The sequence below is a fragment of the Oncorhynchus mykiss genome, chromosome 18 (genome assembly GCF_013265735.2).
Source record: "Oncorhynchus mykiss isolate Arlee chromosome 18, USDA_OmykA_1.1, whole genome shotgun sequence".
Lineage (NCBI taxonomy): Eukaryota > Metazoa > Chordata > Actinopteri > Salmoniformes > Salmonidae > Oncorhynchus > Oncorhynchus mykiss.
In genome coordinates this window covers 44,194,544-44,335,530 of record NC_048582.1, presented here as the reverse complement: position 1 = coordinate 44,335,530, position 140,987 = coordinate 44,194,544, and the positions used below count along the sequence as shown (strand labels likewise).

Sequence of the window (140,987 nt, the reverse complement as noted above, 5' to 3'; positions counted from 1 at the left end):
AGGAGAGATGACAAGAAACGATTTGGTTGACCGTTTTATGTGTGGATTAATTGTCGGAGTAGAGGACCTTGTGCATTTCAGGTAAAACAACAACTCAATGTTTATATCCCAGGACAAATTAGCTAGCAACAGCAAGTTGGCTAAATAGGACAAATTAGCTAGCAAGTGCAAGCTAACTAGCCATAAATGTTTAATGCTTTTCGACCTGTCCCCAAATTAATGTAATTGGTTCAGAGTTTGTTTTGATATTTTAACTTGCGTGTCGTGATCACGTTTGGTGTAGGGGGACAAAATATATTTATGCACAATGGCGCACAATGGCTCATGCGCGCAGCCGGTTAGGATTCCATGTTAGGGTGAGGGTGTGATCAAAGCTGAAGGGGTATGGATAAAGAAGAGGTCTTCACTACGTAGATAGCAAAACTTTCAACTTTCAAAGCAGAATTACTTTCCCATTGTTCCTCAAATGCAGTGTATGATATACCATTTTGTAGCTCTGTGTCACGCCCTGACCTTAGTTATCTTTGTTTTCTTTATTATTTTGGTTAGGTCAGGGTGTGACGAGGGTGGTTGGTTTAGTTTTTGTATTGTCTAGGAAATGTAGGTCTATGGTGGCCTGAATTGGTTCCCAATCAGAGGCAGGTGTTAATCGTTGTCTCTGATTGGGGATCCTATTTAAGTTGCCATTTCCATTTTGGTTTTTGTGGGTTATTGTCTATGTGTAGTTGCATGTCAGCACTCGGTCTATATAGCAGCACGCTCGTTTTGTTAGTTTGTTTAGTGTTCTTCCTTTAATTAAATAAGAATGTATTCATATCATGCTGCGCCTTGGTCTCCTCTGTACGAAGAACGCGACACTCTGTTTCTACTTTTATCTAATGTAAAAAACACAATTTCAAATTTTTCTACATAAGACCGCATCCAGGTGGTGAGTCACATATGTGTTAATTCATAGTTTTGAGGTCTTCACTACTATTCTACAATGTATTAAATAGTAAAATAAAGAAAACCCTTGAATTAGTAAGTGCTCAAACATTTGACCGGTAGTGTATATACAAAGTATGTGGACACCCCTTCAAATGAGTGGATTCAACTAGCTGAGTGATGAATCACGCTTCACAATCTGGAAGAGAACACTAACTACACCAGTGCATAGTGCCAACTGTAAAGTTTGGTGGATGAGGAATAATGGTCTGGGCTGTTTTTTAGTGGTTCGGGCTAGGCCCCTTAGATCCAGTGATCAAGTGCTTCCAACTTTGTGGCAACAGTTTGGAGAAGGCCCTTTCCTGTTTCAGCATGACAATGCCCCCTTTTCAAAGCTAGGTCCATACAGAGATGGTTTGTTGAGATCGGTGTGGAGGAACTTGACTGGCTGCACAGAGCCCTGACCTCAACCCCATCATACACATTTGGGATGAATTGGAACGCCGACTACGAGCCATGACTAATTGGCCAACGTCGGTGCCCAATCTCACTCATGCTCTTGTGGCTGAATGGAAACAAGTCCCCGCAGCAATTTTCCAACATCTAGTCTAAAGCCTTCCAGAAGAGTGGAGATCCATATTAATGCAAATTATTTTGGAAGGAGATGTTAGATGAGGATGCTTTTGGTCATGTAGTGTACATAAGATAAATCATCAGAGATAGGGGTATTGTCAAGCAGTGAGCTACTGTAAAAACATAGCACAGTGTTTTATGCCATTTCTGCCCCATGCAACATTGTACGAGATCACGAGATCATCATTTTCTACATGACTTATCAACTGATACAGCATCACCTCTCTCTGCTTTTTTTTTCATATATATTTATTTATTGTATATGTGTATTTATTGTCACATACACGGGATAAGTGCAGTGAAATGTGTTGTTTTACAGGGTCAGCCATAGTATTATGGATAATGAGTGGACTATATTGTTATATACAACCCAGGTATTTCCGCAGTGCATTGTACAGTACAATATGATTTGCAATTTGCAATGGTAGCACATCGATGGACCCTTTCCTCTTTGTCCTATTGAAGCACACTGTCTTATGGAGACTCAAGCAAGATTTGTACTTATTTAAATACACTTAAATCATACTTCATTAATATATTTTTTATATATTTAAGTATGTCAGTGATAAACAAGTATATTTAAAATGATCTAAATTGGGACAATTTTCAATATATTTAATGTATTTAGTGTCCATTTTATTAGAATTTAAATACATTTAAAATGATCTAAATTGGGAAACTTTGTTGTACTTAAGTGTATTCTTAGTGTATTGGATAAAGGGCAAAACAAATATACTTTGAAAACACCTTAAATACGTTTTATTTATATTTCTCATAAATTAGACACATACTAAAATGTTATTTGAATTAGAATTCCTGTATTTTTTTTCCAAATAAAGTGTATTAATATTGTCTTCAAGTGTAGTTTTACAAATGCACTTCTACTCATTAACCACATTAGCTATTGTAATTAGCCATGTAAAGGTTACCCTGATTGACCAAGGCATCTTCTCAGTCATTGTTAACACACTATTTACAAAGCAGTTGTGACTTGAACAGCAATTTACAAATGCACCAGTGGCATCTCACACTTTTGTTGTTCACATTACGGTGATAAATTTAAATAAAATGTGTGAAATGTAATGTGTGATTAAATGTACAGCTATCGATAAAATAATTGTCAGAAAAATGTTTTACTGTTTGAAGTTTCAAATTCATCCTGTCATTACTAAATGTGTAATGTGATAGGTATTTTCGTATAAAAAAGAACACTAAAAACATTTAATTAATAAAATATTTAATCAGTCGTCTTCCTCAAATGAAGGGGATGATGACGCAATCTTTGCGAGAGGGAGGGAATCTGATTTCCTTGGTCATTAGCTCACGGCTCAGACACTTCATTCAGGACAAGTTGAAATAGCCCTGAGTTAGACTGCCCCGGAGCAGTTTTGAAGAATACCAAGGAAATTTACCTGGCTTTCGTGTCACTGTTTATTCCAAGTTGAACTCCGAGTTGACCAGTGTTAGCTTCTCTATCTCGCATCGTATTGCACCCATCTGGCCCAGGTTTTTACCCTTTCACCTCAAAATTGGTGAATACTTTTTTTTTCTGTAGCGTCGTAGTCTAACAAAATAGCTCCCACAATCTTTTTGTCATAAATGTCTCTCAGCCAATCATCAATCATTTGTGTAAGTGCCGTGCTTTTTGAATGTCATTCCCTATAGGCGTGCAGAAAGTCTGTTGTAAATTTGTTTACAGTAAAATATCATTGTATCTGGTCGATCACAATTTTTTCAAAAGGTTTACTAAGGGTTGGTAACAGGCTGATTGGTCAGCTATTTGAGCCAGCAAAAGGGGCTTTACTATTCCTGAGTAACTTTCAAAGAAGATTCATAAGATAAACCATAAGATGTTTAGTATAGGTATTTATAAACCTTTTAATAATTTTTTAGCAAAGTATTTTTGCAGGGTCTAATCTAAAGTGAGGGCTGTTTATAGTTTACTTTATAAATGGTTTGAGTGACCAGCGTAACTTCTCACAAAATGATGGACATGCTATAGGTAAACATTCCAACAGTACCTGATACTCCTAAGGTCTGAAACTGGCCTAAAACACATAAATGTTTAAAGAAGGAGGACAAAGTGGATGAGCAATTCAGTGGGTTGGATACGAGGCGTTGGTGGCAGAGGCTTCTAATGATTACGGATTAGGAAAAGAAAGCCAGTCATGTCGCGGATACCTACGCCGGCCTACGGGATGAGCTAAACACCTTCTTCTTATTATTCGAGCAAAACAACTCTGAGCTGCCGAGGAGTGCCCCTGATGACAACGAGGGCTACTTATCATTGTCTCCATGGAGGACGTATGTAAGTCATTCAAACATGTTAACACTCGCAAGGCTGCCGGCCCAGACGGCATCCCTAGGCGTCCCCTAAGACCATGTGCAGACCAGCTAGCTGTTCTGTTTTCTGACATTTTCTATTTCTCTCCAGCTCAGGCCATTTTCTCCACCTGCTTCAAAAGGTCCACTATCATCCCTGTACCCAAGAAAGGGAAAGTAACTGAACTGAATGACTACCAACCTGTAGCACTCACTTCTGTCATAATGAAGTGCTTCGAGAGGCTACATAACCTCCTCCCTCCCGACAAACTCCACGTCTCCAATTCACCTACCACCCCGAAAGATCCACGGAAGACGCAATCACCGTTGCACTGCACACTGCCCTTACCCACCTGGACAAGAGGAATGCATATGTGAGGATGCTGTTCATTAACTAAAACTTGACCTTCAATACCATAGTCCCCTCTAAACTCACAGCAAAGCTCACTGCCCTGGGACTGAAATCCTTTCTATGCAACTGGGTCCTGCACTTCCAGATGGGCTACCCGCAGATGGTGAAGGTACAGTTGAAGTTGGAAGTTTACATACACCTTAGCCAAATACATTTTAAGCTCGGTTTTTCACAATTCCTGACGTTTAATCCTAGTACAAATTCCCTGTCTTAGGTCACTTAGGATCACCACTTTATTTTAAGAATGTGAAATGTTAGAATAATTGTAGAGCAATTTATTTTAGCTTTTATTTCTTTCATCACATTCCCAGTGGGCCAGAAGTTTACATACACTCAATTAGAACTTGGTAGCATTTCCTTGAAATTGTTTAACTTGGGTCAAACGTTTTGGGTAGCCTTCCACAAGCTTCCCACAATAAGTTGGGTGAATTTTGGCCCATTCCTCCTGACAGAACCAGTATAAATGAGTCAGGTTCGTAGGCCTCCTTGCTCCCACACGCTTTTTCAGTTCTGCCCACACATTTTCTATGGGATTGAGGTCAGGGCTTTGTGACGACCACTCCAATACCTTGACTTTGTTGTCCTTAAGCCATTTTGCCACAACTTTGCTTGCAAGGTTGATTGGGGCCATTGTCCATTTGGAAGACCCATTTGCAACCAAGCCTTAACTTCCTGACTGATGTCTTTAGATGTTGCTTCAAAATATCCACATAATTTTCTCACCTCATGATGCCATCTATTTTGTGAAGTGCACCAGTCCCTAAAGTGCACAAGTCCCTATGCAGCAAAGCACCCCCACAACATGATGTTGCTACCCCCATGCTTCACGGTTGGAATGGTGTTCTTCACCTTTTTTTCATCAGACCAGATGACATTTCTCCAAAAAGTGCGATCTTTGTCCCCATGTGCAGTTGCAAACCGTGGCCTGGCTTTTTTTATGGCGGTTTTGGAGCAGTGGCTTCTTCCCTGCTGTGCCGGCTTTCATGTTATGTCAATATAGGACTTGTTTTACTGTGGTTATAGATACTTTTGTACCTGTTTCCTCCAGCATCTTCACAATGTATTTTGCTGTTGTTCCTGGATTTTCGCACCAAAGTACGTTCATCTCTAGGAGACAGAATGCATCTCCTTCCTGAGCGGTATGACGGCTGCATGGTCCCATAGTGTTTATACTTTCATGCTATTTTTTGTATAGATGAACGTGGTACCTTCAGGCATTTGGAAATTGCTCCCAAGGATGAACTAGATTTGTGGAGGTCTAAAAATGTTTTTCTGAGGTCTTGGCTGATTTCTTTTGATTTTCCCATGATGTCAAGCAAAGAGGCACTGAGTTTGAAGGTAGGCCTTGAAATACATTTACACCTCCAATTGACTGAAATTATGTCAATTAGCCTGTCATAAGCTTCTAAAGCCATGACATCATTTTCTGGAATTTTCCAAGCTGTTTAAAGGCACAGTCAACTTAGTGTATGTAAACTTCTGACCCACTGGAATTGTGATAGTCAATTATAAGTGAAGTTATCTGTCTGTAAACAATTGTTGGAAAAATTACTTGTCATGCACAAAGTAGATGTCCTAACCAACTTGCCAAAACTATAGTTTGCTAACAAGAAATTTGTGGAGTGGTTGAAAAACAAGTTTTAATGACTCCAACCTAAGTGTATGTAAACTTCTGACTTCAACTGTGGCAACATTACCTTCTCCACACTGATGCTCAACGTGGGCTCCTCAGTCCCCTCCTGTACTCCCTGTATACCCCCAACCGCGTGGCCTCACTCAGTTCCATCATCAAGTTGGCTGATGACACGACAGTACTAGGCCTAATTACCAACACAACAGGGAGGAGGTAGGCACTCTGACGGTATGGTGCCAGGCAAATAACCTCTCCCTCAACTTCAGCAAAACAAGAGTTGATTGTGGACTTCAGGAGGAACCAGCCTGGGCACGCCCCCATCCTCATCAATGTGGTTGCCATGGAGATGGTCAAAAACGTGAAGTTATTCTGCGTACACGTCTCCGAGGAGCTGAAATTGTGAAACCACACACTATTGTGAAGAAGGCACAACAACAACTCTTTAACCTCAGGACACTGAAGAAATTCGGACTGTTCCTGAGGGCCCTCAAGGTGTTCTAAAGGATCACCATCGGGACATGCTGACGGGGCTGCATCACAGCCTGGTATGGCAACTCCACTGCCGCTGTCCGCAAGGCACTACAGAGGGTGGTACGCTCAGCCGAACGCATAATTGGGTGGACACTGCCTGCCCTCCAGGACATCTACAACACCACGTGCCACAGGAAGGCCAAGAAGATCAACAGGGACCTCAGCCACCCGAGCCACGGCCTGTTCTCCCCTCTTCCATCACTCAGACATTGGCAGTACATGAGCATTGTAGCTTAAACTAACAGACTGGCCAATAGCTTCTACCCCCAGACCATCTGGCTGCTGAATAGCCACCACTATTCAGCTACCTGCTCCCCCTGTTCCCCCCCCCCAGCTGACATCTACCCTGCCCCATCCCAATTGACATTTATCATGCTGAATAGCCGCCACTACTCATACACCTCCCCTCCTCTGCTGCTCTCTATTCACTCTTACAAAACATTGTTCTTAAAGGGTTATAAGGCTGTCCCCATATAAGAACTGTTTGGGTTCCAGGTAGAACACTTTGTGGAAAGGGTTTTATCTGGAACTAAAAGGGGTTCTTCTTCGTTCCTATGCGGACAGCCGGAGAACCCTTTTACCCCCACCCACCCCCAGCCCCACACAGACAATTACCCTGCCCACACCCCAATGGACATTTATATTTATCATAGTCACAGTTGTAAATATGAATATATTATTATTATTTAAAATAAATGGTTTCATTCACACCTGCACTGTTGGAGCTCAGAGCTAAAGTATTTCACCGTACACCGCAATTACATCTGCGTCCCTGGGCATCTTGTGTTTCAGGTGTTTCTATTTCAAACAGTTTGGTTATAATTCAGTCTTCTGTGATGTATATGAAGTATACTATTAGGATGAAAACTCAATGTAATACATTTCCCCTATGTATCTGACATGTTACTGGTGTCTTTTTTTAAGCCCATATCCATGTATGTGAGTTGTATATTTTTGTTTCAAAGTAGATGTGTTTAACACTACTAAAAGTCACTTTGTGAACCCTGATTTAGCCCACTTCAGTAAAATTATGGAAATATATTGAACATTTTACAATAGTTAACACTTTGTTTGAATAGTTCATCTGTAGATGCTCTACAGACTATATTTAACATAGTAACATTTCAAATAACTAACTACTAACTCTAAACCTATTATTATGGTTATAACACAGTTTTAATCCGTATTATAATACAGTTTTAACCCATAAGAGTCTAAGCCATGTCTAAGCCGGGGGGAGGGGGGTTCTACTAAGCTATGTGGAATTGTTTTAAGAAGATAATTCCAAGGAAAATTCTGCTATTTGATTTGGAATTTTAAAGACACCTTGAAGTATAAAGTATATATTAAAATAAAATTTGATTGCAATTTGTTTTGGGCTTTACTGCTGTTAGTCCATACAAATGCATTGAATAACAGATTCACGACATGGAACAACAGATAGTCCCCAAAAAATAATCAAAAGAAAGTTTGTTCTGAGAGATTTAAGAAAGATCAGGAAATATAAATATATTTATGTGTATTTAACCCCTCCTTTTTGGTACTAATCATTCTCCATGTATACAGTACCAGTCAAAAGTTTGGACACACCTACTCATTCAAGGGTTTTTCTTTGTTTTTACTATTTTCTACATTGTAGAATAATAGTGAAGACATCAAAACTATGAAATAACATATATGTAATCATGTAGTAACCAAAAAAAGTGTTAAAGAAATCAAAATATATTTTAGATTCACCCTTGATGACAGATTTGCACACTTGTTTAGTGTTCTACGTATCGTAGACTCGTCAACAGATGTTAGCATGTTCCAAAGATTTCTGTCTTCAGCTGACACTAGAGTTCTTCTTAACTTCATTGGGCATTCTGCACTCTGCTCTTGCAGTCATCTTTGCAGGACAGAGGGAGGGAGAGTAGCAACAATGCTGAACTTTCTCCATTTATTGACAATTTTTCTTACCGTGGACATCAAGGCTTTTATAGATACTTTTGTACCTTTCCAGCTTTATGCTAGTCAACAATTCTTAACCTTAGGTCTTCTGAGATCTCTTTTGTTCAAGGCATGGTTCACATCAGGCAATGCAAACTCAAATGTTATCTGTCTTTTATAGGGCAGAGCAACTCTGACAAACATCTCATTGACTGGACTCCAGGTTAATATATATTTTAATCAAGTTGACTGAGAACACATTATAATTTACAGCAACAACCGGGGGAATAGTTACAGGAGAGAGGGGAAGAATGAGCCAATTGTAAGCTGGGGATGCTTAGTTGACGAAGGCCAGATTGGAAATTTAGCCAGGACACCAGGGTTAACTACCCTACTCTTACAATAAGTGCTATGGGATCTTTAGTGACCACAGAGTGCCAGGACACCTGTTTAAAGTCAGTAGTGAGATTCAGGGTGGTATGCTGCTGACTCCTGACTCCACTTTTGGAGAAGTCATTAGCTTTGGGGTTCACCAACTTTTTCCAATCTTCACTGTGAATGTTTAAATGATTTGTTTCAATATATACAAGAAAAATACAATAATTTGTGTGTTAATTAGTTTAAGCACACTGTGTTTGTCTATTGTTGTGACTTAGATGAAGATCAGATCAAATGTTATGACCAATTGATGTAGAAATCCAGGTAATTCCAAAGGGTCCACATACTTTTTCTTGCAACTGTAATTTGCGTACACATTACTCTTACACAATTTCCACGTAGGCGAGGATATTGGACATTTAATCAAAGCTGCTAGATGGCAACTTGTTTTTAACCAAGACAGAAGAATGTATGATTGACGTTTTCCTACATAACATAGGTACAGCAGATACCCTTATTGCATGGGACACTTTCAAATGTGCCAGTAGAGGCCATGCAATTAAATACTCATCTTTAAAACAGAAACAATTGAGGTCAAATGAGTTCATATTAACAAAGGAAATTGAGGAACTAACAGTACAGATAAATTGCAATAAAAACGGCACCAGAGAGGTACAGAATAAGTTAGAGGAAAAACAAAAAAAAACTAGAGGAACTTATTCAAAAAAGGTCAAGTGTAATATATTACACAATTAAAGCAAAATGGATGGAATATGTGGAAAAATGCACCAAGCTATGTTTGAGTCTTCAGCACAAAAAAATCCATTAATTATAATAATTCACATCTCTTGTTGCTACTGTATTGTTTTCCTGCTGTAGGAAACTAGCTCAAATTAAGATCCTACATCTCTACATGGTAAAGTATACATACTGTAGCCCTCACTTTAGATAAGACCCTGCAAAAATACTTTACTAATGATTAGTCAGTGGTTTATAAGGGCCTATATTAAACATCTTATTAATGATCTTACGCATAATTTAAACATTGTTTATACATTTGTGACTAACTAGCTTACTAACATTTACAAATGTGGGAGTAATGATTTAATACATGATCAGCAACATTTTTGCAAATGCCTTATACGTGGTTTATTACTGAAAGTTATTATAAAATGTTACCAAAGAGTTTGCTTTTTTGATAACACAACTGTGTAAAGACAACTTGTGGTTTATTTTGATATGTTTAACGGTTGGTTTCTAAGGTAAAACATTGGCAAAGGCCACCACCACTTCACCTAGATCTACAGTATCTACAGAAGATTACTTACATCAGAAGGGGAGAGGTGGGCAGAACAAAGGCCTTATTTTTGGATAATGTATCAGCAGCACCTTTCCATTAAATGGCAATCATTATTCATCATATTGGAGAAACGCCCAAAGTGCTTGAACAGAGATATCAGATTGTAACACATGCACACATGCGCGCACACACACACACACACACACACACAAAGTGAGGACCGAGGGACTGAATGTTCTATATTGTACACCTGGACAGGTAATTATGAGTACACTTAAGAATTATTGGCAGCGTATGGAGAAAGCGGGTGTCGATATCATCCTGATATCAATCAAATCAAAGAATCTCTTTGACATTGTAAATGATGATAATCGCTGATGATTACATCAGTATACCTTTTTTTTTCTCTCCCAATTACAGTTTGACTAAAAAACAGTTACAGACTTTAAGACTTTAACAGCTGTTATAGGAGAAAACTGAGGATAGATCAACAACATTGTAGACACCACAATAATCCTAATTTAGAGTGAAAATGAGAGCCTGTATAGAATAAAAGTTTTCCAAAACATGCATCCTGTTTGCAACAACGCACTAAAATAATAGTGCAAAAAATGTGGCAATTAACTTTGTCCTGAATATAAATGTTTTGTTTGGGGGAAAATCCAACACTACGCATCACTGAGTACCACTCTCCATATACTCAAGCATAGTGCTGGCTGCATCATGTTATGGGTATGTTTGTAATTGTTAAGGACTGGGGCGGTTTTCAGGATAAACAAGAAACGTAATGGAGCTAAACACAGGCAAAATCCTAGAGGAAAACCTGGTTAAGTCTGCTTTCTACCAGACACTGGGAAATTAATTCACCTTTCAGCAGGACAATAACCTCTAACACAAGGCCAAATATGCTGGAGCTGCTTACCAAGAAGACAGGGAATGTTCCTAAGTGGCTGAGTTACAGTTTTGAATGAAATCTGATTGAAAATCTATGGCAAGACCTGAAAATGGTTGTCAAGGAAAGATCATCAAACAATTTGTCAGAGCTTGTAGAATTTTTTTAAAAAATTAATGGGTAAATGTTGCACAATCCAGGTGTGGAAAGCTCAGAGACAAACACAGAAAGACTCATAGCGCTAATGGCTACCAAAGGTGCTTCTACAAGTTTATTGACTAAATACTTATGTGAATGAGACACGCCATCCCAGGCCCAGACATTTCATTTTAAATACATTTGCAAACATTTCTTAAAACATGTCATTATGGGGTATTGTGTGTAGATGAGTGAAATTTTGAATTCAGGCTGTAAAAAAAATATGTGCAGTAATTCAAGGGGTATGAAGACTCATGAACAGCACAGTCAAACACATCGTCAACAATCAACTAGACCTTTAGAACATCAACACATTGACCACTGCTGCCCTCTAGTGAGGATAAGGCATCAGTGGACCATGCACAAATATTACAGTAAAAGCAGTTACTTTATTTACAATGAAAACATGTGGAGGGTGGTCGACAAGTGCTAGAATGTCACAAAAGGAAGAACTTTAAAAGTTAGTTCAGTGGTCCACAAGGGCTGGAATGACACAAAAACAAGGACAGCAATGTCCAGAATATTCTTGCTGTTTGAGTATTTTATTATGTCTGGAATATTAGAGCATAAACCAAAGACTCAGTATTAACCTCATAACTTTACTGACAAAACAAGTTCTCTGGTGACACGTAGTTGTCTACTTTGTACAGCATGTTGCTATCAGGCTAATGGTAGCCAAGCCCAGATTAAATGTTTTGTTGCTGCTCAAACATACTGCCTGGGCTCACATACTTTTAGCCTCACCTAAGCCTAAATTAATCTACACTGAACAAAAAAATGTACGCAACACACAACAATTTCAAAGATTTTACTGAGTTACAGTTCATATAAGGAAATCAGTCAATTTAAATAAATGCAATAGGCCCTAATCTATAGATTTCACATGACTGGGCAGGGGCACAGCCATGGGTTAGCCTGGGAGGGCATAGACCCATCCACTTGGGAGCCAAAGCCATCCACTGGGGAGACAGGCCCTGCCAATCAGAATGAGTTTTCCTCCACAAAAGTGCTTGATAACCAACAGAAATGCTCCTCAGCACCCCTAGCACCCTCAGACGATCTCGCAGGTGAAGAAGTCGGATGTGGAGGTCCTGGGCTGGCATGGTTACACATGGTCTGAGGTTGTGAGGCCGGTTGGATGTATTGCCAAATTCTCTAAAATGACATTGGAGGCAGCTTATGGTAGAGAAATGAACAGTCAATTCTCTGGCAACAGCTCTGGTGGACATTCCTGCCGTCAGCATGCCAATTGCACACTCCCTCAAAACGTGAGAAAACTGCACATTTTAGAGTGGCCCTTTATTGTCCCCAGCACAAGGTGCACCTGTGTAATGATCATGACCTTGATATGCCACACCTGTCAGGTGGATTGATTATCTTGGCAAAGGAGAAATGCTTACTAATAGGGATGTAAACAAATTTGTGCACAACATTTTTGAGAAACAAGCTTTTTGTGAGTATGTGTCACGCTCGTTATAAGGAGTGGACCAAGGTGCAGCATGATTAGAGTTCCACATATCTTAATAAAATGATCTCACCAAACAAAACAATAAGGCACAAACGAAACGTGAAGCTACTGGTGTGCACACAGGCAACTACAGTGCCTTGCGAAAGTATTCGGCCCCCTTGAACTTTGCGACCTTTTGCCACATTTCAGGCTTCAAACATAAAGATATAAAACTGTATTTTTTTTGTGAAGAATCAACAACAAGTGGGACACAATCATGAAGTGGAACGACATTTATTGGATATTTCAAACTTTTTTAACAAATCAAAAACTGAAAAATTGGGCGTGCAAAATTATTCAGCCCCCTTAAGTTAATACTTTGTAGCGCCACCTTTTGCTGCGATTACAGCTGTAAGTCGCTTGGGGTATGTCTCTATCAGTTTTGCACATCGAGAGACTGACATTTTTTCCCATTCCTCCTTGCAAAACAGCTCGAGCTCAGTGAGGTTGGATGGAGAGCATTTGTGAACAGCAGTTTTCAGTTCTTTCCACAGATTCTCAATTGGAATCAGGTCTGGACTTTGACTTGGCCATTCTAACACCTGGAGATGTTTATTTTTGAACCATTCCATTGTAGATTTTGCTTTATGTTTTGGATCATTGTCTTGTTGGAAGACAAATCTCCGTCCCAGTCTCAGGTCTTTTGCAGACTCCATCAGGTTTTCTTCCAGAATGGTCCTGTATTTGGCTCCATCCATCTTCCCATCAATTTTAACCATCTTCCCTGTCCCTGCTGAAGAAAAGCAGGCCCAAACCATGATGCTGCCACCACCATGTTTGACAGTGGGGATGGTGTGTTCAGCTGTGTTGCTTTTACGCCAAACATAACGTTTTGCATTGTTGCCAAAAAGTCTTGTTGTTGCCATCTGACCAGAGCACCTTCTTCCACATGTTTGGTGTGTCTCCCAGGTGGCTTGTGGCAAACTTTAAACAACACTTTTTATGGATATCTTTAAGAAATGGCTTTCTTCTTGCCACTCTTCCATAAAGGCCAGATTTGTGCAATATACGACTGATTGTTGTCCTATGGACAGAGTCTCCCACCTCAGCTGTAGATCTCTGCAGTTCATCCAGAGTGATCATGGGCCTCTTTGCTGCATCTCTGATCAGTCTTCTCCTTGTATGAGCTGAAAGTTTAGAGGGACGGCCAGGTCTTGGTAGATTTGCAGTGGTCTGATACTCCTTCCATTTCAATATTATCGCTTGCACAGTGCTCCTTGGGATGTTTAAAGCTTGGGAAATCTTTTTGTAACCAAATCCGGCTTTAAACTTCTTCACAACAGTATCTCGGACCTGCCTGGTGTGTTCCTTGTTCTTCATGATGCTCTCTGCGCTTTTAACGGACCCCTGAGACTATCACAGTGCAGGTGCATTTATACAGAGACTTGATTACACACAGGTGGATTGTATTTATCATCATTAGTCATTTAGGTCAACATTGGATCATTCAGAGATCCTCACTGTACTTCTGGAGAGAGTTTGCTGCACTGAAAGTAAAGGGGCTGAATAATTTTGCACGCCCAATTTTTCAGTTTTTGATTTGTTAAAAAAGTTTGAAATATCCAATAAATGTCGTTCCACTTCATGATTGTGTCCCACTTGTTGTTGATTCTTCACAAAAAAAATACAGTTTTATATCTTTATGTTTGAAGCCTGAAATGTGGCAAAAGGTCGCAAAGTTCAAGGGGGCCGATTACTTTCGCAAGGCACTGTATCTGTAGACGAGATCCCACAAAGCACAATGAGGAAATGTCTACCTAAAAATGATCCCCAATCAGAGACAACGATAAACAGCTGTTTCTGATTGGGAACCATACCATACCAGGCCAACATAAATCATTAATCACCTAGATGACCCACCCTAGTCACTATCACGCCTCAACCAACACAGAGAATAAACAGATCTCTATGGTCAGGGCGTGACAGTATGGAACATTTCTGTGATTTTTCATTTCAGCTCATGAAACATGAATTTGTTCTTAACTGACTTGCCTAGTTAAATAAAGGTAAAACAATTTACATGTTGTGTTTATACGTATTTAGATATGTTGTTGCTGTTGAGCTTTGATTAAAAACATATATGTAAACATACATTGCTCAATAGACAGGTTTAACAGAAATATACAGGTAGTAGTGTCTTAATAGGGTGGTGTGCCACCACCAGGCAGAACAGCTTCAATATACCTTGGCATTGATTCTACAAGTGTCTGGAACTCTATTGGAGGGATGCTAAACCATTATTCCACGAGAAATTCCATAATTTTGTGTTTTTTTTTAATGGTGTTGGAATACGCTCTCAGGCACCGCTCCAGAATGTCCTATAAGTGTTCAATTGTGTTTAGATCTGGTGACTGAGACGACCGTGGCATATGATTCACATTATTTTCATGCTCATCAACAAATTCAGTGACCACTCATGCCCTGTGAATGAGGGCATTCTCATCCTGTGGGGGCAAAGCCATGGTAGAAAAAATAATGGCCTGCCCAGCATTTTCGTACATGACCTTAATCATGATAGGATGTTAATTGCTTAATTAACTCAGGAACCACACCTGTGTGGAATTATCTACTTTCAATATACTTTGTATCCCTCATTTACTCAAGTGTAGCCCTCATTTACCCATATACTCAGTGTTCAACACTATAGGACCCTCAAAGCTCATCATTAAGCTAAGGATCCTGGGACTAAACACCTCCCTCTACAACTGGATCCTGGACTTCCTGACAGGCCGCCCCCAGGTGGTGAGGGTAGGTAGCAACACATCTGCCATGCTGATCCTCAACACTGGAGCTCCCCAGGGGTGCGTGCTCAGTCCCCTCCTGTACTCTCTGTTCACCCACGACTGCATGGACAGGCACGACTCCAACACCATCTTTACGTTTGCAGACGACACGACAGTGGTAGGCCTGATCACCGACAACAATGAGACAGCCTATAGGGAGGAGGTCAGAGACCTGGCCGGGTGGTGCCAGAATAACCCCCCATTCTTATCGACGGGTCTGTAGTGGAGCAGGTTGAGAGCTTCAGATTTCTTGGTGTCCACATCAACAACAAACTGAATAGTCCAAACCCACCAAGACAGTCGTGAACGACAAAGGGGCACGACAAAGCCTTTTCCCCCTCAGGAAACTAAAAAGATTTGGCATGGGTTCTGAGATCCTCAAAAGGTTCTACAGCTGCAACATCGAGAGCATTCTGACCAGTTGCGTCACTGCCTGGGATGGCAATTTGCTCGGCCTCTGACCGCAAGGCACTTCAGAGGGTAGTGCGTACGGCCCAGTACATCACTGGGGCAAAGCTGCCTGCCATCCAGGACCTCTACACCAGGCGGTGTCAGAGAAAGGCCCTAAAAATGGTCAATGACCCCAGCCACCCCAGTCATAGACTGTTCTCTCTACTACCGCATGGCAAGCGGTACTGAAGTGCCAAGCCTAAGACAAAAAGGCTTCTCAACAGTTTTTACCCCCAAGCCATAAGACTCCTGAACAGGTAATCAAATGGCTACCCGGTCTATTTGCATTGTGTGCCCCCACAACCCCTATTTTTACGCTGCTGCAACTCTCTGTTTATTGTATATGCATAGTCACTTCAACAATACATTCATGTACATACTACCTCAATTGGGCCGACTAACCAGTGCTCCCGCATATTGGCTAACTGGGCTATCTGCATTGTGTCCCGCAACCCCTCTTTTAACCCCTTCGGGCTAGCTACGTTCTACCTGAGATGCTGCAACCTGTACAGCAGGGGGACCTGCCAGTGGGCGAGTCTGGGGTAGGCTGGGTGTTGAGTTCCATCGGATGACTAGAGAGAGAGAGGAAGAAAGAGGAAGTTAAAGGGAGAACAAGACATAAAAATGTGATGTTGAGTAAGTGTATGCAAAAGTAGAGGGTTCACCATGCCATTTGATATGCATGAAGGGTGTAATTTTGTTTTCTTAAAAAAGGCACAATATGCTCTGAAAAAACACTCCTGTCACAACTTCCGCCGAAGTCGGCTCCTCTCCTTGATCGGGCGGCGGTCGACGTCACCGGCTTTCTAGCCATCGCCGCTCCATTTATCATGTATCCATTTGTTTTGTCTTGTTCCCTGCACACCTGGTTTTCATTCCCCAATCAGTCCATATGTATTTATTCCTCTGTTCCCCATCATGTCTTTTATTCCTCTGTTCCCTATCATGTCTTTTATTCCTCTGTTACCCATCATGTCTTTGTGTAAGATTGTTTGTGTTATGTGTATTTTGGAATTGTAGATATTGTTACGCACATTACTTTTTGTCTATGTTCCGTGTTTGGGCACATTTTATGTTACTTTGTGTTGTCAATTTGGACCGGAATAAAAAGTGCTCCTGTTCACTACACTCTGCTCTCCTGCACCTGACTTCGCCTCCAATACACACTCCTAACAACTCTTCACAAACCTTGAAGTAAAATGCCTCAAACGTCCCATACAACAATATCCTTCAGAAAGTGCCAATTATTTATGCACACGGGTGTAATTCAGACCAGAGTTATTCGTGCTTAAATTGGTCTTTATTCCCTTTTTATGAACTTTTCTCTCTACACTTATTCTGACCTTGAACTTACACATTGGGGAAGAGCCAGTGCCAGCATGGTACATGTTTGGGGTGGAGATCAAAGAAATGGACGTGTGGTGGTGTGTCTACAGATATGCCGTATTCTGACCTTGACTTAAGTCCCTCATAATTCCACTACCATTACGCAGGAGGAAACAAATGAATGAGGTCGAGCAACCTATCAGTTCCAGGTGAAAACCATCAAATTTTGTATCGATTAGAAATAACACCATTCTCCATGCACAGTAATTTACGAAATGATAAGAGCTAGGTAAATGAGTAATCAATTTGGATAAGGGGATTGTAAATATAAATGACAATTGTTTTACATTGTCTCCAGCGATCATAAGGTAAAATAAAACAAACGTTAAACCAGTCGTATGGCAGCAAACTGAAGCACAGTGACGTATTTATTTTATATTTTTTTAAGCAGGGAGTTACCAATATACTGTAAATCAAATGCTGTGCCGTTATGCAGAATTTAAATTGGATGGCCTTTTAATAACTTGCAGGGATGAATCTTGGCGACGCAAGCAGATGACAAGCCAAATCCGTGCAGAATGACAGTCGGCCCAAATTTAACCTTTGTACGCTCTAGAATGTTGCAATTTCAGCCCTGACTTTTCAAAAAAAAAATTAAGCAATTTGCATCATGTTAAATATTAGCCATCGGTAGCCACCGTCAGAAATACCCACACACATTTTTAACCGTCAGTGTTTGTTCCCTTCAATTTGTAGCCTACATTTGGCATCATTCCATTACATCGTTAGTTTCCCTTTCTTTCCTCTGTCATGTCTGTATGGTAGATCCTGAGGGTCACTGGCAATAGTGGATAATATTTAATGTATTACAAGTTCAATAATTTGGGACATGTAGCCCACTTTATGGAATCAATATGGATTCATCATAGAACACAGACCAAGCCTGGCAGTTTAAACCTGGAGCCTAGCGCATGGTTTACGACGACTGGACCGTTGTCATATCAGTTCCAAGATCATTGAGGATTAGGGTAGATTGATCAATGATTTGATTTGTCACATACACATGTTTAGCAGATTGCGGGTGTAGCGAAATGTTTGTGTTTCTAGCTCCAACAGTGCAGTAATATCTAACAAGTAATATCTATCAATTTCACAACAATACACACATTTAAAGTAAAGGAATGGAATTAAGAACATATAAATATTTGGATGAGCAATGTCAGAGCGGCATAGACTAAAATACAGAATAGAATACAGTATATAAGGTGGATATAGAAAGTCACCACCCCCTTTCAAAATCTTCAGCTTTTGTTGCCTTACAGCCTGAAATGAAAACACATAAAATCAGACTTTTTATGGCTTTATTTACACACAGTAACCCACAATATCCAAGTGAAAAAAATTATTTTAAAAACTCTGAAAACATATTAAAACAGTCAAATACCCTATTTGGATAAGTGAACACCCCCCTGAGTAAATACTTGGTAGAACAATCTTTTGCTTGAATTACAGCCGCGAGTCACTTTGAATTACGTATCTACGAACTTTTCACACCTGACTGTGCAATATTTGCCCATTCATCCTTGCAGAATTGTTCAAGCTCAGTCAAATTGCATGGTGACCGCTCATGGACTGCACTCTTCAAGTCATTCCACAGATTCTCGATGAGATTTAGGTCGGGGCTCTGACTACACTAGGCCACTCAAGGACATTCGCCTTCTTGTCCTTCAGCCACTGTACGGTTGTTTTAGCGGTGTGCTTTGGGTCATTGTCATGTTGAAACGTGAACCATCTTCCCATTTTCAACTTCCTGGCAGAGGGCAGCAGGTTCTCCTCAAGAATCTGTCGGTATTTTGCACTGTTCATTTTCCCTTCTATCCTGACAAGTGCTCCAGTCCCTGCTGAAGAGAAACACCGGCACAACAGGATGCTGCCATCGCCGTACTTTACTGTAGGCATGGTGTTCTTTGGGTGGAAAGATGCATTGTTTTTTTTGCCAGACATATCGTTTTGCGTTCAGGCCAAAAAGTTCAATTTTGTTCTCATCTGACCACAGCACCTCTTGCCACCCTCCATAGAGGCCAAATTTTTGGAACGCTTGTGATATTATGGTCACATCCACACAATGACCTGTCATTGGCCATAAAGGCCTGACGCTCTGGAGCACCTTCAAAGTCACCTTTGGCTTCTTAGTAGCCTCTCTGATCAGTCTCCTCCTTTCCCGGTCATCCAATTTGGAAGGATGGCCTGATCTATGTAGGGTCTGGGTAGTGCCATAAGCCTTCCACTTCTTGATAATGGTCTTAACTACAGTGGGGCAAAAAAGTATTTAGTCAGCCACCAATTGTGCAAGTTCTCCCACTTAAAAAGATGAGAGAGGCCTGTAATTTTCATCATAGAACACAGAACACTTCAACTATGACAGACAAAATGAAAAGTTTATCTCAATACTTTGTTATATACCCTTTGTTGGCAATGACAGAGGTCAAAGGTTTTCTGTAAGTCTTCACAAGGTTTTCACACACTGTTGCTGGTATTTTGGCCCATTCCTCCATGCAGATCTCCTCTAGAGCATTGATGTTTTGGGGCTGTTGCTGGGCAACGCAGACTTTCAACTCCCTCCAAAGATTTTCTATGGGGTTGAGATCTGGAGACTGGCTAGGCCACTCCAGGACCTTGAAATGCTTCTTACGAAGCCACTACTTCGTTGCCCGGGCGGTGTGTTTGGGATCATTGTCATGCTGAAAGACCCAGCCACGTTTCATCTTCAATGCCCTTGCTGATGGAGGGAGGTTTTCACTCAAAATCTCACGATACATGGCCCCATTCATTCTTTCCTTTACACGGATCAGTCGTCCTGGTCCCTTTGCAGAAAAACAGCCCCAAAGCATGATGTTTCCACCCCCATGCTTCACAGTAGGTATGGTGTTCTTTGGATGCAACTCAGCATTCTTTGTACTCCAAACACGAGTTGAGTTTTTACCAAATAGTTATATTTTGGTTTCATCTGACCATATGACATTCTCCCAATCTTCTTCTGGATCATCCAAATGCTCTCTAGCAAACTTCAGACGGGCCTGGACATGTACTGGCTTAAGAAGAAAAAGAGCTTTTGACTGTTGTATCTCTGATCCAATTGATTAAAAATGAATAATATAAAATAACCACTAATACAAGGGCATATGTCTAAAAACCACAATGTACAGACACCACATTCATTTCTCTCCACAGGATGCACATTTACTTCCGTCTGGCACTGCAGGATTTGAGTCCCTGGCGGGGTAGTGTGTTACTGATGGTATGCTTTGTTACTTTGGTCCCAGCTCTCTGCAGGTCATTCACTAGGTCCCCCCGTGTGGTTCTGGGATTTTTGCTCACCGTTCTTGTGATCATTTTGACCCCACGGGATGAGATCTTGAGTGGAGCCCCAGATCGAGGGAGATTATCAGTGGTCTTGTATGTCTTCCATTTCCTAATAATTGCTCCCACAGTTGATTTATTCAAACCAAGCTGCTTACCTATTGCAGATTCAGTCTTCCCAGCCTGGTGCAGGTCTACAATTGTGTTTCTGGTGTCCTTTGACAGCTCTTTGGTCTTGGCCATAGTGGGGTTTGGAGTGTGACTGTTTGAGGTTGTGGACAGGTGTCTTTTATACTGATAACAAGTTCCAACAGGTGCCATTAATACAGGTAACGCGTGGAGGACAGAGGAGCCTCTTAAAGAAGAAGTTACAGGTCTGTGAGAGCCATAAATCTTGCTTGTTTGTAGGTGACCAAATACTTATTTTCCACCATAATTTGCAAATAAATGTAAGAGTACCTATGATGAAAATTACAGGCCTCTCATCTTTTTAAGTGGGAGAACTTGCACAATTGGTGGCTGACTAAATACTTTTTGCCCCACTGTATGCTCCTAGGTATAGACAAAGCTTTCAAAATCGTTTTATATCCATCCCCTGACTTCTGCCTTTCCACAACTTCATATCATAGATCTTAGTGGATTATTTGCTTTGAATTGCACTATATATATATAGTATATATTTCTTTATTTTTTTTTATTTTTTTTTACTTGTATATTGTGGGTTAATGTGTGTAAATAAAGCCAGAAAAAGTTAGATTTATATGTGTTTTCATTTCAGGCTGTAAGGCAACAAAATGAACATTTTTGAAAGGGGGTGGTGACTTTCTATACCCACTGTACATATTAGATGAGTTGTGCAAAATATGTAAACATTATTAAAGTGACGAGTGTTTCAATTAATAAAGTGGCCAGTGATTTCAAGTCTGTGCATATAGGGCAGCAGCCCTTAAGGTGCTGGTGATGGCTATTTCACAGACTGATGGCCTTGAGATAGAAGCTGTTTTTCACTCTCTCAGTCCATGCACCTGTACTGACCTCGACTTCTGGATGATAGCGGGGTGAACAGGCAGTGGCTCGGGTGGTTGTTGTCCTTGATGATCTTTTTGGCCTTTCTGTGACATCGGGTGCTGTAGGTGTCCTGGAGGGCAGGTAGTTTGCCCCGGTGATGCGTTGGGCAGACTGCACCACCCTCTGGAGAGCCCTTTCCACCTTCTCCACTGCGGTCCCGTCAATGTTTATAAGGGGGTGCTCCCTCTGCTGTTTCCTGAAATCCACAATCAGCTCCTTTGTTTTGTTGATGTTGGGTGAGAAGTTATTTTCCTGGCACCACACTCCCAGGGCCCTCACCTCCTCCCTGTGGGCTGTGTTGTCATTGTTTGTAATCAGACCTACTACTGTTGTGCTGCCTGCAAACTTGATGATTGAGTTGGAGTCGTGCATGGCCACGCAGTCATGGGTGAACAGGGAGTACAGGAGGGGGCTGAGCATGCACCCCTGTGGGGTCCCTGTGTTGAGAATCAGCAAAGTGGAGGTGTTGTTTCCTACCTTCACCACCTGGAGGTGGCCTGCCAGGAAGTCCAGGATCCAGTTGCACAGGGCGGGGTTCAGACCCAAGCTTAATGATGAGCTTGGAGGGTACTATGGTGTTGAATGCTGAGCTGTAGTCAATGAACAGCATTCTTACATAGGTATTCCTTTTGTCCAGATGGGATAGGGCAGTGTGCAGTGTGATGGCGATTGCATCGTCTGTGGATCTATTGGGGGCAGTAAGCAAATTGAAGTGGGTCTAGGGTGTAAGGTAGAGGTGATATGATCATTGACTAGTCTCTCAAAGCACTTCATGATGACAGAAGTGAGTGCTACGGGGGAATAGTCATTTAGTTCAGTTATCTTTGCTTTCTTGGGTAGAGGAACAATGGTGGACGTCTTGAAGCATATGGGGACAGCAGACAGGGAGAGATTGAATATGTCCGTAAACACTCCAGCCAGCTGGTCTGCGCATGTGGCTAGGGATGCCATCTGGCCCTGCAGCCTTGTGAGGGTTAACTTGTTTAAATGTCTTACTCACGTCGACGACGAAGGAGATCCCACAGTCCTTGGTAGCTGGCCACGTCAGTGGCACTGTGCTATCTTCAAAGCGGTCGAAAAAGGTGTTTATCTTATCTAGAAGCAAGACGTCAGTGTCCGAGACGTGGCTGGTTTTCCCTATGTGGTCCATGATTGTCTGTAGACCCTGCCACATACGTCTCGTGTTTAAGCCATGGAATTGCGGCTCCACTTTGTCTCTGTGCTAAAGTACTACCTGTTTGTCACGTTGGTAAAAACGGATCAGGAGACAGGCGCAGGAATGTGTAATAGGGGTTTTTATTTACCCAAGTTACAGCATGCCATGTAAAGGCACGGGGACGAAGACCAAACTCACCTACACAAAACATAGGGTTGAAACACAAACAAAAGATCGAGGAGTACCTCAAATACACCGAGGCGAGACCCATAACATACACGCACACAATGATACCACACTGGACGAGACCCGTAAACATCTGCGCAATACAAGCAGCACAAAAGCCAAAACACAGCACAGGTACTCACACGACCAACGGACAGTGGAACAATAATCGATAGCCCAATGGAAACCAAAGAGCACATCTATACAATTACAATCAGGGAAATGGGGACTAGGTGTGTGTAATGACACAGTTCCGGAGGGATCTGTGACAGTACCTCCTGACACGCTGCACTAGCAGCACAACAATACCGGCCCCGAGGACGATCACAGGAACTCAGCGCGGGTCGATCAGGACCCGATTCAGCTGCCGAAGTTGCTTCGTTGTCGGATTGACCAGTTGCAGTGGCATCGGAATGACCTGTTGTGGTGGCGTCGGACGGCCCAGTTGAAGCTGCTGAAGTTGCGGCGGCGCCGGACGAACTAGTCTCGGCGGAACCGGATGGACCATTCCCGCTGTCTACCTTAATGATCGGTTATTCTGTCACGTAGGTATAAAGGGATAGGGAGACAGGCGCAGGAATGCGCAATAGGTTTTTTTATTTACCCACATTACAGCATGCCATGTAAAGGCGCGGGGATGAAGACCAAACAAATACGTATACAAAACACAGGGTTGAGACCCAAATAAAAGAGCGAGGAGCACCACAAATAAATGCACAAGCACAAAATTATACCACACTGGACAAGACCTGTAATCATCTGCGCAATACACGAGGCACGAAAGCCAAAACAACACAGCACAGGTACTCGCATGACCACCGGACATTGGAACAATAATCAACAGCCCAATGGAAACCAAAGTGCACATTTATACAATTACAATCAGGGAATTGGGGACCAGGTGTGCGTAATGACCAAATCAAATCAAATCAAATTTTATTTGTCACATACACATGGTTAGCAGATGTTAATGCGAGTGTAGCGAAATGCTTGTGCTTCTAGTTCCGACAATGCAGTAATAACCAACAAGTAATCTAACTAACAATTCCAAAACTACTGTCTTGTACACAGTGTAAGGGGATAAAGAATATGTACATAAGGATATATGAATGAGTGATGGTACAGAGCAGCATAGGCAAGATACAGTAGATGGTATCGAGTACAGTATGTACAAATGAGATGAGTATGTAAACAAAGTGGCATAGTTTAAAGTGGCTAGTGATACATGTATTACATAAGGATACAGTCGATGATATAGAGTACAGTATATACGTATGCATATGAGATGAATAATGTAGGGTAAGTAACATTATATAAGGTAGCATTGTTTAAAGTGGCTAGTGATATATTTACATCATTTCCCATCAATTCCCATTATTAAAGTGGCTGGAGTTGAGTCAGTGTCAGTGTGTTGGCAGCAGCCACTCAATGTTAGTGGTGGCTGTTTAACAGTCTGATGGCCTTGAGATAGAAGCTGTTTTTCAGTCTCTCGGTCCCAGCTTTGATGCACCTGTACTGACACATGTTCTAGAGGGATCTGTGACAGTTTGATAGCTTTGCGGAGGGAATAACTATACTGTTTGCATTTGGCCATATTCCCAGTCGCTTTGCCATGTTTAAATGCGGTGTTTTGCGCTTTCAGTTTTGCGCGAATTCTGCCATCTATCCACGGTTTCTGGTTTGGGTAGGTTTTAACAGTCACAGTGGGTACAACATCTCCTATACATTTCCTGATAAGCTCTGTCACCGTGCCGTGTATTCGTCAATATCATTGTCAGAAGGTACTCAGAACTTATCCCAGTCCACGTGATCAAAACAATCTTGAAGCATGGATTCCAATTGGTCAGACCAGCGTTGAATAGTCCGTAGCACAGGTAATCCTGTTTGAGTTTCTGCCTATACGAAGGGAGAAGCAAAATGGAGTCGTGATCAGATTTGCAGAAGGGAGGGCGGGGGAGGGCCTTGTAGCCATTTCGAAAAGCTGAGTAACAATGGTCCAATGTTTTCTCAGAGCGAGTGCTACAGTCAATATGTTGGTAGAACTTCTGTAGCGTTTGCCTCAGATTAGCTCTGTTAAAATCCACCGCTACAATAATTGCGGCCTCAGGATATGTGGTTTCCAGTATGCATGGAGTCCAGTGTAGTTCTTTGAGGGCCGTCGTTGTATCAGCTTGAGGGGGAATATACACGGCTGTGACAATAACCAAAGAGAATTCTCTTGGGAGGTAATACGAACAGCATTTGATTGTGAGGTATTCTAGGTTGGGTGAACAAACAGACTTGAGTTTCTGTATGTTATCACAATCAAACCATGAGTAGTTAATCATGAAATATACCCCCCCGCCCTTCTTCTTCTCTGAGAGATCTTTATTCCTGTCAGCGCGATGAACTGAGAACCCAACTGGCTGTACGGACTCAGACAGTATATCCCGAGAGAGCCATGTTTTCGTGAAACAGAGTATGTTACAATCGCTGATGTCTCTCTGGAAGGAAATCTTTGCCCTGAGCATGTCAACTTTATTATCCAGAGCCTGAGCATTAGCGAGTAATATATTCGGAAGCAGTGGGTGATGTGCACACCTTCTGAGTCGGACTAGGAGTCCACTCCAAATACAGCCTCTGGAATCAGTTCAATTGTCCTGGGGGGTACGAACAAAGGATACTTTTGGGAAAGTCGTATTCCTGGTTGTATTTCTGGTAATGCTGGTGAGTTACCTCCGCTCTGATATCCAAAAGTTATTTCCAGTTGTACGTAATAACACCAAAAAAAATCTGGGCTAATAATGTAAGAAATAACACATAAAAAAACAAAATACTGCAAAGTTGCTTAGGAGTTAGAAGCACAGCTACTTTCGGCACCAAATGGTCAATGGTCAACCCTTATTGTTACAGTTTTCTCTATATTTTGATGGCATTCGTTCATCGATCCCTAACATTCTGAACCCGTTCTCTCTCTACATTATAGTGAGTCTGTAGAGAAAATCCGAATTAAAAGGTACACCGTAATTAAAGGGATGGCTTTAGATAACTATAAACAGCAGTTTAATTAAAACTACTCAGTGCACTTAAGAGAGCCACTCCCAAAGCGCTTGTTGCGCACCTACAAAAAGTAAGTCTTAATACCGAATACTGAGAAGTGTTTAAATGAAAAAGCAAAGGAAAGGCCAACATGGTCTCAGAGCATTTCCTATTGTTCTGTACGTAAATCCGAGACACTCCATTTAGTATGATATGTTATGTTTTGTATGGTATGTATTCATTTGTGGATGTCCATCATCCAATTTGTATGATACGTTACAAATTGCAATTCGGACAATATGTTATGGTGGCTAACATTTCCTCTAGGGGTTAGGTTAAAGAGTTAAGGTTAGCTAACATGCTAAGTAGTTGCAAAGCTAAAAAGTAGTAAGTACTTGCAAAATTTCTAATTAGCTAAAAATGTACCTTCATGTTGCTAGACGTTTGCGTTACACGCTTAACCATCCATCCATACATTCATTCCTGTCCAACCACACTTCTTTCACTGTTGCCTTATGGAACCTATCTTATGGAACCATAGCAAACATAACATATCATACCAATTTGAGTGTCGCGGATTTACATTTACTGTGTTACGTCTAGTCTATGAGACCAGTCTGGAAATTTCTTAAGTCTGAATCAGGCCCATATAAAATGAATAGATCAAAATAAACTTTCACATGAAGCAAACACGAACTGCAGGGTTCTAAATACAGGTATTTATCGCAATACCCGGGCAGCGCTACATGCGTAAAATGGTGTCACGCCCTGACCGTAGATTGCTTTGTATGTTTCTATTTTTTGTTTGGTCAGTGTGTGATGTGGGTGGGCATTCTATGTTTGTATGTCTAGGTTGTGTATTTCTATGTTTTGGCCGGGTAAGGTTCTCAATCAGGGACAGCTGTCTTTCGTTGTCTCTGATTGAGAACCATACTTAGGTAGCCTGTTTTCCCACTGTTAGTTGTGGGTGGTTATTTTCCATTTAGTGTTTTCACCTTGCAGGAATGTTTTCGGTTATTACTTTTGTTATTTTGTATTTAGTGTTCAGTTCAGTACATTAAAGATTAACATGTACCACGCTGCATTTTGGTCTGATGATTCCTCTTCTTCTTCCGATGAATGCCGTGACTTAACCACCCACCACCAAAGGACCAAGCAGAGTGGTAAGGAGGTGCAGCGCTATCTGGAGAAATGGACATGCGAGGAGATATTGGACGGCAAGGGACCCTGGAGACAGGCTGGGGAATATCGCCGCCCCAAAGAAGAACTGGAGGCAGCTAAAGCTGAGCGGCAGCGATATGAGGTAAGGCAGCGCAACAGGCATGAGAGGCAGCCCCCCAATTATTTGGGGGGGGCGGCACACGGGGAGATTGGCGGAGTCAGGCGAGAGACCTGAGCCACCTCCCTGTGCTTACCGGAAGCAGCATGGTACTTGTCAGACACCGTGTTATGCGATGAGGCGCACTGTGTCGCCAGTGCGCGCTCATAGCCTGGAGGTGCATTGCGAGAGTGGGCATCCAGCCAGGGCGGATTGTGACAGCTCAGCGAGTTTGGTCTCCTGTGCGCCTTTTCGGTCCAGAGTACCCTGCACCGGCTCTGCTTACTGTGTCTCCGGGGCGTTGGGAGGTTGCAGTTCGCACCTATGCCTGCGCTCCGCCCATGCCGGGCGAATGTGGGCACCAGGCTGTCTCTCCGTCTCCTCCCTCCAGGTTCTCCCTCCAGTTCGGAGCCGCCAGAGCCGCCCTCCTGTCCGGAGCCGCCAGAGCCCTCCTGTCCGGAGCCGCCAGAGCCGCTCTCCTGTCCGGAGCCGCCAGAGCCCTCCTGTCCGGAGCCGCCAGAGCCGCCCTCCTGTCCGGAGCCGCCAGAGCCGCCCTCCTGTCCGGACTCACCAGAGCCGCCCTCCTGTCCGGAGCCGCCAGAGCCACCCGTCAGTCCAGAGGCGCCAGAGCCGCCCATCAGTCCAGAGGCGCCACTCACTCCAGAATCGACCATCAGTCCAGTGGCGTCCTCTAGTCTGGGGTCGGCGGTGAGGGTTCCCGCTCCAGAGGCATTACTAAAGTGGGCCGAGCCAGAAGTGGGGCGGGGTCCACGTCCCTCACTAGAACTGCCACCGCGGAGTAATACCCACCCAGACCCTCCCCTATAGGTTCAGGTTTGCGGCCGGAGTCCGCACCTTTTGGCCTTTCTGTGACATTGGGTGCTGTATGTGTCCTGCAGGGCAGGTAGTTTGCCCCCGGTGATGCGTTGTGCAGACCGCACTACCCTCTGGAGAGCCTTGCGGACCCTGCCTACTACACCTCGTACAGTGATCCAATCCAGATAAACGTTACTGGTGAGTCTGAAAGAAACAATATTCCCCACCTAAACATGAATGGATAATTAATTTTTGTGAATTGTATTGTCTACACAATCCATTTACAGTTCTTATTCTAACTACAAACTTTTTGTCATGAGTATCAATTAATACATTCAGAATTTTAAAACTGAGTTTATTGTGTGTGTTGTGTTTGTACAGACCATCCCAACGCGGTTCTGACCCTGCAGACTGTCTGGCCAGTGGAGAGATTGGCACTATTAGTTGTAAGAGACACAAACTGGGAGTATGAGTGGTATAAGGACAGGAAGGATTTTAAGCATATTTTTGTTTATTGAGTTGTGGTTGATTCATGGTTTGATTGTGTTGAACTATAGACTGCTTGTTCCTCAGTTTACATTTTTTTGTGGTCTGAGAGGCATTTGAGAGGTAGTCAGTGACAGTTAATATGATGTTTGATGTTGTCAAATGTTGTGTGGTAGGCTGATGACTCCTGGTTAGTTGCCTTTGACATGGGCACTTGCCAATACCCCTTACAGAGGACAGGTGAGGTACTTAGCAGTGCACAATAAGCTTAATTTTATTTTTACCTTTATTTAACTAGGCAAGTTAGTTAAGAATAAATTCTCATTTTCAATGACGGCCTAGGAACAGTGGGTTAACTGCCTGTTCAGGGGCAGAATGACAGACTTGTACCTTGTCAGCTCAGTGATTTGAACTTTCGGTTACTAGTCTAACGCTCTAACCACTAGGATATCCTGCCACCCCAGCAGATGATGATAATAATAATAACAATATCATCCATTCTGAGCAGCATAGGGTAGAGGTCAAATGTTGAAATGGAGGTTTGCATCCTGATATCCATACAAAACCTAGGCATGATGTGTAGTGTTTTGTTTCAGTCTTTTTTACATTCATTTTATTTATTTTTTACCTAAACTCAACTGTTTTCAGGGTTCTTGCATCATTGAAGTCAAAATTGGACATTTATGGCAGGTAACATTTAACATCTGCGGTAAGCAGGATAGATGTCAAATAACATCATGATTGATTAGTTCATGTTGCTCTTCCATAAAAAAAACACTGAAAACACTGCAGATGGCACTTCATGAACCACGGTATAGGTAAATAGCAGACAAGGCATAATTAGGTCAAATATGAATCATTATACCGCTGGGTGGCACTAACCACATACAGACAGCCAACAGATTGCAGGCAGCCAGAATTCAAACATTTTCATTTTTTATAGTTGAAAATCCACAGAAAGTCTGCACCCAATGTCTCACCAGCCTGAAGGTGACATGATGTTAATTTGGTTTTACATTGGTAAAGACAATCCCAGCCTTGAAAAATGTTGTGGCCATGGAATATGTTGTTTATTATTTGTGTTATGTTGGATTGTCAATTGGCCAGCTCAGTCATAGCCTAGGTGCAGTATATATAGCCTACATCATGAGTCTTATGCATGGTGAGGTAAATTACTTTGAATGTAATCTGTTAAAGTTACTAGTTACCTGTCCAAAATTGTAATCAGTAACGTAACTTTTGGATTAACCCAACTCATTAACATAACATGATTACTTACAGTTTCTTTTGGTTTACTTGCGCCTTTAAAATGAATTTGAAGAAGACAAAAAGGATCCATCAAATGCATTTGGTGTTTTATCATTGTGGTCTCTGACTTGTGGCCAGGTGGAACAACCATTTTCAATGCTGAATTGAATGTCATTGCGAAAACAAAAGTGTCAATGTATTTTTTCTGCAAACATCATTTCTGAATTTAAAAATAATCCAAGTATTTCATTTTTTGTAATATTTCTGTAATCTGATTACAATACCTTTGCTGGTAAGGTAACTGAATAGTTAAAAAAATAATCAGATTACATGTAATCAGTTATTGCCCAACCCTGGTCTTATTCACATCCCACAGTGTTTGCCATTCCACAACAGTGAGTCAACTTTTGGTTGGATACTTAATAATAGTAAGCAAAGGTGTTCCCTACTCCAAGGCTGTGAGACATCAAATACAACCTATTTATATATGGATTAGAAAGCCAAGCTACATACATCAAACAATTTTCTTTGTGTCCTCCTTTGACTCACCCTCCTTTTTGAAGGACGATTGTAGGAATAGGTTAGTCAAAAAGCTAAAGTCAATGTGATGTTTTGTTTGTGTATAAACAGGTCCTAATCAATTATGAAATTTGAAATTGAGTTATCAATAAGTTTAAATTCATTATAAAATAGCTTTTTGATCAGCTACAGAAAATGCTGATTTAGTCTGAGAAAACACAGTCAGAGTACAGTGTATTGGAAAAACTTCCATTTGGTTAGCACTCTCAAGTCTCAATTGCATTCCTTCCGCTCTCTTCAGTCTAAAATTGTATTTAATAGTGTTATCCAGGAGCTAATACAACTATTAAGCCATTTCCCATTGTATTAAGTTAATGCAGCCCAGCCAAGGGTTTACACAAGTGTCAGGACATGAACCCTTGCCCAAATAAAGATATTCAGTTTTTTCAGATCCACATGGGTTCAGTTCAGGAATCACCGAAGTAATCAGAGTTGAGGTGTGATACATGTCTCACCATTTTTTTTTAGCACCGCCCAGCCTCAGACCCACACGGCTCCTGTCGAGTCACACCTGACGTAGGTGGTCCCAGATAAAAGACTGGTACCTCACCCTGCAGATGACAAACTACATCTCATCATTGAAAACTCCATGCTTGAGAAGTTAAATAATTTGTATCATATATTTGGTTGAATTCGTTTCAATAGCCAGATTTTACCCATCAAGATGGTACTACCTTTAACTAGCCTGTTCAGGATTACACAATGCATCTTAATATTTGCCATCTCAGGTAAGAAAATGCATCCAGTTAGGTAGGTACAACATTATTGTTGCTTTATGGAAAAAGGAAGGACACATTTTTCTGAGGCTTGAAGTTGGAGGAATTTTAAAGATTACAAAATGAATATATTATAAATGTGTATATATGTGTGAATGTATAATATTATATACCTTACAGTAGTAAGAAGTGATACAATGCAATCTCTATCAAAAACTTGATGCATACTTTATTGGTACTTGAGTAGCACTTAAATGACAGGAAAATCACATTGTGTGAGATGTTTAAGTGTCTTGCAGACTGATTTTGAAGTAATCAATACCTTTAATTATGGTTAATTAAGATGTTTGTCTGATATCAATTTCAATATACTGTACCCTAATATATATTATTTTATATATTAGGGTATTATATATCAAAGTATATCTATCTGTACACATTTTGTATAGTATGAAAAAAACATTATTAATATCATGTTTGATTCAGTAAACCATCTACCTTACCTGTCTATTTTCAAAGACTGTATTCAATGGCACTTACTGGCACTCAAAAAGACCAGCAGATCTAATTATTGTGTCCCTAGCGCCAACTCAAAGCACAAATATATATTGCGATGACTATGAAATGGCTATTGGATATCAAAGTAGACTGGCTATTATTTGGCCCAACTGCGATTGTCTTTGCGTTGATTCAGGTGTACTTGGCTGATTTTGAGTGGGAAAAGATGCCTGAAATATATCCATAATTTAACTCAATCTACTTTGGTTTGTCTCATTTGAGCTAAAAGGACAATGGTCCTTGTATACTAAAGTCCCAACCCTAAATGGCTTGCATAATAATGACAGTTATGGAATCGCTCAAGAGTATTCTCTACAGTCAGAACTCCATGAGTGTCCTGCAACAACTAATTAGCAAAGTCAATCTAAGTGTTAACACATTTGAGAGGGGTATTGTACTTCAATTGATGTCTGATGTGGATAGAGTAATCTAAAGCTAAAGAGTAATCCAAATTAATACCACACCTTTATGAATAGCTGATACTGCATTATGATTGTTATGTTTCCTAATGGGCCACCAGATTTGCTCACTGCATTACTTTTTATATACACTCTCAAACCTAGCCTGAAGACCCGATATTGAATTGCATTGAATTCTACGTCGGGCATAAATGGATAAGGAAAGTTTCCACTGACAACCTCTACAAGCCAGAATGTTAAATGAAATGAGATTTGAACTTACTTTACACGGACAACAGGTAAAGTAATTTCAAATATAATTATATTCAACATTCTGGCTTCTAAAGGTCGTTAGAGGAAACTTTTCTGATCTTAACACTCATTTATACCCGACGTTGGAATATCAAACTATACAGCCAACAGCTCTATGTGTGTGCTACAGATGTAGGATCTTCTTTTGATCACTCTTTTGTTGCGAAGAATTTTCCTGCAAGCAGGAAATGCACACTTGTATGTTTTCCAGGTTTGAAAAGGCTTCTAAAGTTAGTAATTTCCCTTTAACATGCCAGATTTGATTTGCCCTAATGAAAAATGTATCAACCTCCACAAAAATGGTCCATTTATTATAATCCACATAATTCTTATTTCCTGTTGATGCAGATGATTTTCCTGCCATAGCAAACTGTCTCAGATGAAGATCCTACATCTGTTAGTACTTTAGGCTACCTCAAAAATCCTCTGATTCCCAAGATGAAGGCTATAGAAATCCATGTTGCACTCATAGCCTTAAATGATCCACTTGAATAAGGTGTATATTTTTGCTTGCCACAGGTTCCCTGTCAGTGCCCTGCTTAGTCACTCCAGCAGGTATGAGCACCACCCCCACAAAAAAAGCGGTCTTCCAGTTGGGCATGAAGATCACCAACCGAGTCTTCAATGACTCCCTATTGAATCCCAATTCTGAGGACTACAAGAAATTGTATGGCGAGGTCAGCCAATTGGTAAGATTGAGAACCATGCCTTGAATTAAACAACACCACGATGTAAACTATACCACAGCACGGGCCTATGTGCCGTTCTGGCTCGGAAAAGGCTTACTCGCTTACTTACAATATTATCATAGCAGGAATTATCTCTAAAAGTGATGGTCTCATGACAATGATGAAAGTTGTGACATAATTGAGTATTTTTCAGCTTGCTGATGCCTACAATTCTCCTACATCCGGAACAGCATCCACTTATGAGGGCGTTGCAACAATGACTTTCAGGTACAGTAAGCTTGACTAAGTCACCTGGATCCTTTAGATGAGCTTTTGAGAGGATGTGTAACTAAAGTATAAACTCACTGCATTTATATCTGTCCTTGACAGACCGAAACATGAAATTATGAATTGGAATGACTTGCCTCGTCTAAACTATGTAAGCTTGTCAAAATTATAGCTTCAATGTCGAAATAACCTTTAGGTTAAGTTTTGGTGGGTTGTGGTAGTGTTTTAAACAGCCATTTCAAACTTTGAAACAAAATAAAAACATGAAAATGGCTGTGATCTTCTGGTTTACAAGACGTGTTTAATGCCCACCTCCACCCGGTCAAGGTTGGGTGGGAATATTTTATTATACTGTATCTAACATTCTTAATTTTCTGAATCTTATCTTTTACAGAAATGGATCAGTGATCGCAAACGCTGACATAGTTTTCAACACAATGTCTATCAATAGATTTGTGGTCCAGTTTGATTTCCTGGATCAAATCAAAGCCAATCCTTCTGCCTCTCTCCAGATAGATACAAATTATGTTGAATGTAAGACGTACAAATATACCAATATTGTATTTTCCATAATGTAATAATGATTCATGATGAATGTATAATATGATATACCTCATATACCTTATAGTATTGAGAAATTTTATTAATTTTACAATGCAATCTCTATCAAAACCTGGTGCATACTGTATGGGTACTTGGGTAGGACTTAAATGACAGGAAAATTGAATGTTGTGAGATGTTTAAGTGTCTTACAGACTGATTTTGAAGCAATCAGCCCCTTCTATTATGGTTATGTAAGACGTTTGTCTGATATCAATTTCAATATACTGTCCCACTATATATATTATTTTATATATTAGGGTAAGATATATAAAATTATATATATCTGTACACATTTTGTATAGTATACCTGAAATATTATTCATATTTTATATGTTTGATTCAGTAAACCATCTACCTTCACTGTCTATTTTCAAAGACTGTGTATTCAATGGCACTTACCGACATTCAGATAGACCAGCAGATCAAATTATTGTGTCCCTAGCACCAACTCAAAGCACAAATATATATTGTGATGACTATGAAATGTCTATTAGATAACAAAGTAGACTGGCTATAATTTGGCCCAACTGGTGATTGTCTTTGCGTTGATTCAGGTGTACTTGGCTGATTTTGAGTGGGAAAAGATGCCTGAAATATATCCATCATTTAACTCAATCTACTTTGGTTTGTCTCATTTGCGCTAAAAGGACAATGGTCCTTGTATACTAAAGTCCCAACCCTAAATGGCTTGCATAATAATGACAGTTATGGAATCGCTCGAGAGTATTCTCTACAGTCAGAACTCCATGAGTGTCCTGCAACAACTAATTAGCAAAGTCAATCTAAGTGTTAACAAATTTGAGAGGGGTATTTTACTTCAATTGATGTCTGATGTGGATAGAGTAATCTAAAGCTAAAGAGTAATCCAAATTAATACCACACCTTTATGAGTATCTGATACTCCATTATGATTGTTATGTTTCCTAATGGGCCACCAGATTTGCTCACTGCATTACTTTTATATACACTCTCAAACCTAGCCTGAAGACCCGATATTGAATTGCATTGAATTCTACGTCAGGAATAAATGGATAAGGAAAGTTTCCACTGACAACCTCTACAAGCCAGAATGTTAAATGAAATGAGATTTGAATTTTCTTTACACGGACAACAGGTAAAGTAATTTCAAGTATAATTATACTCAACATTCTGGCTTGTAAAGGTTGTGAGAGGAAATTTTCCTGATCTTAACACTCATTTACACCCGACGTTGGAATCTCAAACTATACAGCCAACAGCTCTATGTGTGTGTGTGCTACAGATGTAGGATCTTCTTTTGATCACTGTTTTGTAACTGAGAATTCCTGCACACCAGAAAATTTACACTTGTAGTATATTTTCCAGGTTTAAAAAGGCTTCTAAAAGGCTTCTAGCAAACTGGCTCAAATGAAGATCCTACATCTGTTAGTACTTTAGGCTACCTCAAAAATCCTCAAATTCCCAAGATGAATGCTATAGAAGTCCATGTTGCACTCATAGCCTTAAATGATCCACTTGAATAAGGTGTATATTTTTGCTTGCCACAGGTTCTCCGTCAGTGCCCTACTCAGTCACTCCAGCAGGTATGAGCACCACCCCAACAAACAAAATGGTATTCCAGATGTGCATAAAGATCACCAATCGGGTCTTCAATTACTCCCTATTGAATCCCAAATCCGAGGACTACAAGAAAATGTATGACGAGGTCAGCCAACTGGTAAGATTGAGAACCATGCCTTGAATTAAACAACACCACAATATAAACTATACCAGAGCACGGGCCTATGTGCTGTTCTGGCTCGGAAAAGGCTTACTTACTTACTTACTTACAATATTATCACAGCAGGAATTATCTCTAAAAGTGATGGTCTCATGACAATGATGAAAATTGTGACAATTTTGTATTTTCAGCTTGCTGATGTCTACAAGTCTCCTACATCCGGAACAGCATCCACTTATGAGGGCGTTGCAACAATGACTTTCAGGTACAGTAAGCTTGACTAAGTCACCTGGGTCCTTTAGATAAAAATGTCTGTGATCTTCTGGTTTACAAGACGTGTTTAATGCCCACCTCCACCCGGTCAAGGTTGGGTGAGGATATTTTATTATACTGTATCATCTAACATTCTTAATTTTCTGAATCTTATCTTTTACAGAAATGGATCAGTGATCGCAAACGCTGACATAGTTTTCAACACAATGTCTATGAATAGATTTGTGGTCAAGTTTGATTTCCTGGATCATATCGAAGCCAATCCTTCTGCCTCTCTTCAGATAGATACAAATTATATTGAGTGTAAGACATACAAATATACTAACTGACTGTCCTGGTACTGTACATCTCTATTTTTCCAGGCAAACTCTTGTCTGCAGAACAAGATCTGACAAAGATGAGCTACAAGCAAAACCATGTCACAACCTCTGTAGATACAGTATAGTTTGTCAAGAATTTAGCATGTTATATAGGATGAAAATGATTTGAATGATTTCATATGTTTGTATTTATTCCACAAATCTTGCGCATAAGTTTTGGGCAACCTTGCTAGTATTTTTGTATTGTATCTGATGTCTGTTATATTCAGATTTTTCATTGGCACATATCTCAGATGTTTTGCGTTGCATCATGTTCAACTGCTCAATTGTATAATGCTAAAGATGAATGTTAAATCAAAAATTAAATCAAAGAGTTCCTTAATTGGTCAGTTATTTGAATCGGGAGTTTACAGTAATGATGTATACAAGCCCTGGATTGCTAATGGTATGTATTGGCCATTGACAGGCTTTGAAGACACCAGTCGGCCATTTTGGCACTCTCCAGTAGGAGCAGTCCTTCACAAGAGTACATTGAATTCTACAGTATTTCAATTAAATGTTTCAAGGACAAAATGACATGTATTTAAATATTTGTTTATTGTTGGGACAGTAATCTCAAAACTATACTGTAAGGAAACATTTTTATATTATTTTTATTTGAATGTTTAGCTCACATAATACAATGTAAAAGTGTGCAATAGAATAGAATAAATGTGGCAAAAACAAATGTAGAAATAAAAAAATTCTATAGCTTCCAAAATAAAATAATGGTGAGGGAGTGTCAAGATGGAGGCATGGTGGCTTCAATAGAGCCCCCCAAATAGTAATCATGTGTATATATAAATCATTGGCTAACAAGTGCAGTAATAATGTGACATCTTGCAAAATGGAAATAGATGGAGGTCTGAATCCTAACTTGACTTGAGTTCCCATTGATGTCAATGGAAGATTTTCAAAAACTCCAGTTACACGCACAGATCTCAAGTTAGGATTTGGGACTTGAGAATTACACATGTAAATAGGAGTACATTTCTGAGTTTGTATCACATTTTATGTACAATTTAATGGAAGACTTGTAAATAAATGTTGAGAACCAAGAACCTCTTCTTCATGGAAGTATCCTCATTAAACTGACAGTTCACTCCAACATCAAAGTTGGTATTTTCAGACATTAAAAGTAGTTTAATGAAGAAATATACTATAAATACAAAAGTATATGGACACCTCTTTGAATGAGTGGATTCTGCTATTCCAGCCTCACCCTGTCACGGCTTTCTTCTGTTGAAGGAGAGGCGGACCAAAACGCAGCGTGGTTATTGTGATACATCTTTAATAAAGATTAAAATACAAGAAATGTGAAAAACCGAAAACAGCCCTATCTGGTGTAACAAACACAAAGACAGGAACAATCACCCACAAAACCCAACACAAAACAGGCTACCTAAATATGGCTCCCAATCAGAGACAATGACTAACACCTGCCTCCTATTGAGAACCATATCAGGCCCAAACACAGAAACAGACAAACAAGACAAGAATGCCCACTCAGATCACACCCTGACCAAACAAAACATAGAACATACAAAGTAAACTATGGTCAGGGTGTGACACACCCATTACTGATTGGTGTGTAAAATCAACCTCACATCCACGCAATCTCCATAGTCAAACATTGGCAGTAGAATGTCCTTACTGAAGAGCTCAATGCCTTTCAACATGGCACGTCAGTTTGTCAAATTTCCTCCCTGCTTGAGCTGCCCCAGTCACCTGTAAGTTTTGTTATCGTCTTGTTTGTTCAAGTCAACCAACGTTTTGTGTCTCAGCTCCTGCTTTTTCCAGTCTCTTTTCTCACCCTCCCGGTTTTGACCCTTGCCTGTCCTGACTCCGAGCTAGCCTGCCTGACCACGCTGCCTGAGCCTGCCTGCCGACCTGTACCTTTTCCCCCTCTGGATTTCCGACCTCCGCCTTACCCTGACCCTGAGTCCGCCTATCATTCGGTACCATTGGCCCACCTCTGGTTATCTGACCCCTGCCTGCCTTGACCTGTCTATTCCCTGCCCCTGTTGGAATGAGAAACAATTGTTTACTCGACATGGTCTGCATCTGGGTCTTAACTTCATACCTGATAATTGCTTTTTTAAAATCATGTTTATATATTAAATAATAATTTAAATGCTTATTAAACAATGTGGTATGTTTGGTTTTATCTTGCAATAAAAAAAAGGAAAAAAATATATAAATATATGAAAACCAAATGTGGATTCATTCGTTCAAAACCAGGTTCAAACCAAGTTGCTACCGCAAATGTATATAAATATCCGGAATAAGAAGGATAAATATACAGATGCCTGTGAAAATCTTATTTTACAATCATGACCAGCAAATCCACATTGTGTTTGTACATTATGAGTTCGAAAGTACAGGGGCAATACACAATCGGGAAAGTCAAGTCTGCAAAATAAAATAGTCTTTCAGGCCGTAATCCCACTAAGCTTTACACAAACACTCAGTTATGTTCACTTGAGCTCTTCCTGCCGGATGTGCTACCAGTGTGATTGTAATGAGATGGTTTTGAAAAACCTTATACTTTTGGTGCAAAACACCTTCACCCAGAACCGTGTAATCCATTGACTATACAGTATTTCCATTCCATTTCTAGTTGACGTGCCTCGTTTAAACTATATAAGCGTGTAAAAATCAATCAATCAAATTTGTTGTAAAACAAATGATAGTCCCACTAAGCCCAAACCAGATGGGATGGCGTATCGTAGCAGAATGCTGTGGTAGCCATGCTGGTTTAACCAGCAAATCACCCCCACACCACAACACCTCCCCCTCCATTCTTTACGGTGGGAAATACACATGCGGAAATCCGTTCACCCACACCGCTGCCAACTGTACCTGCCAATATCTTTTGGTCAAGTCGAGGGTGCTGATGTGCCGGGCATTTCCCAATCGGTCGATAAGCTTGTCCACCCTCGGCATGGGGTAGGTGTCTAACAAGCTGATGTCATTCACACCCCGGAAATCATTACAGAAGCGCAGGCTAATGTCTGGTTTGGGCACCAATACAATGGGGCTGTACCATGCACAGTGCCATGTTGCAAGGAACTTACTTTCAGCCATGGGGATTAAGACCAACACCTTGTCTGCCACCGGAAATTCTCAGGGCTGGGTTCCCAGATTGTAGACCTGGGCTTGGGCGCGTTGTGCCTTCTCCACATGTTCCCTTATCAATGGCCATATGGCTGTCATCCGCTCCCTCATCGTCTCCACATGTTCTACCACGCTGTGTAAGGGGGTTGGTTGGGCTTCCCATACCTCCTTGGCGAGGTCCAGTAGGCCGCGTGGACTCCTCCCATAGAGAAATTCTACAGGGGGAAAACCCGGTGGATGACTGGAGTACTTCTCGGATCGAGAACATTAGGTGGGGTAGTAGCTGGTCCCAGTTCTTCCCGTCCTGCTCGATGACCTTCCACAGCATTTGTTTGAGCGTTTTATTGAACCACTCGACGAGCCGATCCATCTACGGGTGAAAGATGGAGGTCTGGATCTCTTTGATCTGCAGGAGAGCACACAAATCTTTCATTAGGCAGGACTTAAACTCAGTACCTTGGTCTGTTAGGATCTCGTTCGGGATGCCCACGCGGCAAAATAGGTAGAACATCTCCCGGGCAATTCTCTTGGATACAGCCGCCCATAGGGGAATGGCCTCGTGATACCGGGTGGCATAATCTACTATTAACTTATTTGGGAAAGGTGGGACGCTAGCTCGCCATCTCGACAACATCCGGTGAAATTGCAGAGCACGAAATTAAAAATACAAAAATCGTAATATTAAACATTCATGAAAATACAACTGTCATACATCATTTAAAAGCTTAACTTCCTGTTAATCCAGCTGCTGTCACGTTCGTTGACGGAAGAATCAGACCAAGGTGCAGCATGGTAAGCGTACATCATTTTATTTTGATGAACACGAAAAAACTAACTACAGCCGAACGTGAAGCTACATGCAGTGCAGAAAGCAACTACACACAAACAAGATCCCACAAACTAAAGGTGGAATAAAGGCTGCCTAAGTATGTTCCCCAATCAGAGACAACGATAGACAGCTGCCTCTGATTGGGAACCATACCCGGCCAACAAAGAAATAGAAAACTAGAATGCCCACCCAAATCACACCCTGACCTAACCAAATAGAGAAGTAAAAAGGCTCTCTAAGGTCAGGGCGTGACAGCCGCTTTGTCAGATTTCAAAAAGGCTTTACCACGAAAGCATACCATGCGAGGATCTGAGGACAGTGCCCAGCATACAAAAGCATTTAAATTATTTTCCAAACCAGCAGAGACGTCACAAAAGTCAGAAATAGCGATAAAATAAATCACTTACCTTTGAAGATCCTCCTCGGTTTGCATTCCCAAGGGTCCCAGCTACACAACAAACGGTCGTTTTGTTCGATAAAGTCCTTTTTATAACCCAAAAAAAGTCAGTTTAGTTGGCGTTCTTGATTCAGTAATCCACCTGTTCCACTCGTTCAAAATGCATACAAAGGAATCCCAAAAGTTACCAATAAACTTCGTCCAAACAAGTCAAACAATGTTTCTAATCAATCCTCAGGTACCCTAATATGTAAATAAACTATATAATTTAAGACGGAGAATAGTGTGTTCAATACCGGAATTGCATTCTGGGAGGATTTCCTTTCAATTTCCCATAGGCAAGCATTTCAATGGGTGGTCACCTCAACAACAACAAAAATTACGGATGGATTCTCCTTGGGTTTTCACCTGCCATATCAGTTCTGTTATACTCATAGACATTATTTTAACAGTTTCAGAAACTTCAGAGAGTGTTTTCTATCCAATACTACATATTATATGCATATCCTAGCTTCTGGGCCTGAGAAACAGGCAGTTTACTTTGGGCACGTCAGTCATCCGAACTTCCGAATACTGCCCCCTATCCCTAAGAAGGTTTAACAGGACGTACCGGTGTCCTCATGCTTTTTTTTTACCAGGTTCAAGTTCAAGTTCAGATCCTTCCACTGCGCTGTCCCGACTTGTCCCCTCAGTGTGCCCCCAGCGAGTGTCTCGGCTGGTCCATTGAAATCGATGAAGGGGAGGATGGGCTCCTCCTCCAGTTGTTCACCAGGGGGTTGAACAGCGGTCAATCTCATCCCAGAAGGAGGGGTACCGGCAACTCCGGTATGGCACCTACCATCATCCGGCAGCTCCCTTGTGACGTCATGATACTGGCCTGTATGGTTGGATACCGATTTGTGTCACTGTGGACACAGGAAACGGACATCTCCCTACCACGTTCGGTCCCTTGCCCCAGCAGGCTCGTTGATACGAGCATAACCACACTCCCGGAGTCTAATAGAGGTTCCGTGTTGTGTCCGTCAACCTTCACCAGGCCAATTAGTGCCGTTGGTTCCATGTGCGCACAACAGGAGGTGACGTAGTGCACTGCGCGGCCCACCTCACCTCAAGGGCTGGCTGATGGCATCGACTCCTCTCTAGACAGGCAATTCCAGGCAAGGTGCCCCTGGGCGCCAAACTCAAAACACCTGCTTTGGTCTCCATTTACCTGGGGTCGTCGGCAGCGGGTCTGCTCTCCCCCAGTCGTCTCTCCATGGGTCTGCGGCCATTTGGCCCTGCCGACTGTCGATTCCGGCAGCAGTGAGGTTGTCCTTCCGTCAGCTCGGACGGGTCCTCGGCTCGGCTCCCCCTCAGCAGGGCCTCAGTGTCCTGATGTGTCTCCACTGCTTCCAGGAGGCCCTCCAAGATCTGGGGAATGCATGCAGGCCCACTTTGGCTAGAGTGGCTATGTCAGTTATGAGTCATGCCCTGGTGATGCGCAGTAGGTCGCTCATCTGGGCTTGGGGAGAGGCATTGTCCACGAACCTCCAGTTGGGGAACAGTTGGGCCCGATGGGCCAGGCTGTACCCATAGCGGCTGAGTATCTCCCATTTGAGACAGTCGTAGTTAGCCACCTCTTTGTTGTTATGGTCCCAATACCCCTGTTGGGCGTTCCCAGAGAGGAACGGGGCCTGCAGACTTGCCCACTTCAGCCTTGGCCATCTTTGCCGTAGCACTGTCCGTTCAAACATGCAGAGGTATGTTTTGATGTCTTCATCTTCATTAGCTTAATTAAAAACTGGTTTGGATGCGATTCAGGAGGCACTCCTCCTTGTAGCTTACTCAACGAGGTGGGCATTTTGTAGCCGCTGTTCCTCCAGAGTTCGTTCCTGAACCATCTGTTTTGCTTGTTGGACCCGGACGAACTGAGCTATCAACTCGTTCATGCTGATGCTATGTGAACGTCAATCCTGATCTGACCAGGTAATCAGAATGCCCTCATTCTACACCACTTGTAGCAGACCAGGGGGTTTGGTCAAAACATTTACATAGATCAGATAAAGATAGAGTTGGATTAGCTCAGTTTCAAGGGTGTTTATTTAAATAACAAACTAAAAGGAAACACTAGCCGGTATACCGTCTTCTGGGCTCCTGGGTCTTTCTGTGTCCTGGGGGGAACAAAACTGAGTTCCCTCCGTTACGGAGCACGACTATACGGGAGTAACCTCTCTTCCCCCAGTCCCCTCCCTCGTGTGCTGCCCATCTGGCAGCTTTATGGGACTCGTGCAGCTGGTGAGCAATCAGACCCTTGATTACTTAACAAGCCCCAATTAGTCCTGACCGGGAAGCCCATTGAGACATGGCACGTCCAGCAGAGGGAGCCATTGCCTCGCGATGTAAACTCCATCTGTAACCAGGCCTCGACAAGTCTCCCCTTGATGTCTGACCTGCTGTACCCCACTGTTAGTTAGACTGCTAACAAAGACAGCAAACTGACAAGACATCTTAATACAATACATTTTAAGAGATTTTATATATTTTTCATTGACTGACATTGAGTATTATTGTATTCCTGCACATTTTTGGTTATTTCATTTAGCTAGGTAAGTCAGTTAAGAACAAATTCATATTTTCAATGATGGCCTAGGAACAGTGCATTAACTGTTTCGTTCAGGGGCAGAATGACAGATTTTTACCTTGTCAGCTCGGGGAATCAATCTTGTAACCTTTTGGTTTCTACTCTAACGCTCTAACCACTAGGCTACCCTGCCACCCCTGTTTCTTTGACATTGTTTTGTTCATATATACAAACGTATTTGGTCACCCCTTCAAATGAGTGGATTCAGCTTTTCAGCCACGCCCGTTGCTGACAGGTGTATAAAATCGAGCACACAGCCATGCAATCTCCATAGACAAACATTGGCAGTAGAATGGCATAACTTATGAGCTCAGTGACTTTCAACTTGCCACCGTCATAGGATAGCACCTTTCCGACAAGTCAGTTTGTCAAATTTCCACACTGCTAGAGCTGCCCTGGTCAACTGTAAGTGCTATTATTGTGAAGTGGAAACGTCTAAGAGCAGCAACAGCTCAGCCGCGAAGTGGAAGGCTACACAAGCTCCCAGAATGGCACAATAGAGTGCTGAAGCGTGTAGCGCGTGAAAATCATCTGTTCTTGGTTGCAACATTTTGTCGGGAGCATCATGAAATGGGTTTCCATGGCCGAGCATCCACACACAAGCCTAAGATCAGGATGAGCAATTCCAAGTGTTGGCTGGAGTGGTGTAAAGCTCTTTTCCATTGGACTCTGGAGCAGTGGAATTGCATTCTCTAGAGTGATGAATCGCGCTTCACCATCTGGTAGTCCGATGGACGAATCTGGGTTTGGCAGATGAAAGGATAATGCTACCTGCACGAATGTATAGTGTGAACTATAAAGTTTGGTGGAGGAGGAATAAGGGTCTGGGGCTGTTTTTCATTGTTCGGGCTAGGCCCCTTAGTTCCAGTAAAGGGAAATCTTCATGCTACAGTATAGAATGACATTCTAGACGATTCTGTGCAACAGTGGCAGCAGTTTGGGGAAGGCCCTTTCCTGTTTCAGCATGACAACTACCCCGTGCACAAATACGGAAATTGTTTGAGATCGTTGTGGATGAACTTGACTGGCCTGCACAGAGCCCTAACCTCAACCCCATCGAACGTGTTTGGGATGAATTGGAACACCGACTGTGAGCCAGGCCTAATAGTCTAACATCAGTCCCCACAACAAAGTTCCAGCATCTAGTGGAAAGCCTTCCCAGAAGGATATAGGCTTTTATAGCGGCAAAGGGGGGACAAAATCCATATTAATGCCCATGATTTTGGAATGAGGTGTTAGACACACAGGTGTCCACATACTTTTAGTCATAGTTAAAACAAAGGATTTCTTCGTAGGCTACAGTATTTGACTAGACTGATTTTATGCTGACGATGTCAGTCATTTATTGCCCATTGTTTCTATGAGCATACAGCATTACAATAGTACTAAGCACTAAGTTCTATTTAAAACTTTACATTCAATTATTTCAATGGACACTGTAGCAATGCTCTATTGGTCTTACATATCTGATTGTCACGTCACTGGTCAAAAGACACTTATCAGCTACGGCAAACTGTTTCACACACAGTTATTCTTACTGATGACAGCCTGACGATAGAGTGTTTGAAGGCAGTACTTCAGGTCCATTTGCATGATGATTCATTGGCACTCCATTGAGAACATAGGGTCGAAAGTTGAATTGGAGATAAAGGGATTGAAAAGGCCACGTACACAATGCAGGGTCGCAACTCGTTCTTTCTAAATATTCCATTGTCATACTGGCTGGCAACTTTCTTATGCCTTGCCTGCTAGCTAGCCAACTACGGCTAACTTACAGTCACGTCAAAAAGTGATGCCAGAATAACTGCAAAGTAGCTGCATTTGCATTTGTTTAACCTGTTTTCTAGTGACATTTATGGATACATTCATAACAATGAGCTAATGAGTTGCGATTTCGCCTGGCACAGAAAATGTACTTACTGTCAGGACACTGTTGTTCAGAGGAGCTAGCCAACAACACAGCTACAGTAAAACAAACACTTCAAACAGAAGCTGGAAAGACTGCAAATCAGCTGCGTTTCATTTGACCTTTTTTAAATAGATTTCTTTGTGTATATATCCATAAAAATAATGCCAGCTGATTCATGATTTGGACTGGCTGAGAAACGCTGCCTGTCTGTCTCATCCCGACTCCCGACACATTCATTACCATGGAACAGCAGGAGATCGAATTTGAATGTTGCAAATGTCGGAGAGACAGACAGCAAGGTTTATGCAAATCTCCGCTGTTGAAAACTAAATGTTCATCCAAAAGAAATACAAGATAATGTCTAGATTATTTTTATAGTGGAGATCAAGTTCATAAATTGCCTGGCTGGGCTGATGAGAAAGTTGATTGCACAGTCAGATGGAACAGAGTAAATAGGCATTTTAATGTCATAGGTGGCAACTTGTGGAACAGACACTGGCTAGAATGCGGTTTTAACGAATCAGTATTCAGGATTAGACCCACACGTTGTATAAAAGCAGAGTTCATTGACAGGAAACCAAAAAAAGCTGAAACATTCAAAAGTTTTTAAAACCAGACTTCCATTCTGTTCAAAAATTCTATTAGCTTTTGGTTCGGGGAAGCTAGTTTCTATCTAATCATGAATTGTTAACATGGTACAGTAAATAATGTAATTATTTCAATTTCCTCATCCTGTAATTAAATCCCTTTGTATTACACAGTTGTAAAACACTCAAAACCCTAGAATGTGATGCAAAGCTGAGCCCATGATGTGTGAATTTGTTTTTGTATATTAAAACAAGGATTTTTACAGACAAGTGCAGGTGTGCATGTGTCTCATTTTCTAAGTGTGGGCACATTCTTATGGCCACATTGTCATTGTACTTGGTTACAGCCTGCATTGTGTATGTGGCCTTTTCAATCCCATTATCTCCAATTCAACTTTCGACCCTATGTTCTCAATGGAGTGCCAATTAATCATCATGCAAATGGACCTGAAGTACTGCCCTCAAACACTCTATCGGCAGGCTGTCATCAGTAAGAATAACTGTGTGTGAAACAGTTTGCCGTAGCTGATGTGTCTTTTGACCAGTGACGTGACAATGAAATATTTAAGACCAATAGAGCATTGCTACAGTGTCCATTGAAATAATTGAATGTAAAGTTTTAAATAGAACTTAGTGCCCACTATTGTAATGCTGTATGCTCATAGAAACAATGGGCAATAAATGACTGACATTGTCAGCATAAAATCAGTCCAGTCAAATACTATAGCTTACGAAGAAATCTTTTGTTTGAACTATGACTAAAAGTATGTGGACACCTACTTGTCTAACATCTCATTCCAAAATCATGGGCATTAAGGCGTTGGACTTAAGATCCAATGGACATATGTCCTCGTGTGTTCGATCCCCACTCCTGATGGAAGTTTCTATGAGGTGGATCTTATCAATTGTCCTTTCACTCATTTGAAATTGGTTTGGATCAAAGCTGAAAGAATTGACTTTGTTCCCCTTATTCCGCCTTGACTCAGCAAGTGTTTATCCTTTAAAAACACAAAAGATGGTTGAGTGGTTAAGGTCTTAGTCATTATCAACTTTTTTATTATTCTTATGCTTCGAAGCTCCGTTCTTGTATTAAGTTTGATTTGGATGTGAACCAGTTTCATTTAGATATTGTCTGGCTCAAAGCCAAAATAACTGACCTTGTGCTCCTTATTCCCTTTTGACTGGGCACTTGATTTTGTGTTCTTAACATCAGGATGGCCTGAGAGGTTAAGGTGTTGGACTTTACATCCAATGGACATATGTCCTCATGGGTTCAAACCTCACTCCTGGTAGATAGTTCTTTGAGTTGGAGCTTATCAATTGTCCTTTCACTCATTTGAATTTTTTGGGGATCAAAGCTGAAAGAATTGACTTTGTTCCCTTTACTCAGCAAGTGTTTATCTTTTAGAAACACAAAAGATGGTTTAGTGGTTAAGGTCTTAGAGTCATTATCAACTTATTCATTTTTTCTATTTGCTTCGAAACCCCGTTCATACCTTAAGGGAACATTTTGACATTTGCCATATGGTTAGTGAGAAAGTCCACATTGCAAATGTATGGTCCCTTAAGATGTCCGACAACTTTTCTAAAATTTGCGGACGGCGTCGGGCCGAGCGGCAGGGCCGGATCTTCCATGAAGTCATCTAACGAAGTATCTCGGACTTTCTGTTTCCGTTTTATAAAATGTTCACATTTTGGTCATTTTTCCACTCTCCCGGTAAATCCCACAAGAGGGCGAATGGAATCATATTGCAAATGTACAAAACATCACCAATCACGACGTGGCCTTATCTCCTAAACGGAAAAGATTTCGAAGACGAAACTTGGTGAGCATATGTTTGGCATAATGGGCAGTTGGCCCCGAACAAGATGGCGTCTAGGCCTCAACGGTTTTTGAGTTATGGCCATTTTCTGGGATTAAAGGTTAAAGATGAAAATAGAGCAATAATTTTTGCACTTCACGTCAAAGTAAAGGAACCTACGGTGTCAATAAAAAAATAACTAAATCAAATCAAATCAATTTTTATTTGTCAAAAACACATGGTTAGCAGATGTTAATGTGAGTGTAGCGAAATGCTTGTGCTTCTAGTTCCGAGAATGCAGTAATAACCAACAAGTAATCTAGCTAACAATTCCAAAACTACTACCTTATAAGACACAAGTGTAAGGGGATAAAGAATATGTACATAAAGATATATGAATGAGTGATGGTACAGAGCGGCATAGGCAAGATACAGTAGATGGTATTGAGTACAGTATCTACATATGAGATGAGTATGTAAACAAAGTGGCATAGTTAAAGTGGCTAGTGATACATGTATTACATAAAGATGCAGTAGATGATATGGAGTACAGTATATACGTATACATATGAGATGAATAATGTAGGGTATGTAAACATTGTATTAGGTAGCATTGTTTAAAGTGGCTAGTGATATATTTTACATCATTTCCCATCAATTCCCATTATTAAAGTGGCTGGAGTTGAGTCAGTGTGTTGGCAGCAGCCACTCAATGTTAGTGGTGGCTGTTTAACAGTCTGATGGCCTTGAGATAGAAGCTGTTTTTCCGTCTCTCGGTCCCAGCTTTGATGGACCTGTACTGACCTCGCCTTCTGGATAATAGCGGGGTGACCAGGCAGTGGCTCGGGTGGTTGTTGTCCTTGATGATCTTTATGGCCTTCCTGTGACATTGGGTGGTGTAGGTGTCCTGGAGGGCAGGTAGTTTGCCCCCGGTGATGCGTTGTGCAGACCTCACTACCCTCTGGAGAGCCTTACGGTTGCCATTTATCTATCGTAATTTAAGAGAAATCGTACAATGTCAAATTGGTGATGTTCAAAAATAGGTGTTGTTTTATTTTAAGTTACAGATCCAGTTGCAGTGTGTCCATTCAAATATTTTTAAAGTGTGCTTCGGAGCTCTGCGAGATTTCTGTGATTTTCTGTGATTTTCTGAAATAACACACACTCACTAAACCTGATTGCTGTAAATAAGTCAGTTCTTAACGTAAAGACCTAAAACTCAAAAGTCTATAAGTGCCTACCCCAAGGAGGATATGTGTTCACTTTCAGCTTCCTGTGTAAACCGGAAGTGCCTTAAAATGGTGTCATAGGTGCTGTTTTGAAGGGTTAAAAAGGTCTGATCTTTTCAAATGTGTTATTAGGCAACCCTCATGAACTGTAAATCAGTCATTTCTCCCAATAGATGTCAAAGAAAAGCTCTCTCAACACACACACACACAGCAAGGATGGAGTGACAAAGTGCTGTGCTTAAAGACACTCAGAGCCTACAATAGCATTACCATAATCTCTAGGCTGTGCCGAGTTCAACGAGATGCCCCGCTTGACCGTAGCTCGCTCAGTCTAAGCACAACGACCATGAGAAAAAGTAGGCCCATAATGAAGCCTGGCCCTAATTTTCATTTGCTTTTGGGTGACAGTGGGAGAACCTTTAGGGTGAGAAGCACAATTTGACCTCAGGAACGTTCCTGAGATGCCCCTAAATTCAACCTGAAGACTATGTAGGTTATGAATGTCTTATGAACCTGTCTTCGATGACAATCCATCAGGCCACTATGAGGTCTGCCTGTGTTGATTCTAAGCTTCCTGGAGCAACCGGAAGGGGTTAAAATCACCCTAAAAGTGTTTTTCCATACCCAACCAGCAGTTTGTGATAAATAGTGCATTCAACCCTGTGTAAATCGGTCAGTTTTTAACGTAAACACTTAAAACTCTGTCTTCTGTAAAGGCATACCCGAATCAGGTTATGTGTTTACTTATAACTTCCTGTGCCAACCGGAAATGCCTTAAATGGTGTCATAGGGGCTGTTTCGAAGGGTTAAAAAGGTCAGATCTTTTCAAAACTTCATATGTGTGATTAGGCAACCCCCATGAACTGTAAATCAGTCATGTCTCCCATAACATTTTCAAGAAAAAATCACACACACACAGCTAGGACAGAGGGACACAGTGTGGTGCGTAGAGACAAACAGTGCCTGCAATAGTTACCTTTGTTCAAACTAAAAAAGAACCGTCAGACCTAGAGTTCTGAAACTTTAGAAACCTGTTCTAAACCTCAGGTCGATAATGCGTGGTGAGTTACTTAGCTCTAGAAGGTTCTCGGACCGAGAAACAGCCTCGTACATTTGCAATGACTTCAATTCATTTTGACCATTACGAAAATGACGACATTTAGAAAAGTCCCAGAGTCGCAAGACTAGGTGCATTGAAACCAGCCGGCCCATAGAGTCGGCCCATAGAGATGGACCCCAACGTTTCTGTCCGATAGCTCATTCAAGGACCCCGTAGCAAGGCATGGAAAAAAAGTGGATTTTCAGCACCAATTAAGGTCTTGCTCGGGCACCGTATGACCTATCGAGCTGAAACTCGGGATTCGGGGTCGCCTCACATAGGCCTACACATAATGTCAGGACTGGACCCGCAGCTAGAACGTAACTATGTGTTTTACGTTTTTATTATGTTTTAAACTGAAGGCGCTGTGAATTATGGGCCTGCTCGGAAATATGTGATAGTTGGCTTCTAAACGAGTTGGAAAATGTGGGTTTGGTGTCAGATGGTATCAGTTTGGTGTCAGAATGACATCTAATTGACTGATGGACACTGACTTGCTAGTTGACTTTTGTACATTTTCAGTATGTTTAAACAGAGAGGGACCATCACCAAAATGGCATTATGAAATCAACACTAAAAATGGCATCACCATAGTCTCCAGACCGTGCCGAGTTCAACGAGACACCCCACTTGACCGTAGCTCGCTCTGAGTGCAGCAACCGTGAAAAAAGCAGGCTCAAAATGAAGCCTGGCCCTAAATGTAATTTGTATTAAGTATGATTTGAATGTCAACAAGTCTCATTTAGATATTGTCTGGTTCAAAGCTAAAATAACTGACTGTGTGCTCCTTATTCCATTTTGACTGGGTACTTGATTTTGTGTTCTTCACATCAGGATGGCCGAGAGTTGAAGGCGTTGGAATTAAGAGCCAATGAACTGTGCTTGCTTGGGTACCAACCCCATTCCTGGAAGAAGTTGCCTTGGATGTAATCAACCCTCCTTCCACTCATCTACATTCAGCGTGGATGAAATCTGAAAGAAATTACTTTGACAAATTCTACCATTTTGGCTCGTTTTAATCTTGTAGAAACACTTGGATGGCAGAGTGTTTAAGGTGTTAGACTCATGATCGAAATTAAAATGTTCTTGTTTGTTCCAAACCTACATCTGGTAGAAAGTTTGATTGGGATGTAATCAAGTTTCATTTACATATTGTCTGGATCAAAGCCAAAAGATCTAACTGTGTGTTCCTTATTCCATTTTGACTGCGCCCTTGATTTTGTGTTTATAACACCAGGATGGCCGAGAGGTTAAGGCGTTGGACTTAAGATCCACTGGACATATGTCCTCGTGGGTTCGAACCCCACTCCTGGTATGAGTTCTTCTATCATTTGGATGTAATCAATTTTCCTTTCATTTCTTTGGATGAAAGTATTTATCCTTTAAAAACACAAATGATACCTAAGTGGTTATGGTGTTAGAGTCATTATCAACTTAATTATTATTCTTCTTGCTTCGAAACCCCATTCTTGTATTAAGTTTGATTTGCATGTCAACAAGTCTCATTTAGATCTTGTCTGGTTCAAAGCCAAAATAACTGACTGTGTGCTCCTCATTCCAATTTCACTGGGTTCTTGATTGCACTTTACACCAGGATGGCTGAGTGGTTTAGACTGTTGGAATAAAAATCCAATGAATGCTATCTTCTTGTGGATACCAACCGCATTCCTGGAAAAAACTTACTTTGGATGTAATCAACCCACCTTTCATTCATTTCCAATTAGCGTGGATCAAATCTGAATGAACTGACTATGACAAGATCATCTACTTTGACTCAGCTCTTGTTAGTCTTTTAGAAACACCTGGATGTCAGTGTGTTTAAGGCGTTAGACTCATGATCGAAATTAAAATGTTCTTGTTTGTTCCAAACCTACATCTGGTAGAAAGTTTGATTGGGATGTAATCAAGTTTCATTTACATATTGTCTGGATCAAAGCCAAAAGATCTAACTGTGTGTTCCTTATTCCATTTTGACTGCGCCCTTGATTTTGTGTTTATAACACCAGGATGGCCGAGAGGTTAAGGCGTTGGACTTAAGATCCAATGGACATATGTCCTCGTGGGTTCGAACCCCACTCCTGGTATGAGTTCTTCTATCATTCGGATGTAATCAATTTTCATTTCTTTGGATGAAAGTATTTATCCTTTAAAAACACAAATGATACCTAAGTGGTTATGGTGTTAGAGTCATTATCAACTTAATTATTATTCTTCTTGCTTCGAAACCCCATTCTTGTATTAAGTTTGATTTGCATGTCAACAAGTCTCATTTAGATCTTGTCTGGTTCAAAGCCAAAATAACTGACTGTGTGCTCCTCATTCCAATTTCACTGGGTTCTTGATTGCACTTTACACCAGGATGGCTGAGTGGTTTAGACTGTTGGAATAAAAATCCAATGAATGCTATCTTCTTGTGGATACCAACCGCATTCCTGGAAAAAACTTTCTTTAGATGTAATCAACCCACCTTTAGGTAATTTCTAATTAGCGTGGATCAAATCTGAATGAACTGACTATGACAAGATCATCTACTTTGACTCAGCTCTTGTTAGTCTTTTAGAAACACCTGGATGTCAGTGTGTTTAAGGCGTTAGACTCATGATCGAAATTAAAATGTTCTTGTTTGTTCCAAACCTACATCTGGTAGAAAGTTTGATTGGGATGTAATCAAGTTTCATTTACATATTGTCTGGATCAAAGCCAAAAGATCTAACTGTGTGTTCCTTATTCCATTTTGACTGCGCCCTTGATTTTGTGTTTATCACACCAGGATGGCCGAGAGGTTAAGGCGTTGGACTTAAGATCAAATGGACATATGTCCTCGTGGGTTCGAACCCCACTCCTGGTATGAGTTCTTCTATCATTTGGATGTAATCAATTGTCCTTTCACTCATTTGAAATTTCTTTGGATGAAAGCTGGATGAATTGTCTTTGTTCCTGTTATTCTGCCTTCAAGTATTTATCCTTTAAAAACACAAATGATACCTAAGTGGTTATGGTGTTAGAGTCATTATCAACTTAATTATTATTCTTCTTGCTTCGAAACCCCATTCTTGTATTAAGTTTGATTTGCATGTCAACAAGTCTCATTTAGATCTTGTCTGGCTCAAAGCCAAAATAACTGACTGTGTGCTCCTCATTCCAATTTCACTGGGTTCTTGATTGCACTTTACACCAGGATGGCTGAGTGGTTTAGACTGTTGGAATAAAAATCCAATGAATGCTATCTTCTTGTGGATACCAACCGCATTCCTGGAAAAAACTTACTTTGGATGTAATCAACCCACCTTTAATTCATTTCCAATTAGCGTGGATCAAATCTGAATGAACTGACTATGACAAGATCATCTACTTTGACTCAGGTCTTGTTAGTCTTTTAGAAACACCTGGATGTCAGTGTGTTTAAGGCGTTAGACTCATGATCGAAATTAAAATGTTCTTGTTTGTTCCAAACCTACATCTGGTAGAAAGTTTGATTGGGATGTAATCAAGTTTCATTTACATATTGTCTGGATCAAAGCCAAAAGATCTAACTGTGTGTTCCTTATTCCATTTTGACTGCGCCCTTGATTTTGTGTTTATAACACCAGGATGGCCGAGAGGTTAAGGCGTTGGACTTAAGATCCAATGGACATATGTCCTCGTGGGTTAGAACCCCACTCCTGGTATGAGTTCTTCTATCATTTGGATGTAATCAATTGTCCTTTCACTCATTTGAAATGTCTTTGGATGAAAGCTGAAAGAATTGTCTTTGTTCCCGTTATTCCGCCTTCAAGTATTTATCCTTTAAAAACACAAATGATACCTAAGTGGTTATGGTGTTAGAGTCATTATCAACTTAATTATTATTCTTCTTGCTTCGAAACCCCATTCTTGTATTAAGTTTGATTTGCATGTCAACAAGTCTCATTTAGATCTTGTCTGGCTCAAAGCCAAAATAACTGACTGTGTGCTCCTCATTCCAATTTCACTGGGTTCTTGATTGCACTTTACACCAGGATGGCTGAGTGGTTTAGACTGTTGGAATAAAAATCCAATGAATGCTATCTTCTTGTGGATACCAACCGCATTCCTGGAAAAAACTTACTTTGGATGTAATCAACCCACCTTTAATTCATTTCCAATTAGCGTGGATCAAATCTGAATGAACTGACTATGACAAGATCATCTACTTTGACTCAGCTCTTGTTAGTCTTTTAGAAACACCTGGATGTCAGTGTGTTTAAGGCGTTAGACTCATGATCGAAATTAAAATGTTCTTGTTTGTTCCAAACCTACATCTGGTAGAAAGTTTGATTGGGATGTAATCAACATATTGTCTGGATCAAAGCCAAAAGATCTAACTGTGTGTTCCTTATTCCATTTTGACTGCGCCCTTGATTTTGTGTTTATAACACCAGGATGGCCGAGAGGTTAAGGCGTTGGACTTAAGATCCAATGGACATATGTCCTCGTGGGTTCGAACCCCACTCCTGGTATGAGTTCTTCTATCATTTTGATGTAATCAATTGTCCTTTCACTCATTTGAAATTTCTTTGGATGAAAGCTGGATGAATTGTCTTTGTTCCTGTTATTCTGCCTTCAAGTATTTATCCTTTAAAAACACAAATGATACCTAAGTGGTTATGGTGTTAGAGTCATTATCAACTTAATTATTATTCTTCTTGCTTCGAAACCCCATTCTTGTATTAAGTTTGATTTGCATGTCAACAAGTCTCATTTAGATCTTGTCTGGCTCAAAGCCAAAATAACTGACTGTGTGCTCCTCATTCCAATTTCACTGGGTTCTTGATTGCACTTTACACCAGGATGGCTGAGTGGTTTAGACTGTTGGAATAAAAATCCAATGAATGCTATCTTCTTGTGGATACCAACCGCATTCCTGGAAAAAACTTACTTTGGATGTAATCAACCCACCTTTAATTCATTTCCAATTAGCGTGGATCAAATCTGAATGAACTGACTATGACAAGATCATCTACTTTGACTCAGGTCTTGTTAGTCTTTTAGAAACACCTGGATGTCAGTGTGTTTAAGGCGTTAGACTCATGATCGAAATTAAAATGTTCTTGTTTGTTCCAAACCTACATCTGGTAGAAAGTTTGATTGGGATGTAATCAAGTTTCATTTACATATTGTCTGGATCAAAGCCAAAAGATCTAACTGTGTGTTCCTTATTCCATTTTGACTGCGCCCTTGATTTTGTGTTTATAACACCAGGATGGCCGAGAGGTTAAGGCGTTGGACTTAAGATCCAATGGACATATGTCCTCGTGGGTTAGAACCCCACTCCTGGTATGAGTTCTTCTATCATTTGGATGTAATCAATTGTCCTTTCACTCATTTGAAATGTCTTTGGATGAAAGCTGAAAGAATTGTCTTTGTTCCCGTTATTCCGCCTTCAAGTATTTATCCTTTAAAAACACAAATGATACCTAAGTGGTTATGGTGTTAGAGTCATTATCAACTTAATTATTATTCTTCTTGCTTCGAAACCCCATTCTTGTATTAAGTTTGATTTGCATGTCAACAAGTCTCATTTAGATCTTGTCTGGCTCAAAGCCAAAATAACTGACTGTGTGCTCCTCATTCCAATTTCACTGGGTTCTTGATTGCACTTTACACCAGGATGGCTGAGTGGTTTAGACTGTTGGAATAAAAATCCAATGAATGCTATCTTCTTGTGGATACCAACCGCATTCCTGGAAAAAACTTACTTTGGATGTAATCAACCCACCTTTAATTCATTTCCAATTAGCGTGGATCAAATCTGAATGAACTGACTATGACAAGATCATCTACTTTGACTCAGCTCTTGTTAGTCTTTTAGAAACACCTGGATGTCAGTGTGTTTAAGGCGTTAGACTCATGATCGAAATTAAAATGTTCTTGTTTGTTCCAAACCTACATCTGGTAGAAAGTTTGATTGGGATGTAATCAACATATTGTCTGGATCAAAGCCAAAAGATCTAACTGTGTGTTCCTTATTCCATTTTGACTGCGCCCTTGATTTTGTGTTTATAACACCAGGATGGGCGAGAGGTTAAGGCGTTGGACTTAAGATCCAATGGACATATGTCCTCGTGGGTTCGAACCCCACTCCTGGTATGAGTTCTTCTATCATTTGGATGTAATCAATTGTCCTTTCACTCATTTGAAATGTCTTTGGATGAAAGCTGAAAGAATTGTCTTTGTTCCCGTTATTCCACCTTCAAGTATTTATCCTTTAAAAACACAAATGATACCCAAGTGGTTATGGTGTTAGAGTCATTATCAACTTAATTATTATTCTTCTTGCTTCGAAACCCCATTCTTGTATTAAGTTTGATTTGCATGTCAACAAGTCTCATTTAGATCTTGTCTGGTTCAAAGCCAAAATAACTGACTGTGTGCTCCTCATTCCAATTTCACTGGGTTCTTGATTGCACTTTACACCAGGATGGCTGAGTGGTTTAGACTGTTGGAATAAAAATCCAATGAATGCTATCTTCTTGTGGATACCAACCGCATTCCTGGAAAAAACTTACTTTGGATGTAATCAACCCACCTTTAATTCATTTCCAATTAGCGTGGATCAAATCTGAATGAACTGACTATGACAAGATCATCTACTTTGACTCAGCTCTTGTTAGTCTTTTAGAAACACCTGGATGTCAGTGTGTTTAAGGCGTTAGACTCATGATCGAAATTAAAATGTTCTTGTTTGTTCCAAACCTACATCTGGTAGAAAGTTTGATTGGGATGTAATCAAGTTTCATTTACATATTGTCTGGATCAAAGCCAAAAGATCTAACTGTGTGTTCCTTATTCCATTTTGACTGCGCCCTTGATTTTGTGTTTATAACACCAGGATGGCCGAGAGGTTAAGGCGTTGGACTTAAGATCCAATGGACATATGTCCTCGTGGGTTCGAACCCCACTCCTGGTATGAGTTCTTCTATCATTTGGATGTAATCAATTGTCCTTTCACTCATTTGAAATTTCTTTGGATGAAAGCTGGATGAATTGTCTTTGTTCCTGTTATTCTGCCTTCAAGTATTTATCCTTTAAAAACACAAATGATACCTAAGTGGTTATGGTGTTAGAGTCATTATCAACTTAATTATTATTCTTCTTGCTTCGAAACCCCATTCTTGTATTAAGTTTGATTTGCATGTCAACAAGTCTCATTTAGATCTTGTCTGGCTCAAAGCCAAAATAACTGACTGTGTGCTCCTCATTCCAATTTCACTGGGTTCTTGATTGCACTTTACACCAGGATGGCTGAGTGGTTTAGACTGTTGGAATAAAAATCCAATGAATGCTATCTTCTTGTGGATACCAACCGCATTCCTGGAAAAAACTTACTTTGGATGTAATCAACCCACCTTTAATTCATTTCCAATTAGCGTGGATCAAATCTGAATGAACTGACTATGACAAGATCATCTACTTTGACTCAGGTCTTGTTAGTCTTTTAGAAACACCTGGATGTCAGTGTGTTTAAGGCGTTAGACTCATGATCGAAATTAAAATGTTCTTGTTTGTTCCAAACCTACATCTGGTAGAAAGTTTGATTGGGATGTAATCAAGTTTCATTTACATATTGTCTGGATCAAAGCCAAAAGATCTAACTGTGTGTTCCTTATTCCATTTTGACTGCGCCCTTGATTTTGTGTTTATAACACCAGGATGGCCGAGAGGTTAAGGCGTTGGACTTAAGATCCAATGGACATATGTCCTCGTGGGTTAGAACCCCACTCCTGGTATGAGTTCTTCTATCATTTGGATGTAATCAATTGTCCTTTCACTCATTTGAAATGTCTTTGGATGAAAGCTGAAAGAATTGTCTTTGTTCCCGTTATTCCGCCTTCAAGTATTTATCCTTTAAAAACACAAATGATACCTAAGTGGTTATGGTGTTAGAGTCATTATCAACTTAATTATTATTCTTCTTGCTTCGAAACCCCATTCTTGTATTAAGTTTGATTTGCATGTCAACAAGTCTCATTTAGATCTTGTCTGGCTCAAAGCCAAAATAACTGACTGTGTGCTCCTCATTCCAATTTCACTGGGTTCTTGATTGCACTTTACACCAGGATGGCTGAGTGGTTTAGACTGTTGGAATAAAAATCCAATGAATGCTATCTTCTTGTGGATACCAACCGCATTCCTGGAAAAAACTTACTTTGGATGTAATCAACCCACCTTTAATTCATTTCCAATTAGCGTGGATCAAATCTGAATGAACTGACTATGACAAGATCATCTACTTTGACTCAGCTCTTGTTAGTCTTTTAGAAACACCTGGATGTCAGTGTGTTTAAGGCGTTAGACTCATGATCGAAATTAAAATGTTCTTGTTTGTTCCAAACCTACATCTGGTAGAAAGTTTGATTGGGATGTAATCAACATATTGTCTGGATCAAAGCCAAAAGATCTAACTGTGTGTTCCTTATTCCATTTTGACTGCGCCCTTGATTTTGTGTTTATAACACCAGGATGGGCGAGAGGTTAAGGCGTTGGACTTAAGATCCAATGGACATATGTCCTCGTGGGTTCGAACCCCACTCCTGGTATGAGTTCTTCTATCATTTGGATGTAATCAATTGTCCTTTCACTCATTTGAAATGTCTTTGGATGAAAGCTGAAAGAATTGTCTTTGTTCCCGTTATTCCGCCTTCAAGTATTTATCCTTTAAAAACACAAATGATACCTAAGTGGTTATGGTGTTAGAGTCATTATCAACTTAATTATTATTCTTCTTGCTTCGAAACCCCATTCTTGTATTAAGTTTGATTTGCATGTCAACAAGTCTCATTTAGATCTTGTCTGGCTCAAAGCCAAAATAACTGACTGTGTGCTCCTCATTCCAATTTCACTGGGTTCTTGATTGCACTTTACACCAGGATGGCTGAGTGGTTTAGACTGTTGGAATAAAAATCCAATGAATGCTATCTTCTTGTGGATACCAACCGCATTCCTGGAAAAAACTTACTTTGGATGTAATCAACCCACCTTTAATTCATTTCCAATTAGCGTGGATCAAATCTGAATGAACTGACTATGACAAGATCATCTACTTTGACTCAGCTCTTGTTAGTCTTTTAGAAACACCTGGATGTCAGTGTGTTTAAGGCGTTAGACTCATGATCGAAATTAAAATGTTCTTGTTTGTTCCAAACCTACATCTGGTAGAAAGTTTGATTGGGATGTAATCAACATATTGTCTGGATCAAAGCCAAAAGATCTAACTGTGTGTTCCTTATTCCATTTTGACTGCGCCCTTGATTTTGTGTTTATAACACCAGGATGGGCGAGAGGTTAAGGCGTTGGACTTAAGATCCAATGGACATATGTCCTCGTGGGTTCGAACCCCACTCCTGGTATGAGTTCTTCTATCATTTGGATGTAATCAATTGTCCTTTCACTCATTTGAAATGTCTTTGGATGAAAGCTGAAAGAATTGTCTTTGTTCCCGTTATTCCACCTTCAAGTATTTATCCTTTAAAAACACAAATGATACCCAAGTGGTTATGGTGTTAGAGTCATTATCAACTTAATTATTATTCTTCTTGCTTCGAAACCCCATTCTTGTATTAAGTTTGATTTGCATGTCAACAAGTCTCATTTAGATCTTGTCTGGTTCAAAGCCAAAATAACTGACTGTGTGCTCCTCATTCCAATTTCACTGGGTTCTTGATTGCACTTTACACCAGGATGGCTGAGTGGTTTAGACTGTTGGAATAAAAATCCAATGAATGCTATCTTCTTGTGGATACCAACCGCATTCCTGGAAAAAACTTACTTTGGATGTAATCAACCCACCTTTCATTCATTTCCAATTAGCGTGGATCAAATCTGAATGAACTGACTATGACAAGATCATCTACTTTGACTCAGCTCTTGTTAGTCTTTTAGAAACACCTGGATGTCAGTGTGTTTAAGGCGTTAGACTCATGATCGAAATTAAAATGTTCTTGTTTGTTCCAAACCTACATCTGGTAGAAAGTTTGATTGGGATGTAATCAAGTTTCATTTACATATTGTCTGGATCAAAGCCAAAAGATCTAACTGTGTGTTCCTTATTCCATTTTGACTGCGCCCTTGATTTTGTGTTTATAACACCAGGATGGCCGAGAGGTTAAGGCGTTGGACTTAAGATCCAATGGACATATGTCCTCGTGGGTTCGAACCCCACTCCTGGTATGAGTTCTTCTATCATTTGGATGTAATCAATTGTCCTTTCACTCATTTGAAATGTCTTTGGATGAAAGCTGAAAGAATTGTCTTTGTTCCAGTTATTCCGCCTTCAAGTTTTTATCCTTTAAAAACACAAATGATACCTAAGTGGTTATGGTGTTAGAGTCATTATCAACTTAATTATTCTTCTTCTTGCTTCGAAACCCCATTCTTGTATTAAGTTTGATTTGCATGTCAACAAGTCTCATTTAGATCTTGTCTGGCTCAAAGCCAAAATAACTGACTGTGTGCTCCTCATTCCAATTTCACTGGGTTCTTGATTGCACTTTACACCAGGATGGCTGAGTGGTTTAGACTGTTGGAATAAAAATCCAATGAATGCTATCTTCTTGTGGATACCAACCGCATTCCTGGAAAAAACTTACTTTGGATGTAATCAACCCAACTTTCATTAATTTCCAATTAGCTTGGATCAAATCTGAATGAACTGACTATGACAAGATCATCTACTTTGACTCAGCTCTTGTTAGTCTTTTAGAAACATCTGGATGTCAGTGTGTTTAAGGCGTTAGACTCATGATCGAAAATAAAACATTTCTTGTTTGTTCCAAACCTACATCTGGTAGAAAGTTTGATTGGGATGTAATCAAGTTTCATTTACATATTGTCTGGATCAAAGCCAAAAGATCTAACTGTGTGTTCCTTATTCCATTTTGACTGCGCCCTTGATTTTGTGTTTATAACACCAGGATGGCCGAGAGGTTAAGGCGTTGGACTTAAGATCCAATGGACATATGTCCTCGTGGGTTCGAACCCCACTCCTGGTATGAGTTCTTCTATCATTCGGATGTAATCAATTTTCCTTTCATTTCTTTGGATGAAAGTATTTATCCTTTAAAAACACAAATGATACCTAAGTGGTTATGGTGTTAGAGTCATTATCAACTTAATTATTATTCTTCTTGCTTCGAAACCCCATTCTTGTATTAAGTTTGATTTGCATGTCAACAAGTCTCATTTAGATCTTGTCTGGCTCAAACCCAAAATAACTGACTGTGTGCTCCTCATTCCAATTTCACTGGGTTCTTGATTGCACTTTACACCAGGATGGCTGAGTGGTTTAGACTGTTGGAATAAAAATCCAATGAATGCTATCTTCTTGTGGATACCAACCGCATTCCTGGAAAAAACTTTCTTTGGATGTAATCAACCCACCTTTAGGTAATTTCTAATTAGCGTGGATCAAATCTGAATGAACTGACTATGACAAGATCATCTACTTTGACTCAGCTCTTGTTAGTCTTTTAGAAACACCTGGATGTCAGTGTGTTTAAGGCGTTAGACTCATGATCGAAATTAAAATGTTCTTGTTTGTTCCAAACCTACATCTGGTAGAAAGTTTGATTGGGATGTAATCAAGTTTCATTTACATATTGTCTGGATCAAAGCCAAAAGATCTAACTGTGTGTTCCTTATTCCATTTTGACTGCGCCCTTGATTTTGTGTTTATCACACCAGGATGGCCGAGAGGTTAAGGCGTTGGACTTAAGATCAAATGGACATATGTCCTCGTGGGTTCGAACCCCACTCCTGGTATGAGTTCTTCTATCATTTGGATGTAATCAATTGTCCTTTCACTCATTTGAAATTTCTTTGGATGAAAGCTGGATGAATTGTCTTTGTTCCTGTTATTCTGCCTTCAAGTATTTATCCTTTAAAAACACAAATGATACCTAAGTGGTTATGGTGTTAGAGTCATTATCAACTTAATTATTATTCTTCTTGCTTCGAAACCCCATTCTTGTATTAAGTTTGATTTGCATGTCAACAAGTCTCATTTAGATCTTGTCTGGTTCAAAGCCAAAATAACTGACTGTGTGCTCCTCATTCCAATTTCACTGGGTTCTTGATTGCACTTTACACCAGGATGGCTGAGTGGTTTAGACTGTTGGAATAAAAATCCAATGAATGCTATCTTCTTGTGGATACCAACCGCATTCCTGGAAAAAACTTTCTTTAGATGTAATCAACCCACCTTTAGGTAATTTCTAATTAGCGTGGATCAAATCTGAATGAACTGACTATGACAAGATCATCTACTTTGACTCAGCTCTTGTTAGTCTTTTAGAAACACCTGGATGTCAGTGTGTTTAAGGCGTTAGACTCATGATCGAAATTAAAATGTTCTTGTTTGTTCCAAACCTACATCTGGTAGAAAGTTTGATTGGGATGTAATCAAGTTTCATTTACATATTGTCTGGATCAAAGCCAAAAGATCTAACTGTGTGTTCCTTATTCCATTTTGACTGCGCCCTTGATTTTGTGTTTATCACACCAGGATGGCCGAGAGGTTAAGGCGTTGGACTTAAGATCAAATGGACATATGTCCTCGTGGGTTCGAACCCCACTCCTGGTATGAGTTCTTCTATCATTTGGATGTAATCAATTGTCCTTTCACTCATTTGAAATTTCTTTGGATGAAAGCTGGATGAATTGTCTTTGTTCCTGTTATTCTGCCTTCAAGTATTTATCCTTTAAAAACACAAATGATACCTAAGTGGTTATGGTGTTAGAGTCATTATCAACTTAATTATTATTCTTCTTGCTTCGAAACCCCATTCTTGTATTAAGTTTGATTTGCATGTCAACAAGTCTCATTTAGATCTTGTCTGGCTCAAAGCCAAAATAACTGACTGTGTGCTCCTCATTCCAATTTCACTGGGTTCTTGATTGCACTTTACACCAGGATGGCTGAGTGGTTTAGACTGTTGGAATAAAAATCCAATGAATGCTATCTTCTTGTGGATACCAACCGCATTCCTGGAAAAAACTTACTTTGGATGTAATCAACCCACCTTTAATTCATTTCCAATTAGCGTGGATCAAATCTGAATGAACTGACTATGACAAGATCATCTACTTTGACTCAGGTCTTGTTAGTCTTTTAGAAACACCTGGATGTCAGTGTGTTTAAGGCGTTAGACTCATGATCGAAATTAAAATGTTCTTGTTTGTTCCAAACCTACATCTGGTAGAAAGTTTGATTGGGATGTAATCAAGTTTCATTTACATATTGTCTGGATCAAAGCCAAAAGATCTAACTGTGTGTTCCTTATTCCATTTTGACTGCGCCCTTGATTTTGTGTTTATAACACCAGGATGGCCGAGAGGTTAAGGCGTTGGACTTAAGATCCAATGGACATATGTCCTCGTGGGTTAGAACCCCACTCCTGGTATGAGTTCTTCTATCATTTGGATGTAATCAATTGTCCTTTCACTCATTTGAAATGTCTTTGGATGAAAGCTGAAAGAATTGTCTTTGTTCCCGTTATTCCGCCTTCAAGTATTTATCCTTTAAAAACACAAATTATACCTAAGTGGTTATGGTGTTAGAGTCATTATCAACTTAATTATTATTCTTCTTGCTTCGAAACCCCATTCTTGTATTAAGTTTGATTTGCATGTCAACAAGTCTCATTTAGATCTTGTCTGGCTCAAAGCCAAAATAACTGACTGTGTGCTCCTCATTCCAATTTCACTGGGTTCTTGATTGCACTTTACACCAGGATGGCTGAGTGGTTTAGACTGTTGGAATAAAAATCCAATGAATGCTATCTTCTTGTGGATACCAACCGCATTCCTGGAAAAAACTTACTTTGGATGTAATCAACCCACCTTTAATTCATTTCCAATTAGCGTGGATCAAATCTGAATGAACTGACTATGACAAGATCATCTACTTTGACTCAGGTCTTGTTAGTCTTTTAGAAACACCTGGATGTCAGTGTGTTTAAGGCGTTAGACTCATGATCGAAATTAAAATGTTCTTGTTTGTTCCAAACCTACATCTGGTAGAAAGTTTGATTGGGATGTAATCAAGTTTCATTTACATATTGTCTGGATCAAAGCCAAAAGATCTAACTGTGTGTTCCTTATTCCATTTTGACTGCGCCCTTGATTTTGTGTTTATAACACCAGGATGGCCGAGAGGTTAAGGCGTTGGACTTAAGATCCAATGGACATATGTCCTCGTGGGTTAGAACCCCACTCCTGGTATGAGTTCTTCTATCATTTGGATGTAATCAATTGTCCTTTCACTCATTTGAAATGTCTTTGGATGAAAGCTGAAAGAATTGTCTTTGTTCCCGTTATTCCGCCTTCAAGTATTTATCCTTTAAAAACACAAATTATACCTAAGTGGTTATGGTGTTAGAGTCATTATCAACTTAATTATTATTCTTCTTGCTTCGAAACCCCATTCTTGTATTAAGTTTGATTTGCATGTCAACAAGTCTCATTTAGATCTTGTCTGGCTCAAACCCAAAATAACTGACTGTGTGCTCCTCATTCCAATTTCACTGGGTTCTTGATTGCACTTTACACCAGGATGGCTGAGTGGTTTAGACTGTTGGAATAAAAATCCAATGAATGCTATCTTCTTGTGGATACCAACCGCATTCCTGGAAAAAACTTTCTTTGGATGTAATCAACCCACCTTTAGGTAATTTCTAATTAGCGTGGATCAAATCTGAATGAACTGACTATGACAAGATCATCTACTTTGACTCAGCTCTTGTTAGTCTTTTAGAAACACCTGGATGTCAGTGTGTTTAAGGCGTTAGACTCATGATCGAAATTAAAATGTTCTTGTTTGTTCCAAACCTACATCTGGTAGAAAGTTTGATTGGGATGTAATCAAGTTTCATTTACATATTGTCTGGATCAAAGCCAAAAGATCTAACTGTGTGTTCCTTATTCCATTTTGACTGCGCCCTTTATTTTGTGTTTATCACACCAGGATGGCAGACAGGTTAAGGCGTTGGACTTAAGATCAAATGGACATATGTCCTCGTGGGTTCGAACCCCACTCCTGGTATGAGTTCTTCTATCATTTGGATGTAATCAATTGTCCTTTCACTCATTTGAAATTTCTTTGGATGAAAGCTGGATGAATTGTCTTTGTTCCTGTTATTCTGCCTTCAAGTATTTATCCTTTAAAAACACAAATGATACCTAAGTGGTTATGGTGTTCGAGTCATTATCAACTTAATTATTATTCTTCTTGCTTCGAAACCCCATTCTTGTATTAAGTTTGATTTGCATGTCAACAAGTCTCATTTAGATCTTGTCTGGCTCAAACCCAAAATAACTGACTGTGTGCTCCTCATTCCAATTTCACTGGGTTCTTGATTGCACTTTACACCAGGATGGCTGAGTGGTTTAGACTGTTGGAATAAAAATCCAATGAATGCTATCTTCTTGTGGATACCAACCGCATTCCTGGAAAAAACTTTCTTTGGATGTAATCAACCCACCTTTAGGTAATTTCTAATTAGCGTGGATCAAATCTGAATGAACTGACTATGACAAGATCATCTACTTTGACTCAGCTCTTGTTAGTCTTTTAGAAACACCTGGATGTCAGTGTGTTTAAGGCGTTAGACTCATGATCGAAATTAAAATGTTCTTGTTTGTTCCAAACCTACATCTGGTAGAAAGTTTGATTGGGATGTAATCAAGTTTCATTTACATATTGTCTGGATCAAAGCCAAAAGATCTAACTGTGTGTTCCTTATTCCATTTTGACTGCGCCCTTGATTTTGTGTTTATCACACCAGGATGGCCGAGAGGTTAAGGCGTTGGACTTAAGATCAAATGGACATATGTCCTCGTGGGTTCGAACCCCACTCCTGGTATGAGTTCTTCTATCATTTGGATGTAATCAATTGTCCTTTCACTCATTTGAAATGTCTTTGGATGAAAGCTGGATGAATTGTCTTTGTTCCTGTTATTCTGCCTTCAAGTATTTATCCTTTAAAAACACAAATGATACCTAAGTGGTTATGGTGTTAGAGTCATTATCAACTTAATTATTATTCTTCTTGCTTCGAAACCCCATTCTTGTATTAAGTTTGATTTGCATGTCAACAAGTCTCATTTAGATCTTGTCTGGCTCAAAGCCAAAATAACTGACTGTGTGCTCCTCATTCCAATTTCACTGGGTTCTTGATTGCACTTTACACCAGGATGGCTGAGTGGTTTAGACTGTTGGAATAAAAATCCAATGAATGCTATCTTCTTGTGGATACCAACCGCATTCCTGGAAAAAACTTACTTTGGATGTAATCAACCCACCTTTAATTCATTTCCAATTAGCGTGGATCAAATCTGAATGAACTGACTATGACAAGATCATCTACTTTGACTCAGCTCTTGTTAGTCTTTTAGAAACATCTGGATGTCAGTGTGTTTAAGGCGTTAGACTCATGATCGAAATTAAAATGTTCTTGTTTGTTCCAAACCTACATCTGGTAGAAAGTTTGATTGGGATGTAATCAAGTTTCATTTACATATTGTCTGGATCAAAGCCAAAAGATCTAACTGTGTGTTCCTTATTCCATTTTGACTGCGCCCTTGATTTAGCACCAGGATGGCCGAGAGGTTAAGGCGTTGGACTTAAGATCCAATGGACATATGTCCTCGTGGGTTCGAACCCCACTCCTGGTATGAGTTCTTCTATCATTTGGATGTAATCAATTGTCCTTTCACTCATTTGAAATGTCTTTGGATGAAAGCTGAAAGAATTGTCTTTGTTCCCGTTATTCCGCCTTCAAGTATTTATCCTTTAAAAACACAAATGATACCTAAGTGGTTATGGTGTTAGAGTCATTATCAACTTATTTATTATTCTTCTTACTTCGAAACCCCATTCTTGTATTAAGTTTGATTTGCATGTCAACAAGTCTCATTTAGATCTTGTCTGGCTCAAACCCAAAATAACTGACTGTGTGCTCCTCATTCCAATTTCACTGGGCTCTTGATTGCACTTTACACCAGGATGGCTGAGTGGTTTAGACTGTTGGAATAAAAATCCAATGAATGCTATCTTCTTGTGGATACCAACCGCATTCCTGGAAAAAACTTACTTTGGATGTAATCAACCCAACTTTCATAAATTTCCAATTAGCTTGGATCAAATCTGAATGAACTGACTATGACAAGATCATCTACTTTGACTCAGCTCTTGTTAGTCTTTTAGAAACATCTGGATGTCAGTGTGTTTAAGGCGTTAGACTCATGATCGAAAATAAAACATTTCTTGTTTGTTCCAAACCTACATCTGGTAGAAAGTTTGATTGGGATGTAATCAAGTTTCATTTACATATTGTCTGGATCAAAGCCAAAAGATCTAACTGTGTGTTCCTTATTCCATTTTGACTGCGCCCTTGATTTTGTGTTTATAACACCAGGATGGCCGAGAGGTTAAGGCGTTGGACTTAAGATCCAATGGACATATGTCCTCGTGGGTTCGAACCCCACTCCTGGTATGAGTTCTTCTATCTTTTGGATGTAATCAATTGTCCTTTCACTCATTTGAAATGTCTTTGGATGAAAGCTGAAAGAATTGTCTTTGTTCCCGTTATTCCGCCTTCAAGTATTTATCCTTTAAAAACACAAATGATACCTAAGTGGTTATGGTGTTAGAGTCATTATCAACTTAATTATTATTCTTCTTGCTTCGAAACCCCATTCTTGTATTAAGTTTGATTTGCATGTCAACAAGTCTCATTTAGATCTTGTCTGGCTCAAAGCCAAAATAACTGACTGTGTGCTCCTCATTCCAATTTCACTGGGTTCTTGATTGCACTTTACACCAGGATGGCTGAGTGGTTTAGACTGTTGGAATAAAAATCCAATGAATGCTATCTTCTTGTGGATACCAACCGCATTCCTGGAAAAAACTTACTTTGGATGTAATCAACCCACCTTTAATTCATTTCCAATTAGCGTGGATCAAATCTGAATGAACTGACTATGACAAGATCATCTACTTTGACTCAGCTCTTGTTAGTCTTTTAGAAACACCTGGATGTCAGTGTGTTTAAGGCGTTAGACTCATGATCGAACTTAAAAGGCGTTGGACTTAAGATCCAATGGACATATGTCCTCGTAGGTTCGAACCCCACTCCTGGTATGAGTTCTTCTATCATTTGGATGTAATCAATTGTCCTTTCACTCATTTGAAATGTCTTTGGATGAAAGCTGAAAGAATTGTCTTTGTCCCCGTTATTCCACCTTCAAGTATTTATCCTTTAAAAACACAAATGATACCTAAGTGGTTATGGTGTTAGAGTCATTATCAACTTAATTATTATTCTTCTTGCTTCGAAACCCCATTCTTGTATTAAGTTTGATTTGCATGTCAACAAGTCTCATTTAGATCTTGTCTGGCTCAAAGCCAAAATAACTGACTGTGTGCTCCTCATTCCAATTTCACTGGGCTCTTGATTGCCCTTTACACCAGGATGGCTGAGTGGTTTAGACTGTTGGAATAAAAATCCAATGAATGCTATCTTCTTGTGGATACCAACCGCATTCCTTGAAAAAACTTACTTTGGATGTAATCAACCCACCTTTCATTCATTTCCAATTAGCGTGGATCAAATCTGAATGAACTGACTATGACAAGATCTTCTACTTTGACTCAGCTCTTGTTAGTCTTTTAGAAACACCTGGATGTCAGTGTGTTTAAGGCGTTAGACTCATGATCGAAATTAAAATGTTCTTGTTTGTTCCAAACCTTCATCTGGTAGGAAGTTTGATTGGGATGTCATCAAGTTTCATTTACATATTGTCTGGATCAAAGCCAAAAGATCTAACTGTGTGTTCCTTATTCCATTTTGACTGCGCCCTTGATTTAGCACCAGGATGGCCGAGAGGTTAAGGCGTTGGACTTAAGATCCAATGGACATATGTCCTCGTGGGTTCGAACCCCACTCCTGGTATGAGATCTTCTATCATTTGGATGTAATCAATTGTCCTTTCACTCATTTGAAATTTCTTTGGATGAAAGCTGAAAGAATTGCCGTTATTCCGCCTTCAAGTATTTATCCTTTAAAAACACAAATGATACCTAAGTGGTTATGGTGTTAGAGTCATTATCAACTTAATTATTATTCTTCTTACTTCGAAACCCCATTCTTGTATTAAGTTTGATTTGCATGTCAACAAGTCTCATTTAGATCTTGTCTGGCTCAAACCCAAAATAACTGACTGTGTGCTCCTCATTCCAATTTCACTGGGCTCTTGATTGCACTTTACACCAGGATGGCTGAGTGGTTTAGACTGTTGGAATAAAAATCCAATGAATGCTATCTTCTTGTGGATACCAACCGCATTCCTGGAAAAAACTTACTTTGGATGTAATCAACCCAACTTTCATTAATTTCCAATTAGCTTGGATCAAATCTGAATGAACTGACTATGACAAGATCATCTACTTTGACTCAGCTCTTGTTAGTCTTTTAGAAACATCTGGATGTCAGTGTGTTTAAGGCGTTAGACTCATGATCGAAATTAAAATGTTCTTGTTTGTTCCAAACCTACATCTGGTAGAAAGTTTGATTGGGATGTAATCAAGTTTCATTTACATATTGTCTGGATCAAAGCCAAAAGATCTAACTGTGTGTTCCTTATTCCATTTTGACTGCGCCCTTGATTTTGTGTTTATAACACCAGGATGGCCGAGAGGTTAAGGCGATGGACTTAAGATCCAATGTTCTCGTGGGTTCGAACCCCACTCCTGGTAAGAGTTCTTCTATCATTTGGATGTAATCAATTGTCCTTTCACTCATTTGAAATATCTTTGGATGAAAGCTGAAAGAATTGTCTTTGTTCCCGTTATTCCGCCTTCAAGTATTTATCCTTTAAAAACACAAATGATACCTAAGTGGTTATGGTGTTAGAGTCATTATCAACTTAATTATTATTCTTCTTGCTTCGAAACCCCATTCTTGTATTAAGTTTGATTTGCATGTCAACAAGTCTCATTTAGATCTTGTCTGGCTCAAAGCCAAAATAACTGACTGTGTGCTCCTCATTCCAATTTCACTGGGCTCTTGATTGTACTTTACACCAGGATGGCTGAGTGGTTTAGACTGTTGGAATAAAAATCCAATGAATGCTATCTTCTTGTGGGTACCAACCGCATTCCTGGAAAAAACTTACTTTGGATGTAATCAACCCACCTTTCATTCATTTCCAATTAGCGTGGATCAAATCTGAATGAACTGACTATGACAAGATCTTCTACTTTGACTCAGCTCTTGTTAGTCTTTTAGAAACACCTGGATGTCAGTGTGTTTAAGGCGTTAGACTCATGATCGAAATTAAAATGTTCTTGTTTGTTCCAAACCTTCATCTGGTAGGAAGTTTGATTGGGATGTCATCAAGTTTCATTTACATATTGTCTGGATCAAAGCCAAAAGATCTAACTGTGTGTTCCTTATTCCATTTTGACTGCGCCCTTGATTTAGCACCAGGATGGCCGAGAGGTTAAGGCGTTGGACTTAAGATCCAATGGACATATGTCCTCGTGGGTTCGAACCCCACTCCTGGTATGAGTTCTTCTATCATTTGGATGTAATCAATTGTCCTTTCACTCATTTGAAATTTCTTTGGATGAAAGCTGAAAGAATTGCCGTTATTCCGCCTTCAAGTATTTATCCTTTAAAAACACAAATGATACCTAAGTGGTTATGGTGTTAGAGTCATTATCAACTTAATTATTATTCTTCTTACTTCGAAACCCCATTCTTGTATTAAGTTTGATTTGCATGTCAACAAGTCTCATTTAGATCTTGTCTGGCTCAAACCCAAAATAACTGACTGTGTGCTCCTCATTCCAATTTCACTGGGCTCTTGATTGCACTTTACACCAGGATGGCTGAGTGGTTTAGACTGTTGGAATAAAAATCCAATGAATGCTATCTTCTTGTGGATACCAACCGCATTCCTGGAAAAAACTTACTTTGGATGTAATCAACCCAACTTTCATTAATTTCCAATTAGCTTGGATCAAATCTGAATGAACTGACTATGACAAGATCATCTACTTTGACTCAGCTCTTGTTAGTCTTTTAGAAACATCTGGATGTCAGTGTGTTTAAGGCGTTAGACTCATGATCGAAATTAAAATGTTCTTGTTTGTTCCAAACCTACATCTGGTAGAAAGTTTGATTGGGATGTAATCAAGTTTCATTTACATATTGTCTGGATCAAAGCCAAAAGATCTAACTGTGTGTTCCTTATTCCATTTTGACTGCGCCCTTGATTTTGTGTTTATAACACCAGGATGGCCGAGAGGTTAAGGCGTTGGACTTAAGATCAAATGGACATATGTCCTCGTGGGTTCGAACCCCACTCCTGGTATGAGTTCTTCTATCATTTGGATGTAATCAATTGTCCTTTCACTCATTTGAAATTTCTTTGGATGAAAGCTGGATGAATTGTCTTTGTTCCTGTTATTCTGCCTTCAAGTATTTATCCTTTAAAAACACAAATGATACCTAAGTGGTTATGGTGTTAGAGTCATTATCAACTTAATTATTATTCTTCTTGCTTCGAAACCCCATTCTTGTATTAAGTTTGATTTGCATGTCAACAAGTCTCATTTAGATCTTGTCTGGCTCAAACCCAAAATAACTGACTGTGTGCTCCTCATTCCAATTTCACTGGGTTCTTGATTGCACTTTACACCAGGATGGCTGAGTGGTTTAGACTGTTGGAATAAAAATCCAATGAATGCTATCTTCTTGTGGATACCAACCGCATTCCTGGAAAAAACTTTCTTTGGATGTAATCAACCCACCTTTAGGTAATTTCTAATTAGCGTGGATCAAATCTGAATGAACTGACTATGACAAGATCATCTACTTTGACTCAGCTCTTGTTAGTCTTTTAGAAACACCTGGATGTCAGTGTGTTTAAGGCGTTAGACTCATGATCGAAATTAAAATGTTCTTGTTTGTTCCAAACCTACATCTGGTAGAAAGTTTGATTGGGATGTAATCAAGTTTCATTTACATATTGTCTGGATCAAAGCCAAAAGATCTAACTGTGTGTTCCTTATTCCATTTTGACTGCGCCCTTGATTTTGTGTTTATCACACCAGGATGGCCGAGAGGTTAAGGCGTTGGACTTAAGATCAAATGGACATATGTCCTCGTGGGTTCGAACCCCACTCCTGGTATGAGTTCTTCTATCATTTGGATGTAATCAATTGTCCTTTCACTCATTTGAAATTTCTTTGGATGAAAGCTGGATGAATTGTCTTTGTTCCTGTTATTCTGCCTTCAAGTATTTATCCTTTAAAAACACAAATGATACCTAAGTGGTTATGGTGTTAGAGTCATTATCAACTTAATTATTATTCTTCTTGCTTCGAAACCCCATTCTTGTATTAAGTTTGATTTGCATGTCAACAAGTCTCATTTAGATCTTGTCTGGCTCAAAGCCAAAATAACTGACTGTGTGCTCCTCATTCCAATTTCACTGGGTTCTTGATTGCACTTTACACCAGGATGGCTGAGTGGTTTAGACTGTTGGAATAAAAATCCAATGAATGCTATCTTCTTGTGGATACCAACCGCATTCCTGGAAAAAACTTACTTTGGATGTAATCAACCCACCTTTAATTCATTTCCAATTAGCGTGGATCAAATCTGAATGAACTGACTATGACAAGATCATCTACTTTGACTCAGCTCTTGTTAGTCTTTTAGAAACACCTGGATGTCAGTGTGTTTAAGGCGTTAGACTCATGATCGAAATTAAAATGTTCTTGTTTGTTCCAAACCTACATCTGGTAGAAAGTTTGATTGGGATGTAATCAAGTTTCATTTACATATTGTCTGGATCAAAGCCAAAAGATCTAACTGTGTGTTCCTTATTCCATTTTGACTGCGCCCTTGATTTTGTGTTTATAACACCAGGATGGCCGAGAGGTTAAGGCGTTGGACTTAAGATCCAATGGACATATGTCCTCGTGGGTTAGAACCCCACTCCTGGTATGAGTTCTTCTATCATTTGGATGTAATCAATTGTCCTTTCACTCATTTGAAATGTCTTTGGATGAAAGCTGAAAGAATTGTCTTTGTTCCCGTTATTCCGCCTTCAAGTATTTATCCTTTAAAAACACAAATGATACCTAAGTGGTTATGGTGTTAGAGTCATTATCAACTTAATTATTATTCTTCTTGCTTCGAAACCCCATTCTTGTATTAAGTTTGATTTGCATGTCAACAAGTCTCATTTAGATCTTGTCTGGCTCAAAGCCAAAATAACTGACTGTGTGCTCCTCATTCCAATTTCACTGGGTTCTTGATTGCACTTTACACCAGGATGGCTGAGTGGTTTAGACTGTTGGAATAAAAATCCAATGAATGCTATCTTCTTGTGGATACCAACCGCATTCCTGGAAAAAACTTACTTTGGATGTAATCAACCCACCTTTCATTCATTTCCAATTAGCGTGGATCAAATCTGAATGAACTGACTATGACAAGATCATCTACTTTGACTCAGCTCTTGTTAGTCTTTTAGAAACACCTGGATGTCAGTGTGTTTAAGGCGTTAGACTCATGATCGAAATTAAAATGTTCTTGTTTGTTCCAAACCTACATCTGGTAGAAAGTTTGATTGGGATGTAATCAAGTTTCATTTACATATTGTCTGGATCAAAGCCAAAAGATCTAACTGTGTGTTCCTTATTCCATTTTGACTGCGCCCTTGATTTAGCACCAGGATGGCCGAGAGGTTAAGGTCAAATGGACATATGTCCTCGTGGGTTCGAACCCCACTCCTGGTATGGTAGCCAAAAGATCTAACTGTGTGTTCCTTATTCCATTTTGACTGCGCCCTTGATTTTGTGTTTATAACACCAGGATGGCCGAGAGGTTAAGGCGTTGGACTTAAGATCCAATGGACATATGTCCTCGTGGGTTCGAACCCCACTCCTGGTATGAGTTCTTCTATCATTCGGATGTAATTAATTGTCCTTTCATTTCTTTGGATGAAAGCTGAAAGAATTGTCTTTGTTCCCTTTTATTCCGCCTTCAAGTATTTATCCTTTAAAAACACAAATGATACCTAAGTGGTTATGGTGTTAGAGTCATTATCAACTTAATTATTATTCTTCTTGCTTCGAAACCCCATTCTTGTATTAAGTTTGATTTGCATGTCAACAAGTCTCATTTAGATCTTGTCTGGCTCAAACCCAAAATAACTGACTGTGTGCTCCTCATTCCAATTTCACTGGGTTCTTGATTGCACTTTACACCAGGATGGCTGAGTGGTTTATACTGTTGGAATAAAAATCCAATGAATGCTATCTTCTTGTGGATACCAACCGCATTCCTGGAAAAAACTTTCTTTGGATGTAATCAACCCACCTTTAGGTCATTTCCAATTAGCGTGGATCAAGTCTGAATGAACTGACTATGACAAGATCATCTACTTTGACTCAGCTCTTGTTAGTCTTTTAGAAACACCTGGATGTCAGTGTGTTTAAGGCGTTAGACTCATGATCGAAATTAAAATGTTCTTGTTTGTTCCAAACCTACATCTGGTAGAAAGTTTGATTGGGATGTAATCAAGTTTCATTTACATATTGTCTGGATCAAAGCCAAATGATCTAACTGTGTGTTCCTTATTCCATTTTGACTGCGCCCTTGATTTAGCACCAGGATGGCCGAGAGGTTAAGGCGTTGGACTTAAGATCCAATGGACATATGTCCTCGTGGGTTCGAACCCCACTCCTGGTATGAGTTCTTCTATCATTTGGATGTAATCAATTGTCCTTTCACTCATTTGAAATTTCTTTGGATGAAAGCTGAAAGAATTGCCGTTATTCCGCCTTCAAGTATTTATCCTTTAAAAACACAAATGATACCTTAGTGGTTATGGTGTTAGAGTCATTATCAACTTAATTATTATTCTTCTTACTTCGAAACCCCATTCTTGTATTAAGTTTGATTTGCATGTCAACAAGTCTCATTTAGATCTTGTCTGGCTCAAACCCAAAATAACTGACTGTGTGCTCCTCATTCCAATTTCACTGGGCTCTTGATTGCACTTTACACCAGGATGGCTGAGTGGTTTAGACTGTTGGAATAAAAATCCAATGAATGCTATCTTCTTGTGGATACCAACCGCATTCCTGGAAAAAACTTACTTTGGATGTAATCAACCCAACTTTCATTAATTTCCAATTAGCTTGGATCAAATCTGAATGAACTGACTATGACAAGATCATCTACTTTGACTCAGCTCTTGTTAGTCTTTTAGAAACATCTGGATGTCAGTGTGTTTAAGGCGTTAGACTCATGATCGAAAATAAAACATTTCTTGTTTGTTCCAAACCTACAGCTGGTAGAAAGTTTGATTGGGATGTAATCAAGTTTCATTTACATATTGTCTGGATCAAAGCCAAAAGATCTAACTGTGTGTTCCTTATTCCATTTTGACTGCGCCCTTGATTTTGTGTTTATAACACCAGGATGGCCGAGAGGTTAAGGCGTTGGACTTAAGATCCAATGGACATATGTCCTCGTGGGTTCGAACCCCACTCCTGGTATGAGTTCTTCTATCATTCGGATGTAATCAATTGTCCTTTCATTTCTTTGGATGAAAGCTGAAAGAATTGTCTTTGTTCCCTTTTATTCCGCCTTCAAGTATTTATCCTTTAAAAACACAAATGATACCTAAGTGGTTATGGTGTTAGAGTCATTATCAACTTAATTATTATTCTTCTTGCTTCGAAACCCCATTCTTGTATTAAGTTTGATTTGCATGTCAACAAGTCTCATTTAGATCTTGTCTGGCTCAAACCCAAAATAACTGACTGTGTGCTCCTCATTCCAATTTCACTGGGTTCTTGATTGCACTTTACACCAGGATGGCTGAGTGGTTTATACTGTTGGAATAAAAATCCAATGAATGCTATCTTCTTGTGGATACCAACCGCATTCCTGGAAAAAACTTTCTTTGGATGTAATCAACCCACCTTTAGGTCATTTCCAATTAGCGTGGATCAAGTCTGAATGAACTGACTATGACAAGATCTTCTACTTTGACTCAGCTCTTGTTAGTCTTTTAGAAACACCTGGATGTCAGTGTGTTTAAGGCGTTAGACTCATGATCGAAATTAAAATGTTCTTGTTTGTTCCAAACCTACATCTGGTAGAAAGTTTGATTGGGATGTAATCAAGTTTAATTTACATATTGTCTGGATCAAAGCCAAAAGATCTAACTGTGTGTTCCTTATTCCATTTTGACTGCGCCCTTGATATTGTGTTTATAACACCAGGATGGCCGAGAGGTTAAGGCGTTGGACTTAAGATCCAATGGACATATGTCCTCGTGGGTTCGAACCCCACTCCTGGTATGAGTTCTTCTACCATTTGGATGTAATCAATTGTCCTTTCATTTCTTTGGATGAAAGCTGAAAGAATTGTCTTTGTTCCCGTTATTCCGCCTTCAAGTATTTATCCTTTAAAAACACAAATGATACCTAAGTGGTTATGGTGTTAGAGTCATTATCAACTTAATTATTATTCTTCTTGCTTCGAAACCCCATTCTTGTATTAAGTTTGATTTGCATGTCAACAAGTCTCATTTAGATCTTTTCTGGCTCAAGGCCAAAATAACTGACTGTGTGCTCCTCATTCCAATTTCACTGGGCTCTTGTTTGTACTTTACACCAGGATGGCTGAGTGGTTTAGACTGTTGGAATAAAAATCCAATGAATGCTATCTTCTTGTGGGTACCAACCGCATTCCTGGAAAAAACTTACTTTGGATGTAATCAACCCACCTTTCATTCATTTCCAATTAGCGTGGATCAAATCTGAATGAACTGACTATGACAAGATCATCTACTTTGACTAAGCTCTTGTTAGTCTTTTAGAAACACCTGGATGTCAGTGTGTTTAAGGCGTTAGACTCATGATCGAAAATAAAAAATTTCTTGTTTGTTCCAAACCTACATCTGGTAGAAAGTTTGATTGGGATGTAATCAAGTTTCATTTACATATTGTCTGGATCAAAGCCAAAAGATCTAGCTGTGTGTTCCTTATTCCATTTTGACTGCGCCCTTGATTTTGTGTTTATAACACCAGGATGGCCGAGAGGTTAAGGCGATGGACTTAAGATTCAATGGACATATGTTCTCGTGGGTTCGAACCCCACTCCTGTTATGAGTTCTTCTATCATTTGGATGTAATCAATTGTCCTTTCACTCATTTGAAATGTCTTTGGATGAAAGCTGAAAGAATTGTCTTTGTTCCTGTTATTCCGCCTTCAAGTATTTATCCTTTAAAAACACAAATGATACCTAAGTGGTTATGGTGTTAGAGTCATTATCAACTTAATTATTATTCTTCTTGCTTCGAAACCCCATTCTTGTATTAAGTTTGATTTGCATGTCAACAAGTCTCATTTAGATCTTTTCTGGCTCAAGGCCAAAATAACTGACTGTGTGCTCCTCATTCCAATTTCACTGGGCTCTTGTTTGTACTTTACACCAGGATGGCTGAGTGGTTTAGACTGTTGGAATAAAAATCCAATGAATGCTATCTTCTTGTGGGTACCAACCGCATTCCTGGAAAAAACTTACTTTGGATGTAATCAACCCACCTTTCATTCATTTCCAATTAGCGTGGATCAAATCTGAATGAACTGACTATGACAAGATCATCTACTTTGACTAAGCTCTTGTTAGTCTTTTAGAAACACCTGGATGTCAGTGTGTTTAAGGCGTTAGACTCATGATCGAAAATAAAAAATTTCTTGTTTGTTCCAAACCTACATCTGGTAGAAAGTTTGATTGGGATGTAATCAAGTTTCATTTACATATTGTCTGGATCAAAGCCAAAAGATCTAGCTGTGTGTTCCTTATTCCATTTTGACTGCGCCCTTGATTTTGTGTTTATAACACCAGGATGGCCGAGAGGTTAAGGCGATGGACTTAAGATTCAATGGACATATGTTCTCGTGGGTTCGAACCCCACTCCTGTTATGAGTTCTTCTATCATTTGGATGTAATCAATTGTCCTTTCACTCATTTGAAATGTCTTTGGATGAAAGCTGAAAGAATTGTCTTTGTTCCTGTTATTCCGCCTTCAAGTATTTATCCTTTAAAAACACAAATGATACCTAAGTGGTTATGGTGTTAGAGTCATTATCAACTTAATTATTATTCTTCTTGCTTCGTAACCCCATTCTTGTATTAAGTTTGATTTGCATGTCAACAAGTCTCATTTAGATCTTGTCTGGCTCAAAGCCAAAATAACTGACTGTGTGCTCCTCATTCCAATTTCACTGGGCTCTTGATTGTACTTTACACCAGGATGGCTGAGTGGTTTAGACTGTTGGAAAAAAAATCCAATGAATGCTATCTTCTTGTGGGTACCAACCGCATTCCTGGAAAAAACTTACTTTGGATGTAATCAACCCACCTTTCATTCATTTCCAATTAGCGTGGATCAAATCTGAATGAACTGACTATGACAAGATCTTCTACTTTGACTCAGCTCTTGTTAGTCTTTTAGAAACACCTGGATGTCAGTGTGTTTAAGGCTTTAGACTCATGATCGAAATTAAAATGTTCTTGTTTGTTCCAAACCTACATCTGGTAGAAAGTTTGATTGGGATGTCATCAAGTTTCATTTACATATTGTCTGGATCAAAGCCAAAAGATCTAACTGTGTGTTCCTTATTCCATTTTGACTGCGCCCTTGATTTAGCACCAGGATGGCCGAGAGGTTAAGGCGTTGGACTTAAGATCCAATGGACATATGTCCTCGTGGGTTCGAACCCCACTCCTGGTATGAGTTCTTCTATCATTTGGATGTAATCAATTGTCCTTTCACTCATTTGAAATGTCTTTGGATGAAAGCTGAAAGAATTGTCTTTGTTCCCGTTATTCCGCCTTCAAGTATTTATCCTTTAAAAACACAAATGATACCTAAGTGGTTATGGTGTTAGAGTCATTATCAACTTAATTATTATTCTTCTTGCTTCGAAACCCCATTCTTGTATTAAGTTTGATTTGCATGTCAACAAGTCTCATTTAGATCTTGTCTGGCTCAAAGCCAAAATAACTGACTGTGTGCTCCTCATTCCAATTTCACTGGGCTCTTGATTGCACTTTACACCAGGATGGCTGAGTGGTTTAGACTGTTGGAATAAAAATCTAATGAATGCTATCTTCTTGTGGATACCAACCGCATTCCTGGAAAAAACTTACTTTGGATGTAATCAACCCACCTTTCATTCATTTCCAATTAGCGTGGATCAAATCTGAATGAACTGACTATGACAAGATTTTCTACTTTGACTCAGCTCTTGTTAGTCTTTTAGAAACACCTGGATGTCAGTGTGTTTAAGGCGTTAGACTCATGATCGAAATTAAAATGTTCTTGTTTGTTCCAAACCTACATCTGGTAGAAAGTTTGATTGGGATGTAATCAAGTTTCATTTACATATTGTCTGGATCAAAGCCAAAAGATCTAACTGTGTGTTCCTTATTCCATTTTGACTGCGCCCTTGATTTTGTGTTTATAACACCAGGATGGCCGAGAGGTTAAGGCGTTGGACTTAAGATCCAATGGACATATGTCCTCGTGGGTTCGAACCCCACTCCTGGTATGAGTTCTTCTATCATTTGGATGTAATCAATTGTCCTTTCACTCATTTGAAATGTCTTTGGATGAAAGCTGAAAGAATTGTCTTTGTTCCCGTTATTCCGCCTTCAAGTATTTATCCTTTAAAAACACAAATGATACCTAAGTGGTTATGGTGTTAGAGTCATTATCAACTTAATTATTATTCTTCTTGCTTCGAAACCCCATTCTTGTATTAAGTTTGATTTGCATGTCAACAAGTCTCATTTAGATCTTGTCTGGCTCAAACCCAAAATAACTGACTGTGTGCTCCTCATTCCAATTTCACTGGGCTCTTGATTGTACTTCACACCAGGATGGCTGAGTGGTTTAGACTGTTGGAAAAAAAATCCAATGAATGCTATCTTCTTGTGGGTACCAACCGCATTCCTGGAAAAAACTTACTTTGGATGTAATCAACCCACCTTTCATTCATTTCCAATTAGCGTGGATCAAATCTGAATGAACTGACTATGACAAGATCTTCTACTTTGACTCAGCTCTTGTTAGTCTTTTAGAAACACCTGGATGTCAGTGTGTTTAAGGCTTTAGACTCATGATCGAAATTAAAATGTTCTTGTTTGTTCCAAACCTACATCTGGTAGAAAGTTTGATTGGGATGTCATCAAGTTTCATTTACATATTGTCTGGATCAAAGCCAAAAGATCTAACTGTGTGTTCCTTATTCCATTTTGACTGCGCCCTTGATTTAGCACCAGGATGGCCGAGAGGTTAAGGCGTTGGACTTAAGATCCAATGGACATATGTCCTCGTGGGTTCGAACCCCACTCCTGGTATGAGTTCTTCTATCATTTGGATGTAATCAATTGTCCTTTCACTCATTTGAAATGTCTTTGGATGAAAGCTGAAAGAATTGTCTTTGTTCCCGTTATTCCGCCTTCAAGTATTTATCCTTTAAAAACACAAATGATACCTAAGTGGTTATGGTGTTAGAGTCATTATCAACTTAATTATTATTCTTCTTGCTTCGAAACCCCATTCTTGTATTAAGTTTGATTTGCATGTCAACAAGTCTCATTTAGATCTTGTCTGGCTCAAAGCCAAAATAACTGACTGTGTGCTCCTCATTCCAATTTCACTGGGCTCTTGATTGCACTTTACACCAGGATGGCTGAGTGGTTTAGACTGTTGGAATAAAAATCTAATGAATGCTATCTTCTTGTGGATACCAACCGCATTCCTGGAAAAAACTTACTTTGGATGTAATCAACCCACCTTTCATTCATTTCCAATTAGCGTGGATCAAATCTGAATGAACTGACTATGACAAGATTTTCTACTTTGACTCAGCTCTTGTTAGTCTTTTAGAAACACCTGGATGTCAGTGTGTTTAAGGCGTTAGACTCATGATCGAAATTAAAATGTTCTTGTTTGTTCCAAACCTACATCTGGTAGAAAGTTTGATTGGGATGTAATCAAGTTTCATTTACATATTGTCTGGATCAAAGCCAAAAGATCTAACTGTGTGTTCCTTATTCCATTTTGACTGCGCCCTTGATTTTGTGTTTATAACACCAGGATGGCCGAGAGGTTAAGGCGTTGGACTTAAGATCCAATGGACATATGTCCTCGTGGGTTCGAACCCCACTCCTGGTATGAGTTCTTCTATCATTTGGATGTAATCAATTGTCCTTTCACTCATTTGAAATGTCTTTGGATGAAAGCTGAAAGAATTGTCTTTGTTCCCGTTATTCCGCCTTCAAGTATTTATCCTTTAAAAACACAAATGATACCTAAGTGGTTATGGTGTTAGAGTCATTATCAACTTAATTATTATTCTTCTTGCTTCGAAACCCCATTCTTGTATTAAGTTTGATTTGCATGTCAACAAGTCTCATTTAGATCTTGTCTGGCTCAAACCCAAAATAACTGACTGTGTGCTCCTCATTCCAATTTCACTGGGCTCTTGATTGTACTTCACACCAGGATGGCTGAGTGGTTTAGACTGTTGGAAAAAAAATCCAATGAATGCTATCTTCTTGTGGGTACCAACCGCATTCCTGGAAAAAACTTACTTTGGATGTAATCAACCCACCTTTCATTCATTTCCAATTAGCGTGGATCAAATCTGAATGAACTGACTATGACAAGATCTTCTACTTTGACTCAGCTCTTGTTAGTCTTTTAGAAACACCTGGATGTCAGTGTGTTTAAGGCTTTAGACTCATGATCGAAATTAAAATGTTCTTGTTTGTTCCAAACCTACATCTGGTAGAAAGTTTGATTGGGATGTCATCAAGTTTCATTTACATATTGTCTGGATCAAAGCCAAAAGATCTAACTGTGTGTTCCTTATTCCATTTTGACTGCGCCCTTGATTTAGCACCAGGATGGCCGAGAGGTTAAGGCGTTGGACTTAAGATCCAATGGACATATGTCCTCGTGGGTTCGAACCCCACTCCTGGTATGAGTTCTTCTATCATTTGGATGTAATCAATTGTCCTTTCACTCATTTGAAATGTCTTTGGATGAAAGCTGAAAGAATTGTCTTTGTTCCCGTTATTCCGCCTTCAAGTATTTATCCTTTAAAAACACAAATGATACCTAAGTGGTTATGGTGTTAGAGTCATTATCAACTTAATTATTATTCTTCTTGCTTCGAAACCCCATTCTTGTATTAAGTTTGATTTGCATGTCAACAAGTCTCATTTAGATCTTGTCTGGCTCAAAGCCAAAATAACTGACTGTGTGCTCCTCATTCCAATTTCACTGGGCTCTTGATTGCACTTTACACCAGGATGGCTGAGTGGTTTAGACTGTTGGAATAAAAATCCAATGAATGCTATCTTCTTGTGGATACCAACCGCATTCCTGGAAAAAACTTACTTTGGATGTAATCAACCCAACTTTCATTAATTTCCAATTAGCTTGGATCAAATCTGAATGAACTGACTATGACAAGATCATCTACTTTGACTCAGCTCTTGTTAGTCTTTTAGAAACAACTGGATGTCAGTGTGTTTAAGGCGTTAGACTCATGATCGAAATTAAAATGTTCTTGTTTGTTCCAAACCTACATCTGGTAGAAAGTTTGATTGGGATGTAATCAAGTTTCATTTACATATTGTCTGGATCAAAGCCAAAAGATCTAGCTGTGTGTTCCTTATTCCATTTTGACTGCGCCCTTGATTTTGTGTTTATAACACCAGGATGGCCGAGAGGTTAAGGCGATGGACTTAAGATTCAATGGACATATGTTCTCGTGGGTTCGAACCCCACTCCTGTTATGAGTTCTTCTATCATTTGGATGTAATCAATTGTCCTTTCACTCATTTGAAATGTCTTTGGATGAAAGCTGAAAGAATTGTCGTTGTTCCTGTTATTCCGCCTTCAAGTATTTATCCTTTAAAAACACAAATGATACCTAAGTGGTTATGGTGTTAGAGTCATTATCAACTTAATTATTATTCTTCTTGCTTCGTAACCCCATTCTTGTATTAAGTTTGATTTGCATGTCAACAAGTCTCATTTAGATCTTGTCTGGCTCAAAGCCAAAATAACTGACTGTGTGCTCCTCATTCCAATTTCACTGGGTTCTTGATTGCACTTTACACCAGGATGGCTGAGTGGTTTAGACTGTTGGAATAAAAATCCAATGAATGCTATCTTCTTGTGGATACCAACCGCATTCCTGGAAAAAACTTACTTTGGATGTAATCAACCCACCTTTAATTCATTTCCAATTAGCGTGGATCAAATCTGAATGAACTGACTATGACAAGATCATCTACTTTGACTCAGCTCTTGTTAGTCTTTTAGAAACACCTGGATGTCAGTGTGTTTAAGGCGTTAGACTCATGATCGAAATTAAAATGTTCTTGTTTGTTCCAAACCTTCATCTGGTAGGAAGTTTGATTGGGATGTCATCAAGTTTCATTTACATATTGTCTGGATCAAAGCCAAAAGATCTAACTGTGTGTTCCTTATTCCATTTTGACTGCGCCCTTGATTTAGCACCAGGATGGCCGAGAGGTTAAGGCGTTGGACTTAAGATCCAATGGACATATGTCCTCGTGGGTTCGAACCCCACTCCTGGTATGAGATCTTCTATCATTTGGATGTAATCAATTGTCCTTTCACTCATTTGAAATTTCTTTGGATGAAAGCTGAAAGAATTGCCGTTATTCCGCCTTCAAGTATTTATCCTTTAAAAACACAAATGATACCTAAGTGGTTATGGTGTTAGAGTCATTATCAACTTAATTATTATTCTTCTTACTTCGAAACCCCATTCTTGTATTAAGTTTGATTTGCATGTCAACAAGTCTCATTTAGATCTTGTCTGGCTCAAACCCAAAATAACTGACTGTGTGCTCCTCATTCCAATTTCACTGGGCTCTTGATTGCACTTTACACCAGGATGGCTGAGTGGTTTAGACTGTTGGAATAAAAATCCAATGAATGCTATCTTCTTGTGGATACCAACCGCATTCCTGGAAAAAACTTACTTTGGATGTAATCAACCCAACTTTCATTAATTTCCAATTAGCTTGGATCAAATCTGAATGAACTGACTATGACAAGATCATCTACTTTGACTCAGCTCTTGTTAGTCTTTTAGAAACATCTGGATGTCAGTGTGTTTAAGGCGTTAGACTCATGATCGAAATTAAAATGTTCTTGTTTGTTCCAAACCTACATCTGGTAGAAAGTTTGATTGGGATGTAATCAAGTTTCATTTACATATTGTCTGGATCAAAGCCAAAAGATCTAACTGTGTGTTCCTTATTCCATTTTGACTGCGCCCTTGATTTTGTGTTTATAACACCAGGATGGCCGAGAGGTTAAGGCGTTGGACTTAAGATCCAATGGACATATGTCCTCGTGGGTTCGAACCCCACTCCTGGTATGAGTTCTTCTATCATTCGGATGTAATCAATTGTCCTTTCATTTCTTTGGATGAAAGCTGAAAGAATTGTCTTTGTTCCCGTTATTCCCCCTTCAAGTATTTATCCTTTAAAAACACAAATGATACCTAAGTGGTTATGGTGTTAGGGTCATTATCAACTTAATGATTATTCTTCTTGCTTCGAAACCCCATTCTTGTATTAAGTTTGATTTGCATGTCAACAAGTCTCATTTAGATCTTTTCTGGCTCAAGGCCAAAATAACTGACTGTGTGCTCCTCATTCCAATTTCACTGGGCTCTTGATTGCACTTTACACCAGGATGGCTGAGTGGTTTAGACTGTTGGAATAAAAATCCAATGAATGCTATCTTCTTGTGGATACCAACCGCATTCCTGGAAAAAACTTACTTTGGATGTAATCAACCCACCTTTCATTCATTTCCAATTATCGTGGATCAAATCTGAATGAACTGACTATGACAAGATCTTCTACTTTGACTCAGCTCTTGTTAGTCTTTTAGAAACACCTGGATGTCAGTGTGTTTAAGGCGTTAGACTCATGATCGAAATTAAAATGTTCTTGTTTGTTCCAAACCTACATCTGGTAGAAAGTTTGATTGGGATGTAATCAAGTTTAATTTACATATTGTCTGGATCAAAGCCAAAAGATCTAACTGTGTGTTCCTTATTCCATTTTGACTGCGCCCTTGATATTGTGTTTATAACACCAGGATGGCCGAGAGGTTAAGGCGTTGGATTTAAGATCCAATGGACATATGTCCTCGTGGGTTCGAACCCCACTCCTGGTATGAGTTCTTCTACCATTTGGATGTAATCAATTGTCCTTTCATTTCTTTGGATGAAAGCTGAAAGAATTGTCTTTGTTCCCGTTATTCCGCCTTCAAGTATTTATCCTTTAAAAACACAAATGATACCTAAGTGGTTATGGTGTTAGAGTCATTATCAACTTAATTATTATTCTTCTTGCTTCGAAACCCCATTCTTGTATTAAGTTTGATTTGCATGTCAACAAGTCTCATTTAGATCTTTTCTGGCTCAAGGCCAAAATAACTGACTGTGTGCTCCTCATTCCAATTTCACTGGGCTCTTGTTTGTACTTTACACCAGGATGGCTGAGTGGTTTAGACTGTTGGAATAAAAATCCAATGAATGCTATCTTCTTGTGGGTACCAACCGCATTCCTGGAAAAAACTTACTTTGGATGTAATCAACCCACCTTTCATTCATTTCCAATTAGCGTGGATCAAATCTGAATGAACTGACTATGACAAGATCATCTACTTTGACTAAGCTCTTGTTAGTCTTTTAGAAACACCTGGATGTCAGTGTGTTTAAGGCGTTAGACTCATGATCGAAAATAAAACATTTCTTGTTTGTTCCAAACCTACATCTGGTAGAAAGTTTGATTGGGATGTAATCAAGTTTCATTTACATATTGTCTGGATCAAAGCCAAAAGATCTAACTGTGTGTTCCTTATTCCATTTTGACTGCGCCCTTGATTTTGTGTTTATAACACCAGGATGGCCGAGAGGTTAAGGCGTTGGACTTAAGATCCAATGGACATATGTCCTCGTGGGTTCGAACCCCACTCCTGGTATGAGTTCTTCTATCATTCGGATGTAATCAATTGTCCTTTCATTTCTTTGGATGAAAGCTGAAAGAATTGTCTTTGTTCCCGTTATTCCCCCTTCAAGTATTTATCCTTTAAAAACACAAATGATACCTAAGTGGTTATGGTGTTAGGGTCATTATCAACTTAATGATTATTCTTCTTGCTTCGAAACCCCATTCTTGTATTAAGTTTGATTTGCATGTCAACAAGTCTCATTTAGATCTTTTCTGGCTCAAGGCCAAAATAACTGACTGTGTGCTCCTCATTCCAATTTCACTGGGCTCTTGTTTGTACTTTACACCAGGATGGCTGAGTGGTTTAGACTGTTGGAATAAAAATCCAATGAATGCTATCTTCTTGTGGGTACCAACCGCATTCCTGGAAAAAACTTACTTTGGATGTAATCAACCCACCTTTCATTCATTTCCAATTAGCGTGGATCAAATCTGAATGAACTGACTATGACAAGATCATCTACTTTGACTAAGCTCTTGTTAGTCTTTTAGAAACACCTGGATGTCAGTGTGTTTAAGGCGTTAGACTCATGATCGAAAATAAAACATTTCTTGTTTGTTCCAAACCTACATCTGGTAGAAAGTTTGATTGGGATGTAATCAAGTTTCATTTACATATTGTCTGGATCAAAGCCAAAAGATCTAACTGTGTGTTCCTTATTCCATTTTGACTGCGCCCTTGATTTTGTGTTTATAACACCAGGATGGCCGAGAGGTTAAGGCGTTGGACTTAAGATCCAATGGACATATGTCCTCGTGGGTTCGAACCCCACTCCTGGTATGAGTTCTTCTATCATTCGGATGTAATCAATTGTCCTTTCATTTCTTTGGATGAAAGCTGAAAGAATTGTCTTTGTTCCCGTTATTCCTCCTTCAAGTATTTATCCTTTAAAAACACAAATGATACCTAAGTGGTTATGGTGTAGAGTCATTATCAACTTAATTATTATTCTTCTTGCTTCGAAACCCCATTCTTGTATTAAGTTTGATTTGCATGTCAACAAGTCTCATTTAGATCTTTTCTGGCTCTAGGCCAAAATAACTGACTGTGTGCTCCTCATTCCAATTTCACTGGGCTCTTGATTGTACTTTACACCAGGATGGCTGAGTGGTTTAGACTGTTGGAATAAAAATCCAATGAATGCTATCTTCTTGTGGATACCAACCGCATTCCTGGAAAAAACTTACTTTGGATGTAATCAACCCACCTTTCATTCATTTCCAATTAGCGTGGATCAAATCTGAATGAACTGACTATGACAAGATCATCTACTTTGACTAAGCTCTTGTTAGTCTTTTAGAAACACCTGGATGTCAGTGTGTTTAAGGCGTTAGACTCATGATTGAAAATAAAACATTTCTTGTTTGTTCCAAACCTACATCTGGTAGAAAGTTTGATTGGGATGTAATCAAGTTTCATTTACATATTGTCTGGATCAAAGCCAAAAGATCTAACTGTGTGTTCCTTATTCCATTTTGACTGCGCCCTTGATTTTGTGTTTATAACACCAGGATGGCCGAGAGGTTAAGGCGTTGGACTTAAGATCCAATGGACATATGTCCTCGTGGGTTCGAACCCCACTCCTGGTATGAGTTCTTCTATCATTCGGATGTAATCAATTGTCCTTTCATTTCTTTGGATGAAAGCTGAAAGAATTGTCTTTGTTCCCGTTATTCCCCCTTCAAGTATTTATCCTTTAAAAACACAAATGATACCTAAGTGGTTATGGTGTAGAGTCATTATCAACTTAATTATTATTCTTCTTGCTTCGAAACCCCATTCCTGTATTAAGTTTGATTTGCATGTCAACAAGTCTCATTTAGATCTTTTCTGGCTCAAGGCCAAAATAACTGACTGTGTGCTCCTCATTCCAATTTCACTGGGCTCTTGATTGTACTTTACACCAGGATGGCTGAGTGGTTTAGACTGTTGGAATAAAAATCCAATGAATGCTATCTTCTTGTGGATACCAACCGCATTCCTGGAAAAAACTTACTTTGGATGTAATCAACCCACCTTTCACTCATTTCCAATTAGCGTGGATCAAATCTGAATGAACTGACTATGACAAGATCATCTACTTTAACTCAGCTCTTGTTAGTCTTTTAGAAACACCTGGATGTCAGTGTGTTTAAGGCGTTAGACTCATGATCGAAATTAAAATGTTCTTGTTTGTTCCAAACCTACATCTGATAGAAAGTTTGATTGGGATGTCATCAAGTTTAATTTACATATTGTCTGGATCAAAGCCAAAAGATCTAACTGTGTGTTCCTTATTCCATTTTGACTGCGCCCTTGATTTAGCACCAGGATGGCCGAGAGGTTAAGGCGTTGGACTTAAGATCCAATGGACATATGTCCTCGTGGGTTCGAACCCCACTCCTGGTATGAGTTCTTCTATCATTTGGATGTAATCAATTGTCCTTTCACTCATTTGAAATTTCTTTGGATGAAAGCTGAAAGAATTGGCTTTGTTCCCGTTATTCCGCCTTCAAGTATTTATCCTTTAAAAACACAAATGATACCTAAGTGGTTATAGTGTTAGAGTCATTATCAACTTAATTATTATTCTTCTTGCTTCGAAACCCCATTCTTGTATTAAGTTTGATTTGCATGTCAACAAGTCTCATTTAGATCTTTTCTGGCTCAAGGCCAAAATAACTGACTGTGTGCTCCTCATTCCAATTTCACTGGGCTCTTGATTGTACTTTACACCAGGATGGCTGAGTGGTTTAGACTGTTGGAATAAAAATCCAATGAATGCTATCTTCTTGTGGGTACCAACCGCATTCCTGGAAAAAACTTACTTTGGATGTAATCAACCCACCTTTAGGTCATTTCCAATTAGCGTGGATCAAATCTGAATGAACTGACTATGACAAGATCATCTACTTTGACTAAGCTCTTGTTAGTCTTTTAGAAACACCTGGATGTCAGTGTGTTTAAGGCGTTAGACTCATGATCGAAAATAAAACATTTCTTGTTTGTTCCAAACCTACATCTGGTAGAAAGTTTGATTGGGATGTAATCAAGTTTCATTTACATATTGTCTGGATCAAAGCCAAAAGATCTAACTGTGTGTTCCTTATTCCATTTTGACTGCGCCCTTGATTTAGCACCAGGATGGCCGAGAGGTTAAGGCGTTGGACTTAAGATCCAATGGACATATGTCCTCGTGGGTTCGAACCCCACTCCTGGTATGAGTTCTTCTATCATTTGGATGTAATCAATTGTCCTTTCACTCATTTGAAATTTCTTTGGATGAAAGCTGAAAGAATTGGCTTTGTTCCCGTTATTCCGCCTTCAAGTATTTATCCTTTAAAAACACAAATGATACCTAAGTGGTTATAGTGTTAGAGTCATTATCAAATTAATTATTATTCTTCTTGCTTCGAAACCCCATTCTTGTATTAAGTTTGATTTGCATGTCAACAAGTCTCATTTAGATCTTTTCTGGCTCAAGGCCAAAATAACTGACTGTGTGCTCCTCATTCCAATTTCACTGGGCTCTTGATTGTACTTTACACCAGGATGGCTGAGTGGTTTAGACTGTTGGAATAAAAATCCAATGAATGCTATCTTCTTGTGGATACCAACCGCATTCCTGGAAAAAACTTACTTTGGATGTAATCAACCCACCTTTCATTCATTTCCAATTAGCGTGGATCAAATCTGAATGAACTGACTATGACAAGATCATCTACTTTGACTAAGCTCTTGTTAGTCTTTTAGAAACACCTGGATGTCAGTGTGTTTAAGGCGTTAGACTCATGATCGAAAATAAAACATTTCTTGTTTGTTCCAAACCTACATCTGGTAGAAAGTTTGATTGGGATGTAATCAAGTTTCATTTACATATTGTCTGGATCAAAGCGAAAAGATCTAACTGTGTGTTCCTTATTCCATTTTGACTGCGCCCTTGATTTAGCACCAGGATGGCCGAGAGGTTAAGGCGTTGGACTTAAGATCCAATGGACATATGTCCTCGTGGGTTCGAACCCCACTCCTGGTATGAGTTCTTCTATCATTTGGATGGAATCAATTGTCCTTTCACTCATTTGAAATTTCTTTGGATGAAAGCTGAAAGAATTGGCTTTGTTCCCGTTATTCCGCCTTCAAGTATTTATCCTTTAAAAACACAAATGATACCTAAGTGGTTATAGTGTTAGAGTCATTATCAACTTAATTATTATTCTTCTTGCTTCGAAACCCCATTCTTGTATTAAGTTTGATTTGCATTTCAACAAGTCTCATTTAGATCTTTTCTGGCTCAAGGCCAAAATAACTGACTGTGTGCTCCTCATTCCAATTTCACTGGGCTCTTGTTTGTACTTTACACCAGGATGGCTGAGTGGTTTAGACTGTTGGAATAAAAATCCAATGAATGCTATCTTCTTGTGGGTACCAACCGCATTCCTGGAAAAAACTTACTTTGGATGTAATCAACCCACCTTTAGGTCATTTCCAATTAGCGTGGATCAAATCTGAATGAACTGACTATGACAAGATCATCTACTTTGACTCAGCTCTTGTTAGTCTTTTAGAAACACCTGGATGTCAGTGTGTTTAAGGCGTTAGACTCATGATCGAAAATAAAACATTTCTTGTTTGTTCCAAACCTACATCTGGTAGAAAGTTTGATTGGGATGTAATCAAGTTTCATTTACATATTGTCTGGATCAAAGCCAAAAGATCTAACTGTGTGTTCCTTATTCCATTTTGACTGCGCCCTTGATTTTGTGTTTATAACACCAGGATGGCCGAGAGGTTAAGGCGTTGGACTTAAGATCCAATGGACATATGTCCTCGTGGGTTCGAACCCCACTCCTGGTAAGAGTTCTTCTATCATTCGGATGTAATCAATTGTCCTTTCATTTCTTTGGATGAAAGCTGAAAGAATTGTCTTTGTTCCCGTTATTCCCCCTTCAAGTATTTCTCCTTTAAAAACACAAATGATACCTAAGTGGTTATGGTGTAGAGTCATTATCAACTTAATTATTATTCTTCTTGCTTCGAAACCCCATTCTTGTATTAAGTTTGATTTGCATGTCAACAAGTCTCATTTAGATCTTTTCTGGCTCAAGGCCAAAATAACTGACTGTGTGCTCCTCATTCCAATTTCACTGGGCTCTTGATTGTACTTTACACCAGGATGGCTGAGTGGTTTAGACTGTTGGAATAAAAATCCAATGAATGCTATCTTCTTGTGGATACCAACCGCATTCCTGGAAAAAACTTACTTTGGATGTAATCAACCCACCTTTCATTCATTTCCAATTAGCGTGGATCAAATCTGAATGAACTGACTATGACAAGATCATCTACTTTAACTCAGCTCTTGTTAGTCTTTTAGAAACACCTGGATGTCAGTGTGTTTAAGGCGTTAGACTCATGATCGAAATTAAAATGTTCTTGTTTGTTCCAAACCTACATCTGGTAGAAAGTTTGATTGGGATGTCATCAAGTTTCATTTACATATTGTCTGGATCAAAGCCAAAAGATCTAACTGTGTGTTCCTTATTCCATTTTGACTGCGCCCTTGATTTAGCACCAGGATGGCCGAGAGGTTAAGGCGTTGGACTTAAGATCCAATGTACATATGTCCTCGTGGGTTCGAACCCCACTCCTGGTATGAGTTCTTCTATCATTTGGATGTAATCAATTGTCCTTTCACTCATTTGAAATTTCTTTGGATGAAAGCTGAAAGAATTGGCTTTGTTCCCGTTATTCCGCCTTCAAGTATTTATCCTTTAAAAACACAAATGATACCTAAGTGTTTATAGTGTTAGAGTCATTATCAACTTTATTATTATTCTTCTTGCTTCGAAACCCCATTCTTGTATTAAGTTTGATTTGCATGTCAACAAGTCTCATTTAGATATTTTCTGGCTCAAGGCCAAAATAACTGACTGTGTGCTCCTCATTCCAATTTCACTGGGCTCTTGTTTGTACTTTACACCAGGATGGCTGAGTGGTTTAGACTGTTGGAATAAAAATCCAATGAATGCTATCTTCTTGTGGGTACCAACCGCATTCCTGGAAAAAACTTACTTTGGATGTAATCAACCCACCTTTCATTCATTTCCAATTAGCGTGGATCAAATCTGAATGAACTGACTATGACAAGATCATCTACTTTGACTAAGCTCTTGTTAGTCTTTTAGAAACACCTGGATGTCAGTGTGTTTAAGGCGTTAGACTCATGATCGAAAATAAAACATTTCTTGTTTGTTCCAAACCTACATCTGGTAGAAAGTTTGATTGGGATGTAATCAAGTTTCATTTACATATTGTCTGGATCAAAGCCAAAAGATCTAACTGTGTGTTCCTTATTCCATTTTGACTGCGCCCTTGATTTTGTGTTTATAACACCAGGATGGCCGAGAGGTTAAGGCGTTGGACTTAAGATCCAATGGACATATGTCCTCGTGGGTTCGAACCCCACTCCTGGTATGAGTTCTTCTATCATTCGGATGTAATCAATTGTCCTTTCATTTCTTTGGATGAAAGCTGAAAGAATTGTCTTTGTTCCCGTTATTCCCCCTTCAAGTATTTATCCTTTAAAAACACAAATGATACCTAAGTGGTTATGGTGTAGAGTCATTATCAACTTAATTATTATTCTTCTTGCTTCGAAACCCCATTCTTGTATTAAGTTTGATTTGCATGTCAACAAGTCTCATTTAGATCTTTTCTGGCTCAAGGCCAAAATAACTGACTGTGTGCTCCTCATTCCAATTTCACTGGGCTCTTGATTGTACTTTACACCAGGATGGCTGAGTGGTTTAGACTGTTGGAATAAAAATCCAATGAATGCTATCTTCTTGTGGATACCAACCGCATTCCTGGAAAAAACTTACTTTGGATGTAATCAACCCACCTTTCATTCATTTCCAATTAGCGTGGATCAAATCTGAATGAACTGACTATGACAAGATCATCTACTTTAACTCAGCTCTTGTTAGTCTTTTAGAAACACCTGGATGTCAGTGTGTTTAAGGCGTTAGACTCATGATCGAAATTAAAATGTTCTTGTTTGTTCCAAACCTACATCTGGTAGAAAGTTTGATTGGGATGTCATCAAGTTTCATTTACATATTGTCTGGATCAAAGCCAAAAGATCTAACTGTGTGTTCCTTATTCCATTTTGACTGCGCCCTTGATTTAGCACCAGGATGGCCGAGAGGTTAAGGCGTTGGACTTAAGATCCAATGTACATATGTCCTCGTGGGTTCGAACCCCACTCCTGGTATGAGTTCTTCTATCATTTGGATGTAATCAATTGTCCTTTCACTCATTTGAAATTTCTTTGGATGAAAGCTGAAAGAATTGGCTTTGTTCCCGTTATTCCGCCTTCAAGTATTTATCCTTTAAAAACACAAATGATACCTAAGTGTTTATAGTGTTAGAGTCATTATCAACTTAATTATTATTCTTCTTGCTTCGAAACCCCATTCTTGTATTAAGTTTGATTTGCATGTCAACAAGTCTCATTTAGATATTTTCTGGCTCAAGGCCAAAATAACTGACTGTGTGCTCCTCATTCCAATTTCACTGGGCTCTTGTTTGTACTTTACACCAGGATGGCTGAGTGGTTTAGACTGTTGGAATAAAAATCCAATGAATGCTATCTTCTTGTGGGTACCAACCGCATTCCTGGAAAAAACTTACTTTGGATGTAATCAACCCACCTTTCATTCATTTCCAATTAGCGTGGATCAAATCTGAATGAACTGACTATGACAAGATCATCTACTTTGACTAAGCTCTTGTTAGTCTTTTAGAAACACCTGGATGTCAGTGTGTTTAAGGCGTTAGACTCATGATCGAAAATAAAACATTTCTTGTTTGTTCCAAACCTACATCTGGTAGAAAGTTTGATTGGGATGTAATCAAGTTTCATTTACATATTGTCTGGATCAAAGCCAAAAGATCTAACTGTGTGTTCCTTATTCCATTTTGACTGCGCCCTTGATTTTGTGTTTATAACACCAGGATGGCCGAGAGGTTAAGGCGTTGGACTTAAGATCCAATGGACATATGTCCTTGTGGGTTCGAACCCCACTCCTGGTATGAGTTCTTCTATCATTCGGATGTAATCAATTGTCCTTTCATTTCTTTGGATGAAAGCTGAAAGAATTGTCTTTGTTCCCGTTATTCCCCCTTCAAGTATTTATCCTTTAAAAACACAAATGATACCTAAGTGGTTATGGTGTAGAGTCATTATCAACTTAATTATTATTCTTCTTGCTTCGAAACCCCATTCTTGTATTAAGTTTGATTTGCATGTCAACAAGTCTCATTTAGATCTTTTCTGGCTCAAGGCCAAAATAACTGACTGTGTGCTCCTCATTCCAATTTCACTGGGCTCTTGATTGTACTTTACACCAGGATGGCTGAGTGGTTTAGACTGTTGGAATAAAAATCCAATGAATGCTATCTTCTTGTGGATACCAACCGCATTCCTGGAAAAAACTTACTTTGGATGTAATCAACCCACCTTTCATTCATTTCCAATTAGCGTGGATCAAATCTGAATGAACTGACTATGACAAGATCATCTACTTTAACTCAGCTCTTGTTAGTCTTTTAGAAACACCTGGATGTCAGTGTGTTTAAGGCGTTAGACTCATGATCGAAATTAAAATGTTCTTGTTTGTTCCAAACCTACATCTGGTAGAAAGTTTGATTGGGATGTCATCAAGTTTCATTTACATATTGTCTGGATCAAAGCCAAAAGATCTAACTGTGTGTTCCTTATTCCATTTTGACTGCGCCCTTGATTTAGCACCAGGATGGCCGAGAGGTTAAGGCGTTGGACTTAAGATCCAATGTACATATGTCCTCGTGGGTTCGAACCCCACTCCTGGTATGAGTTCTTCTATCATTTGGATGTAATCAATTGTCCTTTCACTCATTTGAAATTTCTTTGGATGAAAGCTGAAAGAATTGGCTTTGTTCCCGTTATTCCGCCTTCAAGTATTTATCCTTTAAAAACACAAATGATACCTAAGTGGTTATAGTGTTAGAGTCATTATCAACTTAATTATTATTCCTCTTGCTTCGAAACCCCATTCTTGTATTAAGTTTGATTTGCATGTCAACAAGTCTCATTTAGATATTTTCTGGCTCAAGGCCAAAATAACTGACTGTGTGCTCCTCATTCCAATTTCACTGGGCTCTTGTTTGTACTTTACACCAGGATGGCTGAGTGGTTTAGACTGTTGGAATAAAAATCCAATGAATGCTATCTTCTTGTGGGTACCAACCGCATTCCTGGAAAAAACTTACTTTGGATGTAATCAACCCACCTTTCATTCATTTCCAATTAGCGTGGATCAAATCTGAATGAACTGACTATGACAAGATCATCTACTTTGACTAAGCTCTTGTTAGTCTTTTAGAAACACCTGGATGTCAGTGTGTTTAAGGCGTTAGACTCATGATCGAAAATAAAACATTTCTTGTTTGTTCCAAACCTACATCTGGTAGAAAGTTTGATTGGGATGTAATCAAGTTTCATTTACATATTGTCTGGATCAAAGCCAAAAGATCTAACTGTGTGTTCCTTATTCCATTTTGACTGTGCCCTTGATTTTGTGTTTATAACACCAGGATGGCCGAGAGGTTAAGGCGTTGGACTTAAGATCCAATGGACATATGTCCTCGTGGGTTCGAACCCCACGCCTGGTATGAGTTCTTCTATCATTCGGATGTAATCAATTGTCCGTTCATTTCTTTGGATGAAAGCTGAAAGAATTGTCTTTGTTCCCGTTATTCCCCCTTCAAGTATTTATCCTTTAAAAACACAAATGATACCTAAGTGGTTATGGTGTAGAGTCATTATCAACTTAATTATTATTCTTCTTGCTTCGAAACCCCATTCTTGTATTAAGTTTGATTTGCATGTCAACAAGTCTCATTTAGATCTTTTCTGGCTCAAGGCCAAAATAACTGACTGTGTGCTCCTCATTCCAATTTCACTGGGCTCTTGATTGTACTTTACACCAGGATGGCTGAGTGGTTTAGACTGTTGGAATAAAAATCCAATGAATGCTATCTTCTTGTGGATACCAACCGCATTCCTGGAAAAAACTTACTTTGGATGTAATCAACCCACCTTTCATTCATTTCCAATTAGCGTGGATCAAATCTGAATGAACTGACTATGACAAGATCATCTACTTTAACTCAGCTCTTGTTAGTCTTTTAGAAACACCTGGATGTCAGTGTGTTTAAGGCGTTAGACTCATGATCGAAATTAAAATGTTCTTGTTTGTTCCAAACCTACATCTGGTAGAAAGTTTGATTGGGATGTCATCAAGTTTCATTTACATATTGTCTGGATCAAAGCCAAAAGATCTAACTGTGTGTTCCTTATTCCATTTTGACTGCGCCCTTATTTAGCACCAGGATGGCCGAGAGGTTAAGGCGTTGGACTTAAGATCCAATGGACATATGTCCTCGTGGGTTCGAACCCCACTCCTGGTATGAGTTCTTCTATCATTTGGATGTAATCAATTGTCCTTTCACTCATTTGAAATTTCTTTGGATGAAAGCTGAAAGAATTGGCTTTGTTCCCGTTATTCCGCCTTCAAGTATTTATCCTTTAAAAACACAAATGATACCTAAGTGGTTATGGTGTTAGAGTCATTATCAACTTAATTATTATTCTTCTTGCTTCGAAACCCCATTCTTGTATTAAGTTTGATTTGCATGTCAACAAGTCTCATTTAGATCTTTTCTGGCTCAAGGCCAAAATAACTGACTGTGTGCTCCTCATTCCAATTTCACTGGGCTCTTGTTTGTACTTTACACCAGGATGGCTGAGTGGTTTAGACTGTTGGAATAAAAATCCAATGAATGCTATCTTCTTGTGGGTACCAACCGCATTCCTGGAAAAAACTTACTTTGGATGTAATCAACCCACCTTTCATTCATTTCCAATTAGCGTGGATCAAATCTGAATGAACTGACTATGACAAGATCATCTACTTTGACTAAGCTCTTGTTAGTCTTTTAGAAACACCTGGATGTCAGTGTGTTTAAGGCGTTAGACTCATGATCGAAAATAAAACATTTCTTGTTTGTTCCAAACCTACATCTGGTAGAAAGTTTGATTGGGATGTAATCAAGTTTCATTTACATATTGTCTGGATCAAAGCCAAAAGATCTAACTGTGTGTTCCTTATTCCATTTTGACTGCGCCCTTGATTTTGTGTTTATAACACCAGGATGGCCGAGAGGTTAAGGCGTTGGACTTAAGATCCAATGGACATATGTCCTCGTGGGTTCGAACCCCACTCCTGGTATGAGTTCTTCTATCATTCGGATGTAATCAATTGTCCTTTCATTTCTTTGGATGAAAGCTGAAAGAATTGTCTTTGTTCCCGTTATTCCCGCTTCAAGTATTTATCCTTTAAAAACACAAATGATACCTAAGTGGTTATGGTGTAGAGTCATTATCAACTTAATTATTATTCTTCTTGCTTCGAAACCCCATTCTTGTATTAAGTTTGATTTGCATGTCAACAAGTCTCATTTAGATCTTTTCTGGCTCAAGGCCAAAATAACTGACTGTGTGCTCCTCATTCCAATTTCACTGGGCTCTTGATTGTACTTTACACCAGGATGGCTGAGTGGTTTAGACTGTTGGAATAAAAATCCAATGAATGCTATCTTCTTGTGGATACCAACCGCATTCCTGGAAAAAACTTACTTTGGATGTAATCAACCCACCTTTCATTCATTTCCAATTAGCGTGGATCAAATCTGAATGAACTGACTATGACAAGATCATCTACTTTAACTCAGCTCTTGTTAGTCTTTTAGAAACACCTGGATGTCAGTGTGTTTAAGGCGTTAGACTCATGATCGAAATTAAAATGTTCTTGTTTGTTCCAAACCTACATCTGGTAGAAAGTTTGATTGGGATGTCATCAAGTTTCATTTACATATTGTCTGGATCAAAGCCAAAAGATCTAACTGTGTGTTCCTTATTCCATTTTGACTGCGCCCTTCATTTAGCACCAGGATGGCCGAGAGGTTAAGGCGTTGGACTTAAGATCCAATGGACATATGTCCTCGTGGGTTCGAACCCCACTCCTGGTATGAGTTCTTCTATCATTTGGATGTAATCAATTGTCCTTTCACTCATTTGAAATTTCTTTGGATGAAAGCTGAAAGAATTGGCTTTGTTCCCGTTATTCCGCCTTCAAGTATTTATCCTTTAAAAACACAAATGATACCTAAGTGGTTATAGTGTTAGAGTCATTATCAACTTAATTATTATTCTTCTTGCTTCGAAACCCCATTCTTGTATTAAGTTTGATTTGCATGTCAACAAGTCTCATTTAGATCTTTTCTGGCTCAAGGCCAAAATAACTGACTGTGTGCTCCTCATTCCAATTTCACTGGGCTCTTGTTTGTACTTTACACCAGGATGGCTGAGTGGTTTAGACTGTTGGAATATTAATCCAATGAATGTTATCTTCTTGTGGATACCAACCGCATTCCTGTAAAAAACTTACTTTGGATGTAATCAACCCACCTTTTACTCATTTACATTCACCGTGGATGAAATCTGAAAGAAATTACTTTGACAAATTCTTCCATTTTGACTCAGCTCGTTTTAATCTTGTAGATACACTTGGAAGGCAGAGTGTTTAAGGCGTTAGACTCATGATCGAAATTAAAATGCTCTTTTGTGGTTCCAAACCTACATCTGGTAGAAAGTTTGATTGGGATGTCATCAAGTTTCATTTACATATTGTCTGGATCAAAGCCAAAAGATCTAACTGTGTGTTCCTTATTCCATTTTGACTGCGCCCTTGATTTTGTGTTTATTACACCAGGATGGCCGAGAGGTTAAAGCGTTGGACTTAAGATCCAGTGGACATACGTCTTTGTGGGTTTGAACCCCACTCCTTGTAGAAGTCTATCTTTGATATGGATATTATCAATTGTCTTTTCACTCATTCAAAATTTGTTTGGATCAAAGCTGAAAGAATTGACTTTGTTCCGCCTTGACTCAGCAAGTGTTTATCCTTTAAAAACACAAAAGATGGCTAAGTGGTTATGGTGTTAGAGTCATTATCAACTTAATTAATATTATTCTTGCTTCGAAACCCCATTCTTGTATTAAGTTTGATTTGGATGTTAACAAGTCTCATTTAGATATTGTCTGGCTCAAAGCAAAAATAACTGACTGTGTGCTCCTCATTCCAATTTCATTGGGCTCTTGATCGTGCTTTATCTACACCAGGATGGCTGAGTGGTTCAGATGTTGGAATAAAACTCCAAGGAACAGGTTGTTCTCGTGGGTCCCAACCCAATTCCTGGCTAAAAGCTTGCTTTGAATGTAATCAAGTCACTTTTAGATATTGTCTGGATCAAAGCCAAAATACCGGCCTCCGTGCTCTTTATTCCACTTTCACTGAGCTTCAGATAGTTACTTATTTGCACCAGGAAGGCCGAGAGGTTAAGCCGTTGGACACATATCCTTGTGGGTTCGAACCCCATTTCTTGTTAAATTTTACCTTTGATTTGGATGTTATCAAATGTAATTTCACTTGTTTGGATTTTGTGTGAATCAAAGCTGAACAAAATGACTGTGTCCCAAGTATTCCACTTTGACTCAGCACTTGTTTATCATTCAGAAACACCTGGCTGATGGCTGAGTGGTGAAGGTGTTAGAATTGATATGAAATGATTGATTCCTCTTGTTGGTTCCAAACCCCCTTCTGGTAGAGTTTTACTTGGATGTAAACAAGTCTCATTTAGATATTGTCTAGCTCAAAGCCAAAATAGCTGACTATGTGCTCCTTATTCCACTTTGAATGGGCTCTTGAAAGTACTTTATTTATACCAGGATGGCTGAGAGGTTTAGAATTGGAATTCAAATCCAACGGACGACATGTGCGTTCAAATCCCACTCTTGGAAGAATTTTAATATGGATGTAATCAACCCTCATTTACAATTAGTATGGGTTAAGGCTGAAATAATTGACAATGGATGGCCGAGAGGTGAAGGTGTTGGAATTAAAATCCAATGGCCTACGTGTATGTTCAATCCCCACTCCGGTAAGACGTTTATAGGGATGTAATCAATCCTAATTTTATTCATTTGCATTTAGTGTGGATTAAAGCTGAAAGAAACGACTATGACAAGTTACTCCATTTTGACTCAGCACTTTAGGTGTTTATCCTTTATAAACACCTGGATGGCAGTGTGGTTAAGGCCTTAGACTCATGATCGAACTGAAGAATGTTCTTGTTTGTTTAAAACCCCATTCTGGTATAAAGTTTAACTTTTAATTGGATGTCATAATTTAGATATCGCCTGGCTCAAAGCCAAAAATCTGTGTACTCTTATTTCCCTTTCACTGGGCTCTTGGTTGTACTATATTAACACCAGAATGGCTGAATGGTTAAGGCGTTGGATTTAAGATCCAATAGACATGTGGGTTTGAACCCCACTCCTGGTAGAAATGTACCTTTGATTTAGATGTAATCTAGTCTCATTTAGATATTGTGTGCTCCTTATTCCATTTTGACTAGGGTCTTGATGGTACTTTATTAAAACTAGGATGGCCGGGAGGTTAAGACGTTGGATTAAGATCCAATGAATAAATGTCCTCGTGCATTCGAACCACACTCCTGGTAGAAGTTTGATTTGGATGTAATCAACCCTCCTTTTGCTCATTTGTATTTTATGTGGATAAAGGCTGAAAGAAATGTCTATGACCCCTTTTTCCACTTTGGCTGGGCTCTTGAGTATATTTTTAGCTACATCAGGATAATGAGAGGTTAAGGCGTTGGACTTAAGCTCCAGTGGACATATGGATTCGAACCCCTCTCCTGGTAACACGTTTAGCTTTGATTTGGATGTAACAAACTCTGATTTGAACTTTGTGTGGATCAAATCCAAAATAAATGACTATGTCCACTTTGACTCAGCACTTTTTAGTCTTTTGGTAACAGCAGGACGACCGAGTGGTTAAGGCATTGGACATAAGCTCCAATGGACATGGGTACACGTGGATACGAAGCCAACTATTGGTATAAATGCTTACATTTGATTTGAATGTAACCCAGTCTCATTTAATTCCTTTGGTATTGTCGGGTCAAAACAAAAGGTGACTGTGAGAACCTTATAATGTACAACAGAATGAGTCATAATAAATGGCAGGGAAACTGTCCAATCGTTTTCCCACCACTCATTCTTCCCATAGGGCGGCGTAGGCTTACCCTGCAGTGAAGTTTTGATAACTGTGTAAACCTCTCTAGGACTAGGTGACTTTTATCAATATATTTGCGTGCATTTACCCAGAAAAATGAAACGCTAATTAGGCTATCATAAAGAACTACAAATGCGATGATGATGATCTGGACGAGACTGCCGAATCGAGGCAAAGGTAAGACTCTCTGGATGAACTATCCAATGTTAGCTAAATGTAGTCATAAATAACTTGGCAAAATGTCTTTAAAATGGACAATTCTGTGCAAGTTTTAAACTGACACAATACCTGTTAGCAAAGTTGTCTGCTAGAGATGACGTGCAAGAGCTTGCAGGGATTTGTAGTTTTGCATGTCTACTTCGACGCTAATAAGCATTTTCGATTCAGAGAAAATAGAGCTGAATATATTGACAAAAAGTTGCCTTGTCCAATAGAGATTGCTGGTTATCAAAACATAACAACCAAGTCAAAATGAACAGCGGATAAACGATTGGAAGCATTTGTTTGACCGCTAGGTTTTATTGGTATTACGACACCTCCACTGTGGGGCTCTACAAAGACTCTCATAAATACACTTTAGTCTTAAGTGATTTCAATGGGTTCATAAATGTAGGTTTACCCATTTCACAGGATAAATAGGAAAATGCTTTGACAGGAAGTTAATGGCACTGTCAGATAGTGGACTTTTCAGAAAAATATATGCCTGCCTTCTTGCATCCACCATCTAATATATTTAGTGGCAGCGGTGGTAAGGAAGTAGCTGGCACGAGCCGTTGCTTTTGTGAGCCGGAACAGCTCATAGGTCAGGAGCCCATCTCCTGTTGCTGTAGCGTGAGGCAGCTTAATGTACAAGTACACCCCTGGACAGGATGCTAGTCTATCACAGGGCCTCACCCAGATCCAGCTCCTTTATGCTGAGTGCCAAGCAGAGATGCAGGGATTGAACTCTCAACCTTCCAATCTCAGGGCGGACACTAACCACAAGGCCACTAAATTGGGTGGGATGAACGTTAATGTCCAGGTTGAATGATTAGAGAGGAATGGGCACATTGTTAAGAAAGGCACTGCTGGTGGTGTCCTGACATAAGTTCACAATCACAGGCACATAGAAAAAGTTACAAACATGACAGGCAGGTGGCCTCATTTTGTCATCAACATGTTTATTGAGTTTAACCAAATGGACTGGTGGCTAGCTACAATGGTAGAACCAAGCAAGAAGCGTGGCGAACTGACAATCAGGCCATTTTTTTTTCTCTCTTTACGTCCACTATGAATTGCAAAGGTGGCAAGGATTTGGCAATGACCCAAAAAACATTTGGAATCGTTCTGACAGCATTAGGTTTTAAAAGTTTAAATGTAGAAGGGAAAAATAATGAAAGCTCCAGAATCATGTAGTAGGTCAGTCAGCATACAACGTTATCTATGAATTAGTGACAGTCTAGCAGTTGAAAAGAAAGGCTCAAGTAAAGGTCTGGGCTATATTCAGTACAGACTTACAACAGTTCTAAGGCCTGGTCCTGCAGCGCCCCTGTGAGTCGTGGTTTTCAAAACGAGTCAATTAATGACTTATGGAGTTCGAAAGACCTGATTGAATGCAGATATGGATTTCACCAAACATGGGCCACAACAAATGAATGACATCCAATCACACAAACCAGAATATACAGGGATCCCCCACAATGACAATTACAAATAACATACAAATAAGGGCGGGACCAATAGAATGTGAGAAAGGGCTCCCCAAAATAAAAACCATATTGTATTTCAAACATCAACAAAAGGGTTATTCTTACAAGCTAAAAGTAAAATAAATCTTTCAAAATTTGGTTTAGCATCCAAAATCATAGGACAACACTCAATCAAAAAGGTATCTTTGCTCCAGTTCAAAAGGTTTGAAGGACAAGTCACTCACACCGAAATATCAAGGTACACACAGTACACACTCAAAGCATGTCCCACAGTGAATAGTATAATAAAGAGCAACTACCAAATCAGAATCGTAACAACCATGTACCCAGACAGGTCGTCTACACAGTGTTGAAGTGTTACGTTTTCACAAGTGGCCCAATATTACAATAACCAGGACACCATCTTATTGGACATTGGCTGATGTCCTTCTCATTACATTGTCACCATTAAAGCACCATAAAAGATGGATGACATTGTACATGTATGGACAAATGAACAGTGCAGTGGATATTAAATATATTTCTTGATAGTTCATGTTAAGACATGAGCGATACCTTACGATAAAACCCTCATATTCAAATCTGAACCTTGAAGCCACTTCCACTGCTTTAAAAAAAAAAAAATGTTATATTCCTTCCCTCTAATCAGGGACTGATTAAAACCTGGGATACCAGGTAGGTGCAATTTATTATCAGGTGGAAGTGAAAACCAGCAGTACTCCAGACCTCCTGGGTAGGATTGAATGCCCCTGCCATAGAACAATGTCCTTCCTAATCATATTACACACCTGAAAGTATTGTGCTCCTTCAAAACATGTCACTGGTTAATACCAACAGTTTCACAAGACATTCAGGAATGTTTTTCTTGCTTTTAAGAATGCACATTTCATTTTGGGGTACTTTCTGAAATATAGTTTTCCCTGAACTCTTTACATGTGGGAATTTGATAGGGCTCAATTGGAATGTTTCTTACAGAAGAAACATGACAAGCAAATCCATAAGCATGGTAGCAATAGAAAGTGAACAGATAGAAGATGGAAAAAATTTGACCAAAAGTTGAGGACAACAGTTTACCTGACAAGACTGAATCCAAACATTACACTTGATTTTATGTGCATTTTACATTTACTTTACTTTGCCACATTTGTTGATAAAATCTGAAAATACTCTGGATACATCCAGTAACATAAGAATATTCCTGGAAAATGTGGGGTAGGTGCAACATAAGGGTTTGAGTGAGAGGACTATCTGGTGCCTCCATGTGGCCAAACACCTCTCCAAAGTGTGCACAGTTACTAAGTCATTCCAATGCACTTGTATGACTCAAAGAAGAGTCGTCAACTATAGGGTGTTTTTTTTAAGCTCTCCTAGCTGTGCCATTGAGGAACTAGAGCAAGCACACTTGTTGTCGTTTTGTTTGGAACACAACCCTGCATCCACGCCATCACACAATTACTGTTTATGCAATCCAAAAACAGACCATTATAATTTGAAATCTGGGTCAGGTGGGCATAATTTGAAAGCTTGTTCTATTGCCAACATCACTAGCTAAGTTATAAAGTACAATCGTACAATGTTAGGCTTTCACAAGGCAATTCAGAGAAACGGATAGTAATTTTGGTGTGCATAGAAAAGGAGTCAAGTGCATTCAGTTGCGTGAACTGCAGCAAATTTGCTTCACAACAGACAAACACAGGCTCAGTCTGTTCAGAACCACCCAGGGTATGACGCCATGTCATCTTGTAACTGTACATCAAACATAGTGATCATAAACGTTGACCCTGTATATGACATGAGTTTTACGATATGGAAATGTGAGGTGCACATTTGGACTCACGGGTGTTTGGCTTGCTTGATGGACATCAAAACAGTATTTATTATCGTCAACATTTCATCTTTCAAAATACATCAAGTCCTCTTAAAATGTAAAGCATTTCCCTCACTCAAATTTGCCAAAGTTTTCCAATTAGCGGGAGGGATGGGGGCAACTTCTCTCTCGTGTGCAGTACTCAAGTTCAGAACGGCTGTCAGTCAAAACCCATACAGCACTGTGAAGCACAGAACCTGAGCTTTGACGTCATTTATAGCATGTTACTCTATAGCCACTGCATTCCAATTTAGTTGCTTATCAGGCATTTTTCAACCAATATACAGGTATGAGTGTAACAGGTTAAGACAGGGCTTTGCAAAGTGGTTTTGTTCTCTTGTGTTTGTGTTTATGTGAATAAATTTGTGACATTCAATAAAAAGTTAATTCTATGGGATCTAAGTGTCAATAAAGACATTTGGTCACCTCCCATGTACAGGCAGCATGCAACATGTTATGTAGCTTTAAAGCGATAGTTTCGCTAGCGACAACTTGCTAGTGATCTAAGAAAAGTTAAATATCTTAAAAGTGAAACACACCACGAGTAAGAAAATACATCACCTATTTCAAAGTCAGGCCGAGGAAAAACGTAAGTACAATTACTATTATGTACAGTGCATTTGGAGAGTATTAAGACCCCTTGATTTTTTCCACATTTTGTTACGTTACAGCCTTATTCTAAAATGTATTAAATATTATTTTTGTCTCATTATTCTACACACAATACCCCACAATGTCAAAGTGAAAACAGGATTTTAGAAATGTTTACAAATGTATAAAATATTAAAAACAGAATTATCTTATTTACATAAGTATTCAGACCATGTGCTACGAGACTCGAAATTGAGCTTAGGTGCATCCTGTTTCCATTGGTCATCCTTGAGATGTTTCTACAACTTGATTGGAGTCCACCTGTGATAAATTCAATTGATTGGACATGATTTGGAAAGGCACACACACCTGTCTATATAAGGTCCCACAGTTGACAGTGCATGTCTGAGCAAAAGCCAAGCCATTAGGTCGACGGAATTGTCAGTAGAGCTCCGAGATAGGGTTTTGTTGAGGCACAGGTCTGGGGAAGGGTACCAAAACATTTCTTCAGCATTGAAGGTCCCCAAGAACCCAGTGGCCATCATCTTCTTAAAAGTTTGGAACCACCAAGAATCTTCCTAGAGCTGGCTGCCCTGCCAAACTGAGCAATTGGGGGAGAAGGGCCTTGGTCAGGGAGGTGACCAAGAATCCATTGGTCACTCTTATAGAGCTCCAGAGTTCCTCTGTGGAGATGGGAGAACCTTCCAGAAGGACAATTATCTCTGCAGCACTCCACCAAATCAGACATTTATGGTAGTGGCCAGACGGAAGCCACTCCTCAGTAAAAGGCACATGACAGCCTGCTTGGAGGCACCTAAATGACTCTCAGACCATCAGAAACAAGATTCTCTGGTCTGATGAAACAAAGTTTGAACTCTTTGGCTTGAAGGCCAAGCATCACATCTGGAATAAACCTGGCACCATCGCTACGGTGAAGCATGGTGGTGGCAGCATTATGCTGTGAGGATGTTTTTCAGCGGCAGGGACTGGGAGACTAGTCAGGATCGAGAGAAAGATGAACGGAGAAAAGTACAGAGAGATCCTTGATTAAAACATGCTCCCGAGTACACAGGACCTCAGACTGGGGTGAAAGTTCACCTACCAAGATAACGCAGGAATGGCTTCGGGACAATTCTCCAAATGTCCTTGAGCGGCCCAGCCAGAGCCTGGACTTAAAACCGAACATTTCTGGAGAGACTTGAAAATAGCTGTGCAGTGGCGCTCCCCATCCAACCTGACAGAACTTGAGAGGATCTGCAGAGAAGAAGGGGAGAAACTTCCCAAATACAGGTGTGCCAAGTTTGTAGAATCATACCCAAGACGACTCAAGGCTGTAATCGCTGCCAAAGGTGCTTCAACAAAGTACTGAGTAAAGGGTCTGAATACTTATGTAAATGTGATATGTATTTATTTGTTAATACATTTGCAAAAAAATTTAAAACAACCTGTTTTTTTCTTTGTCATTATGAGGTATTGTGTGTAGATTGAAGAGGGGAAAAAAACTATTTAATCCATTTTAGAATAAGGCTGTAATGTAACAAAATTTGGAGGGGTCTGAATACTTTCAGAATGCACCGTACACACCTTAAAGCCAACAACATAAAGATGTGTTCTTTTTATAAAGCACACCGTCATAGATAAAAAGCTATCTAATATTCTCAAACCAACGAACCACAAAACTAAAAACGTATTTAAAACAGGATGAGCAGGATTCTCATGTCAAATGGAAAAGCATTATGAATGTGATGTTCAAAAGATTTTCCCCCAAATTGTGTTTTTGTTTGCTTATGTTCAGATGGTTAAGAAACCGGCGGGCGTGTGTACTCTCTAAACTGTAATGCATTTTGACACCTAGCAGCTAGACTTCATAATTGCACTTAAAAAAAAATGTACACATCCGAAACCCATTTCCTCTTGAGCATTGCATTTCTCCTCACTATTGGTTTGACAACAATTTAAATCCTGGGATATTCAATACCCCCAACTGGCAAGTAAGTTTGTTTTGCCTGTACAATTTCTATATAGGTCTTAACACTTTCCAGTTACTTAATAACAGCAGAAACCTAGCATTCAAAGACTAGCTAATTATGTTGATGCCCAAAATTCCATGGAAAAGAACCACGGGTCCTTGGTCATCCTCGGAGGGTTGATGTTAAGCACTGTCAGTCACAGGCTGAAAGAAAAGCATGGAGAAAATGTTACATTGCATCAGTAATTTATGTTTTTAAATAATGTTGGAAATGAACCAAACAACACTAACTATTCAAAGTTAAGTGGTTCAGGGGTGAGTTTCTCAAAAACCTCGTTGCCAGCACAGTACAACACATCTCTTCATGACACAGCTCGCGTAGGACAGCAAAGTGCTTAATTTGAGTTGCGTTAATTCAAGCACAGAAGATTGTCAAGAGAAATAACAGGCCATATTAGCTACAAGGCGTTTGGGAAACTCACCCTGTGTCATCCCTGAAGTATGACCAAATGAATAGATATTCTCCAAACAGGAGGTTGGTGTAAAACATATTGAAGGGTACATTCATTATTATTATTTGTTGTTGTTTTATGTCTCTGTAACTCAACGTGTAAAAGACAGCTTCCCTCACCTTCTCTGATGTTAATTGGGCCTCGGTCGGTGGTTTTGCTTGGCTCTCTGGCTTTGGTTCACCTGCAGAAGACAGCGCTGTGGGCTTAGGCCCTGCCTTGTCATTGAGCTTCAGCTCGGTGTCAGACTTCTTGCTATCCACCTTCGAGTCACCTTTGCTCTCTGTGTCCTTAGGTCGTTTAGGAGAGCTCTTCAGAGAGAAAGACACATGACCCGTATTCAAGTGCCATGTTTCCACAAGTCGGCAAACATACATGATTGCTTACTTTCTTACGTTTTTTTTACTGATTCAAATAAACAACCTCTTAAAAACTTTTAAAATACCATGTAATAACAATTTCTTTACGAATAGCAAAGTGACCCACACCTGCACCTTTACTATTTAATATTTGGCAGCACTTTATAATAACACCTTGTAGTAAAGCATTTATAATGGATTAGTAAATTGTTTATTCATTAAAATCAGTACTCCAACATTTGTTAATGTTAGTAAGCTAGCTATTCACATATTTATAAACTTCTAAAGTATGTAGTAATGATCCATAGGATAATTTATATGTATAATATAGGTCCTTATATGCCATTTAATCATTAGCTATGTATTTTTGCGTGGCTTCATCTAAAGTGAGGGCGAGGCAAGCTTCAATGCCATACAACTCTCCTTCCGTGGCCTCCAATTGCTCTTAAATACAAGTAAAACTAAATGCATGCTCTTCAACCGATCGCTGCCTGCACCTGCCCGCCTGTCCAACATCACTACTCTGGACGGCTCTGACTTAGAATACGTGGACAACTACAAATACCTAGGTGTCTGGTTAGACTGTAAACTCTCCTTCCAGACCCACATCAAACATCTCCAATGCAAAGTTAAATCTAGAATTGGCTTCCTATTTCGCAACAAAGCATCCTTCACTCATGCTGCCAAACATACCCTTGTAAAACTGACCATCCTACCAATCCTCGACTTCGGCGATGTCATTTACAAAATAGCCTCCAATACCCTACTCAACAAATTGGATGCAGTCTATCACAGTGCAATCCGTTTTGTCACCAAAGCCCCATATACTACCCACCATTGCGACCTGTACGCTCTCGTTGACTGGCCCTCGCTTCATACTCGTCGCCAAACCAACTGGCTCCATGTCATCTACAAGACCCTGCTAGGTAAAGTCCCCCCTTATCTCAGCTCGCTGGTCACCATAGCATCACCCACCTGTAGAACGCGCTCCAGCAGGTATATCTCTCTGGTCACCCCCAAAACCAATTCTTTCTTTGGCCGCCTCTCCTTCCAGTTCTCTGCTGCCAATGACTGGAACGAACTACAAAAATCTCTGAAACTGGAAACACTTATCTCCCTCACTAGCTTTAAGCACCAACTGTCAGAGCAGCTCACAGATTACTGCACCTGTACATAGCCCACCTATAATTTAGCCCAAACTACCTCTTTCCCTACTGTATTTATTTTATTTATTTAGCTCCTTTGCACCACATTATTTGTATTTCTACTTTGCACATTCTTCCACTGCAAATCTACCATTCCAGTGTTTTACTTACTATATTGTATTTACTTTGCCACCATGGCCTTTTTTTTTTGCCTTTACCTCCCTTATCTCACCTCATTTGCTCACATAGTATATAGACTTGTTTCTACTGTATTATTGACTGAATGTTTGTTTTACTCCATGTGTAACTCTGTGTCGTTGTGTGTCGAACTGCTTTGCTTTATCTTGGCCAGGTCGCAATTGTAAATGAGAACTTGTTCTCAACTTGCCTACCTGGATAAATAAAGGTAAAATTAAAATAAATACAATTATACATTAGAAATACTTTATATGTTTTGAGTGACCAGCAATTTCTTACAAAAAGATGGACATGAATTGGGAGACATTCCAGCAGTACCTGATGCTCCCTATTAAGGCCTCAAAATAGCCTAGAACATATGGTAAAATAATAAGCACACAATACAGGATGTTAAAAGAAATATAGCGAAGACTTTTGTCACAAAAAACTGATGTAAAACAACTGTTTCAAGGTCATGAGGAAGTATTGTAATGCTAATGTTTTCTAACGTTGTCAACCTCTCAAACCAGAACTAATCATAAAACAGGGAGATGTAGCCGAACCGGCCAGCTTTTCTCCAGTGGAGTTTTATTCATTCATTACATACAGTGCCTTCAGAAAGTATTCAGACCCCTTGTCTTTGTTACGTTACAGCCTTTTTCTAAAATTTAAAAATAATTAAAACAGCAATCTACAAACAATACCCTGTTATGAAAAATAATAATTTGCAAATGTGTTATATATAAATACCTTATTTACATAAGCATTCAGACCCTTTGCTATGAGACTCAAAATTGAGCTCATGTGCATGCTGTTTCGATTGAACATCCTTGAGATGTTTCTACAACTTGGAGTCCACCTGTGGTAAATTCAATTGATTGGACATGATTTAGAAAGGCACACATGTGTCTATATAAGGTCCCACAGTTGGCAGTGCATGTCAGAGCAAAAAACAAGCCATAAGGTCGAGGGGAATTGTTCGTAGAGCTACGAGACAGGATTGTGTTGAGGCACAGATCTGCGGAAGGGTACCAACACCTTTCTGCAGCATTAAAGGTCCCCAAGAAGTGGCCGCCATCATTCTTAAATGGAAGAAGTTTGGAACCACCAAGAGAAGGGCATTGGACAGGGAGATGACCAAGAACCCGATGGTCACTGACAGAGCTCTAGAGATTGTCTGTTGTGATGGGAGAACCTTCCAGAAGGACAACCATCTCTGCAGCACTCCACCAATCATTCCTCAGTAAAAAGGCACACGACAGCCCGCTTGGAGTTTGCCTAAAAGGCACCTAAAGACTCTCAGACCATGAGAAACAAGATTCTCTGGTCTGATGAAACAAAGTTTGAACTCTTTGACTTGAATGCCAAGTGTCACGTCTGGAGGAAACCTGGTACCTTCCCTATGGTGAAGCATGGTGGTGGCAGAATCATGCTGTTGGGATGTTTTTCAGCTGCAGGGACTGGGATACTAGTCAGGAACGAGGGAAAGATGAATGGAGTAAAGTACAGAGAGATCTTTGATGAAAACCTGCTCTAGAGTGCTCAGGGCCTCAGACTGGGGGCGAAGGTTCACCTTCCAACAGGACAACAACGCTAAGCACACAGCCAAGACAACCCAGGAGCGCTTTGGGACAAGTCTCTGAATGTCCTCGAGTGGCTTGCCAGAGCCCGGATTTAAACCTGATCTAACATTGCTGGAGAGACCTGAAAAATCCTTCAGCAAAACTTCACATCCAACCTGACGGCGCTTGAGAGGATCTGCAGAGAAGAATGGGAGAAACTCCCCAAATACAGGTGTGCCAAGATTGTAGTGTCATACCCAAGACTCTAGTTTGTAATCGCTACAAAAGGTGATTCAATAAAGTACTGAGTAAAGGGTCTGAATACTTATGTAAATATAATATTTCAGTTTTTTTTAAATGTATAAATTAGCAACCATTTCTAAAAACCTGTTTTTGCTTTGTCATTATGAGGTATTGTGCGTAGATTAATACATTTTAGAATAAGGCTGTAAGCTAACAAAATGTAGAAAAAGTCAAGGGTTTTGAATACTTTCCAAATGCACTGTATGTGATTCAGGTAGCAATGTTACATGCATAACCTTTAAATTCTTCCAGTGCCTCAGTCTTTTTAAAACGCAGACTTTGCTTTGTTTGGCGGCACTCCGACTAGCCTTTAAAGGCATTAATTCTTTAAACGTAATACAATCCAATTTGAAAGTAATGGGATAGTTCAGTGACATTATGTATTCAGGTATTTGTTTTCTTACCACATTAGAGGTCTATGGACTTCTCTAAGGAGCAACTGCAATCCACACCAAAAATCACTGCCATGAAAAGGGTCATGTTTGCATTTTCGAACGAAGGTATGCACCACACTATTACAACAGTGTGACTGTTTGTATTTGTATTTATTAAGGATCCCCATTAGATGTGGCCAAGGCCTACTCTTCCTGGGGTCCAGTAAAATTAAGGCAGTTATTCAATTTAAAAAATAACTATACAATCAACAGATTTCACAACACATTAAGTGTCTGCCCTCCGGGCCCCTACTGTACTACCACTGTTCTGAAATAAAATGTTTATTATATTTCCTTAAACATCCTCTGTAGAGTGTGATTATTATTTAACTATCAACGTGTCCTAGGACATTTTGAAAACTTCAATCTGGAATGCTTAATGGTGAAACTGCCATGTTCATTTGCAATATTATAACAAAGCAGTTACTGCAAAACAACAACATAAGAAATTCCCCTCGGACATCACTACATGCGCGCTAAAACAGCAGAATGTGTGCTGTGCGACACTCCTCACCTCCGCTTAGTCTCCCCGAAAAACAAAAACATATACAGTATATTAACAGTGGCACTGTTTCCCCTACTGCAGATACCATCTTTAAAAGGAGCATTGAGTACTGCTGGAATGTCTACCAATGGCATGTCCATCTTTTTGAGAAATTACACTGGTCACTCGACATTATATATAGTATTTATAAAGTATAAATAGCACTCGCTTGAGACGAGGCTATGCAAAAAGACTCATGATTGGTATTTAAAATAATTGTATAATATTTATGATTAGATTTATTAAACATCTGAAGAATTATCTTATTATTACATAAGTTGTTTATAAATGTGTGAATAACTAGATTACTAACATTTATAAATATTACAAGAAATTAGTAATATACCATTTATTTATCGTTGACACTACTTGACACCCAGTGTTATGTCACTGTGATAACCATATCAAGTCAACAGCTGACAACTGGTCATAACATGGTCGTAACATTGTCCTGACTCATTTACAACTGCTGTGACATATATTCCATTGTTTTATGGCTGTTAATGACACCTACATAAGAGTGAAAACCCACATTCATTCAAATAGTTTTTTACCCTACCCAGATGTTTCCTTTCGTTTGAAAGTCTGTTTCTTAAATCCTTTGTTCTTCTTGTTGTAATGAATTCTTTCATCATATTTTAAATACCTTGTAGAAAATACACTTTATGACACAGTCAAGAAGCATTATGACCATCATATAAGTCAGATAGGCCTATCACATACTGTGCAGGCCCTTATATCAGTCATCAGAAGAAAAAATGTGTCTTGTCCTCCTGAAATCTGCTCCTGCAGTCACTTTACTTCTACCTACATGTACATATTACCTAAATTACATAGACTATCCTGTGCCCCGGCACATTGGCTCTGTACCGGTACCCTAGGTATATAGCCTCACTACTGTTATTTTACTACTGATCTTAACTCATGTTATTTTTGACTTAATTAACACTTATTTTTCTTAACTGCATTGTTGGTTAAGGGCTTGTAAGTAAGCATTTCACTGTAAGGTCTACCTATACCGGTTGTATTCGGCGCATGAGACAAATACAATTAGATTGGAAAGCGTTCCACAGAGATGCTGGCCCATGTTGACTCCAATGCTTCCCACAGTTGTGTCAAGTTAGCTGGATGTCCATTGTGTGGTGGACCATTCTTGATACACATGGGAAACTATTGAGCATGAAATACCCTGCAGCGTTGCAGTTCTTGGCACAAACCGGTGCGCCTGGCACCTACTACCATATCCCGTTCAAAGGAACTTTCTTTTGTCTTGCCCATTCACCCTCTGAATGGCGCACACACACACACACACACACTCCATGTCAAGGCTTAAAGCGCCTCCTTTAACCTGTCTCCTCCCCTTCCTCTACACTGACTGAAGTGGATTTAACAAGTGACATCAATAAGGAATCACAGCTTTCACCTGGACAGTCTGTCATGGAAAGAGCAGGTGTTCCTAATGTTTTATGCACTCTATATAATGCAGCCTAAAGCAGAAAATGGTATCATTGCCTGTGAGTAAGTTCTTCGCCAATACAGGCCAGTGCCAGTCATTCGCATGAAGAGGAGACGGAGATACAGGGTTCGCAGATGTGGGTTCCTTGTGAGAATTTGTCGGCGAGTGGGTGTTACTTTTATATTTTCTTTACATTAGTTTATTTAATAAATATTTTTTTAACCTCAATTTTCTTAACTGCATTGTAAGGAAGTGTTTCACGGGAAGTTCTACACCTGCTGTATAAAGGGCGCGTGACAACTACAATTTGATATCAAGAGCACTGCAGGCCTAACGCTGGCCAATCAGATGGCTCAGATTACAGTGTCTGCAGTAACGGAGCACATATAAAAGAAAGCCGCAGTAAAGTTGATACTGTGAGATTTCAAAACATTTCAAAGCATGACTCGGGAGAACCTGTCAACGAACACAGCAAAGAAAGAGCTGTTGTTTTTATGAGTGCGTTCATGTTTAAGTTCCTACTCAGCACTGTCAACACTTTGTATTCAACACTTTTAAAAGGCCATAAAATGCACGTTCCTACTATTTCCACTCTGCGCTACAACAAACACTCCAGCAGTAATGAATGAGTAGGAAAGTATCTATAGGCTTGCATTGTTGTTATTATTATTTGCGGCTTGGGTCTTATTTAATGTCAAGTAATATTTCACTTTCTCTGTTCATAAGAGTAACATGAATTTGTGCATGAGGCAGAAATTATGCGGTGCGAAGGTGTCCCTTTTTGGTCAGTGTCAGTGGAGGAAAGGGAGAGCAGAGGGATGTTGAGAGGCAGACCCTCAGTCTGCTGCTCTCTCCCTCCGCTAAGACCATCAGATGCAGGTGCCATCAGCCCAGTAAAATAAAAATAAAAAGCACATTTAAAATGTATGCTCACTCGGCTGCACCTCACAAGTAATACAACTGATCTATTACCGGTGTGATCATACAGGCTACTTCATTTAATTATTTTTGTATTATAATTTTTTTTTTAAATGGCCCCCAGCAACAGTGCACTGGCAGGGCAATTCAAGCAAAACCAATGTGCTGATAAAGTATCAGGCCTATAGCTTACTGCGCAAACCTCATTGTTACAGTACTGTTTTTAAATTGGTCAATGTTGCATACGCTTGTTTTTTAAGTAATGTAAAAATTAATCTGAGCAGTAGATCTCTGCCTGCATTTTCGCCATTGTTTTTGATGGTAGGCCTCTCTGGTAGGTCTACATTATGATAAAATAGACTACTTGGCCACTGTTAAAATGAACTTAAAGTGGGTACAGCCTCAGTGTTCACTATAAACGTTCAAGTTGGTGCTCAGCAGACATGAAATTTGCTCTGTGCCGTAAAAAAAAAATTGGGAACATTGCTTGTGACTGTCACTTACCTCGACGGAATCCCCAGCTTTCCTCTTGGCCCCTCCCCTGTCGGTCTTTTCATCGATGATAAGGGTCCCTTCGTCCTCATCACTGCTTCCTTCTGCATTCCCCTTTCGCGGCACACCTGCCTCCACCGCCCCCTCTGCTGGGGTCTCCTTTGCCAGCTGAGGGAGAAAGAACATAATTTTGGCAGGAAAATGTGGTGAATTACTCCCTGTATTTGCTGAGGTTGAGTATAGGTAAATCTGTATTTGGGAGTACTCTTCATCATGGATGATAAAGTAATAGGGATTTTGTGTTACCAGAAAAGGAAAAATAAACATTGTGTGGTGTGCTTCTTAATATTGGCTAAAATCATGTCATGTGTCACACAGGAACAAAGGCTCATGCACGTCGGCAGGTAGACAGACACGACCCTTTCCGTCGTAATCTAAGCACACACACACCTCATAACCTGCGGGTTCGTGTATCACCGTAGGATTGTTCTCAATTTCCCATAGACCCTCACTGAAGCCTTTCCTCTTGGTGGGCTTGCCAAACTTCTCCTTGCCCTCCTCATAGGGGAACAAGTCCTTGGGACCCAGGAATGCACTGATGGCAAAATTTTTAGAAGGTTCAAAGGTTGACGCATGCAACAACCTACAGAGCTTCAAAATACTATTCTATGGAGCTAATTCTAATTCCAAACGAACCGCCTAACGCACTTGTGGAGATTTGGAGAGAATTTGATACGCGAAAGAAACAATATGGTGGTAGCTCCAACTTGTTCTCTGATAAGCTAGTCTGTATTTTCACCATATTACTTCTCTCAGATCTCCACAAGTGTATTGAAGGTAGGGGCTCATTTGGAATTGTGATAGGATTCGACGCATCAAAAACCATATTCACTTACGTCTCATGTGTCCCAAAGAAGAACACTTGGTACTTGTTGGAGGGGGACTTGACTGCTCCTTCGGGTAACTCATTAATCTGCGGAAGGAAACGGGGAGTGCAATCTTTTAGTGAGTGCATCTGTTACGTCCCCCAGAAAGAAAGCAAAAACTGTAGCTCAAACAGAAGGTGAACTAACAAAAGCGTCACTAACAACCAAAACAGGTTCAGAAAGGGTTTCAGAAAGACACTCATGGGGTGTCCAACTGGGACTTAAAGGCCCCAATCATGTCTAAATTTGCCCAAGAGGAGGCAAACACAATTTAAACCCACACCAAACTTAAAGACATGAAGCAAACCAAAAATAAATGGAGCAAAACAAAAACAAATAAGATAAAGGATTGTTTTTTAAGAAATCAAATAGGGAGAACCAACTAATGGCGTTAACCCTCCACATCTCTCAAGGCAACTGGAGCACTAGGACAGCCGTTCTTAAATATCACCTGTGCCAGTACCTGATATGGATTTATGAATTGCAGGAGCTACCACAAACAAGTACATACAAAAAAAAATGTTGGCTACTGAAACAAAGAGAAGAGACAGACCAGTGTAAACAAAGACACCAGTGCTCCATTAAGGTAATTAAAAATGTATTTCACACTCGACAGGCCTGGTTGTCGACAGGTTCTTTAATGACTGACCAACACTTGTTTTGTTACTCAAATACACACATAGCGTAAATGACTGCCATTTAGTTTTGTGAAAATGGTGTCACTCTCCCAAAGGCAAATATTGGGCAATAAACCTAGTGGCAAATCAATAAGTCTCTTCACTGACTCACTTTGTGCTGAACAATAAAAAACAACAGTGTGTGTAGGTTTGGCATTATGGGCTAGTTTATGGAATAGTAATGATTTTTTGTTTTGCGTGCTGTGAATGTGTTATGCATGTGCATGCACAACTGGGATCATGCACAAATGTATTAATTACCCAATGCTTATGTGAGCGTATACTTTTCTGCGTGCTCATTTGCCACATTCTTTGGTGTAGTTGCACATTTGGAGGTGTCCGACATGAACATACACACACAGAAATAGAAAGACTCATTCTAAAAATGAACATTTCAGCAGTAGGCCTAAATTAGTACTCTAATTACATTTCTTATTCAAAACTATGTAAGATCAAAGGATTAGAATTGTTTCTATTTCCATTTATCCACAAACTCAACATACAATTCTGATGAGCAGATGATACAATGATGTCATGTCAAACATGTAAGAGCAAATATAGCTACTTTGCCAAGACTAGCCATAGAGTAAGAAAATTTGGATTGGCATGTTCGACAAGGTTATTCTGCAAGACTCAAACCCAAAAGTTAAGCACCAATCTCCAACCTACTGAGCCATATGAATTTCACATTATAGCTTGATTCTCGTGAAGTGGTGGAAAAAGTGTCCAATCGTCAAACTTGAGTAGAATTTTAGATACCTTAATAGAAAATAACTCTAGTAAGTCATTCATTAAAATACTACTTGAGTAAGTCTAAAAGTATTTGGTTTTAATTATACTTAAGTAGGGGCACACTCCAACAAAGCATGCGTTTAGTGAGTCCGCCAGATCAGAGTCAGGGATGTTCTCTTATTCAATAATATGAATAGTAAAGTACAGATACCCCCACAAACTACTTAAGTAGTACTTTAAAAGTATTTTTACTTAAAGATGCAATGTGTAACTTTTTGGGCGACCCGACCAAACTTATAGATCTGTCATTCACATGGAAAGCAAGTCTAAGAAGCGGTAGATATAGCGCGCATAGAACATTTCTATGCTTCCCATGCTTATGTTTTGGTTTTTCTGCGCCACCATTTTCTGGTTGCTAAAACTAATAGTGGACTAATTTGTGACAAAATAAGATAGTGTACACTATCTAAACCGCTGTGAAATACATTTTCCATAACCCAAAATATTGTTTCAGCTCTTTGAGGCTGGTGTAAAAAAAAAAACCAAAGTAAAAGTAGCAAAAATAAATTAAGAACGGGAAGCATAGAAAAAAGCACACCTAGAACATATTTAAATAATGCAAAAACACAGTGTTGGAGAAGAAAGTAAAAGTGCAATATGTGCCATGTAAAAAAGCTAACGTTTAAGTTCCTTGCTCAGAACATATGAAAGCTGGTGGTTCAATATTCCCAGTTCTCCAATATTTGCAGTTAAAGAACTTTTAGGTTGTAGTTATTATAGGAATTATGACGCGTCAACTATTTCTCTCTATACCATTTGTATTTCAAATACCTTTGACTATTGGATGTTCTAATAGGCACTTTAGTATTGCCAGCCTAATCTCAGAAGTTGATAGGCTTGAAGTCATAAACAGAGCTGTGAAGCAAGCATTGCTAAGAGCTGCTGGCAAACGCAGTAAAGTTTGAATGAATGCTTACGAGCCTGCTGCCGTCTCCCACCGCTCAGTCAGACTGCTCAATCAATTATCAAATCAGACTTAATAATAATAATATAATAAACACAGAAATATGAGCCTTAGGTCAGTAATATGGTCAAATCCGGAAATTATAATTGATTCTTTCAGTGAAATACAGAACCGTTGTGTATTTTATCGAACAGGAGGCAACCCTAAATCTAAATATGTCTGTGACATTGCACAACCTTCCATGTTATGTCATAATTACGTAAAATTCTGGCAAATTAGTTCGCAACGAGCCAGGCGGCCCAAACTGTTGCATATACCCTGACTCTGCATGCAATGAACGCAAAAGAAGTGACACAATTTCCCTAGTTAATATTGCCTGCTAACATGACTCTTTTAAATAAATATGCAGGTTTTAAAAAATATACTTCTGTGTATTGATTTTAAGAAAGGCATTGATATTTATGGTTAGGTACATTCATGCAACGATTGTGCTTTTTTCGCGAATGCGCTTTTGTTAAAACATTACCTGTTTGGCGAAGTAGGCTGTGATTCATGAAAAATTAACAGGCACCGCATTGATTATATGCAATGCAGGACAAGCTAGTTAACCTAGTAATATCATCAACCATGTGTAGTTAACTAGTGATTGTTTTTTATAAGATAAGTTTAATGCTAGCTAGCAACTTACCTTGGCTCCTTGCTGCACTCTCGTAACAGGTGGTCAGCCTGCCTGCCACGCAATTTCCTCGTGGAATGCAATGTAATCGGTGTCCAAAAATGCAGATTACCGGTTGTTATGAAAACTTGAAATCGGCCCTAATTAAAATCGGTCGACCTCTACTTCTTAGACTTGCTTTCAAGTAGAATGATAGATCTATAACTCACATTTCTATGAGAATTTGGTCAGGGTGGCCCAAAAAGTTACATATTGCCACTTTAAAATCCGTGAAGGGAAGTGAACAAGTGCACACTTCGGAAGCAAGGAGATTATTGGGACACAACACGGGACACCTAGGCTACCTTGTTTTCAGATTAAGACTACATAAAATTGAGAGGTACCCATTATCTTTCTCTGTGGGACACAGCTATGGTGTGTTGTACAGGAAGCCCTGTGACAACGGTTGGGCACTGAGTCACCGTGCCTGCCTCGCTGTGCCACCTTGCTTCCTGATGGGCGTCATGCCAAAGAGGCCCTATAGGCGTGCCCGTTGTGCGTCTTACCAGAGTGTGTGTTTGGTGGGCTAGGACAGGGGCATTGACTGTGGACAGTCTGTTAAATGGGAAGGAGGGAGGGATAGTGGGAGGAGAGACAGACAGAAAACAGGGGGGGGGGGGGGGGGGGGGGGGTGTATATGCATTGTTCCAGGGTTCTGACCAGCCATGTCCTGTATCTATGGTCATCGTAGGCTGACAGCCATTCTGGGCTTTCTGATATCATGCTCTATATCTTACTTTTGTAACAGTGCCCTCTAGGCATCTGGTTGTGAATTTCTGTAATGTACAGTATACTGCCATGATGAGCAATGCAAAATTAATACAAATGAACAAATAACACATTGTCCTGAAGACTACTTTCTTTTATTTATTTTTTGCTTCAGCTGGTCATTTCCCAATGTTATTTTGGGTAGGCTACTGTGCAAAAGCATAAATTACAGAGGTAAATTTAGCATGACTTTTGACGAAAATAAATTAATGAAACTTTTAGAAGTTTCCAAACGCTGTTGTTGTATAAATTGGTAGAATATTTACTTGAAACTAATCCACGTTGCCGAAACAGTTAATTACACTTCAATGGATTTGGAATGACTCGGGAAGGGAGAGCACCAATTCAAGCAATGTGTGTTGTCCTTTGCCCGAGGATATAACTTGTTTTTTTTATATAAACAATGGCAATTCTCATTAATGACAATAAATCACCCACTTTCCCCTAATTTGGAATGGAGTCTAGGCTAAAATACAACATTTACATTACCGTTACAATAGGCTCATGCATTCCTTCCCAGACAATCAAACGCCGCCGCTGCCGCCAAATATTAACCATACGGGAATTACCACATTGTAGCAAACTCGGTTACAGTGTTTCAAAGAATCCATTTCACGACTCGCCTCAACTTTGTCTCACATTCACATTGTAAAATGCTACTAGTTGGACTTGGAATAGCCTAATATCCGAGTGGTAACTGTTCTTAAACGTAGGCTACTCGAGCCTATTTGTTACCGAAGTTAAAGATGTTATACATGTTTGTTTACATGAAGCCATGATCTATCGAACAGCCTATACTAGGCCTCGTATCAATGGTTAAATTAAACCGTGCCTCTGCGAACTGAACAGTAATGAGGACGGCATTTGCTAGGTTACTGTAAAATTATGTTTACTGCTACAAATAGATGATTTCGCATTTCTCAAAATCAAACACCGAATGTACAAAAAAATGTCACTAGCCTATTTCACACCACGTAGTCATACGCCAATAAACTTTGCAAAGACCAGGGGGTAGGCCTCGTTGAACTGATCTAGCAGATAGGCCTACATGCATGTGGACTAGAAACAAGAAGAGGTAAGCCTACTATTAGCGTTTGGTTAAGCAAGAAGAAAAGTATGAAGGAGCTTACCCTCGCGGGCCAATGTGGATAACCCTTCATTTTCGCAAACACGAGATCCCCAGGCTTGTATTCTTTTTGCCTATTCGACCTCGGCATAGCTTCTCAGCGGATGAATAAGATATATTTTAAAAATATATATAAATGTATAATGTCAGTTTACTGTTGCAAGTAAGAACAACGAGATATAGCCTCCCAGAGGATTGCACTTGTGAGGTTAAGAGCTCCAACTTTGGGTGGCTTCAGGTTTTCGCGTCAAAATTAAATCATGCGTAGAAATTTGGAACATGGACGCAATCGAATTGGTAACTTTGCGCGATCCAGAGCTTTGCAGAGTGTGGTTACAAGCTGCAGCTATTAAATGTAATTTTCTTATTTAAAAATATAATCATTCCGTTATTCCTGCCGTCGTAATCCTCTGTAGTCTATCTACAGACCTTGTTTTTGTTTGAAATTTGGAACCGCTTCCCTCTCATGAGCAGATTCATCATCTGGGATTGACTAGTATGGTCTAGGCCAAAACCGAGGTAACAAAGATATTGGAATTCTGCAAGATTACATACCCTCCATGGATTCTAAGGAACAGAAACCTTCCAATACACCAACAAAAATGCCTGTTTTGTATTTGATTTGCTTTAAAAGGTCAATTGTCTATAATATTCTACTGATAAAATATTGTTTATGTATTTGGGTAGCCTATCTAGGGAGAACCAATACCATTTTCTCCACTATTGTGCCGATCCAAAAAAGGGTACTGTACTGGCTCTATTTTCTTTCTCACTTTCCTTTGCAGCACAGTTCCAGAAATCTTATGGTGAATGAATGCATAACCGGGCCAGGCCAAAATTCAGCTTGGCGCAGCCCCACTGGACTCAGTAGTGTGAAAAGGGTTGAGTAGTACACTAAGTATCTCAAACTGATAATTCATCCTGAATTGTCCAACTCTAAAATGTCCCCGAGTTGCTCCTGGTATTCTCAGATCAAGACACCGTGTGGGAATATTGAGAAGTCCAAGGTACCTGTAAAAACCTATGTAAAGATGATTGACATTACTGGATATATCAAGTACATTTATTTTTTTAGCATGAATGGGCTGTAAAGGAGTCCAGTCTTCTTTTGACATATTAGTAAAAATCCAAGACCAACCAAAGTATCTCCAATCAAACCTGTTGGGTGTTTTATCATGATCTGTGATGCCAGACTTACTATATTGCCTTAGTCTCACATAGAAACTTTTGACACTTCATTGTATAGCATCTAAAGTACCTAATTTGACAGGTTCTGAGCCACACAGACAAATGTGTGAGCCTTCTGTTTGCAGAAAAACCTTTCAGCAGATTTGGGTCCCTCCACAGTCGTGCCTGAGGATAGCTTCCTTGATATACCAAATAAGGCATCTGCAGCAACAATTTGACTCATATCTGCCTAAAATAAATGAGTCCCATTTGCCTTATGATATTGTTTAAGAAGCCCCTCACCTCTCCACCTGTCAAATCCATCATATTGTTGTTTCTTGCTGTATACCTGAGGACATAGAGGGGTTCTGATGCCATCTGAGGAGGCTGGTGGAATCCAACAACTAGCATTGAGTTCATGCTGCCAATGTCTGAATTCCTCATATGACTCATTTGTGGAGATTCGTTAAGATCATATTGCTGCTCCAAATAAAGTACAGGAAATGAGAACCATTTTGTTGTTGGCAGTATTAAAGTCAATTTTAGGATGCTGGGAAATCAGTATTTCAGTATTTCAAACCAAAAACAGTGTGCTGAGTAAAGACAGTAAACGTTTTTAAAACACACTCTTTGGATCAACATGATGGCAACATTATATTTGTAAAAAATAAAACCTTTGAGTGATTGGCTCGCTGAAAAGCTGCTGCTACCCCCTTCGAACAGTCCCATGAGGCAGTCTGTGACAGAAACATAGCATAGCATTTACACTTCATTCAACAATATTCGTTTTAAACCCAGCAATTGCCATTTTATAAAAATGGGCCCAGACATAAGGAGATGAGCAAGCCAAAAGCAGAAGATGGATTATCAGTACTATGATATTCTATGCAGAATATTACTACTATGGTTAGTCCGATTATGCAGAATACTGCAGAAAAGCTAGAATGATCAGGTGCTAACAAACAGGTGCTCTAAGGTCAATTGACTGTTCATGGGATACACTACATACCTCCCACAATTCCAAATGATGGACACTGTTTCCACCATTGTGAGACCTAATGATGCCACTGCCACTGTCGCTACACCGCCAGATCAAACCGCCTCCCTCTTGTGACACTCCACAACTGCCACAGCATGCTGTGTCTGGTGGAGTTGAAACTCAACAGCTGGGAAGTGAAGCAACAACTCCCACAGTGTCCTCCAGGCATCTATATCCGTCTCTTGGTATGTGTATGTTTAGGGGGTTTGTTTCCCTGACATGTTTGAAGGATATCCATGTACTTTAAAGATACCATGAACTAATGGGTCCTTTCTTCAAATCACCATAGCAATGGTAGATTTGGACCTGCTGGACCTGATAGGAAATAGGTAGCTGCTGTTCTCATTCAATGGGTAGATTTGATTTTTGGGTCAGTATTTAGAATTTTTGTTTGTTTTTGTTTTGGACCATCAGGTGCAAATCTAGCTTAATGTCAGAGTCCAATCTAATTGTTTGTGTCCTTTTACAACCTACAATTATGTAAATGTACTTTTTTTTTGGTCTGATATAAAAGCTAGTGCAAAAAGGGTCAATGCAGATATATGCACTACCCTCTGTTGCGCCATGCTTTTGGATGCCAAGCTGTTGCCATACCAAGCGGTGATGCCAGCCAGTCAATATGCTCTCAATGGTGCAGCTGTAGAACTTTTGAAGGATCTGAGGGTGCATACCAAATATTTTCAGCCTCCTGAGTGGGAAGAGGCATTGTCGTGTCCTCTTCACGACTGTGTTGGTGTGTGTGGACCATGATAGATCCTTAGTGATGTGGACACCGAGGAGCTTGAAGCTCTCAACTCGTTCCACTACAGCCCTGTCAATGGGAATGGGGGTGTGCTCGGTCCTCCGTTTCCTGTAGTCCACAATCAGATTCTTTGTCTTGCTGATGTTGTTGTCCTGGCACCACACTGACAGGTCTCTGACCTCCTCCCTATAGGCTGTCGTCGGTGATCAGGCCTACCCCTGTTGTGTCGTCTGCAAATTGAAAGATGGTGTTGGAGTCGTGCGCGACCACGCAGTCTTGGGTGCACTGGAGGGAACTAATCACGCACCCCTGAGGGGCTCTGTGTTGAGGGTCAGCGTGGCGGATGTGTTGTTGCCTACCCTCGCCACCTGGGGTGCGGCCCATCGGGATGTCCAATATCCAGTTGCAGAGGGAGGTGTTCAGTCCCAGGGTCCTTAGTGATGAGCTTAGAGGGCATTATGGTGATGAACACTGAGCTACACTCAGTGGTCAGATGGTCCTGCAATTGTGGTGGGAACCATGTTCCTGAGTTTCAGGAGTGCCCTGTAAGAGTGAAGGAGGTCGAAGTAGCAAGAATCAGGGCTCTGTCCAGCAAGTGTCCTATTCAGAGGCAGTGGAAATGACTGAAGGAGCGAGTGGAAATGAGGGCGAAATGTTTTTTTTTTTCACCCATTCCTGGTGTTTTTTTCTGCGTTAAAGTTACCTAGTTTTCACCCCGCAGTTCTGTTGGATTCCGGCTCATACAGAAGTTTAGTAGATATAATAGCAAAAAGAGCAGTAAAAAATAATATTGTGGATATACAGGTGCAGTTAGGTAAAGGGGAAATTAAAACATTGATTCAGAAAAATGGGTTTGATTGCTGGCAGAGACAATGGGATGAAAGTAGTAATGGCAGACAGTTTTATAGTACAAGGATATCTGTACAGGACATCGTGGCATATAATAGGAACAAAAGGGAGGAAGTTATGTTGTGTGGCATGAGATTAGGGCATACAGGATTGAATTAATCTTTAAATGTATAATGGGTGTATGGTAGAGGAAACAGTTGAATATGTATTATTATTTTATGAAATGTATGATGTGGAAAGGAAAGGTTTTTTGACAGGGCCAGAATGCACCTGTCAGTTGGTTGTGATTCGCCAATAAAACTTGAAGAAGAAGAAAAAGCTGTAGAGGGCAGCTTGAAACTGAATTTCCTGAAGTCCCACACGGAGATAAAAGTCATCAATGTCAGAGGACTGGGGTTGGAATGGCGAGAAGAAGTGAGGCAGAAAGAAGAGTGCAAGGTGAAAACCCCAACCTACTGTGAAATACAAGCCTGAGTACTTTCTCCTTTGGATCAAGTACAGGAGAAAAAAATGCATGTTATGTGCCTGAAAACCCTGAGTAGTCTTGCTGGGGATCAGAAATGTCCTGTGTGAGTGAGACAGATTGACAATATGTAACAAAGCGTCTCGTCTCCCGGAAAACCACAAGAAGAAGAAGGTAGATTTGCGTCGAAGCTGCGCAATAAGTAGCAGCTTGAACACTTCTGTTTTGCACGCATCTATCCATGAATGGCATTAGAGACCCAAAAAGGAAATGCTAGCAATTGCTAATGTTATTGGATAGAAATAGCTATTTTGGTGGAGGAATATGGGGTATTGACTAAATCGATTGCATGATATTAAATGTAACGGTAAACCACAATTAGCTTAACGTTTACATAAAAATTCTGTTAAAACGACCTGCTGAGGCCTTGTTAGCTTCGAGTCAATCAATCCTCGGCCTGTTTGAAACATTACCCTGCAGTGTGGCTCGACTTGACTTGAGCCTCGCTAGCCTTTGGCAAGCCAGTTGTTTTTAAATTCAATTTTAAAGCTAGCAATGAAGTTGGTCCAATTTTAAATGGTTGTCCACAATTTAATTGTTCTCATGCAATACGTCTCATATACTTTCCTGGCCAAACAATTGTAGCTAGCTATCGTGAGCTTGGAAAGTGGGTCGTGGGTGCAGCTGTAGCTAGTTAGCCATATCTGTATTTACCCGCTACTTATGCGAACAAGCTGCTGCAGAAACATCGATAATGTCTTTGGTAGCGTATGCTAGCAGTGATGACAGTGATTCAGAAACATCTAGTTCCATCATCCCGGGGAGCAAACCCGGGGGGCTTTTCGCACGCCTTCCTGCCCCAAAAATATCTGCCTCAGAGGCACTAGGAAACGTGCGACCAAGCAAAGGGGCAACACACGCATCATCACGGAACACTGTGTCAAGCGATGGCGACGAGGACTCCGTTACCCGTTCTCATGCATTTAAAGGAGGGTTGCTTTTCGATTTACCTAAGCCGAAGAAGCGAACAGAGCCTGTCAAAATCACTATACCTGAGATAAAAAGAGGGGATGTAAGTAACAGGACCACAGGCTCACACCTAGGCTACATTTTAAACATTCAATTACAAACCTTGTTTGCTTGTTTTTAAATGGATTCAAAGTGGAGATTTCAACATGATTCTATGTCTTGTCAACAGTCTGACTCTGATGAAGATGAACCAAGGAGAAAGAAATCCCTGCCCCAGGTAACCTGACTTGCACTTGCATTTTAGATCATTCTCAATGTCAAATTCTCAGTTTGTGACATAGGCCTTTCCAACCATACATATCATGATCTGACCCCTGATCTAAGTCACCACTAGCTGGCCTCCGCCCACTAGACAGCCCTGAAACTAAGTCACTCTTCTAGCCAGCTACTATCCGGTACTCTACCCTGCACCCTAGAGACTACTGCCCTATGCACATAGTCAAGAACAATGGTCACTTTAATTATGTTTGCATGGTGTTTCACTCACTTTATGTATATACTGTATTCTATAAAAATAAAAAATAAACTTTTTTATTGCAACTGTAGGTATTACTGCACGGTTGGAACAGGAAACATAAGCATTTTGCTGCACCTGCGACAACATCTGTAAATCTGTGTACGAAAAACTTTGATTTGAAGACATGCTTCCTCATTGTCTTTCAACCTATATCTCTCTCTTAGGGCCCTGGCACTGGCCTTTCCTCCCTCCTGCCTCAGCCCAAAAATGTGGTTGTGAAGGAGATGCAGAGGGCCCTAGTGCCTCACACCCTCACCAAGCGGCCGGAGCCAAAGAAAACCACAAAGCCCTCTTTAGGGTCCTCCCAGGGCCACGCCAGTGCTAACGCATCCCCCTCCGCTATCAAAGCAGCAGCCAAGTCGGCTGCCCTGCAACTAGCGAGGCAGATAGCTGCTGAGGAAAGTGACGAGGAACTGGCCCCAGAGAACTACTTCTCCCTGGGAGAGAGCTCCAAACCTCTCCCCGCTGTGATCCCCAGCCTGAACCCGGAGCCTGTCCTCACCTCAGGCCTACTACCCGCTCCTGCAAGCATACAGCGTGGTACCTTCCAGTCAGACGCTCCTCTGGACTTCAGTGCGAACCAAGAGGGAGCTTGGGGAGGTCAACAGCTAGGGGCGTACCAACAGCCCTCGGCAGAGCCTCAGGTACTGAGAAAATGCTGTGTCAATAGCTATAGCTATCTTTCTCTCTATATGTTTGGACACAAACTTTATTGCTTTGCAAAGCATTATATAAAACAATCTTGCCAATACACCAAAATTAACTACAATAATACTCAACTTCCACAATATACCAAATACAATAGACCCGCTGTGCATTACCTACTCAAATCTCCAACTACAACTTATTTTAGAAGAGAGCAAATTATCTATATCAGTCTCTTACCAAGCTGATATATAGGTTCAAACATCAGATATACTCTGCCCAGAATGGATCCTTATTGACCCCTACGAGTTGCTCTTGGAGACAACAGTTCGCTGTAAAATCTCTCTTGTTTTCATCCATTGAGACACATCATGATAGCGTAATGCTTTTGTCATGTTGCGTTGATACAGGCTAACAAAAACATTCTCCTGTTGGATAGGGCTACTACAACGAGGCTTACTACCAGGATCCTGAGTCTGACCCAGCGTTGCCTGAGCCAGAGCAAACTGGTTCCTCCGCCCTGTTTGATGATGAAGCGGTATGAAGGTTTCCTGACTTGACATTTGCTTGTTATTGATCAGGAATGTTCTCTCCCCCCCCCCCCCCCCCCCCCCGATTAATCAGGAAGTCTTGCTTGTCTGACATTATCCTGTATATCACTGAAATTGATTTGTTTTATATTATCGTGATCACATCTTTAAATGTCGGGCATAGTTGATACATTGAATTAAGAGGTTATTGCTTCAAGATATAGAAGAGTATATCATGTTTTCTGGCTGCAGTTCATGAGGCTGCAGGGGAAGAGGAACAGGGGCAAGGAAGAGGTGAAGTTCCTGGAGATCAAGGGAGATGACCAGCTGAGTGGCAACCAGCAGTGGATGACCAAGAGCATGACTGAGGAGAAGCAGGAGCGCAAGTCCTTCAGCAAGGTGAGGGAGATTTGCACAGGAGCTGTTCCGATATTGCTTACACTTGTCCACTCCTTCCAGATCTGTAAACATATAAAGGGTTGTTAGGGGCTAGGCGTTGATTTGGAAACTGGAATCTGATAGTGATGATGGGGTAGGGGAATATTAGGCAATAGTGGAACAAGAGCTGGGGAGTTGGTGAGGCAGGACTTTTTCCATGTGGCCTAGGTGAGGATTTTGTCATCTGTTCTCAACCTTGTTTGGCCTGACCCCTGACCTCTTCCCTCTATAGAAAAAGGGAGACCAACCCACAGGGCAACAGCGACGCAAGCACCAGATCACATACCTCATCCACCAGGTGAGTACATATACATTGCTAGATTGTGTTACAGTACTGTATTGGAATCTAACACCAAGGTCCCATTCAGTAGACACAAATGGGAGAAAAATAAATAAAATGTGTTCCCACTGGACAAGTTGGACCAGTTTGGCACCAACTGACCATGACTTGGCACACCTATCACTTGCAATTTTTAAAAAACTCAACATGCATGATTATTGGCCTCACATCAACATACCTAAATTTAACCAGATATGGGATGTTTACAAACATGTGTCAGTTTGAGCGAACTTGTTCTAATTCTTATCACCTATAGGCAAAGGAGCGAGAGCTGGAGCTGAAGAACAGCTGGGCCGACAACAAGCTGACTCGCCGGCAAACGCAGGCAAAATACGGCTTCTAAGAACCGTAACAGGAGGCTTGGTGGCATACATAGCCCTCCCCCTGAAGATTTGAGTAGTACAGTCCACAAGGTTTCCTCAACAACGCGGGTCATACTATACCCTTGCAGTGGGGGAGGGGTTACACACCTCATAGACCCATCCTTGGAGATGCTAGCACTGACTTTCTTTTTTGTTCACCCTTATTTGTTGGCCTCCCTGGATTTATGATACTTAAAACATTTCTGATTTAAACCATCATTTTGGTGGGACTATTTTATATTATGTTGGTTCTTGGCTGCATAAGAAATCACATTGTTAAGACACAATATGGTTTCCTGGGAAATACTGTTGAAATGCAATTTCATGTGGTGGTATTTTTCATATTACACCTTGAACCACCAATGATCAATAGTCTGAGAATAAGAGGAACGTTTCCCATGTGGTGTCGATATTTTCTTCATCTTGTACGTTTCCAAGGGTGGGACAGTGACCTGTTCTTAAATCATGTCAATCCAACCCTAAGCTTTCCCTGGGTTTTTAGATGTTAGAAAACACATTTGGTGGTCTTGTTGGAATTGCCCTGTGGTGGCGATGCTTCAACCTGACCAGTTTGGAATATGTCTATTGGATTTTGGGGGAGAGTTGGTATCTTTTTAAAGGAGCCAGAAACTCCTACTGTCATCTGTGAATAAACATGATCATATACAGTGATGACGGAGAGACTTATTGAAATTGTACACTTAACAAAAATATGAACATAACAATTTAAAAGATTTTACTGAGTTTATTCATATAAGGAAATCCGTCAATTGAAATATATTAATTAGGACCTAATCTATGGATTTCACATGACTAGGAATGCAGATATGCATCTGTTGGTCACAGATAGGTAGGGGCGTGGGTCAGAAAACCAGTCCGTATTTGGTGTGACCGCGATTTGCCTCATGCAGTGCAACACACCCTTTGCATCGAGTTGATCAGACTGTTAATTGTGGAATGTTGTCCCACTCCTCTCCGATGGCTGTGAGAAGTTGCTGGATATCGGCTGGAATTGAAACACGCTGTCATACACCTTGATCCAGAGCATCCCAAACATGCTCAATGGGTGACATGTCTGGTGAGTATGCAGGCCAAAAAAACGGGGACATTTTCAGTTTCTGGGAATTGTGTACAGATCCTTGCGACGTGGCCAGGCATTAGGTATGAGGTGATGGTGGCTGAAGAATGGCACGACAATGGGCCTCAGGATCTTGTCACATTATCTCTGTGCAGTCAAATTGCCATCGATAAAATGCAATTGTGTTTGTAGCTTATGCCTGCCCGTACCAGAACTCCACCGCCACTATAGGGTACTCTGTTCACAACATTGACATAAGCGACCCAATCGCCTAAACATTGCCATACGCGCGGTCTGCCATCTGCCCGATACGTTTGAAACCAGGATTAATCCATGAAGAGCACACTTTTCTTGTGTGCCAGTGTCCATCGAAGTTGAGCATTTGCCTACTGAAGTCGGTCATGACGCCAAACTTCAGTCAGGTCAAGACCTTGGTTAGGGCAACGAGCACGCAGATGAGCTTCCCGGAAACAGTTTGTGCAGAAATTCTTTGTGTAAACCCACAGTGTCCTCAACTGTCCGGGTGGCTGGTCTCAGACGATACCGCAGATGAAGAAGCCAGATGTGGAGGTCCTGGGCTGGCTTGGTTACACGTGGTCTGCGGCCGGTTGGACGTACTGCCACATTCTTTCAAATTACTTTGAAGGTGGCTTATGGTATAGAAATTAACATTAAATTCTCTGGCAACAGTTCTGGTGTACATTCCTGCATGCTAATTGCACGCTCCCTCAACTTGAGACATCTGTAGCATTGTATGACAAAACTTCACATTTTAAAGTGGCCTTTTATTGTCCCTAGCACAAGGTGCACCTGTGTAATCTTGCTGTTTATTCAGAATCTTGATATGCCACACCTGTCAGGTGAATGGATTGCTTTGGACAAGGGGAAATGGTCACTAACAGGGATGAAAACAAATTTGTGCACAACATTTGAGAAGCTTTTTGTGCATATGGGACATTTTTTGGGATCTTTTATTTCAGCTTATGAAACATGGGACCAACACTTTACATGTTGCGTTTCTATGTCTTGTTCATTATAGTAATGAGCTGTGCAATTTAAATAAAATAAAACTGCCATTGTTTCTCAAGCTGTGGAAAATGTTTGAGGATGTTGCGTTCTCTTCAGAGGTAGCGTGGATGTAAAATTTGATCTGTTATGCATTTTACCGTCCCAGCTAGCTAACCAGGTTTTTAAATGGCTTCGCTGGCCAGGCCTCAACATTTAGTGATTAATTGGTCATCCATATTTCTGAAGGGTACACTGCACATTCTTCTGGTTTTGTTGTAGCTCGATATGGTGATATACGGGGACCGCATCAATTCTGGATCTAAAGACACACTGTATGTGTAAGAAATATGCTAATAGCTACGTATAGCAATTTGATAGATAAAGGTGCATTCATTGCTTACACATATCCAATCCACTCAGATTTTCAAGGGTGAGAATTAAGGGAAATGGAGCATGGAGTGGCAGTTTCCTTAATTAATCCCATTTTTTTTTAAATCTGAAAACGAACACAGTCCAACGATCAGGATTCTACCTTACGTGATAAATTAACTAGCTCATAAGTGTTTTGTACATCGACACTCCTGCTAAGTCAAAGCAAAATATATCACATTTTAACCATCATGTTCACAAGTTGACATTGGCAGAGACAAAGCCTGGTGCTGTGAAAAGCACCCCATTGAGGGCAGTGGAAAAGCAGACAGACTGTTATATTTCTAAAGGTGTTACAGTTAATTACTTTCGGCACTCGGCTCCTGCAAAGGTCTGTGCTGCAAAGCTCCTTAGGAGGTATTTCGATACTGTATATCAATGAAGAGATGTGAGAAATACCTTTTTGTTTTACCCTATACTTTGTTGCAAGTTTTGTGCTGTTAAAATCAAATATTTAAGTTCCTGACCATTTTTGTCAGATTTGATACGTATTGTACAATATCCTGTCCACCAATATCTCAGCTCTCAACATTGCCTAAAGAGAAACTGAAATAAATCAGTCGATGGTACCGACACCTGGAAACCAAGACCAAGTTAAAGGCTCCATCACAGGCATTTGCACTGCGCACAGTAACTACTCTTCACATCAACTTGCAGTGAAAGTGACATGCATCACATGCATATGAAAATAATGAAATTACAAAATGAAAGAGTAGAATACAATGTACAACCATGAGTTTGTCATTAAATAACTACTTCTTCCACTTTCAAAACAGATCTAAATAATTGATTTACTGTTATTGCCAGGAGTCAAACAGAGTAAACTGTTCTGTGAGTATCTAGTAATGACATTAAGTGCTCAAACGCGGGGTTCTTTGACTTTTTTCTGGTTCTCTGTGGGTGGAACTGCTTTTTTTCTTTTCTTAGTCGCCTCTGGTGTGGCAGCCACCTCTGGGGTAGCCTCAGCCACTGGGGCAGCCTCTGGAGCTGCCACCTCTGGAGCTGTAGCTGCCACCTCGGGCACAGCAACTTTTGGAGCCGCAAGTGCAATCACCTTTGAAATGCTAGCCCCTGTAACTGCGACTGCTACATCCTCTGAAACGGCAGACTGGAACTGCAGCTGCAACAGCCTTTGAAACGACAGCCTCAGGAACACACAAAAAATAAAAGGTTCCTGGAGTAACCTTTAGGGGTTCTTCTTCAAATTGAGACTGTAGAGCAACCCCTATAAATTATTTGAAGAACCATTTGGGGTTAATTTTTTAATCCCCCCCTCCATAGCCAGAAAGATCGAAGATCGAATCAAATGTATTTATATAGCCCTTCGTACATCAGCTGATATCTCAAAGTACTGTACAGAAACCCAGCCTAAAACCCCAAACAGCAAGCAATGCAGGTGTAGAAGCACAGTGGCTAGGAAAAACTCCCTAGAAAGGCCAAAACCTAGGAAGAAACCTAGAGAGGAACCAGGCTATGTGGGGTGGCCAGTCCTCTTTTGGCTGTGCCGGGTGGAGATTATAACAGAACATGGCCAAGATGTTCAAATGTTCATAAATGACCAGCATGGTCGAAAAATAATAAGGCAGAACAGTTGAAACTGGAGCAGCAGCACGGCCAGGTGGACTGGGGACAGCAAGGAGTCATCATGTCAGGTAGTCCTGGGGCATGGTCCTAGGGCTCAGGTCCTCCGAGAGAGAGAAAGAAAGAGAGAAAGAGAATTAGAGAGAGCACATGTGGGGTGGCCAGTCCTCTTCTGGCTGTGCCGGGTGGAGATTATAACAGAACATGGCCAAGATGTTCAAATGAAAGAAAGATGTTGCAGTTATATTCAGAGGTGTATGGAAAATGAAGTCTGTGAATCCAAAAAGTAGTAAGTATACAGATGATTAACAAAACATGCACACGACAGTATTCATACCTTGGTTTTTGTGGTAAATGTAAATGAAAAAAACATTTGAAAACGGTTTTCATACACATCCGATGGGATATTCATTGAAGAGGTAAGGGAGGAGGATGGTAAATGTGATCTGCATAACATACCGATGCCAATTGACATAACTTTGTATGCCTCCTTGTCTGTATACTTACATACACAAAAGTGAGCAGTTCAGTCAATTGCACCCAATACAGCTAGCCTTCAGCCACTTTAATAATGGGAATTGATGGAAATTGATGTAAAATATATCACTAGCCACTTTAAATGATGCTACTTAATATAATGTTTACATACCCTACATTATTCATCTCATATGTATATGTATATACTGTACTCTATATCATCTACTGCATCTTTATGTAATACATGTATCACTAGCCACTTTAAACTATGCCACTGTGTTTACATACCCTACATTACTCATCTCATATGTATATACTGTACTCGATACCATCTACTGCATCTTGCCTATGCCGTTCTGTACCATCACTCATTCATATATCTTTATGTACATATTCTTTATCCCTTTACACTTGTGTGTATAAGGTAGTAGTTTTGGAATTGTTAGGTTAGATTACTCGTTGTTTATTACTGCATTGTCGGAACTAGAAGCACAAGCATTTCGCTACACTCGCATTAACATCTGCTAACCATGTGTATGTGACAAATACATTTGATTTGTTCTTATAGCCTACATATTCTTACCTCTGTTGATTGATAGCCATTGAATTGTGTCCATTTTCCATTTTAGAAAGATTTGCACAAATATGAAAATATAGATCTTATCACCATAAAACAATATCAATTTAGATCATATAAGGGACAAATGTTACCTTAAATTGAGATATTTAAATGTTTCAGATAAGGGTCTGCACCTGCTGTCCTTTCTAATAATTCAAATCCAAATGTTTCAGTTGGGCAGTTAGGTTCCTGCAAGAACCCCCACCAACTAAGGAGGTTCCTCGATGAACACCACCTCCTATGGTGTTCTTGGAAGAACCTTTTGAGGGCAATTTTCACTGCCAAGAACCCTAAGGTTCTTCAAAGAACTTTGAGGACCTTAGAAGAACCTTTGTTGAACCCCTAATTTTTAGAGTGCAGCTGTCTCAGAAATGGCATCCTCTGGAACTGTGGCTGCAATAACGTCTCAAACGCCTGCCTCTGGAACAGTAGTTGCCTCTGGAACTGCAGCTGCCTCTGAAACTACGGCCTCTTGTACCACAACTGCCTCTTCCTGCTTTTGCTTTTTCAACAGTTTGAGTCGACTCGCTGTGCGGCCTTCAAAGGGCACCACCGAAATGGGAATCAGCACAGTGTCTATACCGTTAACCTGGGGAGAAAAGGCAAATTAACACTACTGAAACGGGCACGCAGCGCATGTGTACTGGGGCCCCCAACCCCCCCAGAGGTCGAGGAACCTCCCGATAGCATAGGAACACGTCATGGCAAAATGTGTAGAATTGCAGGCAATTCACTTTAAAATGCCAAATTCTCTCCACCTCATGACAAAACGTATAGAATAGCAAAACATGTTGCTTTAAAAATGCTAATTTCTCTCAGCCTCATGGCAAAATGTCTAGAATAGCATAAGATTAGCTATAAAACTGCACCGTTTCCTCTGTGCTCCATGGCTAAATGTGTATAATTTCTGCAGGTTAGTTTCCAAAAATTCCGGGTGGGGGGGCCCTTGACCCCTTGACTTTATCCACATTTTGTTACGTTACAGCGTTATTTTAAAATTTATTTAATTATTTTTTCCCCACATCAATCTACCCAAAATATCCCATAATGTCAAAGCAAAAACAGTTTTAGAATTATTTTGAAAATGTATTTAAATAAAAAATGGAAATATCCCATTTACAGCCATGAGCTGCCGAGTGACACAAGCCTACCAGACGAGCTAAATTACTTCTATGCTTCGAGGCAAGCAACACTGAAGCATGCATGAGAGCACCAGCTGTTCCGGACAGCTGTGTGATCACGCTCTCCATAGCCGATGTGAGTAAGATCTTTAAACAGGTCAACATTTACAAGGCCGCAGGGCCAAACGGATTACCAGGACGTGTACTCCGAGCATGCGCTGCCCAACTGCCAAGTGCCTTCACTGACATTTTCAACCTGTCCCTGACCGAGTCTGTAATACCAACATGTTTCAAGCAGACCACCATAGTCTCTGTGACCAAGAACACCAAGGTAACCTGAATAAATGACTGCCCACCTGTAGCACTCAAGTCTGTAGTCATGAAGTGCTTTGAAAGGATGGTCATGGTTCACATCAACACCATTATCCCAGAAACCCTAGACCCACTCCAATTTGCATACCGTCCTAAAAGATCCACAGATGACGCAATCTCTATTGCACTCCACACTGCCCTTTCCCACCTGTACAAAATGAACACCTACGTGAGAATGCTATTCATTGACTACAGCTCAGCGTTCAACACCATAGTGCCCTCAAAGCTCATCACTAAGCTAAGGACCCTGGAACTAAACACCTCCCTCTGCAACTGGATCCTGGACTTCATGACGGGCCGCCCCCTGGTGGTAAGGGTAGGTAACAACACATCTGCCACGCTGATCCTCAACACGGGGGCCCCTCAGGGGTGCGTGCTCAGTCCTCTCCTGTACTCCCTGTTCACCCATGACTGCATGACTCCAACACCATCATTAAGTTTTCCGATGACACAACAGTGGTAGGCCTGATCAACAAGAACGATGAGACAGCCTATAGGGAGGAGGTCAGAGACCTGGCAGTGTGGTGCCAGTATAACAAACTCTCCCTCAACGTGATCAAGACAAAGGAGATGATTGTGGACTACAGGAAAAGGAGGGCCAAGCATGCCCCCATTCTCATCGACGGGCTGTAGTGGAGCATGTTGAGAGCTTCAAGTTCCTTAGTGTCCCCATCACCAATGAACGGTCATGGTCCAAGCACACCAAGACATTCGTGCAGAGAGCACAACAACGCCTATTCCTCCTCAGGATACTGAAAAGATTTGGCATTGGTCCTCAGATCCTCAAACGTTCTACAGCTGTACCATTGAGAGCATCCTGACCAGTTGGGTCACTGCCTGTATGGCAACTGCTCAGCCTCCGACCGCAAGGCACTACAGAGGGTAGAACGTACGGCCCAGTACATCACTGGAGCCAAGCTTCCTGCCATCCAGGACCTCTACACCAGATGATGTCAGAGGAAGGCCCTACAGATTGCCAAAGACTCCAGCCACCCTAGTCATAGACTGTTCTCTCTGCTACCAAATGGCAAGTGGTACCGGAGCGTCAAGCCTAGGTCCAAAAGACTTCTTAAAACAGCTTCTACCCTCAAGCCATAAGACTCCTGAACAGCTAACTGGAATATTTGCATTGAATTTACCACAGGGGACTCCAATCAAGTTGTAGAAACATCTCAAGGATGACCAATAGAAACAGCATGCACCTGAGCTCAATTTCAAGTCTCGTAGCAAAGGGTCTGAGTACTTATGTAAATAAGGTATTTCTGTTCTTATTTTTATTACATTTGCAAACATTTCTAAAAACCTGTTTTCCCTTTGTCATTATGGGCTATTGTGTGTAGATTGATGGGTACAGTTTTTCATTTAATCACTTTTAGAATAAGGCTGTAAGGTATTTTTTTTGTTGAAAAAGTCAAGTGGTCTAAATACTGTTGCATCAAATATATCTTTATATCTATAAATAGCATAGTAATGTTTTTGGTCAAACTAAGGTTGGTGTTCATTTGCTTATTTATAACGATAAAAGCCAAGGTTTCAGTGTGGGAAAGTTATTGTCATCATTCTTTCAACAGCTGTTTTCTTTCAAAATCTCCATTCAGTCAATTCAAGTCCAATTTATTTCTACTGACAATTTTGAATAGCCTGTCCAATCATACTTACATTGTGTCATTGTTGTGACTGAAACACTGCTGGGTTTGAAAGTGGTTAATATTTTAATGACATCACTTTCAAACAGATACCATATCTCTTTTCCCTTTTGAGTTCATGTTTTGTGGTTTGGCATTCTTCCCAAATGTGCCTGTTTTCTTTGAGCATCAGCACTTAAAGTAAATGTTCACTACAAAATCAAAGTTTATCAGACATTTTTAGATGGAGATGAGTCCATGTCCATCTGTTGTATAGTTTCCACTATGAATGAGAAAATAGAGGTGCGACTCGTCCATGAACACCTGCTCGGAGTACACGTCCTGGTAATCCGTCTGGCCCTGCAGCCTTGTGAATGTTGGCTACGGAGAGCCCGCTTGGTGGAACGTCAAGAGACAACTACTTTGTTAAATGGCAAGGCATAGTGAAAACAAGCATGCAATATGCAAACTGGACTCACAGTTCTTATTCAGTCCCAGCCATTTTCATTTGATTGTCTGGTAGCAGGCTTGGTAGATGAGGGACCTCTCTCTAAGTTGAAGTTGATGATCATTTGAAGGAGGGGAGCGGCGGGGAAATCCATGGTGATGATTCCGAAGCACCTGCTCTGCCCTATCTGTGCCGTCAGGTAGTCATACAGGTGGGCGGTGATTCGCTGGGCTCCGCTGCCGTAGGTGAGGAAGATATGGGCCTTGTTGCACACAGGGGCAGCTTCCAGATGTTCATGCACACTTTGCCATTTCTCAGCCACATGCAGGAGGGTGGGGACCTGGGGAGACAAGTATATGAGACTCAATACATTTTCCTAGCAACAATTTCATTTTCAAAAATGACTGTCTCCTTACCTTCCAGTCGTCTGCAATGTCCAGGCCCATTCCGAGGTCAGGTCCGCCAAAGTCCTGCAGGACAATGAGCTTCCCTCTGTTCTGTCCCACAGTGATCATGAACCAACTGTTCCACAGCAGGTCCCAGTCGGCGTAGAGGTGGATGTAGCTGACTACCGCCCCGTAGATGTCGAAGGTATCACTGAACTCCTCCTTGAGCCGCACCAGCGGGGTACTCCCTTAGGAAGTCGGCCACGCCCTCCAGCACATCACGAAGTGCGCCCACAGGTAAGACACGCCGTGGTGGATGGTGAGGTTGCCACGCACATGGCGTACACGCACAACCAGGAAGCACACACCGGCCTGGAGCTGCGACGCCAGGCTCCAGGACTGGCACTCGGCCAAGGAGCCACTGTAGATGGCCATGGTGACCTCGGACAGCAGGCAGCTGTCCGGGAGGCCTGCCATCCAGGTGGGGTTGACAAACTCTGGGGCTGGAGTATGTCGTCGTACTCGGGCCTCTGGATGGCACTGTTGCTCAAGCAAACAGCCCTGGTAGATAATTAGTTCGGTGTCAAAGGTCAATACCTAATCCTGAAGTTAGCTAATTATACTCACAACTGACACTCACACCACTCTTACACTCCTTCTCTAGGGTTGTGTCTATATTCTCCTGAATGATGTCCTCTCCTTATATCCTTTACTTTATAACTACAGAAGGCTTAAATTGGCCTCTACTATATTGCTTTGTCCCCTCCAGTCATTTCAGATCAGTGCTAATGACATTGTCTCCTTAAACTATTCAAGACTATTGAGACACAACCCCTGACTACCTTTGAAACAAGATACTCACCACGAAAGGATCATCAGCTTGATAAACATCTTCCGCATCCTGGAAACACCTTTGGTGCTTGCCATATCTGATTCTTCAGTTATATAAATGGGGACGGAGTTTGGGGGTAAGAAAAGGAAGCACAAATGAATCTTTGTTTGGCGCTTTAGTTTTAGATTAGCAGCAATACAGGTACATTATCCATTTCAATTAATATATTCAATTTATATAAAATATACCCGTGGGCTGCAACTCAAAAGAAAAACACAAGTAAGAAATACATACAGAGTTTAAGTAATAATAAATGAGTAGAAACAGGAAAAGAAAAACAACCTCCCATCCCATGAAGGAATGTGCCTACCTGATTTAGGCAACACAGTGAACAGTTGGGAGTTGGGGTCAATTTAATCGGAAAATGTTTCCTTGGTGTTCAATACAGTCTGTGAACAAACTTAAAACGTATAAATTGATGGTTTGGATTACAGGATACCAAGGTCATATTTTTCCATATTCTGTTCCATACACATGCACACACACACACACACACACACACACACACACACACACACACACACACACACACACACACACACACACACACACACACACACACACACACACACACACACACACACACTAGACACATACACAAACACAGACCGTACATGTACACACTTAAAGGCATGCACGCACACACCTACGCAAGTGAACACAGATAGATAAATCAAAGTCTACCTTATTCATAACTACCCAGGCAACTGTGTAACCATAAACAGTGGTTTGAAATTCAATACACGATAGTGTTGGAATTACATATATTTTTGGTTGTATGTCGAGCAAGTTCACGTTTCGGTACGATTGCTGTGCTTTGTGTGATGTGAAATGTGCCTTAGTGCCAAATAGATATATAGAATGTGAATGATAATGCCCTGCCAAATATGTTTATTTTCACATCACGATGGCAATGCTACGTCATTGGTGGCAGAAATGATTTCATAATTAAAGAGTAAAATAATGGAGCCATTGTGTGCTGTCATTGTACAATGAATATATATCAATATAGATTAGAAAATTAGAAAAGGGGGCAAGCAGACAGGTATGTTGTTATAAGCATTGATGAGCCTTTATGAATAAGGCTAATTATGTATCTTTATGTTTTCATCTGTAACACTTTTTGATTAGATTTTGTTTTACTAGAGAACATATGTAGACACTGGTATGGTGCTGGAGATAATGGATAATGAATATGAGGTTAAAAAGTGGTGACGTGCACCTTTTCTTATACCTATGTAGTAACCGTGTAATTACTAGAGTGTTGTTGCATACTAACGTAGTGATTGCTTTGTAATGGCATACTAATGGACTGAGCAGTTTTTGTAATTACACATGTTTAAGGAGTAACAGTCCCGGTTCCTCAAAACAGCTTTATTTAATTTCTGTACAATTCTAATTAAATTACTGAAGTGCAATGTAGCATATCAATATTTTGTTGTTACTAGTGTAATAAGAGTTATACAGGTATAAGATACATTTCATGCAAAGTGAGTAATAAAGTTTTACAAT

General features: G+C 40.0%; 3 protein-coding genes, 55 non-coding genes and 1 pseudogene across 62 annotated transcripts; 57 read left to right on the top strand and 2 right to left on the bottom strand.

Annotated features, from left to right (window-relative positions):
• The first annotated feature begins 31,054 nt into the window (after positions 1–31,054).
• Positions 31,055–37,202, top strand: LOC110496346. Of its 2 annotated transcripts, none has more exons than XM_036952914.1 (7): positions 31,055–31,220; positions 32,996–33,165; positions 33,359–33,432; positions 33,827–33,966; positions 35,562–35,731; positions 35,926–35,999; positions 36,370–37,202. In XM_036952914.1, exons 1-7 carry the CDS (start codon positions 31,157–31,159, stop codon positions 36,494–36,496), a joined length of 819 nt encoding a protein of 272 aa, XP_036808809.1. In that variant the 5' UTR covers positions 31,055–31,156; the 3' UTR covers positions 36,497–37,202. The 2 variants fall into 2 exon arrangements, with proteins under 2 accessions (XP_036808809.1, XP_036808808.1); XM_036952913.1 differs by having other exon boundaries at positions 36,171–37,202.
• A 13,985-nt stretch (positions 37,203–51,187) lies between these two features.
• Positions 51,188–51,270, top strand: trnal-uaa. Its single transcript has one exon. It is a non-coding gene; the product is annotated as a tRNA-Leu (tRNA).
• A 686-nt stretch (positions 51,271–51,956) lies between these two features.
• On the top strand, positions 51,957–52,039 carry trnal-uaa. The gene has a single exon. It is a non-coding gene; the product is annotated as a tRNA-Leu (tRNA).
• A 681-nt stretch (positions 52,040–52,720) lies between these two features.
• Positions 52,721–52,803, top strand: trnal-uaa. Its single transcript has one exon. It is a non-coding gene; the product is annotated as a tRNA-Leu (tRNA).
• Positions 52,804–53,540: 737 nt separating this feature from the next.
• trnal-uaa lies at positions 53,541–53,623 on the top strand. The gene has a single exon. It is a non-coding gene; the product is annotated as a tRNA-Leu (tRNA).
• A 727-nt stretch (positions 53,624–54,350) lies between these two features.
• Positions 54,351–54,433, top strand: trnal-uaa. The gene has a single exon. It is a non-coding gene; the product is annotated as a tRNA-Leu (tRNA).
• A 737-nt stretch (positions 54,434–55,170) lies between these two features.
• Positions 55,171–55,253, top strand: trnal-uaa. Its single transcript has one exon. It is a non-coding gene; the product is annotated as a tRNA-Leu (tRNA).
• Positions 55,254–55,980: 727 nt separating this feature from the next.
• trnal-uaa lies at positions 55,981–56,063 on the top strand. The gene has a single exon. It is a non-coding gene; the product is annotated as a tRNA-Leu (tRNA).
• Positions 56,064–56,800: 737 nt separating this feature from the next.
• On the top strand, positions 56,801–56,883 carry trnal-uaa. The gene has a single exon. It is a non-coding gene; the product is annotated as a tRNA-Leu (tRNA).
• A 737-nt stretch (positions 56,884–57,620) lies between these two features.
• trnal-uaa lies at positions 57,621–57,703 on the top strand. The gene has a single exon. It is a non-coding gene; the product is annotated as a tRNA-Leu (tRNA).
• A 727-nt stretch (positions 57,704–58,430) lies between these two features.
• trnal-uaa lies at positions 58,431–58,513 on the top strand. The gene has a single exon. It is a non-coding gene; the product is annotated as a tRNA-Leu (tRNA).
• Positions 58,514–59,240: 727 nt separating this feature from the next.
• Positions 59,241–59,323, top strand: trnal-uaa. Its single transcript has one exon. It is a non-coding gene; the product is annotated as a tRNA-Leu (tRNA).
• A 737-nt stretch (positions 59,324–60,060) lies between these two features.
• On the top strand, positions 60,061–60,143 carry trnal-uaa. The gene has a single exon. It is a non-coding gene; the product is annotated as a tRNA-Leu (tRNA).
• Positions 60,144–60,881: 738 nt separating this feature from the next.
• On the top strand, positions 60,882–60,964 carry trnal-uaa. The gene has a single exon. It is a non-coding gene; the product is annotated as a tRNA-Leu (tRNA).
• Positions 60,965–61,650: 686 nt separating this feature from the next.
• trnal-uaa lies at positions 61,651–61,733 on the top strand. Its single transcript has one exon. It is a non-coding gene; the product is annotated as a tRNA-Leu (tRNA).
• Positions 61,734–62,470: 737 nt separating this feature from the next.
• trnal-uaa lies at positions 62,471–62,553 on the top strand. Its single transcript has one exon. It is a non-coding gene; the product is annotated as a tRNA-Leu (tRNA).
• A 737-nt stretch (positions 62,554–63,290) lies between these two features.
• trnal-uaa lies at positions 63,291–63,373 on the top strand. Its single transcript has one exon. It is a non-coding gene; the product is annotated as a tRNA-Leu (tRNA).
• A 737-nt stretch (positions 63,374–64,110) lies between these two features.
• On the top strand, positions 64,111–64,193 carry trnal-uaa. The gene has a single exon. It is a non-coding gene; the product is annotated as a tRNA-Leu (tRNA).
• A 737-nt stretch (positions 64,194–64,930) lies between these two features.
• On the top strand, positions 64,931–65,013 carry trnal-uaa. Its single transcript has one exon. It is a non-coding gene; the product is annotated as a tRNA-Leu (tRNA).
• A 737-nt stretch (positions 65,014–65,750) lies between these two features.
• Positions 65,751–65,833, top strand: trnal-uaa. The gene has a single exon. It is a non-coding gene; the product is annotated as a tRNA-Leu (tRNA).
• Positions 65,834–66,561: 728 nt separating this feature from the next.
• Positions 66,562–66,644, top strand: trnal-uaa. The gene has a single exon. It is a non-coding gene; the product is annotated as a tRNA-Leu (tRNA).
• A 738-nt stretch (positions 66,645–67,382) lies between these two features.
• Positions 67,383–67,465, top strand: trnal-uaa. Its single transcript has one exon. It is a non-coding gene; the product is annotated as a tRNA-Leu (tRNA).
• Positions 67,466–68,840: 1,375 nt separating this feature from the next.
• trnal-uaa lies at positions 68,841–68,923 on the top strand. The gene has a single exon. It is a non-coding gene; the product is annotated as a tRNA-Leu (tRNA).
• A 728-nt stretch (positions 68,924–69,651) lies between these two features.
• trnal-uaa lies at positions 69,652–69,726 on the top strand. Its single transcript has one exon. It is a non-coding gene; the product is annotated as a tRNA-Leu (tRNA).
• A 728-nt stretch (positions 69,727–70,454) lies between these two features.
• trnal-uaa lies at positions 70,455–70,537 on the top strand. Its single transcript has one exon. It is a non-coding gene; the product is annotated as a tRNA-Leu (tRNA).
• A 728-nt stretch (positions 70,538–71,265) lies between these two features.
• On the top strand, positions 71,266–71,348 carry trnal-uaa. The gene has a single exon. It is a non-coding gene; the product is annotated as a tRNA-Leu (tRNA).
• A 737-nt stretch (positions 71,349–72,085) lies between these two features.
• trnal-uaa lies at positions 72,086–72,168 on the top strand. The gene has a single exon. It is a non-coding gene; the product is annotated as a tRNA-Leu (tRNA).
• A 737-nt stretch (positions 72,169–72,905) lies between these two features.
• On the top strand, positions 72,906–72,988 carry trnal-uaa. Its single transcript has one exon. It is a non-coding gene; the product is annotated as a tRNA-Leu (tRNA).
• Positions 72,989–73,856: 868 nt separating this feature from the next.
• Positions 73,857–73,939, top strand: trnal-uaa. Its single transcript has one exon. It is a non-coding gene; the product is annotated as a tRNA-Leu (tRNA).
• A 718-nt stretch (positions 73,940–74,657) lies between these two features.
• Positions 74,658–74,740, top strand: trnal-uaa. Its single transcript has one exon. It is a non-coding gene; the product is annotated as a tRNA-Leu (tRNA).
• Positions 74,741–75,469: 729 nt separating this feature from the next.
• On the top strand, positions 75,470–75,552 carry trnal-uaa. Its single transcript has one exon. It is a non-coding gene; the product is annotated as a tRNA-Leu (tRNA).
• Positions 75,553–76,279: 727 nt separating this feature from the next.
• trnal-uaa lies at positions 76,280–76,362 on the top strand. The gene has a single exon. It is a non-coding gene; the product is annotated as a tRNA-Leu (tRNA).
• Positions 76,363–78,721: 2,359 nt separating this feature from the next.
• Positions 78,722–78,804, top strand: trnal-uaa. The gene has a single exon. It is a non-coding gene; the product is annotated as a tRNA-Leu (tRNA).
• A 737-nt stretch (positions 78,805–79,541) lies between these two features.
• Positions 79,542–79,624, top strand: trnal-uaa. The gene has a single exon. It is a non-coding gene; the product is annotated as a tRNA-Leu (tRNA).
• Positions 79,625–80,352: 728 nt separating this feature from the next.
• On the top strand, positions 80,353–80,435 carry trnal-uaa. Its single transcript has one exon. It is a non-coding gene; the product is annotated as a tRNA-Leu (tRNA).
• A 737-nt stretch (positions 80,436–81,172) lies between these two features.
• Positions 81,173–81,255, top strand: trnal-uaa. Its single transcript has one exon. It is a non-coding gene; the product is annotated as a tRNA-Leu (tRNA).
• A 728-nt stretch (positions 81,256–81,983) lies between these two features.
• trnal-uaa lies at positions 81,984–82,066 on the top strand. The gene has a single exon. It is a non-coding gene; the product is annotated as a tRNA-Leu (tRNA).
• Positions 82,067–83,614: 1,548 nt separating this feature from the next.
• Positions 83,615–83,697, top strand: trnal-uaa. The gene has a single exon. It is a non-coding gene; the product is annotated as a tRNA-Leu (tRNA).
• Positions 83,698–84,425: 728 nt separating this feature from the next.
• Positions 84,426–84,508, top strand: trnal-uaa. The gene has a single exon. It is a non-coding gene; the product is annotated as a tRNA-Leu (tRNA).
• A 726-nt stretch (positions 84,509–85,234) lies between these two features.
• trnal-uaa lies at positions 85,235–85,317 on the top strand. The gene has a single exon. It is a non-coding gene; the product is annotated as a tRNA-Leu (tRNA).
• A 727-nt stretch (positions 85,318–86,044) lies between these two features.
• On the top strand, positions 86,045–86,127 carry trnal-uaa. Its single transcript has one exon. It is a non-coding gene; the product is annotated as a tRNA-Leu (tRNA).
• A 727-nt stretch (positions 86,128–86,854) lies between these two features.
• Positions 86,855–86,937, top strand: trnal-uaa. Its single transcript has one exon. It is a non-coding gene; the product is annotated as a tRNA-Leu (tRNA).
• Positions 86,938–87,663: 726 nt separating this feature from the next.
• Positions 87,664–87,746, top strand: trnal-uaa. Its single transcript has one exon. It is a non-coding gene; the product is annotated as a tRNA-Leu (tRNA).
• A 716-nt stretch (positions 87,747–88,462) lies between these two features.
• On the top strand, positions 88,463–88,545 carry trnal-uaa. The gene has a single exon. It is a non-coding gene; the product is annotated as a tRNA-Leu (tRNA).
• Positions 88,546–89,274: 729 nt separating this feature from the next.
• trnal-uaa lies at positions 89,275–89,357 on the top strand. The gene has a single exon. It is a non-coding gene; the product is annotated as a tRNA-Leu (tRNA).
• Positions 89,358–90,086: 729 nt separating this feature from the next.
• On the top strand, positions 90,087–90,169 carry trnal-uaa. The gene has a single exon. It is a non-coding gene; the product is annotated as a tRNA-Leu (tRNA).
• Positions 90,170–90,907: 738 nt separating this feature from the next.
• Positions 90,908–90,990, top strand: trnal-uaa. The gene has a single exon. It is a non-coding gene; the product is annotated as a tRNA-Leu (tRNA).
• Positions 90,991–91,706: 716 nt separating this feature from the next.
• On the top strand, positions 91,707–91,789 carry trnal-uaa. Its single transcript has one exon. It is a non-coding gene; the product is annotated as a tRNA-Leu (tRNA).
• Positions 91,790–92,527: 738 nt separating this feature from the next.
• On the top strand, positions 92,528–92,610 carry trnal-uaa. The gene has a single exon. It is a non-coding gene; the product is annotated as a tRNA-Leu (tRNA).
• Positions 92,611–93,326: 716 nt separating this feature from the next.
• On the top strand, positions 93,327–93,409 carry trnal-uaa. The gene has a single exon. It is a non-coding gene; the product is annotated as a tRNA-Leu (tRNA).
• A 738-nt stretch (positions 93,410–94,147) lies between these two features.
• trnal-uaa lies at positions 94,148–94,230 on the top strand. The gene has a single exon. It is a non-coding gene; the product is annotated as a tRNA-Leu (tRNA).
• A 716-nt stretch (positions 94,231–94,946) lies between these two features.
• On the top strand, positions 94,947–95,029 carry trnal-uaa. Its single transcript has one exon. It is a non-coding gene; the product is annotated as a tRNA-Leu (tRNA).
• A 738-nt stretch (positions 95,030–95,767) lies between these two features.
• Positions 95,768–95,850, top strand: trnal-uaa. Its single transcript has one exon. It is a non-coding gene; the product is annotated as a tRNA-Leu (tRNA).
• A 715-nt stretch (positions 95,851–96,565) lies between these two features.
• trnal-uaa lies at positions 96,566–96,648 on the top strand. Its single transcript has one exon. It is a non-coding gene; the product is annotated as a tRNA-Leu (tRNA).
• Positions 96,649–97,386: 738 nt separating this feature from the next.
• On the top strand, positions 97,387–97,469 carry trnal-uaa. Its single transcript has one exon. It is a non-coding gene; the product is annotated as a tRNA-Leu (tRNA).
• Positions 97,470–98,185: 716 nt separating this feature from the next.
• Positions 98,186–98,268, top strand: trnal-uaa. Its single transcript has one exon. It is a non-coding gene; the product is annotated as a tRNA-Leu (tRNA).
• Positions 98,269–106,978: 8,710 nt separating this feature from the next.
• LOC110496345 (hepatoma-derived growth factor) lies at positions 106,979–121,827 on the bottom strand. 4 transcript variants are annotated; one of them, XM_021572182.2, is made up of 6 exons: positions 121,748–121,827; positions 116,307–116,383; positions 115,861–116,005; positions 115,423–115,578; positions 108,143–108,331; positions 106,979–107,715 (listed from the first exon to the last, which is right to left on the bottom strand). In XM_021572182.2, exons 1-6 carry the CDS (start codon positions 121,799–121,801, stop codon positions 107,695–107,697), a joined length of 642 nt encoding a protein of 213 aa, XP_021427857.1. In that variant the 5' UTR covers positions 121,802–121,827; the 3' UTR covers positions 106,979–107,694. The 4 variants fall into 4 exon arrangements, with proteins under 4 accessions (XP_021427857.1, XP_021427854.1, XP_021427856.1 ...); XM_021572179.2 differs by having other exon boundaries at positions 121,323–121,812; XM_021572181.2 differs by having other exon boundaries at positions 115,888–116,005; positions 121,323–121,812.
• Positions 121,828–125,441: 3,614 nt separating this feature from the next.
• Positions 125,442–130,112, top strand: LOC110496344 (proline-rich protein PRCC). Its single transcript, XM_021572178.2, has 7 exons — positions 125,442–126,650; positions 126,777–126,824; positions 127,289–127,768; positions 128,209–128,307; positions 128,552–128,698; positions 128,970–129,035; positions 129,334–130,112. Exons 1-7 carry the CDS (start codon positions 126,333–126,335, stop codon positions 129,418–129,420), a joined length of 1,245 nt encoding a protein of 414 aa, XP_021427853.1. The 5' UTR covers positions 125,442–126,332; the 3' UTR covers positions 129,421–130,112.
• A 2,701-nt stretch (positions 130,113–132,813) lies between these two features.
• On the bottom strand, positions 132,814–139,510 carry LOC110496831 (annotated as a pseudogene).
• Between the last annotated feature and the right edge of the window lie 1,477 nt (positions 139,511–140,987).

Coding starts and splice junctions, on each gene's coding strand:
- LOC110496345 (XM_021572179.2), bottom strand. CDS start 121,409: ATGCCGAGGTCGAATAGGCAAAAAGAATACAAGCCTGGGGATCTCGTG. Junction 116,006..116,306: donor TTCTTTGGGACACATGAGAC/GTAAGTGAATAT, acceptor TTTTGCCATCAG/TGCATTCCTGGGTCCCAAGG. Junction 115,579..115,860: donor ACGAACCCGCAGGTTATGAG/GTGTGTGTGTGC, acceptor TTTCTCCCTCAG/CTGGCAAAGGAGACCCCAGC.
- LOC110496346 (XM_036952913.1), top strand. CDS start 31,157: ATGGTACTACCTTTAACTAGCCTGTTCAGGATTACACAATGCATCTTA. Junction 35,732..35,925: donor ATGACGAGGTCAGCCAACTG/GTAAGATTGAGA, acceptor TTGTATTTTCAG/CTTGCTGATGTCTACAAGTC. Junction 36,000..36,170: donor GTTGCAACAATGACTTTCAG/GTACAGTAAGCT, acceptor TATCTTTTACAG/AAATGGATCAGTGATCGCAA.
- LOC110496344 (XM_021572178.2), top strand. CDS start 126,333: ATGTCTTTGGTAGCGTATGCTAGCAGTGATGACAGTGATTCAGAAACA. Junction 126,825..127,288: donor GAAAGAAATCCCTGCCCCAG/GTAACCTGACTT, acceptor TCTCTCTCTTAG/GGCCCTGGCACTGGCCTTTC. Junction 129,036..129,333: donor TCACATACCTCATCCACCAG/GTGAGTACATAT, acceptor TATCACCTATAG/GCAAAGGAGCGAGAGCTGGA.